Genomic DNA, 143,829 nt, shown 5'->3' with positions numbered 1-143,829 from the left:
GGGGTTGGACTAGAATGATCCTCAGGGCTCCTGAGAGCCAGTGTGGTGTAGTGGTTAAGAGCGGTAGTCCCGTAATCTGGGGAACCGGGTTCGCGTCTCCGCTCCTCCACATGCAGCTGCTGGGTGACCTTGGGCTAGTCACAGTTCTCTGAAGTCTCTCAGCCCCACTCACCTCACAGAGTGTTTGTTGTGGGGGAGGAAGGGAAAGGAGAATGTTAGCCGCTTTGAGACTCCTTTGGGTAGTGATAAAGCGGGATATCAAATCCAAACTCTTCTTCTTCTTCTTCTTCTTCTTCTTCTTCTTCTTCTTCTTCTTCTTCTTCTTCTTCTTCTTCCTTCCAACTCTACAGTTCTATGATTCACCTGTTCTGTCATGGCAAATTGCTGAAGGCCCACGTGCTCTGTCTGCTGGGTTGGCAACAGTGGGAAGCAGCCTTTGCCCCATAGCCATTAGCAGGAAAGGCCTTTTTGCAGCATGGAGAGAAATGTCATCACCTGCTCACTGCTGCAGATGAAGCCGCTGTTAAACACGCAGGAGGAAGTGTTGGCAATCCGAGGTGTAGGTTAGTCATTTACTCCGCAAGTAGTCTGCCTTCTGCACTGGCTTCTGGAGCACGGCTTGTTAAAAAAGCAGGCCTCACCGTTTCCTGTTTGTGGCTGCTTTACTAGTGCAGCAGAAGCGAAGGAAGTGCAAAATTCTATTAATTTTTTTAAAGTATTCTCCAAAAGCTAAAACAGGGCAGTGGTTTGCCAAGGACGAGCACCAGAAAACATGGCCCTGCTCCTGGGAAACAGAGGCATTTGGAAGTTGTCTCCTGCTTGCACAGTCCTGCCCTCATCTCTCTCAGTCGGGGCAGGGATGCCTTTTCCAGGCAGCTCCTGGAAGCTGCTTGTCCCTGCTGCAGGCATCACATTGCATTGGGGACTCAGCAAATGACTTGGCTTGGTGGCCTGAGTGAGAAGTTTTGGATTCTGATGTGGGCAAGATCAGAATACCAGCCAGAGCTGAGATGGACAGAACTTGCTGTTTTTTCCCAGAGATTGTTGCCTCGTGTGCTGGTCCCGGGAGTTGCCCGAGAGGCGAGGTCAAAGTCTGGTCTGTGGTCAAAGGTTCAGCATAGAGACAATCCGTAGTAGCTGAAGCTGGGTGCAGGGCAGGGAGTCAGGTGAAGTCAGGAACAGGTATGCAGGCAGGGAAAGAGGGCGGATCAGGAGCTCAGGCAGGAAAGCAAGGCAGGTCTCAAGCAGGAACTAGCAACCAACAATGTTGCTCTCGCAACCCGGGGCAGGGTCTGGTTGCCTTTTATCTAGAACGGGGTAACGGATGGCCCCGATCCCCTGGCGATTCATCCCCTCGCCTCGCCTGGAGGCGAGCACTCCTCCTGCGAGTACTCAGGTCTCTCCTTCTATCAGCCCTGAGTCTCTGCAGCTTGGGAGACGCCTGTGGGTTACAGGACCCAGGAGCCGCCTCAGCCCTAGCCAACAGTGGGCCAGCTGCTGGAGGTATCCCCTGCATCTGGAACCAAGGCAGACTCAGGCCCTAGACTCGGCTCAGCTGAGCCTTGTTGCAGGGGAGGTTGAGCAGACTGAGGCTCATCAGGACCAGACCCCAGACTTGGTTCAGCCGATGTCCCAGGCAGAGGGTCAGGTGCAGGCTGTGACTCCTCCGGCTCCAAGTCCGAGCCCGAGTCCCAGGCCATCGCACCTCGGGAAAGAAGGTTTTCACCCCCCACTGTATTTAAATTTTCCTTTGCTGGGTTGCTTGGGAGAAATATCTGGCCCTCTGGAGAATCAGCCCCCCCCCCCCATGTCTGTGCCTCTTTCCCTTCTGCTTTTCTCTCCTTCATTTCCATAGGTGCCTGGGCTGCATCTTATGCACACAACATTTCTCCTACACAAAAGACTAAGAGTCAGTGGGTACATTATGTATAGAGGAAGAGCGGGTAGGAATCTGGACTGTACCACTTCAGACTGCAGGCGGGGGGAGCCATGTGCTGCTGTTTCTATCATGGAAAAAGCTCAGTCTATGGGGAGTTTTCAATATGGGAAAAATTATCCATCTGATCAAATCACCTCAGAGCAGAGCAAGTGCAAGGTTTCCATTGCTTAGAAATCTAGTATCTCTTCATACAGTTTCCTGAGAACCAGGACATTCCTCCACAGCCACCATCCTTGTAGAGTTTTATATACATATAAGGGAATTACAATCTAGAAAGAATTGTTAACCATTTAATTTTTCTCATCAGCCCTCTCATCTATGAACACATTCTTCTTTTTAATAACATGATCTGTATTATAATGGGGTGTGGGTTGCTTTTTTAAATGTAAATGTCAATTTTGATTGTAAATTCTAAATTTTTTACTGATTTGTAAGAAATCTTGCAACGGATATATAAAAAGACATAAAATAAAAAGCTCCCTGCATGTAGTAAATTAGCATTTTAGAGCAAAATGGATTAGTGCTGCAGACATCTTTGCTTTATGGAAGATGGAGCAAGCTTGTTTTCTCCAGCTCTGGAGGGTAGGACTCGAACCAATGGCTTCAAGTTACGAGAATGGAAATTCTGACTAAACATCAGAAAAACTTTCTGACAGTAAGAGCTGTTTGACAGTAGAAACTTTCTGGGAAGGTGGTGGACTCTCCTTCCTTGGGGGTTTTTAAGCCAAGGTTGGCTGGCCATGCATGCTTTAAATTGAGATTCCTGCATCACAGGGGGTCAGACTAGATGACCCTCAGGGTCCCTTCCAGTTCTACAATTTTATGTAGAATAGGAGTGAAGAAATCTGTCAATTTCAATGGCCCTCTGTTTCTTATTTTTCAGCTTTAACTTGAGTTCACCCCATTTCCACATCAGTTTGCAATCTTGCTCCCCCCTCCCAAAAATGCCAACACAATAATTTGTAAGCATTTTTTTCAGTTAAAAATAAATTTTATTGAAATATTCTTAAAAATATAATCCAAAGTATAGTCACATAATCATACACACATTGATACATTGTTACAAATGAAATTAGGAAATTACAAAAAAACCAGAAAAACAGAAAAAAATTACAGAAGTGCAAAAGAGAAATCACAAAAAATACAAAAGCAAAAGTAGGCTACCCAACTTCATCACACTGCTCACATCCATTTACCCAAAATAGAAATAAGATATAAATAGAGGTAAAAATTACAAATTAAAAGACTTCCTACAGTTCTACTTCGTGTTCCTTTAATTTGTAAGCATTTTTGTGGTCACTTCTAATATACCTATTTTGGTTTCAAATTGTACGTGACACACACATTATTGCAAATGATTTCTTTTAAGGCAATGCATCATGGTGTGGCTGTTCCCTAATATATGCATTTGTTCAGAGAAGCGCAAATGTTGAAGGATAGCTGCATTCCGCTATCTATGACCTGTGAGAGGATTGTGGGGAAACACCAAAGCTCAGTGGTGCAGCAGTGCACACTTTGGAGGCAGAAGGTTCCTGGTTCAGTCCACGCCTGACTGTTACTTTTAACCAGAGGACCGGCTGCGCTGTGCTGGTCTGCTGTAGCAAAATGCTATTGGGGGGGGGGGGAGACTTTGAGGAACGAATCCAGGCCCCACTGAGCAGAGTGAGCAGGAGGGCCTCTCGACGCAGCAGAAGTGGCTTGCTGCATTGTGAAGCAAGTGAGGTAATACAGAGTCTAAAATTGCCTTACTGCACCACAGGTATTGAAGGCTAGGCTAGCAAATTGATTATGGCATCATAATCTGGTCCATCTGCAACTGGTGAAAGTGTTCTCTGGTCCATGAAAGCTTTTGCTGTAAAGTAGCCTCAAAGGTGGTGGCGAGGGTGGTTGTTTTTGTTGTTTCTAGTTAAGAGCCATCAGGTAACAGAGCTGGGGGAAAGGCCTTTTCCTGGGAACCCTGGGGAGCTCCTGCTGCCAACAGCGCAGGAAGTGTGCAGCTTGATGGCCTAACTACATATAACTCAGCTGTATATGGCGATGGTGTGTCAGCACTGCCGTCAGGGCCGGGCTACACTTGAAACAAGGAGACGAAATCCCTGCTCAGCTATGGCGCTCCCATCGGGCAAGTCACCCTCACCTACCTTGTGGGGTTGTTGTTGCTGCTTTGGAACTAGCTGGGGGTGCAGAGAGAGAGAGAGAGAGAGAGAGAGAGAGAGAGAGAGAGAGAGAGGCAGTCTCATTAATATTTCACAGGCAGCATCACTGCAGTTTCCACTCACTGCTCCAGTCCTGGCACTAGATGGGGAGGGAGGGAGAGAGAGAGAGGGAGAGGGAGCAGAACAATCAGAAGCCCCCAAAATCCTGCAAATTTTGGAACACGGCAAAGAGAATGCAGGGCTAGGAGCCTATGGGATTTCAGTGGACTAGAGCAGTGGTGATGTACACCATTGCGCCTGAGCATCACCTCTTGCTCTGGGAAGGAAAAGATTATTTCCGCTTCCTTTATGGCCGGGATGGAGAACCTGAGGGCCCCCAGATGATGCTGAACTACAATTTCCATCACCCTGACTGTAGGCCATTGCTGGCTGGGGCTGATGGATAGCTCAGTTGGTTATAGCATGGTGCTGATAATGCCAAGGTTGCAGGTTCTATCCTTGTATGGGACAACTGCATATTCCTGAGGGTCCCTTCCAGCTGTATAATTCTATTATCACCAGCTGACTGAACCTGGGTTTTAGAAGTTCATTCTACTTGGAGGTCTGTTCATCCCATTAATTCATACCCTCCAACGTTTCTTCGATAAAAATAGGGACGCCCTATTTTTTTAAAATTATCAGTATTACACCTCACTCCTCTGTGTTGCCCCAGCCACGCTGGGTGGCTTCCAAAATATATAAAAACAGAATAAAACATTAAGCATTAAAAACTTCCCTATACAGGGCTGCCTTCAGATGTCTTCTAAAGATTGTTTAGCTACTTATCTCCTTGGCTCTGGGGTCGTATAGCTCCATACCCTCCAACATTTCTTCAATGAAAACAGGGACATCCTAAGGAAAAGTGGGACATTCCAGGGAACAAATCAGAAACCAGGACGGCTCCTGTAAATCCGGGACTGTCCCTGGAAAATAGGGGCACTTGGAGGGTCTGATTAATTATATTGGGGGGATTCAGTGTCGCGCTATGACAAACATTCCTCCTGGGCAAGCATTGGAGCCTGACAGACACCCTTCTTCTCCTTTCCCTGTGCACAGTTCTTAGGGTTCTCCTGACCCCTCCCAAGTCAGTTTTTTTTCTCTCCTTCAGAAATTTAATATGTGGAACAAGCTAGTGCCTTCATCATAATATGCCCCCCCTTTATTTGCTTATTTTGCCCTGGCCTGCATGTATTTCTGTACAGTACGGCAGGGGCGTGAAAGGCCATCTCTTTAAGCTCTAGGTAGCAAAGCACAGACAGATTTACAAGTTTGTGTGCGTGCCATGAAGCCAAAACAGTGTCATCAACAGGCAAGGAGGGTTTGCTGCTGAAGTATCTTTAGAAAAGGAAATATAAACCCTATATGACCCAACATGGACTGGGCATGCTCAGTGCCCACAGAATGCTGACTGTTGTGGGGGCCAGGAAAGAGGGAGATGGAATGGAATAGACCCTGAAGTATGGACACATGCAATGGTATAGCTTGGAAGGGGAGCTTGGCTGACTGGCTCACTGGAATGTGGAACAGGAGTACTCCGCAGCAAGGCAACATTTTGTTTTTCTAAACCACCGCCATCAAAACGAGTCTTGTGTCTCATGGGGGTGGGGGACAAACCAATTCTCTGACTGAAGCACAGGGGCAGAGTTAATGTTATTTCTACTGCTAACTTCCCTGCCGCACTCCCCATTTTGTTTGATGGCCAACTTGCTTGTTCTCCTGGGAAAGGAGATGCTGTTCATTCATTCTCTTTCACTCTCACAAGGTGTTTGGCTAATAATAGCATGGTTCAAGATGAAAAGCACCTCAGTCAAAGTTGGCTTTGTCGCCGTCAGGCAAAGGTCAGCTGTGTCATCTTCTCTCTCAGCATCTCACTTTGTCTTAGCTGTAAAGGAAACAGAGGAGCCCAGGGCTACCGAACTGCAGGGCCTGGGAAACTCAACTGGGTCATTTGAATCCAGAAAAACCACGAGAAACAGCTTCCCTTACAGACAGCTTTCCATCAAGTGCCCCCCCTCCCACGCGCACATGATGATGGTGCTCTGAAATCTGCAAAAGATCAGACAACTGTAGAGAGATTACTCACAGATACATGTCACATTCTTCTGACTTTAATTTTCTTAATGCAAAGCGGCCTCTGAGGCTGCAGTCTTGAGGAGTGACAGGTCAGAAGCTGTAAGAGGAGTACTTAACCTGCTGTGTGTTTTTCCTCTTGAATTTTCCACCCTCTCCTGTTGTTTTTCTCCACCTGGGGCTGCCTTATGGTTGCTTTTTAAAACAGAGAAAAATATTACACCCTTGGAGCCTTAATGGGACAGACCACTTGCCAGCTTCAGACAGCTGGAATAGAGAGGATCTTGGTGGTGGCTGTTCTCTGTTTGAGATACTCCTTCCCACTGCAGATTCAGTCCAGCCTTGATCAAATTTCATGGGAATGGTAAAGCCTGCTGGTTTGGGCTGCCTGAGACTCAGAGTGGGTTTAAGGAAATTAGGTTCAAGGTTAATCTGATCTCTGTGTGGGGCTCTGTGAGCCATCAGGAGAGGCACAAAGGGGCATGGATGGATGGACCTCTCAGCAGCTTTTGACACTATTGGTGTTCTGGAACCCCTCAGGTAGAAGTTGGAAGGACTGTATTACAGTGGTTCCATTCCTCCATGCAGGATCACTACCAGAAAGCAGCACTAAGAGAACATTGCTCAGTTCCTTGGCTTTGGGGGCTGTGGGTTTCCCACAAAGGTCCATTCTGTCTCCTATGATATTTAATATCCATATGAAAATGTTGGGAACTCTCATACTGGGACTCAGCTGCATTAGTACAGTAAATAAAAAGTGCTTAATATGTGTTACAACACTGTGACACCACATGGCACTGTGGAGTTCCATCTTTCACCGTGATTTCTCCCTTTGAGGTTTGCAATGCGTTTTTTTCTGAAACGCTTTTTTCGATGTGTCTAGATCCAGCCCTGGGCTATGGAGTACAGTGACATCGGTCTCTCTATTTCTCTGGAATCTGGAGAAGCTGTGAAGGTGTTGGACAGGTGTCTAGAGGCAGTGATGGATTGGATGGTAGCCATTAAATACTGAGTCTGACGGAAGTGCTGTTGGTCGGTGGTTCCCATGTCTAGGAATTAGGTGCACCACTTCTTCTGGGAGGGACTGCCTTCCTGCTGAAGGAACAGGTTCATGGTCTGGATTCCAACTTGTCACAGGAGTCAAAAGTGGCTTCTGTGGCTAGGAGGGCTTATGCCCAGCTTAAACTGGTTCACCAGCTATGGCCATTCCTCTTTTGGGATAGAGTGGTCTCAGTAGTCCATGCCCTGGTGACTTCCTCCCATGCACTGCATGTGGGGCTGCCCTTCTAGACGGTCAGAATGTGAATGCTAGTAAGCCCTGTTGCCTGGTGGGACCCTGTGTCTGGAATGTACTACGTTGGCTGACAAGGAGCAACTGGGCCAAATTCAAGGTGCTAGCACTAGCATATATTAGGACCCAGTACCTAAAAGCAGGCCTCCCCCAATGTCAACCACCTCAAGCCTTCCTGGGGTGCCTTCACTAAGGGCTGCCTGGTTTGTGTTGACCTGTGACAGAGCCTTCTGAGTAGTGGTTCCAAGTTTGGGACCTTCCAAAGTGAGGTGTGTCTGCCACCCTCACTATTGTCAGGAGGAAAATTCAAATGTTCCTGTTTACCCAGGTATTGGTGACCAAAAGATGCTGTTCCTGGCAACTCTGAAGTAACTGGTTTACTTACAGTATAATATGAGGCTATAGTGTAGTATGTATTTTTGCAACTGAATATATATATATATATATATATATATATATATATATATATATATCCTTATAATGTTTTTTAAACTCTCTTCAAAATGCCTTTAACTGTTTTTCAGAATTTTTAACAAAGTTTGTTATTGCTGTGTCTGCTGCCCTGGGCTCCTTGGGGAGGAAGGGCAAGCTATAAATCGAAATAATCATGATCGTAATGTCTGGGAAGTGAGCATGCCTGCCACCAGCTTCCGTTCGCCAGCAGGGCATGGAATGAAAAGTCACCCCTTTGCCTGGCCAGGGACTTTGCCTTGCCAGACAGGAGAGACAAAGCTCTGCGCAGTCTTCCATCTCTTTTCCACCCCAGCAGGTCTCCTCTGCAACCCCGCAGCCTCCCTGTGCTGCGGAAAGACTCGTCAGCCGGCAGTTTCCCTGAGTCAATATCTGTTCCTACCTACTGGGCTGCTCCAATTGTCATAGGAAGCCAGATGTCCCACTTTGGGGAACACCCTTCTGCAAATATAGAGATATGGGGTGGCGGGTGGGGTGGGGGAGGGAGAGGCTGAGTGGCACCAGCACAGGAATCTTCTGCATGCCCTATTTATTTCAAGCGCTGGAGGGCGGGGGAAGCTGCAGGAGAAACGTCCAGTCCTTTATGCTCTGAGTGCCTTCTCCAAGTGAATTCCTGCTCTGTTTTATGTTCTCACCTTGCCAGGATTGTCTCAGGGATGCTGAGACATTATTCAGCATGATGCAGAGTTGCTTGTTCCGGACCCCCACCCCTGTTACCTGAATTGCGCTTGTTTATGAGACCAAGGTCACCCATGACAATATATATCATTATGGAAAAACTGTCAAAAGACATGTTCAGAGATTTCTTGAACACTTGCTAATATATATCTGGTTGTGATAACCATTTGCATAAAAACCCTTAAATTATCTACTGAGAAATCCAGATCTGATGTGAATGAGTCATGTAAATAAAATAAAGCACAACAGCAGTGCACTCTCTTGATTTCCCCAAGTTAATCCGATTGGACAGTGTACTTTGGGATGGGGCATCTTTGGCAGGAAACAACATTGTCCCGGGGTTATTTTCATCTCTCCCCCAGCCCACGGACTTTAGGAAGAAAGGCAAGAGGCAACAAACACAGAGACTCAAATGGGCAGAGATGGGAGGCCACAGTGAGTGGCTGTGGCCCTGGTGGTGGAGCAGCAATGCTTACTTGAACCAGAGCTTGCCACATCTCAGCTCCAGAACCTATTTCAAATGATAAGGCTCGGTAAAGTTGCCACCTGTATTTCTTGCAGAGATTTTGTGGCCCTCCAGATGTTGCTGAACTACAGCTATCAGCCCAGCCAGCATGGCCAATGGCCACTGAGGATGGGAGTTGTAGTTCAGCTACAGGTCAGGCACCCCTGTTTAATGGGTAGAAATCCCATAGGTGAAGCTTTCCCCATGCATCCTTGATCCTTGGCCATCCTGGCTTAGGCCGATGGGAGTTGGAACTGAATAATATCTAGATAGCCACATGTTCCTAATCTCTGAGCAGTGTTGGACTAGGACTAGATTCATAGAATCATAGAGTTGGAAGAGACCACAAGGGCCATCCAGTCCAACCCCCTGCCAAGCAGGAAACACCATCAAAGCATTCCTGACAGATGGCTGTCAAGCCTCTGCTTAAAGACCTCCAAAGAAGGTGACTCCACCACACTCCTTGGCAGCAAATTCCACTGCCGAACAGCTCTCACTGTCAGGAAGTTCTTCCTAATGTTTAGGTGGAATCTTCTTTCTTGTAGTTTGAATCCATTGCCCCGTGTCTGCTTCTCTGGAGCAGCAGAAAACAACCTTTCTCCCTCCTCTATATGACATCCTTTTATATATTTGAACATGGCTATCATATCACCCCTTAACCTTCTCTTCTCCAGGCTAAACATACCCAGCTCCCTAAGCTGTTCCTCATAAGGCATCGTTTCCAGGCCTTGGACCATTTTGGTTGCCCATTTTGGTTGCCCTCGGATCTTCCCTCGGCTACAAAGCTCACTGGGTGACCATGTGCCAGTGACTTAAGTCTCAGCCTAACATAAGGTAAGGTAAAGGACCCTGGGATGGTTAAGTACAGTCAAAGGCGACTATGGGCCATCCCACTATACAGGATTGTTGAGAGGATCAGTAGGCAGGAACCATGTCTGCTCACCTGATCTCCATGGAGGAAAAGTTGGGATTTAAATTCAGTAAATCAACTCCCCTCCCCTTGCTTTGTTGCAGGGCTGCCTTGGCTGAGCTATCCCTGACATGGTTGCATCCTTCCTGGTCAGAGTCGTAGTGACATTCCAGCATGACAGCATCCAAGCTGTGCCTGTTTGGAAACTTGTGCTAGCTAGTCTTTTAATTCAGAAAAGCAATATTCTAGAGAATAACGCCCCCCCCTCGCATTCACACACCCTTGGGAGTCCTCCATCCACTGCTTGGTTCTTGAGGTTTCCCCCCCTTTGCATAATTATTTTTACAAGCTTCTGAGAAGGTGGCCAAGGAAATAGAGCTCATAGGAACAGATGAGCGGAATTTCCAGCTGGCTGCAGTTAATTATAGCAAGAGCTCCCTGGGAGTACAGGGGTTGTGGAACAGGAGGCCCCAGCAGGAATGGAGCGCCAAGTGCCCTCACTGCCCTCATCTGAAGCCCATTTAGCCCACGGCCCTCCCAGGCCCTGCCTCAGAATATATGAGAGCCGTAAAGTGTGAAGTCAAATGTCAAAAAGTCAAAAGCCTCGGCCTGGAAGAAAGATTCCAAAAGAAATCTGCATTAGGGCAATTTCATCATCATCAGATTTTATTTGTCAGCCAAATACAGGTGTATAGCCAAAAACAAACAAACAAATACAGTCAGGTCTCAAAAAGCATACATTATAGCACCTATAATTAGAACACTATAAATACACATCACAGATATACACAATGTCTTTCCTAGATCAGCCGAAAGGCCACAAAACAACAGTGCAAACTGTACAGGACAATACTGTCCACAGATCTTGCAGCTCAGGTGAATGAGATTGGAAGAGGCACTTACATTTACACCAGGCCAGATGAGGGGTAGCCAGTGGGGTGCCCTCCAGGTATTGCCGGGCTACAACTTCCATCATCCCTGCTTAGTGGCCATTCTGACCGGGGCTGATCGAAGCTGTAGTTGAACAGCATCTGGCTGCCAAACAAGGTTGTTTGGTGCAGTGGTGGTAGAGGAGAGAAGGCATGTTGTATATTGTTGCTTGCTTGCTTGCTTGATTTCGTATGTTTAAATACTGCTAAATACCAGTAGTGTCTCTTAAGCAGTGTTACTTTTGGGGAGATTATATTATCTTTAACAACTATCACTTTCTGTCTTGGTATCTGCGTGCTTCTTCCAGAATGTAAACTAGATAAGGGGTCACTTGGAGACTTTTTATTGACTGAATAATAGGAATTGTTGTTGTTGTTAATACAAGAATCAAAGCAGCCATGTTGGTCCATAAGAAAACTTTCAAGATCTACAGTGTGTTATGCCTTTATTAGGACTGACTAAAACGTCACAAAATGCTGAGCATGCTTTTCAGATGATATGGCAAAAGCACTAGAAATCTGCAGCACTCTTCTTCTTTCCAAGGACACTATAAAGGGCTCCCCTGGAATTTCCTTCCAATGAGCACTGCTGGTGTTCTGTAGCCTAAAAGAAATAGAACAAGGGTCCCTGGAGGCAATTCTTGCTTTCCACTTGCAATCATTCGTTTGGGTTTTTTGCCTCCCACAAAAGTCTCTTATATGCGTAATGTAGTGATGTACATGGGGTTGTATTCTTGAGGCTGCATATCCTCACACACGTATATTTTTCACCCTACGTCAGGCTCAGCCACGGGATTTGTAGTCTCAAAGCATATGCAATTTTGTGATTCCCACGGAGGCATATTTTGCTGTAGATCATGTCATATTTGTGACTGGGCACTTCCAGACAACCTGTTTAATGAGCTTTCATCCTGATTTGTGTACAGGGAGATCAGGCAATGTTGGTTATTTAATGAACGTTCATTCTGATCTGTTTGCGAGAAGGTTAAATGCTGCTGCATCAAAGCCAGTCTTAGCTCACACTTTCCATCAAGTTTCTCTGTCACTTTCCAGATTGCAAAAAGTCCTGTGTTTGGGGGAATGGGGTCCACAGTCAGCTACAAGTGTATTTGTCATTATGTGATTGAATCCCACCTGAAAACAGTCTGGAAGAGCCATGGGTTATAATAATCTAAAAATCAAACCTGACAAATGCAGCAATATTAACAGTTAAAATAAACAGTTAAAATAAATAACAGAGACTAACAGAGTGTGTTTTATAAACAGTTCTCGGGGTTGGGGGGGGGAATCTATGCTTGACAGAATAGGCTAAAAGTCTGCAAATCACTGGTGGTCCAAAATCAATGATGGGACATACTTGACTTGCTGGCTGGCTTGCTTCAGCTTTTTCTCAATCTAGCCCCCCCCCCCCCTTCAGCCTTTCCTTTGAATCTGTTCCAGGCTGTTCACCATGGTTACCAAATAACTGTGTGAGCATCTTTCATTGGAATACCTACTTGCAAATCTGCCATTTTAGATTTCAGTTGTAAGCAAAGGTGAGATTTTAAAGGCAGCGGTGAGATTTTCAGCAAAGCTTAAAGGCCCTTTCTTGTATATATTCAAGAACAAATGGCAAATAATATTTTAACAGCGTGCAGTGTGTTAATATATACAGTAGATGCTGGGCAGATAAACAGGGAGATAGGTAGACAGCAATGTTATTTGTACATTGTTGTCAAACAGAGGGATATGTGTCTTTTGCATGCAGGGGGGTACGTGCCAAGGGTGCAGGCCCAGAGTGGGTGCAAAAATCACACCTCTCCAGAGTGGCTAGGAGTATGCTGCCTGCACACTTCCCGGACTGCTCCTTGCCAAGGGCACAAGGGATGGGGGTGGGGTACCAATACAGCTCCTTGCCAAGGGGGCCTAGGTATGCCTCTGTTTGCATGCATGCCTAGTGCATATGCCCATTTAATTGTTCCCATGCATCGGCATGTGCACAACTAGTGAGTTTCCAGAACTAGCAGCGCTCCAAAGAAATCAACTACATGTTGTTCTTAAACCTGCAGGAGTAATTTAAAAGCTTTGTGAATGCACACCTTCTTATTCACCAGGTGTAGCTGGTATTCAGAGCAAGCTAAGGAAGCTAAAGTATATCTCCACATTTGGCCGGCAGATGGTCATACCTGGCTGTGGTCTGAGAACAAAGGAAGCAACCACAGGGTGAACAGAGAGCTCACACAGATCCCAGCTCTGGCAACTTTTGCAGTCCGGAAGGTGCTGTGGGGATGTTGGCTGACCATTCTTTATTACTTACTAATGATCATTTTTCATCAGTGAAAGCTAACTGCAGGAGATGCGTTCCTGGTAACTAAGAATCTCTCTCCAGTTTCTGGATTGGAGTTTGTCTCTTTAGCGCTTGAGCTAGGTAGCAGGGATGGCAGAAAAATGTGGAGCCAATGTGCAGTTTGGCTCACAGAGAGAAACAGTGAGCTGGAAGGCCGCACCATGGGATTCGATTCTAGGCCATTCTCTGGGAATCTGAGGTAGTGTTAGTCATTGCCAGCTGCAGCAGTCAGTGCTGCTTTGCTCCATGGTAGAGTGCCATTCAAACATTTAACATCCTTCTTATCCTCCACCCCACCCAACCCATAATCTAAATTGGTAGACTTCTGGAAAAAAGTTTTTCTGCTTCTGACAGTTGACTGTGTTAACTAAAGCCGAGGATAAATGAGGGTGAGACATGAGCGTACCCTCCTGCCAAATTGCTCACAGGCCTTCCTCCTAGGGCATTATGCCCTTCCAACTACCCCTTCACCAGTTTAGGGATTGCAATGTCTTTCACTTAAACCATTCCTTACAGCAGAGTGGTTTAGCAATCATATGCTAATAATGAAAAGAAATAATCACACGATGCCCATGAGTGCAATTTAGTACTGTCCAATTTAAGCTATTGCAGTTTGAATAAGAACAGGAGTTAACTGGAATCCTTAAATAAACCTGGTGTTGTTACTGTATGAATGTGGTGCTTCTCCTCATCCCGGGGTCTGCAGAGGTTGCTGAACGATATACTGTATCTCATCAGCTTGGCCAGTCTGTCAAGGATGATGGGAGTTGAAGTCCAAGGACAGCTGGAGAGCACCATGTTTACTTTCTCTCCTGTAAGTTTTGTGGAAGAAACAGCCCTTTTTCATGGACAGTTGCCTAAGGGAGCTGGATGTGGTGTGGAAGGAAAAGGCATGGAAGCCAAGCTATGTCCCCATTCTGGAAACAGCTGCCTCATGATAGTTGAAGGATATACCTGCATCTGGACTTTTGTCACTTCAGACTGCAGGTCCTCACAATGGAGGGCTTTTTTCATACAAATACATTCCCTTCTTCCTGGCAGGTTAGTTAGAGGAGCCTTCCAACATGTGAGTTGTGGCACTTTAGCAAGAAAAAACATTAAGGGGGGAGGAGGACATGCCTTGTGGGGAGCGACTTCTCCCCCACGCTCCTCCTCTCTCAAATATCATGTAGATCGCGTTCAGAATTGGGGCTTCTGAGCTACACTGACACAAAACCGTTTGTTTCTAGAGACTCAGAGCCTGTTGCTCTCTGAGGGACTGGGCCCAGCACTTCCAGGCTGCGGCTGTGTGGATGGCCTCCTTGGCCCAGCCAAAGCAGCAGGGAAGTGGAAGGGCCAACAAGAAAGCCTTGCCTTTCTCCTCCTTGCGGGATGAGGAGAGGAAGCAAGGAGGAAAAAAAAGGAAAGAAGCAGGGGCGGGGGTGGGGGGCAGGGGGAGGGAGTGCAGAGGAAGTAGGGGAAGTATAAACTGCATCCTGTATTGAATCAATACAAGGACATAGCATTTTACATAGAAATAAGGGGCAATTCTGTATTATACAGGATGGGTGCCAACCCTAATTAAGGACCCACACTCTCACCTCTAGACTTCAGAAACAGGGGGAAGGCTGAGTGGTCACTCACACCTTGATGTGGATAGAAATCAGGTAGAAAGCAGTATAATGGATATATTTAGCCAAGATTGCCAGATTTAATTCTGAAAAGCCCCCGGCAGAAGCAGTGAATTCTGAGCCAGTGTGGAGTGGCGGATGGTAGTGAATCAGCTCTGAGGCCCCGATTCATGCATGTCCGCTCTCCCAGAAAGCTTGTTGGGTCCGCCTGAGCAGTCCCAACCTCTCCAATTCATCTGCTTCATAGGGTTGTTGTGTGGTTATAAAGGGGGAGAGGAGGCCATGGGAGCCACCATCCACGCTGCTGGATATAAATAGGGTAGCCGGTTGACCAGAAGGGGGTGAGGGAGAGAACAGCCTGGCCAATTCTTAATGCCATTAAGAGCCTGGGAAGCTGCCTTAGTCTAAGGGCTTTTCCACATTGTCCCACTCTTTTCCCTGGGGGAAACTGCTCTTTAGAAGAAGAAGAAGAAGAAGAAGAAGAAGAGTTTGGATTTGATATCCCACTTTATCACCACCCGAAGGAGTCTCAAAGCGGCTAACATTCTCCTTTCCCTTCCTCCCCCACAACAAACACTCTGTGAGGTGAGTGGGGCTGAGAGACTTCAGAGAAGTGTGACTAGCCCAAGGTCACCCAGCAGCTGCATGTGGAGGAGTGCAGACACGAACCCGGTTCCCCAGATTACGAGTCTGCCGCTCCTAACCACTACACCAAACTGGCTCTCAGATGGAGGAAACAGCGACAGAGGTGTATTGGGCTCCCTTGCGCCCTTGGCAAGGAGGTGTATCAGCGCCTCCAAAGCCAGGAGAGACCATGGAGCAGAAACTCAAAAAGTTTGCTTTTCATCACTTTTCACTCTCCGCCAGTGACTTCTTACGCAGCCATTGGGGTCAGGTCTGCTCTGCTTCTCCTCCTCCATTGGTCTGTCTGTCTGTCTGCCTCCCTCCCTCCCTTTTTCCTCCTCCTGCAACTCTTGCCCACTCTCTCCATCTTCTGGGTGCTCAGCTCACACCTCTAATAGCGCCCCTGACAGGGAGGGGCCCCCACAGGGCTGCCGTGACAGTGGCTGGATTCCTCCACTGAGGTGCCCAGAAGAGCTGGCCACACAATATTTATTTATCTATAACATTTTTGGACTGCTCTTTGGCCATAAGGTTCCTCAAGGTGATGCACAAGGCAGACATTGATCGGTATCAAATCTGTTCAAATTGCAATAGATTCATTTGCACGCACACCTGCGCATCAATACACACCTATGCAGATACCTACATACCTTTTGTTCTATAGAAAAATCCCACAGGCTGCAACCTAGCAAGAGCCATAGCTGAGTGGCAGGACATATCAGGTTGCATGCAAAAGGTCCCAGGACTGACCCCCAGCATCTCCAAGAAACACCCCCATTTATTTGCATGTTGCTTTCCCATTGTAGACCATGCTTAAGGTGGTTTACAACAGGGCGGGGGCAAATTACATGATTCACAATTACAAAATATGGCGACATTTAAATATTCAAATAATATGTTAATGAAAACATCTCATTGAGAATCATATAATAAAATCAAACAAATCTCCCACCATTCATAATAATTATTGAACATAATTCAAACAACAGCAAAAATAACACCCTAACAAAAGCATCTCAATACCCCTTTGCCCAATATTCTCTGAGACATTTTGGCACTTGAGGCAAATGGCAAAATGCCTCCACACACCCTGCTAGAGAAGAAGTGGGGAGTGAAGATCTACATCAGGAACAAGAGGGGAAATAAAGATCTGCATTGGGATCTGCTGCCCCTGTGGATCCTGTCGCCTGAGGCAGTTGCCTCACCTTGTCTCATGGGTGGGCCGGCCCTGCATCCTGAGCAGCATGCCTCCCCCCCCCACACACATTCTCACTGAAACCCCAGAGCAACCTTTGCCAACCAGACTACCCTAGAGAGCCCCTGCAAATCCCCTACAGGACCACACTTCAAAATGACCTTAACAGATTAGAGAACTGGGCCAAAGCAAGCAAGATGAATTTTAACAGGGAGAAATGCAAAGTACTACACTTGGGCAAAAAAAAATGAAAGGCACAAATACAGGATGGGTGACACCTGGCTTGAGAGCAGTATATGTGAAAAGGATCTAGGAGTCTTGGTAGAACATAAACTTGACATGAGTCAACAGTGTGATGCAGCAGCTAAAAAAGCCAATGCAATTCTGGGCTGCATCAATAGGAGTATAGCATCTAGATCAAGGGAAGTAATAGTACGACCTCACCTGGAATACTGTGTCCAGTTCTGGGCACCACAGTTCAAGAAGGATACTGACAAGCTGGAACAAGTCCAGAGGAGGGCAACCAAAATGGTCAAAGGCCTGGAAACGATGCCTTATGAGGAATGGCTTAGGGAGCTGGGTATGTTTAGCCCGGAGAAGAGAAGGTTGAGGGGTGATATGATAGCCATGTTCAAATATATAAAAGGATGTCATATGGAGGAGGGAGAAAGGTTGTTTTCTGCTGCTCCAGAGAAGCGGACACGGGGCAATGGATTTAAACTACAAGAAAGAAGATTCCACCTAAACATTAGGAAGAACTTCCTGACAGTAAGAGATGTTGGACAGTGGAATTTGCTGCCAAGGAGTGTGGTGGAGTCTCCTTCTTTGGAGGTCTTTAAGCGGAGGCTTGACAGCCATCTGTCAGGAATGCTTTGATGGTGTTTCCTGCTTGGCAGAGGGTTGGACTGGATGGCCCTTGTGGTCTCTTCCAACTCTATGATTCTATGATTCTATGAAATCCCTGTAGAACAATTCACCTGAATATGGGGTTGGGAAAATTTGAATGCTTAAAATAGTTGTTTTAACGGTTTTTACTGATAATTCCAATTTTTGTTTTTCTTGTTATAAAGTGCTTTGAGGGTTAGGTGGGTTTTTTACAGTCAAGTGGTATATAAATTTTATGAAATAAAATAAATAATATTTCACTAGTCGCATGTTCAAACCATTTATAATCCTTGCTGCTAACACAAATAATCTCAAATTTGCTTGTTTGCTCCTTAAATTATTTGACCAAAACAGATGCGATAGTCCAGCTAAGCCCTAAATGGTGCTCAAATTTCCTTGTAGTTTACATATGATATTCCACAGCAGCTCCTAAGTAAGCCAAGATAACTGTCGCTCATTTTGTTTTTATTTCTCGTATGTAATGGTTTGAATGTGCTCAGTTTAATTTTATTGCTTCCAGCCTGGTACTCATATAAAGCAAAATCATTTTAAGATTTAAAATCACGTCCTCTGAAGTAGTTGCAACTAACTGCATTTATATGTTTTAATTATCTGAAAGAACAGATGAGTTTCCTTCACTCAAGTTATTACGAAAGGGTGCCCGTTCTAGTGGAATGCTGCCTGTTACCTCCACTCAGCAAGTTGCAGAGATTATTGATCTATTGGTTCCAAGGAAAGAGATGAGGAAAGAGATTTGTTTTGCTGGACAAACTTCTTTTGGTGTATGTGTGTGAAAGTTGGTCCAATAAAAGGTGTCAGGTTACCCGTTCTGTGTCTCTGCAGTTTGACACTGAGCCGTGTCGTGCTGGATTCACTTTAGGGATGTGCCTTCTTTTTTTTTTTTAGAATATCTCTTTATTGATTAAAATCGTTACAAATAAAACTTCAACAAACAATATCAAACAATATCTAACCCATATACATACCTTTCATATATACAGCAAACATCTTACATGCATACATTTATTCTCACATACCTTACACATCTTCTTTCATCACTTAAAATCATTCACTCTCAACACTTCCAATTATCCTCTTTGCATTTCTTGACATATTTTCTTTAACATAACGTACAGTTGTTTTTCCCTTTTATTTCTCATATTCATATCTCAAATTTTCCCATTTGCTTACTAAGGTTCAATCTAAATCTGCTTCCAGGATTCCATTCAAGCCAGGGATGTGCCTTCTAATCTGCCTTACTGCTGCTGATAATAATGATAATAGGAACTAATGATTACCACTAGTAAAACTTTTAATAGTTTGTTATTATTTCATAGCAATTTTTGAGTTTTCAAAATACGTCACGTCATTTTTCAAAGTGAAAACAACAGTTACAAAGATGGCTAAATGCTTCTTCACACAATGCTTAGTTTGTCCTGAGGAACTGAGGCCCACATGGCATTGTGATGGTTTTAAAGCAGATTTGGTAAACAAATAGAAGATAGGTTTATGAATGGTATTCAGAGATAGTATGCCTCTGAATACCAGGGAGCAGAGACTAATAACAGGGAAGGGGTCCAATTTGAGAACCTTGCCTTGCTGGAGAGCCAGCCTGTCATCTCTGTGTGGTCCCTGTCAATAGACAACAGGGCTAACTAGGCCACTGGTCTGACTACGTATGGTCATTTTCACGAGTGTAAGAATGATCCTTGGTGACGGCAAAGAGTTTTCTCTTAAGCAGAAAAGCAGGAGCTCATGTGAAACAGAAATCTAGGCTGGATATCCTAGCTGCAGACATGGTTAGGAAATAGCAGCCTCTTTCTGTGCTGGGATAAGGGAGAATTTTAAGTGAACTGAGCCCATTTGCACATGGTGGACGGGAACCTATTTGCCTTTCACATTTTGCACTTCTCTGAATTTTGTGATATACAATTCCCATCTCAAATAATGGACCAAAATGCATTTAAAAAGATACACAATTAGCATAAAACACATTTAGAAATTCAAATATTGACACGAATTACACATTTCAATACCTGCTTTGTGGTAAAATTAAAATATGTGTTAAACATGTACTGAAATTGGTTTTTAAAACCACACAGGTTTAATACCAACAACAATCCACTACACAGAATGGCAGAGCAGATGAAATGTTAATAACAACAGCAGCACTTGTTGCCTTTAAGACTGTAGGATGGGGTGGGGATCCTGTGGCCCTCCGGATGCTGCTGGACTCAAACTCCCATCAGCCTCAGCCAGTGGGGATTATGGCAATTGTAGTCCTGCAACATCTGGAGAGCCAAACGTTCCCCATCCTTGCTGTGTAGAATATTTCCTTCTGTCTGCTGTAATCCTGTCTGAATTAACATATTTTTAAAGCCTGGGTACACAGATACATCTTAAATGAGAACAAACAAAGGCAGAGTCAGCAACAACTGTACCTCAGTGCGTGACATGAACAGGGCATCACCACAGAGAAGGCCCCTCCCCACACCACAGTATAAAGATCTGGGCAGTCTAGTACTGGGAGGGGCGCTACTTTCGCTATCTACTGTAGGTCCCAAATCATTCAGGGCTTTAAAAGTCATCACTAACACCATGAATTTGGCCTAGAAGTGTATAGGTAACCAGTACAAGTATTCCAGAATGATTCCAGCTGCCAGAGCTGGTTAGCAATCTGGCAGCCGCCTACTGCACCACCAGTTGAAGTTTCAAGGATTTCCTGGCACTAGTGCAGCAGCAAAAATGTAGTTGTTTGTAAATGGATGCGAAAAATTCAGAATTATTCAGGTGTGGCTGTTTTCAAGAGGATGCTTTGCTAATGTTATATGGGATTGAATCCTAAAGCAATTGGGCACTCAGTGAACAGAAGTCAGAGACAGGTGGGTAGCCGTGTTGGTCTGCCATAGTCAAAACAAAATCGAAAATTCTTTCTAGTAGCACCTTAGAGACCAACTGAGTTTGTTCCTGGTATGAGCTTTCGTGTGCATGCACACTTCTTCAGATACAGAAGTCAGAGAGCATCTCTATTTATTGTACCTTTAGGGGGCACTTTAGGATTTAATGTTTGTCCTTGTAACAGATTCAGGTCTTAAAAGTCCACATTCCCTGTATCCCTCATTGCTCCCAGCTGCCTACTGCACATTCTTTATTTAGTTCAGCCTTGTAAATAGGTTTGCAAAAAGTTACTAGTCCATTCATACCTTCAGTTGATACTGGTATACTGTATTTTATTTTAGGCACTTATGGCCCAGCTTTCATTAGGGACTGAAAGATAGCCACAAAAGTGGGGAAGCTCTCCTCAACTCTCTTCCTAGTTACATAAGTTCCCCTACTTTTGGAATAGGGAACATGGAATTTTTATTCGTTCCTCCAAGGAATTCAGGGCAGCTGGATCACAATTTCCTCCATTTTATTCCCAGCTGTTTGGCAGAGTACAGCAGCTGCCTTAGGCAGCAGAGTCTGGGTGCCATGAAAAACTAGCCAACGTTACTTTTTCATTTATTGCTCTATTTTTACTCCCATGGAATGATTGGCACTTACGGGACTTTCTGCTATGGGTGCCAAAATAACTTGGCCAGTCTAGGGTACTATACACCTGGACTTGGGGAGTAGGTGCTGTTTGCTGTTCTGCCCCAGGTAGAAAAATGTGTTGGGCTCGCTCTGGTCCTCTTAACAATCCTTTGGGGCTGGGTAGATGGAGAAGATAATGACTGATCCAAAGTCGCTGAGTGAGATTCCTGCTTAAGATTTGAAAACAATTTCCCCCAGTACTAAATTCAGCACCCTGTTCTTTAAACTACCTTGGCAGGCTACCGCCTGGAATATTGTTCCTCATCAGTTGTTTAGGCTATAAAAAGGTATCTTTGAATTCCATTATCAATGGTAGTTGAGCCCATCTAAAATATGCTAGAAATTGCTACATAGCTTTTGAGGTTTTAATGAGGGAAAAGACTGTTTCATTAGTATTTGTTGACAGTATTAAAGATGTATTATTGAAAGAATTTCTTAGGTATTAATACAGAAATGTCCAGTTATTTAATCCCTTTATATCTACTGGTAGTATTTTGGGAGCTCAGCAGCTGAAATGTGTATCACCCACTCTCAGAATAAAAATATGCAGTTTATAATATAATTGGGTTCTTAAAAAACCTGAGCAATAACAAATACAAAACAATTAACAAAATGATGTACGTGTAATGGTAAGGTAGATGACTTTATGCTAAATTCATTAAAAACTGATCACTGTGTATGCTTTTTGTTGGGATGGTAAATCTGTGGTCCTCCAGATGTTGTTGGACTCCAACTCCCATCATCCCTAGCCAACATGGCCAATGGTCAGGGATTATGGGAACTGTAGTCCAGTGCAGGTCTAGAGGCTCCCAATTTAAGCATCTTTTGATACCTGGTTGATTAGTTACTGAGCCTTGGCTCACTACTAGGGTATGAGGAGATCTGCATACATGCCAATGAGCAATTGCTGTTTTTCTATCTCTGGCAGAAACTGCAACACTAGGGGAGAAGCCTTGTATGGTTTCTTAGCAACGGCAGGATGCACTCCCACCCATTTGGGGCTGATCTGGAAGTGGTTAAGGAGCATGTCATCCAGTTACTAGGCAGCTGCAAAGGACTTTGTTTAAAGATTCGAATTCCCATTCAGTCAACTCCACCAACCAGAAGCAAGAGAAGGGAGGAGATCCAAGTGCAAGCATGACCAGGGCTGTGTGTGCTAAAATAAGCAAAATTCTGCATTCAGGTAACCCCAGTTCTGTGCCAAGAAAAGATGATATCTGCAATCTGTGTAAATTAAGCACCTTTACATGGTTTCTTTTATTTTGTGTCATTTGTACATTTACGTCTGGAAGTGACGGGGAAGAGTGATAGCAACCTGTGTGGTGGGACAGGACTACAGAACAGCCACCCCATCACCAGCATCGGTGCAGCTTCGCTGAATGGGGCTCTGGTGGAGCAGCATTGTGGTGAGGTCTGGGCTGTGCAGATGCACCGGCGGAGCCAAACCAGCACCCCTGTCAGTGCACCCACACAGCTGCAACCTCACGGGCCCCCCGCCCCCGCCCTGCCCATGTGAACTGCAATAATGCTGGTGGCAGGAGGGTGCCCCTCCCCACCACACTGGCTGCTACTGGGAAGGAGCAAAGAGATATGCAAAGGAGACTGACGCTCCACCCACTGACCACTAAAGAGCTCTATCAGCCACTCCAATTGGCATCCAGTTGCCAGCTCTGCACAGTTCCTCTCATTACGCAGAATAGCAGTGTTCCTACAGCCCTGGCCATGGCTTTGGAATCTGTCCCCTGAATGAGGCCTCCTTCAGACACTCATCCAGTCATGCAGGCAACCCATGCGACTGGTCTTGCCCAAGTGGTTCCTGGTGTTTGCACACATAGCACACCTGCAAACACCTTAAGGAATGAGCTCCCATATGCCTGGCTGAGTATGTGAAGACAGCTCAGTTTCCACGAATTTTGCGAAATAGGAAGGGATTAGGTTTACCCCAGCTTATGTATTGGATCAAAGTAATTGCTATATATTTTTGTAAATTTGAGTGTTTGGGCATACCATGTGGGGGTTTTCACTTCCCCCCCACCTTGAACAGTGGTAATTCCCTCCTGTCCAATGTCACAAGCCACTTTTGCAATTCCCTTCGGTTTTTAAGCAGTTTGCTTTGTGGCATTCTGCTGATGGCAATGCTTGTTCAACAATCCCAAGCCCAAAGCCCTGTTGAGTGTGCATAATGCAACACCCAGTTACTTAACTTTTGGCTGATGATTACAATTACAAGAGCAGAGATAAGGTTGATTCTAGTGGGGACGGGGGGGCAGGTGGATGGGAACGTGTCTCTTCTGGGCAAGCACACAAATCTGAATCACTTGGCACAAGACATTCAGCAACATGCTTCCCTCAAGCACAATTCATTTTAGGAAGGATTGGTTTGTCTTATGGTCTTCAGAGCATTTTATAATTTTGCATGGTTACAGTGCCACAGTTGACTCCTCATCTCCTACAAAATGGAACGTCTTCATGCATCAGATCTTGCAGAACAGAAATTAACACATGCAGAGCATTCTAACAGATTATAGCTGAGTTCAGGGGGTTCTCCTTGCTAAAATGAGACAAGATTATGAAATGAGACAAGGTCATGAAAACAGGGCTAGGCAGTAATGATAGAACCAGTGGAGATGCCAGGTTTATGACCAGTGACAGATGAGATACAGTTTATAGAGTCAGCAGACTCAGGGGTAAACATTTCCTGGACTGTACCTTACAGGTGAGAAATGGCATGTTTGGATGCTGTCTTGGGGGGGGGGGAGGTGGGAACTCCCTGCACATACAAGAATTGAAGTGATTAAAGCGTTTAAGACAAAGACTTTTACCTTTTAACCAATGTATTAATAGGCAAGCAGTATATGTCCAAAACACCCCATATTTCAGAGGAATTTCAGGAGGAGATGAGCTGCGATTTCACTACTTGTCTGTGACATGTTACTATATTTACATAAGTAATAGTCACACAGAAGTTCCATTGTGGGAATACTAGTACAGTCACCATAAAATATTGTCTAAATTCCTCTGCATCAGCACCAAGCATAGCTTTGGGCTGAGTAGCCTGCTTCAGGACCCTGGACAGCTCTTCACCTTTCCAACAGTTTATTGTGCCATACTCATTCAGGATCTTGGAGGTGAAGTAAATAAAGTAAAATATATTAATAAATGCAGATTTGTTTTATTTTGCTATCACACCCTGTGAGCAGCATTGAATTGGGAGACCCCAGACAGTGTACACCTTGTGTGTAGCCTTAGACATTGGTGGTTTAATTGTTTGGTATCTCAAAGTTTTAATTTGGGGGTGTCAGTTACCCAGCTATTAAAATATGCCTTCATACATGCATTCAGCAAGCATTCATGCAGTATATTCCTTAATCAATATGTAACAATTAAAGTTTAACATTGTGCTTAACCTCTTAAAGCATGGGGGAGGGGGAGAGAACTGGAGACGTCCCATTGTATACAAACCTACAGCACGTATACAAACCTACAGACTCCCCATGAGGCTTGCTATCTGAGCTGGGGACAAAGTCATGTCCTGGACCCCAGCAGTTGTTCCCCATCCTGCTCTAATCCTCCCTCAGAATCAGGAATAAGCATGTGGTCCCCACCTGTTCATGGGGGAAGAACACTCTCTGGGGCCAGTTTGGTTTACATTTGAGGTCTGATGAGGGCAAGTTCATGCATTCAATGGAAATGAGTGATGATTTTATTGGAGCACGTCACTTCAGCTACAGGTGTGTGTTCATGTTTATGCGTGCCCTCAAAAAACACTCTGCATGCAGAGCAATAGCATATCAAGGAAAAGGTTTTAGAACAAAGAGTTTTGTAATATTTTTAGAAGTAATAGTATTATTTAATACTGCAAAGACTAACTTTTTCTGGCAGAAACCTTGTAGGTCACAGTTCAGTTCAGTGAAGTGAATGAAGTGAATCTTAAGTGAATGGGTTTATTATGAATGAAAATAGGAGTGTGTGTGTGTGTGTGTGTGTGTGTGTGTGTGTGTTTTACCAAGCAGAGCAAGAGATAACAGGCAAGTGTGTTACAGTGTAAAGGACCACAGAATTGACTCAAATGAATATAAGTTGTCATGAACATGGATGTGACCTACTGTCAACTACTGGTGATGAATTGACCTAGCAAGATCAGTGCATGAGAGAGAGAGAAAGTATCTCAGGTGTATTACAGGAAATGGGGAAAAAATATTAAAGGTGGCCATTCCTTCTATAAACAAGTAGTAGCTTTTGTTTATTAAACTGTTATTTGTATATTTACTTATCACATTTTTATCCCACCTTTCCTCCAAGGTGCTCAAAGTGGCATGCATGGTCCCCTTCCGCCCCATTTTATTCTCACAACAATTCTGTGATGTACTTCAGACTGAGAGACTGTGACTGGTCCAATGAGCTTCATGGTCATGGGGAGATTCGAACCTAGGACTCTACACTTTGGGATGTAGAGGGCCATACTGGAAACAAACAAACAAACAAACAAACAAACAAACAAACAGGGGATTAATAAATGCAGGTGTGGGGGAGAGAAACATTCAGGTTATGTTTGCGCAGATGTATGTATATGGCAAGGTTGTCTTTTTAATTTTCTGCTAACACCCATGTTGCCTTTCTGACAGGTTCTCTTTCTGCAGTGGGGAGACCTGTGGCGCCACACTCTGACAAGGACGTCTCCTCTGCCTCTTCCATGGCTTGGTCCCCTGGCTGGCCTCTATAACACTTTGTGGCCCCTCCATCTGGGGCTCTGTAGGATGAACAGAGGACACCACTGTGACTGAGCAGGTAAGCAGGGAAGCTGAGCAGGTTACCATCCAGGCCATGGGGGGTGGGAATCAAAGTTATTTCCTGGAGTTACTTCCTTTCATTCCAATGAATGGCTTTTCCTGTTCCCTCCCCACAGGTTTCTCCTTCTGTCTACCAGGCTGACCTAGCCCAAGGCAACTCTTCACCCCCCCCCCCCCGGCCCCTTTCCCCACACCTTTGCCCAGTGTAGCTCAGCTCAGCTGTAGCTTCACCTCCACCATGGGAGACATGGCCAACAGCTCAGTGGATTTCTACCCCAAAAGCCAACGGCAAGAGTTGAACCATGCGGGCGGTTTTGGCTGCACCCTGGCGGAGTTGCGCTCCCTCATGGAGCTGCGTGGGGCCGAGGCGATCCAGAAAGTCCAGGAGACCTACACCGATGTCAATGGGCTCTGCAGGAGACTCAAGACCTCCCCCACCGAAGGTACCAGGCTCTGGGTAGGGCTGGGTGGGCAGAATAGGCAGGCAGTCCCCACAGTCTCCCATGCTTAAGAACAGAAGGAGAGAGCCTGCTGGCTCAGGGAATCGAATCCAGTATCGTGTTCTCACAGTGGCCAACCAGATTCGTGTGGGAATCTGGCAAGGAAGGACCCAAGCACAAGAGCCCTCTTCCTTTCTGTGGTTTCCAGGAACTGGTATTCAGAAGCATTACTACCTCTGACATTTATGACATTTGTTCACACAACCCTTACACACCAGTCCAAAGCCGCTGCTACAATGAGAGCTTGAAAACTTCTGGCCCAATTTGGAATGTTTCAGCAGGCCACTTCCTTGAATTTTTGGCTATGTAGTTTTGTTTTATTTATTTATTGTTTTTAGCCCTTTTATCTAGGCTGCACACCCCCCATGCCTTTAAAGTGCACAATTTCTCCCAGTCCTGGGAACTGTAGTTTGTGAAGGGTGATGGGGGTTTGTAGGGATAAACTACAGTTATTGGACTACCCACATTTAGCTTTCTTTGCTTTGTGACTCATGCAGTTTACCCTTAAACCCCAGATCACAAAATGTCTGTTCTCTTACCTGTTAAGAAACCTGTATCTCCCCACCTGAATTGCCCCTGATCTGTAGAGCTGGGGTCACAACCTCAGAGCCTCCAGATCCTCCTGCTCTGTGAGAACAGGACCCAGGAGCCCTGGCTCTTAAACTTGCCAGTTTTTGAGGCTGCCAGCTTTTTAACATGCTCCTGCTTCTGACCCTTTAGTGGCAGCCCTGCAACAAACAAGCAGGTGGTGATATTTGCCTCCAGTGTCCTTTTAAAACTCCACTTGCTGATTTCTCATTATCATACTTGCATTAGAGGAATGGAAGGGCCCAGTCTGTCCCATCTCAACCTAATTTTACATGTTTTGAAAAGTGTTAAATGTGATTTTATTTTATTTTCGATCCTTTTGTGTTTGCCACTCTGGGCTCCTTTGGGTGAAAGAGAAGGATATAACTTTAGTTAATTTATTAATAACAATGGTGTTGTTGTTGTTGATGATGATGATTATACTTTTTATTATCACCAGCAAATCTTATTTTTATCCCAGAATTAATAGGAGCCAATGATCTTGGCTCCTAGAGCGCCATAGTCTAAAAGTGGGGGACGTGGGACGTTGTTGGAATCAGCTCCCTGCCCTCCTGGCATTTGTCCCTGCTGGCTGGGGCTGATGGGTCTTGGAATCCCAATAACAGGCAGGATTCTACTATGCTGTGTGCGTGGAATGAGGTCCACTTGCACCTTGGAGTGCAAAAAGCATGCATGGCGTGGGGAAAGTGGATTGAGAGAAGTTTTTTCTCCATCTCTCACAGTACTAGATCCCCGGGTCACCCAATGAAGCTGAACTATGAGAAATTTAAAGCAGGCAAAGAGGACTTCTGAACCATAGTTAAAACAACGAAATGTTCTGAGATTTGGTGATGGCCAGTGGTTCCGCTTTGAAATGAGATTAGACAGATACTTGGAAGACAAGGCCCTCTATGGTTCTTTATATTACCGCAGGGGCAGTCTGCCTCACTGGTGAACAGCAGCAGGAGAAAGCTATTGGCCTCATGTGCCTGGGCTTCCCATAGGCGTGCAGTTGGATACTTTGGTCTGATCCCTTCTTATGATGCTGAGATGCAGCTACTTCTCAGTTGTGGAACAAGACCAGCTGTTTATTACAGTCTGTTTTAGTTTTAGATTGACAGGCATATCTTCATGGCAATTTCTAGGTTCAATTATAGTGAATCGCTTTGGCATGATTATTACTATTATTGTTATTTATAATCTAACTGATGTTCATCTGTTTAGTCAATTTTGCTGCTGCATTTGCCACTCAGAAGCAAAATTGGCTGATGGATTGCTGTAGGCATAAATGCTGAAAATTGATTCGTGTTTGGCAGGCTTCCGATTCAGACTTTGGAAGTGTTGTTTCCTTCAGAGATAATAGGGTCAGGGCCAAGGTACTGCTAAAAAGCAAGCATTAGTCGTCCTCTGCAAGCACTTGGAAATAAGTCCAGTTGAACGCAATCTGAGGTCTGGTCTATGGAAATAAGGATGGGGTGAGGATGGATCAGTTGACCCATGAAAACATAGGAGCATAGGAAGTTGTCTTGCACTGAGTCAGACCATTGGTCCACCTTGCTCAGTATCAACCAGTCCTACCTGGAGATGTCAGGGATTGAACCTGGGACCTTCTGCATGCTAAACCAGGGCCCGTCCCCAGGCAGCAGAATGGTCCATACCCCCTTTAGCTTTTGAGCAGATGGGACTTTCTTCCTAGTAAATGTGTTTAGGATGTGTTAAGGGAGTGAAAGCAAAGGCTGAGCAAAGCTTCTGCAGTTTCACTCCCAGTATAAATGGATAGAAGTGGAGCTGTGCTAAATTTAGCTTCCAGCTTCTGCTTCCCTTGACACAGGAAGGGAACTGGGCTGGTTGTCCATCAAAGGTTAATACAGACAGGCGCTGATAGCCAACTGGGTTTGATTTGGTAGTCCATGAAAAGAAGGTGTCTCACCCCTCCTTCGGGCAGCTTGACCCAAAGCTTGCTATCCTTCTTTGATGGTTGCATAAACCAGTGTCTTTGCCTAGGCCACAGTTCATCAAAGTGAGAAAGTGAGCTCTGCCTTTCCTTTTTGATCCTCTGTGCCATTCAGCATTGACATTTAAAAGCTCTGGTGTCAGAAATGGATCCCCTCCTGCTTCATCATCCGTTCAGTTCTGACTTCCTGGCAAGGGAAAAGAGAAGGGGGTCTTGCAGCTCAGGGGCAGAGTATCTGCTGTGCATGCAGAAGGCTCCAGGTTCAATCCCCACCATCTCCAGGTAGGCCGGGGGGGGGGGCGGACCCCTGCCAGAAACTCTTGAGGGCTGCTGCCAGCCAGTGTAGACAATACTGACTAGGTGGACCAATGGCCTGACTCCATATAAAATGGAATTCTATGTTCCTAAGACTTGACAGTAAGTTTATGGTGAGAAAGTGGAAAAGAAACTCCACTCACAGAGCTTGCTTCAGTAAAACCATGGCACTCAAAGAACTAGCCAGGGCTCTCTGAGGATAGTGCAGACACTGATTCCTCCCTGATCCCATCTCATCCAGTTGCTTTGCAACAAGTTTTCAGACCCATATTCAAACTTCCCCTCTCCTGACCACTGTGACTTACACGGGCGACTATGTGGTTTGGTCAGTGGGTGTGATTCCAGAGGCAGAAGGGAAGATTTAGCTACCAATTCTGATCTGCAGAATTGGAACTTGGGCTGAGAAGGCTCTTATACCTGAGGACCCCCACATTGCTTTCCCCTCCTACCCCACCTTGGCATTGGAATCTCTGCTGTGATTCCAAATACTGCCTCCCACATCTAAAGGAACTAGACCTCCAGTTACCAGATGCTGGGGGGAAACAACAAAGAATTGCCCCAGACTCTGTCTTCTTCACTTGTGAGTTTTCCAGAGCAGTGTTCAAATTATGGGGGGGGGGGGGGACAGAGGCCAGTGCCCTACCTTTTCAGACAGCCACTTGGCTCCTGTCTGAGAAGATTAAGGGGCATGATTTGGCTAACAATGGGGGGGGGGGGAAATAATTCACAATTTCATTAAAAGCCCCCTTTCTCCCCACTACAGCCCATTTGAACACTCTCCGAGACGCATCCAGTTGCTGGATAGAGCACTAGACTAGACGGACCCAACATAGGCAGCTCTAACACTATTAGGACCTTTGGCATTTATGACTCATTCATTGGCTGTTTCTGTCTGGGTTGAAGATTTTCACAAAACCCGGGTCACTGAAAGGTGGAAGAAGGGACTAGTCAGAGGAGACATGGCCCAGCTGCATTGTTAAAGCTAAGTGGGTTGTGACTTAAATCACTCTGAGCAGATGCAAGTAAGATAGCAGATGAGTGGGTGGGTGGGTTAGTGTATGTCTGAATTAACAGCTATGTATGAATGCATGTGTGTCATTGTGTATGGGTGGGTACGGATTTGTGCTATCATTATTATTTTAATTTATTACCCACCCTTCGTCCTGAGTTCCCAGAGCAGGTTACAACGTTTAAAACACAGCATTTAAAACGAATTGCAATCAGAAATAAAGAATGAGGAGTTGAAGGCCAGAGTGAAGAAGCGCATATTCAGCATGCATCCAAAACCGTATAGGAGCTGCTGCAGAGAATGCCCCCCCCTTGAGCTGCCACCCTCCTCCCCCGCCCAGATTCTGACAGTAGCAGAACTACCAAGACAGCCCCCCCCCCAGCTGATCTTAACTCCTGAGAGGGCCTGTAGGGAAGGAAGCGCTCTCTCAGATATTTGGGGCATGGGTCATTTAGGACTTTAAACACTAATGGACTTTCAACAGCTTGAATTGTGCCTGGAGATGAGCAGTGACCAATTCAGCTGTTTTAAAACAAAGGCTATATGTGTTCTGAATGGAATCCTAGGTAGTAATCTAGAAGTGCAGACTATGCATTTAATAATCTGCAGCCTGCAGGCTGAAAAGATTCCTCACATCTGATGTACTTAAAAAAAATTGATCACAGGCCATTCCTCACATTACCTTTCTAATGTGGAAGCAGAGCCCATTAGGGTAATGCAAGATGCTGCAGGGCAAAGTTCTCAAAATGACACCAGATTTACAGGTTTGCTGAAATTAAAATAGATTCTTTCTAGGTTTTCCAGGTGGCTACTTAGACCCCCCCCCCAAAAAAAACCTAGAAATGAGGATTTTTTGTGTGCCTCTGCTTTACCTAATCATGTGCTTGGGGATGCAGATGGTGCTGTGGTCTACACCACTGAGCCTCTTGGGCTTGGTGGTCAGAAGGTCGGCGGTTTGAATCCCCGCGACGGGGTGAGCTCCTGTTGTTCAGCTCCTGCCAATCTAGCAGTTTAAAAGCACGCCAAAAAATGCAAGTAGATAAATAGGTACCACTCCAGCAGGAAGGTAAATGGCGTTCCCGTGTGCTGCTCTGATTTCGATGTTCCGTTGCGCCAGAAGCGGCTGGAAAACTGTCTGCGGACAAACGCTGGCTTCCTCAGCCTGTAAAGCGAGACAAGCACTGCAACCCCAGAGTTGTCTGTGGCTGGACTTAACTGTCAGGGCAGGGTCCTTTACCTTTACATTTAATCGTGTGCTTAATCTGCCTGTTGGTCTGCCCCTCAGCACAGTGAAGAGTGTGAAAAGAAAGGGTGCCTCAGAACACATTCAGAATATATTTCATTTAGCAGCTAGTGAGTGACCAAAGACAGTCCTCACACTTCTGGGTTTAGGGGCAGAATATCTAATCTATTGAAGGCATTTCTCTGAGGTGTGGGGGTGGTTTGTTTTTAAAGACCTTCCCCTGACCATGGTTAATGGCCAGCATCTGCTATAGGTTCAAATCTTGGCATGCCCATGTTTGCATCCCTCTTCCCTTTGTATGTGTGTGGGGAGGCAGTGGGGGCTCGCTCTGCTCAGGTGGTCCCCTCTTAGCCCCCTGTAAGGCTCCTTCCTCTAAGGGCAATGGTGCCTGACGAGGAGACCTTTGGAAACTGCCAGAAGATTCATGGCAGACTGGTCCAGCCGCCTGCCTGCCTGCCTGCCTCTCTCCCTTTGCCGGTTTCCCCTTGAATTGTCCTTGAGGTTGCGGCAGCAGAAGCAGAAGCAGCAGCCGGTACTGTCTCTCTGCTGCAGGGAGCTAAAGGCTTCTTTCCCCATCACACAGAGAGGGGAAGGGAAGGAGAAATCGGGCAAATGAGGAGGGCAGCAGGTGCCTGCAAGTGAGGAGGAGCAGGGGAGGCCAGGCTGTGGGGAGGAGGAAGTGAGGAGAGAAACCGGTGAGCCCAGGGAGCATTCCAAATGCAATGGTTTCTGGCAGGTTGTCTGTATGAGGGGGTGCAAAGGAAGGCTGCAGGGCTCCTGCACTTTTACTTCATGGGTCCAGATTTGGATGGTGTCGCTTCCCCCCCCCTTCCACCCCATGCAGCAAGCCACACCTGCTGATATTTCCTCTTCCTTCCATCCATCCATCACTGATAACAGGAGTCCTGTCTCTAGGCACTTCCAGCCTGTCACTATTTTGGGGTCGGATTCAACCACACACTGGCAAATTCAGGACTTCTCCACACTTACATTTCCTCTGTGCTCTCCAGCAGAAAACCCAAATTGCTATTTGTTGTGTGTCAGCTGTAAAAAAGCAGGTTTTCACCGGGGGGGGGGGGGAGCTCTGGGGCAAAAAAGGAGTGCTCAGGCATGGAGCTTTAAAGCTGTGCCTGGAAAGAAAAGGGATAAAGGTGAGTATGGATAAGCCCCCAGGGTGTGCGTTTGCAGCTGATTGGGGAAACTTGCTCAGTAAACCCACTTCTGCAAAATTATAAGGCTTCCTGCGTGAGGAAAGTGGTGGGGAAATGCCCTGGGAAGTGTGGGACAGCACTTGCTTTGATGCATCTCTCTTCCTGCCTCCCCACAAACCAATAAGAATGAACAGTCAGTAGTCAGCATCATTTAATCTCCCTGCAGACAAATCAGGCTGAGCACTCAACAAGCAGGTCTTCTAGAAGTGCTCCCCCCCCCGCCTCTGGTCACTGCACTGTTTTTCTGACCAAAGTCCGCACACACTTAGGCTGCTATTTCCACAAGAGGAAAAAAGAGGAGGTAGGAATGCAGCTCGGGGAGGGGGGATATTGGTCAGGAAAATGGCCTGAGGGGAAAGGGTTAAACACACACACACACACACACACACACACACACACACACACACACACACTTCTTTCCTTCCTTCCCCAAACTGCTTCTCCGGTCAAAGTCACTTGCCCATCCCTTGAGGCTGGATTTCAGGGAACAAGCAGGGGAACCGTTCAGGGATCTGTTTGTGGGCATTGCATGTCACCTCTGATTGGTGTTTTCATAAACGAGGCTTCAGTCTCATTTACAGTGGTACCTCTGGTTACGTACTTAATTCGTTCCGGAGGTCCGTTCTTAACCTGAAACTGTTCTTAACCTGAAGCACCACTTTAGCTAATGGGACTTCTCGCTGCCGCTGCGCCACCAGAGCACAATTTCTGTTCTTATCCTGAAGCAAAGTTCTTAACCTGAAGCGTTATTTCTGGGTTAGCGGAGTCTGTAACCTGAAGCATATGTAACCTGAGGTACCACTGTATAAGAGGTGCTATACCATCCTACATCACAGGGTGCTAGTTTAAGAATTCCTGATAATATCTGAAGAAGTGTGCATGCACACGAAAGCTCATACCAAGAACAAACTTAGTTGGTCTCTAAGGTGCTACTGGAAGGATTTTTTTATTTTTTATTTTTTATTTTGTTTTGACTATGGCAGAGCAACATGGCTACCTACCTGTAACTGATAATAATGTGTGTACGGTGCTTTGGAAACTTTGCATGTTGTAAATCGAAGTACTGGGTGTGCACACACACAAAATCCTCCAGATTAAACAGAACAACAAAATCAAAAGAGACCCAAAGGCCAAGTGGTTAAGTGTCATCGCAGCTCAGCCACTCTGTATTAGAGGCCTCACTGCCAGGACCAGCTCCAGACATTTTGCTGCAAACGCAACCCCAAGTCAAAGTGCCTTATACCTAGGCTGGTCAATTGCTGTTGGCAGCTGAGGAACAACATCTTACAAGCGCCTCTCCCTGGGAGCAAAAAACAAATAATAATGAATTTAAAAGTCACATGGTGCTGTCCTGCTGTGACTTTCAAAATCAGCTGTGTGAGACAGCTTCCTCACTCTGCCTAATAGTAGGGCTGGCCCTGTTCGTGGCCACAAGTGGAATATAATATGGGCTGAAGGTAGAATTGCTCTAAGCATCAAGTGTGACTGAAAAAAAGCCATCCTTTTTCACCAGGGGGAAGTCCCCATCCTGTACTTGGAGTTTCTCAATGTGTGAGAGGGAGCAAACAATTTGATTGGAGGGCTGGGAGTGATGATGGCTCAGATCTGCCTGCAGCAGTGCAAAGTCCAAGTTGAATGTGCAGGGGGAAAGTAGCAATAGCATCAGAGACAGGAAAATGTCAGTAGATCCTGTCTTGGCCTCAAACTTCTCAGGCATCTGTGCCATCTTGTCCATCAAACAGCAACTCTCTCCTTAATCTTTACAGGCTCTCTTTATTACAATCACCCCCAAAATACTTTGGGCACAATTCCCCTGCATGCTTACCCAAACAAGTCCCACTGTGTTCAGTAGAGCCTACGCCCCAGCAAATGCATTTAGAATTGCAGCTTTATTATGTAGCACCATCAAGGTTTATGACATTTTGTTTCCTATTCTAAGGAAAAAAGACTGGCCCTTGTTTTCTGCCTGTGGACAGAGGGTCACTTCTGGACAACCTGTTTATTGAGTGTTCATCTTGATATGTTTGCACAAAGTTTGTGGAGAGGTTACATCACGGCCGCTTCCCGACTGTCATTATATTTTGATGGGATTCAATCACAAAGCAGCAAATTCTGGCACGGCTGGGAAGCCTCTCACAAGCCCATATTCTCCAAAGGTTGGGAAATGCACTGGAACGCAACAGCATCTAATATCCCTACAAACAAACAAACAAACAAACAAACATATTAAATAGCCAATGTCGTCTTATCTCCCTGCCAACAAATCAGGATGAATTGCTCAATAACTAGGTTGTCTGGAAGCTCCTGGTGTTGGCTGTTTATTGAGCATTCATTCTGATTTGTTTGAGATGGGGGGGGGGGAGAGATGCAGGTTTAACCCTTTCCCCAGAGGAGTGGTGGGAGGCACCAGTCGGGAACCCCCAGGGAAGAGGGCTCAGAGTCAGAGGATTGGTGGTGGGATGACAATGAGTGGTCAGAGCAGAGCTGTAGCCGGGGGGGGGGGGGTCTAGCCAGGTTTTTTGCCCTGGGTGAAGCCTCCAGAGGGGCACCAATGAGGCTTCCAGCCTGTGTGTGTTTGTGTACAAATATGTGTGCTCGTGATGCCAAACTGGTTTTTTGACCCGGGTGAAATAAAGCCTAGTTTCACCCCTGGGTCAGAGGGAGAAGGAGCAGATTATGGAATCTGAATCCCTGGCTTTGGGGAAGGTAGTCACACCTAGTCAGAGGGACTAAGGGTTGCTGTGATCTGCTGGCCAGTCTCTTTCATGGCCAGCTGTGGAGGGGATCTGACAACAGACCCTGAGTTGTGGTTCCTGCTGGCTGCCTGGGTCTCTGACATTTTTAATATTTCACAAAGCCCTCCCACCCTGCGTCCAAGGCTGAGCAAAGGAAGAGAGAATGACTGCAGTGCTACCCCGGGGCTCTTTCATCTCACAGGAGAGGGATCCGGGCCTGGGGCGAAGGCCTCCTCCATCGCCACAGGTGTTAACTCTTTGAAATGTCTATAATACAGGTGTACAGCAGTTCAGGACAAATTTTGCTGTGTGACAACAGTGCTTTTGGCATTGTTGTCTGTTTCTTGGGAATACTTGGGATGCCCATGCTTTCCAGCATTTTGCAGTTGAAAATAGTAACACTCTTGTGTGATAAATTCTTATTAGCATGAGAAAGGATCTCTGTCTTGACTGCACATTGCTAAAGTCTCTTCCCTGCTTGCTCTGTGAAATTAAACCAACCATCATGGCTGCACACACACCAGGCATTTAAAGCACATTTCCACACCCCCAATAATCTCGGGAGCTGTAATTTGTTAACGGTGCTGCGAATTGTAGCTCGCTGAGGGGTAAACTACAGTTCCCAGAATTCTTTGAAGCGTGCGCTCTCCATGTGCTTTAAATGTATGGTGTGTATACAGTCCATAACCATTTACTTGAAACAAAAGAAAATACTGTATTTTTCCTTGTAGAAGACAATGCTTTTTGCTAAAAAGGTTTAGACAAAATTTGGGGGTTGTCTTATACATGGATGGTGAATGCACACAAAACACTACTTACGGTACCTTCCTGTGGCTGCCGTGAAGAAGCTGCCAGAAGCTGCCACTGACCTTCCCAGGTGATCTCCCCCCCCCCCAAGCACAACAACTTTTGGCGATCTCAGGTGTTGGGGGGCATGCAACCCCACCACCCCAGGAGCTGGTGGGAGTTGCTACACCAGTGCTGGTGCTTTGAATATTTAATAAAATATCAAAGTTGTTCTGTTTGATGTTTAAAATATTGATTTCTTAATTTAGGGTTTAAAAAAATAGGGGGCGTCTTGTATATGGAAAAATATGGTTATTACTTTAGAATGTTTTCACTGAATGTTTGATATCACAGCAGATCAGGTGAGAGATCAGCTGTGAATTCAAACACATTCAGAACATTCTGTCCTTTGTATATAGGAAGAAAAGGCCCATTCTTATGTTGCCACCCTCAGGACCCCTCGTGGAGGAGGCACACGAAAAAGGGCCTCGGGTGATGATTACAGGGTTCATATTGGTTCATATGAGGAGAGGCAGTCCTTGAGCACCTTTAACCAAATGAACCAATTCCTCTTTGTGGATCCTCATGTGTCCAAGCCCAAGCTGTGGTAAAGCAGGTTCTACGATTCTATGATTCTGGGCGAAATACCCAAATGCCAGTGCACAACTTCCATTCCATCACCCTTTCCTCCCAAAAGAAATATATCCTGTTGTTGTGGAAAGCTAAGGGCAGGGTGTGGGGAACCTGTGGCCTTCAAGATATTTGTTGGGACTACAATTCCCATCATTCCTGACCATTGCCTTTGCTGCCTGAGGCTGATGAGTCTAACAGCATCTAGAGGGCCAGAGATTCCCCATCCCCGGCTTAGAGGACACATCAGTCAGGAAGCCAGGCAATGACTTTATTGGGCCTTTCTTTGGCTGCTTCCAGACAACCTGTTTATTGAGCATTCATCCTGAGTTGTTTCCAGGGAGATTAGAGGAGGTTGGATATATAATGAGCATTTGTTCTGATTTGCTTGCGAGGTTAGATTATGTTGCATCAAAGCAAGTGTTGCCCAACCTTCCCACTGCATTTCACTTTCCCTTTCCCTCACTTTGTGGGGAAGTGGGTTTATTGCAGAAGACCTCCCAATCAACTATAACTGTACATCCTGAATTTTCCAGTACCGTATATGATTGAATCCCACTCCAAAATGGCAATAGACTGGAGGTGCTCCCTGTCTCTCTTAAACCAAAACAACAGCAACAGGGAACTCCTGACACCATCCATGACATTTCATAGTCTACAATAGGTCATGCGTGGGGAACCTGCTGCACTGAAGTCCCGGTCAGCATGGCTAATGATCAGGAAAGATGGAGACCAGCAACATCTGAGGGCCACAGGTTCCCCATCCCTGGTCTAGGCACCTGTAGTCAGTAATTTCTCACCGGGATAGTTAGCCTGTGTCTGGGCTGTACCATTTCAAAGCACAAGGGGATGGGTTCACATGACTGGATGCTCCTCCACACTAAAAGAAAATAGATTGCATATGGAAGAGTAGCATATCAAGGGCAAGTATTTTAGCCTAGGCCAGAGGGAGAAAGAATGTTGGGAACTGGAAATTACATGAAGAGACAATAGAGATGGAAGGGACCCTCAAAAGCCATCTAGCCCAACCCCTCACCAATTCAGGAAATCCACTCTTTATCTTGGTTTTTTAAATGTATTTTTTCCCTACTACGTTTGAACTTTACACACCACTTGGAGCATTTGTATGGAAAAGCAGGCAACAGCCCTCCATAAATCACCTAGTTTTGGAATTACAACTTGTACAGCTTGATGTCATCTGCTCTCTCTTCTCCCCCCCCCCCCCCCGCAGGCCTCTCAGACAACACAGCTGACCTGGAAAAGAGAAGGCAGATCTACGGGCAGAACTTCATCCCCCCAAAGAAGCCTAAGACCTTCCTGCAATTAGTATGGGAGGCCCTCCAAGATGTGACACTGATCATTCTTGAAATTGCTGCCATAATCTCCCTGGGGTTGTCTTTTTATGCTCCACCAGGCGAAGAAAGTGAAGGTGAGATGTGCTCCTTATAGAGTCATTAGATCTGTTGGAGAGCAGAACTCCCTTCTCAAGGAGGTCAAGGCCTGCTAGTCTTGGAATTAAAGGAAGAAGGCGGGCTCTGAGCCAGCCTATCTAGAATGTTGCCTTTCCCATAAGACCCTGCAGCACTGTAGCAGGACTGGCAGCCTGTGGCCCTCCAGAAGATGTTGAACTACATCATCCTTGACCATTGGCTGTGAGGGCCTGGGCTGATGGGAGTTGGAAGTCCAACAACACCCGAAGAGCCATAGGTTCCCCCATCAGCTAGCTAGCTGGTCACCTTATGTCCCACCTGAAGACAAGAGCTCAGGACAGCTAGCATTCATTAAACAAGAATATAAGGTCTTAAGCAGGCATTTGAGGCAAAGTGCTGAAGTGCTTGCTTAATATTACAAGGCAAGGAGTCCCACAGCCTAGGTGCTGACAGACTTGAGTGCCCTTCTATCTTGTAGAAGCAAGGTGAGCTTCTTATGTTGGGGATCCCAGGCCTGATCCCAGACTGCCTTTGGCTTCACGACGCTGAGCTCAAAACTAAGATCTGTCTTGCAACAGAAGATCAATGTGCCTTCTTGAAACATCCATTGAATCACCAACTATTTCTGCTTTCCAGCCTTCTGAAATTTACTGAGTTCTCCATCACTTTCCACTGACTGCTCCATTTATCTACTCTGCTGATATATTCATTTTTCTGTTCCTATGAAGTACTTTTAATGTACAAAGAGTCTTATGTGATTCTCTACTTCTTTCAGCTGCATAACAACCCTCTGAGGTAGAGGACTGCTATTCCCATAGCCCTCCTGCACAAGTCCATGTCTGAACTGGGCTTTACACTCCAAGCGTACCCATGCAATGATCTATTTAGTGTAGCCTTTGGCAATCATCCAGATCCATGCAGCTGTGGTTGGTACTGGTAGTTAACAACAAGCAAATTCACCAAGATAAATTTATATTTATGGAACATACTTGAAGGTTGTGAGATGTTCAGGACATATGTACACCAGAAAATTAACTTGCCTCATTCACATAATAAGAACTGACGATCTGGAAAAAGGAATGGGGCTAGGTGATTTAGGTAATTTCAGACTCTGGACTTCATGTCTACCCCCCACCCCTGCTTTAGATGGCAAAGTGATCTGCTGAGCAGGGCCCCAGACCCCTGCCTTTAATAAAAATTCTGTACCACTTGATTGTAAGAAAAAACCTCAAAGACTTAAGGCAGGTATGGGGAAATGGTGGCCTTCTAGAGGCTGTTGTACTCCAGCTCCCACCATCCCCACTCAGTGGCTAAGAATGATGGGAGTTGTCATGCAGTGTCTTCTGGAGGTACCTTGGTTCCTCATCCCTGACTGAAGGATGATGTGGCCATAATGATAGGAGCCTCCTCCCTCTCCAACACCTTCTTTTTCTCCCCCATTTTCCTAGCCTGCGGGAACGTGGCAGCCAGTGCAGAGGATGAGGGTGAGTCAGAAGCTGGTTGGATTGAGGGTGCTGCCATCCTGCTCTCGGTGATCTGTGTAGTGTTGGTCACAGCCTTCAATGACTGGAGTAAGGAGAAGCAGTTCCGAGGTCTGCAGAGCCGCATAGAGCAGGAGCAGAAGTTTGCCGTCATCCGCAATGGGCAACAGGTCCAGATCCCTGTGGCTGAACTGGTTGCGGGGGACATTGCTCAAATCAAATATGGTAAGGGACAAGGAAGGGGCTGGGTGGGCTGGGCTGGATTTATTACGGGGGGCCTGCTGAAGGTGTGGCTGTTACAGGGAGAGCCTGGGTGATGCTATCAAGATAAACTTTTGGGATTTGATCTGTGACAGTCCTTAGATCTAACATCTGCCAAGGAACCCTTGAGATCCTTGCTGCATGAAGGGTGCCTGTGGCATCAGGTGGGGCTGGTTCACAGATGTGGAGCCTACCAAGAGCCTACCTCTAGGCGAGGTTCCCTTGCAGATGTGGTGCTGGGTGCACTGTCAAGAGATTTGCAGTGGCGCATGGGGGAGAAGACATCCTCACCATTCCAGGTTCAGAAAGCTCTGCAGTGGTAGAACAAACATTGAGAACCTCCTTCTAGCAGACCACATTTTCCAAACATAGTATATGGATTGGGTAATTAAATGGGCACCCCTGCTAGCTCTAAGAAACTGGGATGGGATAGAGGACAGAAGGTGGTATTTGGAGACGAACAGCACTATCCTGTGCATGTCTCCTGAGATGTACTGAGTCCTGTGGGAATTACTCCTCTTAGATAAGTGTTTATAGGATTGCAGCCTAAGCAGAGTTATTCTTTGAGACCATGGCTCTGACCTGCTTCTTTCGCCAGGTGACTTGCTTCCTGCAGATGGGGTGCTTATCCAGGGGAACGATCTCAAGATTGATGAGAGCTCCTTGACGGGGGAGTCGGATCACGTGCGCAAATCAGTGGAGAAGGATCCCATGCTGCTGTCAGGTGAGGGGCACAACAAAGAAAGGGATGCAGTTCAGGAATGCCAGAAGGATCATGTGCTGATTTGGTTGCTGTTCCCTTACAGTAGCCAGAGGCGGAGCTAGCTGCTCCAGCACCTGGGGAAAGGGCCAGTGTCATAGAATCATAGAGTTGGAAGAGACCACAAGGGCCATCCAGTCCAACCCCCTGCCAAGCAGGAAACACCATCAAAGCATTCCTGACAGATGTCTGTCAAGCCTCCGCTTAAAGACAACCAAAGAAGGAGACTCCACCAAGGGGCAGGGCCAGCGTCCCAGGGAGTGAGATGCCATGAGGGGTGGAGCAAGCCACCCATGATGGGCTGCTTCCTGAGCGGGGGGGGGGAGGGGGGAGCCGCGCCACTTTGCCAGTATCTTTCCTCCATTCCCTCTTCCTTTTGACAGTTTGGGGGAGGCTCCCCCCCGGAAGCAGCCCGGGAGCAGGGGGCAAGGGGAGAAGGCCGCCAGCAAGGTGCTGCAGCTCTGCCCCTTCCCCCGATGGCTTAGGGTAGGCTTGGGAGTCGCAGGCGGGCAGCATGCCAAATGTCATCCCCCCCAGTGATTACACCCCGGACGGACCGCCCCCACTGCACCCCCTTCCTCCATCCCTGACAGTAGCCTCCAGTTTCTCTGGTTTCAGGAAACCCTTTCCACTGTGGAGCATCTGTAAGGAACGAGTGTGGCTGCCATAGAGCCCCCTTTGGTTTAAGGAGCTGGGGGCATACTTGCCTCACATGAACTGAGTCTTAAAGCAGCACCCACCACTTCACCTGTAGCTGCTGTCACTACTGCCGATCTTCTCCTTGAAAAGCCCCGGATAAACTTCCCTCGGAGCTCCCTGGATCACAACTTGAAAACCACTGCTGTAGGAGAGCTTGCGAATGTTGCAATGGCACCCATGGTGACTTTGGCATATGCCGAAGGATGTAGGAATGGGTGTCAGGAGCAGAAGTGTGCCCCCATTGCCTCGGCGACTGGGCCAGATCTCCTATTCCCTGCCATCAGTTCCAGCTCCTGTTGCAAAACCACACTCCGTTCACAATAAGTGTGACAGTCACACTTGCAACAATATTTTAAAACAAAGGGCAACTGCAAAATGCAACTTATTATTATTAATTATTAGATTTATTACTCGGCCTTCACCATAAGGGTGTGTTACAACAATCGAAAAACACAATATTAAAATAAGTTTTACAAAATATATAATTGAAATAATAGAATATGGTCTTCAGAGTGCGGCAAAAGCTATACAATGAAGGGGCCAGATGCATGGACCTCTGTGAGAAGGGATGTTTTCTTATGCTTTTATATTTGTTGGAAGCCACCCAGAGTAGCTGGAGCAACCCAGTCAGATGGCAGGGTACAAATAATAAAATTATTGTTGTTGTTATTCAGTAGCGTAGAAGGTTCTCTCTGCTGATCTTAACGCCATTTAGCTTGCAGTAGCACATCTGAAGCACGTTGGGAGCTGTTGCAGGAGCTACTACAAGAGCCTGGAGGCTTTGGAGGAGATTCTGAAGAGGCTGGGAGAGAGCCAGAGAAGATTCTAAGGAGAGTTGAAATTTGGAGAGAGAGCAGAGAGACTAAAGCCTAGCACCGTGAAAGGGAGGGAGAAGGACACATCCAGAGAAGGCCATGGAGGAGAAAGAAACCGCTGCCATCCCCACGCCGAGGTCCCAAAAGCATGAAGCTTTGGGAAGGGGGAAGGAGGGCTTCAGCATCCTGTCAGAGGCCTGGTGCCTCCTTCCTAAAGCCCAGGAAGCTTCTGCCCAGCTTTGGGAGGGAGGCAAAATGATCCGACGGGGTCCAAGAGCCCTCCTACAATCTTCCCTGAGCCCACCCATCTCTGGCTCCTCCCGACATCTTGATGTCACGTGTGCAACATTGGGACATCACAACATCACACACATGACATAGGGGCCCCCAATCACCCTTGCAAGCTGGCACCTCTGACATGCACCAATGCCCATTATTTTTACTGTTCTTTGCTAAATTGCTTTCCCCCCCCCACCTCCTTTCAGGAAATATGGGGCTGGAGGCACCTCACTCTGCTTGAGGACCCTGACAATCTTCCTCATCCACCCACTACAGTTGGCACCCAAGTCCCATAGTTCCCTTACAACAAGGGGCTGAAGCTGGGAGAAGTGGGGCTACCCAAGTGATCATTTACTCAGCTGTGGGGTGGCATTCAACTAAGTTTTACTCAGAACAGACCCGCTGAAATGAACGACTCTTGCTAAGTTATGCTTGTTCATTTCAATTGGTCTACTCTGAGCAACACTTAGTAGGCTATCCCCCCCCCCCATGGTTTTCAAACTTTCCGCCTTCAGGAAACCTTTTGTACCTCATTTTGTCTGTCAAAACACTTGTGAACATTTACAAAGGATCCTGGAGGGTGGACTAGTGGGCATATGCAGAGTGTTGGCCAGGACTTTCAGGGTCACCAGTGTCCCACATAAACATAATGTACCTAAAAATCACCCATTACTTTCCTGTAGCTGCAGATCATGAAGGGAAATTGTTAGTCGCTGGCAAATTACCTTTCAGGGGAGTTGTTTGCCTTTATTGGTCTTATCAAGGAATTCCTGTTAAGCTTCCATGGAACCACAGTGTTCCCCAGGGCACAGTTTAATAGCCACTGGCCTATGGGATCTTGTAGTGACTCCAAGGGATCTGAGCCTTCTGCTCCTGGCTTGGTTTCCAACTTTCTTCTGATACCCCACTGACTCTCCCTTGGTTTCCCCAGGCACCCACGTCATGGAAGGCTCTGGGCGAATGGTTGTTACAGCTGTTGGGGTCAACTCACAGACTGGGATCATCTTCACTTTGCTGGGTGCTGGTGGAGAAGAGGAGGAAAAGAAAGACAAAAAAGGTGAGGTATTCCCTCTGGTCTAGGTAAGCCATTCCCCAGTGCGTATCTGTAGCCTTTGTGACACATTTCAAGTCTTCATGTTCAGGTCAGCCATTTGTTTACCAATGCAAGAGTGACATGATTAGTCTCTCTCTCGGGTCCATCTTTCAACAATGTTTTCAAAATTGGCCAGCTTTTGTCCACAATGTCTCTCATCTGTGTAGTATTAAGTCAATGCACACAATCATGGTTACAACATAACAGGACTTCACTACTTAGATATTGCCTTCAAGGTCATCAAATTCATTCCAGTGCCCTCAAGTTTAGCATCATCCTGCTGTCCTTGGTTATACAAACAGTGCTGTGCCTTCAGGCATTCTTTCCCTAAAGAATTCCGGGCACTGTAGTTTACCTTTCACAGACAATTCCCAGCAACCCTTAACAAACTACAATGCCCAGAATTATTTGAGGGAAATGATGTGATTCAGAAGTGCCGCAAAGGTAGAATGTGGACAGAGTCAGTATCTCACACAGTACTATACTGCTGCCCAGATCTTTCCCTGAATCGGCTGTTTAACTTACACTATTAAACATGTTTGCCTCATACTATAACTCACCATCATTGGTATGGGCTCAGTAGCACTGGATACCAAATAAGTATTTTGTGGGCTGTAGATGTTGACCTGTTGTTCCTGGATAGCGGTTTAGGGGGTTTCTTACAGTGGTGGAGAGCAGACTCAAACTTGAGGGCTGAGACAGAATCATTAAGTCTCCTGGGCCCACCAGCTTTTCTGGCTCTGTCCCTCACTTTACCACCTTCCCGATCTGGATTGGATCTTGCCTCACCTTTTCCTGTGACTTCTCCATCTGTGAAACCAGACACAGCTGTTACAGACCTTGCTCATCAATCCTGCTTTGGTCTAACATGCTTCACTTCTTGGCAGTCTGAGCCTCTCTTCAGCTTACCTAGTTCCCACATATTGGGCAAAATGGCACACAAAAAATGTGTATATTTGAAGAAATCCACACTAAAATACTGATGAACTTTCACAAGAACTTGTTCGTTTGTTTAAAAAAAAAAAAGAAAAAAAAAATTGAAGCAGAAATGGTTGACCAGCCAGCTCTACTGCCAGCCCTCCTCTCAATTTTCCCACCATCCCTTTGCCCTATTGATCCAGATCCAGGTGCAGGTCACCTCTCTTCTCTGACGTAAAACGGTCCCATCCAGCTGTCCTTTGGCACAAGTGTCCTTTCAATGCTCTTGTAGCAATATAGGAGCTGCTTATTCATAGGCCTCATGCAACTGGGAGAGCATTTAAATAGCCCAGCCGCATGCACAGAGGTAAACCACGAGGGTCCTTCGCACAGAAAAGGTGCTGCTCCTGGAGCAGGTTGGGGGCTTGCTGATTCCATGGGAAAGGCCCATGTGATTGGGCCATTTAAATGTTCTTTCCGTTGCACATGGATAAGTGACTCCCACACAGCCAGGAGAACATCTAAAGGGCATCACAGTGTAATTGCATTTGACTCGGCACTCTTGCTCAACATTGTTGACTCATCTGCCGAATTATGGCTCATCATTTTTGGAGTCTGATTCAGAAAAGAGACTGGTCATGACTCAAAGCCTTTGGCGTTCGTCTCTTTATCGTTGGGCCTTCAGTACAAGAAGGGTTCAACTCATTAACTACCTCAAACCCACATAAAGTGTAGAAACACTGAAGTAACTCCACTCAATCACTCCCAGCACAACAAGGTTCCAGTTTTCAAGGAAAATAGCTGTATAGGACGAAATTTTTTCACTCCTCCCAGTCTTCTCCTTCTGTTGTTTCCAACAGGCAACCTAATTCTACACTTAATCCAGGCATGTCCAACCAGTCGATCGCGGGCCATTCCTTGTCGATCCTTGTTGCCCCCCTGTGGTTTCTGTGGTTAACACAGGGTTAACAGTCCACAGTCTATGCTGGCCATCAATCACTGCAGGACATCAAAGCGGGCACTTCATAACCACTGGATGCAAAAAAAAAAGCTCAACAACTTTGGTCAACCCTCCCCTAACAAAAGCTCCTTCTGGACCATGGAAGGTTTGGGAGCTGGGGACACTGTTATGCAGTGGTTCCGCTCCTTCTTCCTGGGCCATGTCCAGAAAGTGGTGTTGGGGTGAGTGTTCGGACCCCTGGGTGCTCACTTGTGGGGTGACTCAGGGCTCCATCCACTCTGCCATGCTTTTTATATAAAGCTGCTGGGAGAGATCATCAGGAGGTTGAGGCTGGGTGTGGATGATACCCAGCTCTACCTCTTGTTTAAATTGGAACCAGTGAAGGCAGTGAATGTCCTGTGTGCCTGTCTGGAGGCAGTTGGAAGATGGATGGCAGTCAATGTATTGAGGTTGAATCCCGGCAAGTACTACTGTATTTATGCAGGACAAGGGGTGAGTAGGTGTGGCGGACTCCCTGGTCCTAAATGAGGTAACTGTGCCCCTAAAGGACCAGGTGCACTGCCTGGGAGTCATTTTGGACTCACAGCTGTCCATGAAGGCGCAGGTTAATTCTCTGTTCAGGACGGCTGTCCACCAGGTCCTTTTAATATGCCTGCTGAGACCCTACCTGCCTGTGGACTGTGTCACCAGAGTGGTACATGTTCTGGTTATCTCCCACTTGGACTGCAGTGCATTCTATGTGGGACTACCTTTGAAGATGACTCAGAAACTACAATTAATCCAGAATGCAGATGCTAGATTGGTGACTGGGAGTGGCCGATGAGACCATATAACACTGGTCCAAAGACCTATATTGGCTTCCAGTATGTTTAAGAGCACAATTCAAAGTGTTTGTGCTAGCCTTTAAAGCCTAAATGACCTCAACCCTGTATACCTGAAGGAGCATCTCCACCCCCATCATTCAGCCCAAATACTGAGATCCAGCACCAAGGGTCTTCTGATGGTTCCCTCACTGTGAGAAGTTAAGCTACAGGGAACCAGGCAGAAGGCCTTTTCAGTAGTGGCGCCCGCCGTGTGGAACACCCTCCCATCAGATGTCAAGGAAGTAAACAACTATCTGACTTTTAGAAGACATCTGAAGGCAGCCCTGTATAGGGAAGTTTTTAATGTTTGATATTTTACTGTATTTTGTTGGAAGCTGCCCAGAGTGGCTGGGGCAATCCAGTCAGATGGAAGAGGTACAAATAATAAAATCATCATTGTTATTTTTTATTATTAGTACAGTAGAACCTTGGTTCCCAAGCGGCTTGGTTGCCAAACAAATCGGCTCCTGAACGCCGCAAACCCACACGTAAGTGTTCCGGTTTGCAAATGCTTTTCGGAAGCTCCTGCAGCCAATCGGAAGCCACGCCTTGGTTTTTGAAGGGTTTCGGGAGTCGAATGGACTCCCAGAACGGACTAAGTTCGAGAACCAAGGTATCATTGTAGTAGTATAGGTCCATTCCAATCTGGGTTCAGGCCTGGTCATGGAACTGAGTTGGCCTTTGTCAGATGGATGACCTCTGCAGAGAGCAGGACAGTTGGAGCGTGTCCTTGCTCCTGCTTCCTGATCTCTTGTTGGCATTTGATACCATCAACAAGGGCTGGGCAATATCTGGTTTTCAACATTGTGATATATCACCAGCTAAGCATTGCAATGTAGTGAAATAACACAGTGTCTGAAATAACACAGAAAAAGGCTGAAAAGGCAGCTGGGCTGTGGAGGGAGAGAGGAGCAACCAGGAGGAAGGGAAGGAGGCTGCCCGCTTGCTTGGGCAAAGGAGCTCCTGCCCCCGCCCTCCCTCTGCAACCCAGCCTCAGCAGAGGGAGCCTGAGAAGGGGCTCCATCTGCCGGTGTGTTGGCCTTTGCCAAGCGGAGCAGGCTGCCTCTTTCCTCCTGACCGACCCAGCTTGCTCGGGCGAAGGCAAACATACAGGGAGTAAAATGCCCTGTGCTGCTGGCAGTCGGGGAGCCACAATCTATTGCCAGCTCAAAAATTCTGAAGCCAGTATCACGATTTGAACTACATACCAATTTCAGACTGGTATTGAATTGAAATATCACCCAGGTCTACAATCAGCCTTCATATCCTCCTGGATCAGCTCTGGGGAGTAGGATTTTGGGGCACTGTGTTACAGTGGTTCCGAACCTGCTTTCAGGACCAAGCCCAGAAAGTAGCATTGGGAGAGGGCCTTTTGGCCCCCTGGCGGCTGCGTTCTGTCAGTTCACCCTGAAAAAATATTTATTAATGTTTTGTTTTTCTTTTCCCTGATCCCCACCACGTCTGACCCCTGTTGCACTTTCCCTCCTCTTGCACTCCAACCTCCTCTTTCCCATGGTCCCTTCCTTCATTCATTTCCCCTAGACGCTAATGCAGAGACTTCTGAAACTGAGAACACGGGGGGTATGTGCAGAAGGGAATATACCTGCCTCTCCAGAACACATGCATACGCTCCCAGACAGGCCAACCATGCATGCTAGACATGCATCCATGACACATATGCCCCCACCAGCAAGAACATTAGAAGAGCCTGGCTGGTTCAGGCCAGAGGTCCACCTAGTTCAGCAACCTTGTTCCTCTCAATGTCCAGCCAGATGCCCCTAAGAAGCTCACAAGCAGGGCATGAGGACAGCATCCCTAACACCACCGTCCTCTTTGCCCTCCTAGCGGCTGTCAATCAGAGGCATGCTGCTGCCACCTCACTATGTGACACTGACAACGTGCATTTCTAAGCATTCCCTTTCATCCTTGCACGTTCTTAGAAGGCAGCAATTCCTCCGCACACATAGAGATGCAGATACTAGGCCACAGCTCCCTTGAAGGGGCACTCCTTCCTGTCAGCTGTGATTGCAACACAGACAACCCACACTGCTGCCAATTAGGTTATTTGCTTGCTTGCTTGTTCATTACCTGCCATTCAACTTGCCGGAGGCGCACCAGGGTGGTTTGTTGCAACATTGCAACAGCAGCACAATCAATCCTTTTTAAAGCAGCACCATTAAAACCAAAAAGGAAAGCCTGGCAGGGGAATGGAGTTGATCCTGTCAAAGCCACAGCAGTTTATAATGTATGGGCAAGGATGGAGGAGGAAGCAGCAGTGCTTGTTTCTCAGTACAGACTCACCTGATGTGAGCCAAGTGAATCATCATGACCAGATCACAGAGCCCACTTTAGAACTCACAATCCTACTGATCTCGTTACGAATCTGAGGGCCCAGCAATGCCTGCCTTGGTCCTCTGCCAAAAGCCCCTCCCCGCTTTAAAAAGCTGCAGAATAATTATGGAGTAGCTGATGTGGCAGATCTTCTTGCTGCTGCTGCTGCTTTCAGTGGAACGAAGAAAGTCCACCTAGAAATACCAGTATCTGATGACATTCTGTCACTCTCTGAGGGAATTGTATGGGGGGGGGGAGAACCGTGGCTGCCTCCATGGAAACACTGGGTTTACACAAAAACCGCACCAACTCCCACAGCCAAACCACAGAATCAGTAGCAAAAATTCACATATGCGCATTCCCATTCTCTCGCAAAATAAGTAACATTTTACCAGCTTTCTAAAGGTCTTCATAGGGCAATATTAATGGGCTTCCCGAAGAAAGGTCCTCTATAGTAGGAAACATGTTGTTTTTCAGTGCATTTCACTTTAAACACCAATAAACATATGCATATCTGTTGCTGTATTAATGCACACTTCATTATATCCATGTATTCTGCATGTACATCCAGGGCTTGCTATGGGTTGAGACAGAGTCAGTTGCTACCCGCTTTTTTCAGAGGGACCCGAAGCCATCCCACTTCCTTTCAATGGATACAGTTCAAGTCCAGCCTAACCAGACACAAAACTGTCCCACTTCCTTTTCCCTCTCACCTTGAGCACTGTGCACTAATAGTAACATGCATCATGGTTAGCCTTAACCAGCTCCCACCCTCTGCATTTCTACAACCAATAAGATATCCTTCTTTATCACACCCAGCATGGTTTGGTAGTGGGTAGAGCAGGAAATCTGCTAACTGACTCAGAAATGGAGCCTACCAGATTAAGTCAGTTGCCTTTCTCAATAGACGCTCTGCCTGCCCTTATGTCCTTGTAAAGTCAATTAGCCAGCTTCTTCCATGGGGCAAAGTGGGATGGGGTGGAATGTCCTGTTTGTCAATGCCCATGCTGTCTCCATACTGTGTGTTCTGTGCTGGTGCCGTGTTGTCTGTTCTCAAGCGTCCTGTGTTTGCGTTCCCTTCTTCTGTTGTAGGAAAGCAGCAGGATGGGGCAGTGGAGAATAATCAGAACAAAGGTAAAAATCCCGGGACACTCCCCCAACACATTTTGAATGCCTCCCCTGTAGTTCTACATTTAGTTAGGGTAGTACCCATAGTGGAAACAGTTAGTCATCACTAGGCTTTCACAGACTGATTTTAGATTTCCTAGCCATATATATAATTTGCATTCAGAAAACTGACATGTTTAAACAAAGCAAAGCAAGACCTTGTGTGACCAAAGTCAAAAGCATGCAGAGCTCCTGTTAGGGTTGTTATCTCTTGAAATTTAAGAGAGGCGGAACTGGGTACTAAGCTTGCTCACTTGGGGAGCAAAGCCCAGAGCCAGCCTGCAACGGAGACAGGAGCAGAGCCCAGGGAGGTTTGGGTGAGTTGTGGGAAGAGCCCATACATTCTGAACAGGTCTAGGGGTTGAGACTTTCTCATTTCAAGGCAAATGAGAAACCTCACTGATTTGTGACATGCAGCATAACTGCACAAAACCACTTCAATTTTCTACATTACAAAGGATGGTATATTCAAATGAAGTGCTGTTAAAATGTTCTGACACATGTAATGCATTATTTTCTTACAATTTCACAGTGGGTTCCTTATTTTGGAGGTCTTCAGATAGTAACCCTTGGTAGCACCCAGCACAAAAACTTTGTATTCACCTAAGCTGTACAGCTCAAAACACACACATGGGAATGAAGATTGAGGGGTAGCGTGATCTTGCCCCTTGTTTTTCTGGCAACTGGCCTATAAGTCATAAAAGGTAGCCAAGCTGTATTTGACCTGGTCAGTTGGCAAGCAGGGACAATTTTTCCAACCTTTGCACGCCAAGCTGCACCTCTCCACATTCTTCCTTCCGTGCAATTATGAAGGCAAGAGGATTGATGCCCTCCTTCTGCCTCTGGTCACACTGAGAGAGTCCTTGGCCTGCCACATGCTGCCAACACAACCAGGCAGGAAAGTTCCTGTAGTTGTTGCAAAAGAATAAAAATATTCCCTGTTTACAGACAGGGCTGTACCAAAGTGCAGAGATTGCATATATTTGTCAGTTATTGAGCTGGAATTTAAACTCAGAGATTTTGGAACCCCAGTATTGGACCTGACACTCCTATGGTTCATAGGAAATAAGCATCTTGTACAAAGGCTGGTGGGAGAGTGTTATGAAAATACATGTTGGAATGTCAGACAGTGTTGGGTGTTTAAAATCACAAGGGATAGGAGTGGTGTCATGTGTGCACACACATGTTTCTCTTGGTTCAATATCCATGTATGTAAGTATTAGAAAGTGCTGTGCATCTGAGCACAAGCTTTTTAGAACCTACCATGTAAAGAATTGTTCACCTGAACTGTGCACTAGAAGGACTTTCCTCTAGGAATTATAGTTTTGTGTGAAGGTGCTGAGTTTTTTTGTCAAAAAGATCTCATTCAGGGAACCACAATTCCCAGAGTTCACTGGGAGAGGCTATGACAATTAAACCACATTTACAGTAGTTGTGAAAACATGTTCCACTGTCTCTACATGGGAGATATTTCTGTGATAAGATTGCACCAGAGTGGCTGTATATATATTTTTGCACAGCTGGGGTGTATTGTGGGTTGAGAGAAAATGTAAAAGAGACAACAAGAGACAGTATGAATGCCTGTGTGTGCTGCCTTCTGCAGACAGATCTGAAACTGGTCCTCTAAGAAACCAGTTCTTCACTCAACTTTACACTAGGAGGAGGCAAACTCCTATTTCCCCCATGGAAGCATCTGGAACAGGGGAATGGAACATCAGGCCAGGGGCCAAATCCAGCCTTCCACTCCTCTCTGTCTGGCCCTCAGCAGGACTCTCCCCAGGCCACACTCCTCGCTACTGCACCCCCTCCTCAAGTTCATTTGGCTGCTTGGATGTGTCCATGAACTCTTGCTTGCCTCTTGCTTGCCTGCTTGGGTGGGGTATGAGAGAGAGGCGGGGGCTCCTGAGTGGTTGTTGCTGTTCTTTTTTGCATGGCTGGAAAGTGGCATATTGTACAAAGTCCCATCTGTTGCTCCATGGACTTTTGTCTTTGGCCCCGATCACCACCAGGATGTGGCCCCCAGAAGGGGAAGGCTTCCCTATCCCTGGTGGCACAAGATGTGCTGCAGGGAATGGAGCCCCACTAGAGCAGTCAGGGGATGGGGCTGCCACTTTTTATGTGACCCAGACCCTTGTTGACATCAGCATGTGACACAGAAATTCAGCTGGTGATTGGGGGGGGGAGAGATGTGGAAAACCTCATCTGCCATAGAATTTAGAGTTGGAAAGGGCCTTGGAAGTCATTAGAAGACCCTAAGGGAAGGGCTGTAGCTCAGAGATAGAGCATGTAAGAAGGTCCTAGGTTCAATCCCCACTGGCATCTCCAGGTAGGGCTGAGAGAGACTCCTGCCTGAAATCCTGGAGAGCTGCTGCCAGCCAGTGTAGACAATATTGAGCTAGATGGACCAAGGGTAGAAGGCAGCTTCCTGTATCATCTTATCCAACCCTCTGCTCAATGCATGAACCTTGCAATGGCAGCACCCCTGACAGATGGCTGCCCAGCTCCTGCTTCAATACCTTATTTCTAGTTCCTCGGGGTGCTGTTTAACGGCACAAGAGCAGGGTGACTTTTTCGCTTGTTTGTTTGTTTTTGTTTTGTTTTGTGTCAATCCTAGCTGTAGGATTAATATGAAATTAGGGTGGGGCAGATATTCTTCCCTTATGGGTGAACCAGTGTTTTGCTCCCCCCCCCTCTCTGCAGCCAAAAAGCAAGATGGGGCAGTTGCCATGGAGATGCAACCCCTGAAAAGTGCAGAGGGTGGTGAGATGGAAGAGCGAGAGAAGAAGAAAGCCAGTGTGCCGAAAAAAGAGAAGTCTGTTCTGCAAGGGAAGCTCACCAAACTGGCTGTGCAGATCGGGAAAGCAGGTATGTTGTGTCACAGGAGAAATAGCAGGAGGGTGGCCTTCCTTAGGGGATGGGAAACAAGATGCAGCTAGGATTCCTCTTCTCCCCCACCCCCCCACCCCCGCCAAAAAAGAAGAAGAAGAAAAGCAAGTTTTGCATGGATTTATTTCCTTTTATTTTGAACGATTTATTTCTCTCTTTTTACACTTTTGATAATTCATTCAGGTTTTATCAATGTTTGGGAGGGGCAATGAAATGAAATGTCTTGGTTATTGAAGCCCCAACCAGAAGCAATAAAATCATATTCGGCCTCCCCCCCTCCATCTTCTGAGGTTTCAACAGGCATTGGCCACTTTGAGGCATATCTTCATAACCATAACAAGGACTGGAGATGGTGATGTCAATGCATCAATGACCTGCCCCATTTTTGAGAACTCTTTTTATTAGCAATGTTGTGTGACCCAGTCCCCACTTTGCTCTGCAGAGAAATGGGTCTCTCCTTAAGCCTTGTGTGGTCTGGTGCAGTGGTGGACCTACATTTTGGGGGCCCTGTAGCTTGAACTATTATGGGGGGGGGGCCTTCACAACCAGCAACAAGGTCCGGGTAACCACTGTTATCTTCTTCAATGGGGTTGTTCCATGGCAGATCTCCACAAAGTGCGTTTTTTGGTATCCGCTTAAGTACTTTCATGGACTCATTGTTATTCATCTCAGCGGTCTTGACCTGTGTTAAAAAGGGGGAAGAATTGCATTAACCACAGCAGACCAGCCAACTTAATTCAATCCTCCACCTTTACAACATCTGTGCTACAGACTCAAACTTGGGATTTTTTGAAATACTGTATATACAACAACAAAAATTAATAAATTTGAGTTGTACTAGACCCATTTTTTAAAAGCAATGTGCACTAAAGTCGCTTCTGGGGCCCCTCAGGGATTAGGGAACCTGAAGCTTAAGTTTCATTTGTTGCCTGGTCTGGTCATTGAGAGGAGACAATGGGCGCTTGGCTGCTGCCTCAGTTATCTAGAATGGAAATCACACCTAACTCGCTAAGGTGAAAAATATTTTTTTTTTCTGATCTGAGGAAGGTCAAAAGAACTTTGTGTACAAAGAGAACTGAATAGTGTTTAGTTTGAATTTGGGTAGCAGAAAAGTGGTTAAAAACTCAGTTGTTGCAGCGAGGCAGCACTGATCACCTGTTTGCTTCCTCCGGCACCTCCATAAATCAGTTTGCATACTGCATTTGTAAATAACAAGTCTCAGGTGCTCAGTTCTCCAAAAATATCTGTGAACTGTGAAGGCTGCCCCCAGTTTCTCACTGCTCAACTTAGATTATGAAACAATATCCTCTTTCTCTTCCACCCCAGCACACCTTGCAAGTTTCTGAACATTTTAGTTCCTTTGCCTTTCTAGATAGCCTGCTCCTATCAACCCTTGTCTTAGCAGAAAATACCTGACGTGGCTTTGGGGACTGAATGGGTGATGTACAAAGGGGCCTTGCAAGGACACACTTCCTATCTGTAGTGCAAAAATGTAGTTTTTAAAAACTATGGAATCATTCATGCTAATCCTCAACATAAATTCTAGAATGATGCTGCTGTCCACAAGGGTAGGTGGGATTCCTTGATAATGTGCTTGAAATCCCTCAGTTAGGTTATCCACACCTTTTCCTTCTTGCACTTGCCCCAGGTGAATGAAGAATTGGTAATTGTGACCTTGTTATGCCCACAACATTATTAGGCAGGTGTGGATACACCCTCATCACCGGGACTGGCTCCATCCAGTTTCAAATGGACATGGGAGGGGTGGGGTGTAATGCAAAATCAATTTGCATTGAGCCTTTATTTTTGGAATTGTGAAAAGCTATTTTCAGGGGCATAAAATGTGCGATATGTCCTGAATGTGTGTAGACTAGATAGAAAAAAACAAGATCTCAGTGAGCATTGAATATAATGTTGTGTGTACACAGCCTTAGTTTCAGTTCCTCATGTTCTGGCTTTAGATCCAGAATATTCTTAAAGTGTGGAACTTGGGGTGGGTGCGTGATCACAGGTACTCAGGCTTAGGTCTAATTGTCACACCTGATTGTCCGCTTCTCTTTCTTTCTCTTATTCCTGCCAGGGCTGGTGATGTCAGCCATCACTGTCATCATCCTGGTTCTGTATTTTGTTATTGAGACATTTGTAATCGATGGGAAGACATGGTTGGCTGAGTGCACCCCTGTCTATGTGCAATACTTTGTCAAGTTCTTCATTATTGGTGTCACTGTCCTGGTCGTGGCCGTCCCTGAAGGCCTCCCATTGGCCGTCACTATCTCCTTAGCATATTCAGTGAAGGTAAGAATCAAATTTTCTGTGTCTGGCATACATCACAGGGTTGGTACCCTTCCCGTGTTATCCCTGAAATACCAGGTTGGCAAAAGTAGTGCCCTCTGATAGTCGTCTCTTATAAATTAAGGTATAGCATTGATTTGATAGACTTCAATGGGAGTTAGATGCATGGTGTTTTAGATCCTTCTGTGTTTTGTTTCTGCTCTGCCCTCAGTACAATATCTGTTAGATTCGGTCAAGAAGAGTGTCTGGTGTCTAGCTTACAGCAGGTACCAAAGAATCCGGGCGTCACCTTGATAAGCCCGTAGACATGCTAGACCAGAGGCATAGTCATGAACAGGCTACAGGTCAGGAAAATAGGAGTGTCCATTTCCCCAGGTCAGGAAGGCTGCAGCTTAGATGGGTCTTGTTGCTTTGGCAATGGAGCAGCTCAAATTGGAAGCTTGTATAGGAGCTGGAGTCTCCACTCCACCCTGGCATTCCGCCAGGCCCTGGTCCAAGCAGTTGTCTCCCTGCACTTCCCCTGGATAGCCTCATGTGCAGTTACCCAAGCATTTCAGTAGCATCTCTGAAGTTCCTGCCCGCCCAGCTCTCTGTCTCCATTGCTCCTTGACCCTAGGGTGGGAAATAAGGGGCGGAGGGGCAACTGGTGTAGGTATCTCCAGTCCTGGGGCAAATATGTCCAGATGTGTTGGTTTGTTGGGGTCATTGGTAGTATGAAGATCGTTGGAGGATCCTCATCAGGTTCAAGGTCTGTGTCGGCTAAACCATGACACAGAAGCAGGAGATGTAGTCATGGAGATGCTGGAGATCAAATTCTGCATTAGATATATGATGTAAAGGGAGGTGGTTCAGGGCTAGTGTGTTGTTAGGCAAAGCAAGAGAGAGTCTGCATTGCTGCCTGAAGGGAAGCATTTTTCAGATTACCTGACATGCTTAGAAGGAATGGCTGGTGCCTCTGCATATTTTGGGATGTCAGATGACTATGGGGTCTTCTGTGGGGTCAGCTGACAGCCTAGATGGTAGCTGGCTGTGGGAGGTCCTGGTTCAACACACAGCCCTCAGCACCTTTTAGGAAGACAGTAGGGTGCAGCTAAACTCCTGATCTCATTCTTTGACTGTAGAAAATGATGAAGGACAACAACCTGGTTCGACACCTGGATGCCTGTGAGACCATGGGCAATGCCACCGCCATCTGCTCTGACAAGACAGGCACCTTGACCACCAATCGCATGACCGTTGTGCAGTCCTACATGGGTGACACTCACTACAAGGAGACCCCAGACCCCAGCAACCTTACACCCAAAAATCTGGATCTGCTTGTGCACGCCATCGCCATCAACAGTGCCTACACCTCCAAGATACTAGTGAGTGGGGGCCAGGGATGCCCCACTGCATCCTCAGGCTAGATAAGCCAATGCTACAATACTACCTTTGGGTGCCATTTGAATGTTTGGGCAGCTCAGAGGGATGGAACTCATAAATGTTGTGAAGGACTCTGGCATATTCTCTCGGTCAACTGTAAATGTTACTTTGCCCCTGTAATTTATAAAGCAAGGGAGAAATACCAGTTTTAAGAGCTGGTATGGCATATGAGTGAGAGAGGATCTGAACTCTCCTGATTCCTTGGGTTTACCTCCTTGCAGTCTGCTTCCCCCTTTTCCCCCAGCAAGGCTCCAATACAGGATAGAAACCCAGTTAGAATAAAAAGTGTCTAGTAGATTGGCATAGGACTTTTCCTTTTTATGTTATTGCAGGATGAGCAATAATGCTCTTTTATCTTTCTGGTGTGTTTTTACTTTTGTATTACACCTGCTTTTATAATTGTAAGTAACTTTGAGATATTTTATCTAGTAAGCAATGAATAAATGCAATGATAATCATAAATGTAAATAAAATGGTAAGGAGGAGGGCCTGCAGGAAGGTAGAAAGAGGGTTTGGGGAGGATTCAGCTCTCCTCACCTGCATTTTGCACACTTATCTTGGTTTCATAGCTGTATTTCTGTTGTGCTCCCCAAGTAACCCTGGGAATTGTAGTTTGAGGAGACTAAGAACTTTTGATCAGAAAGTTGTAATCCACTACAGTTCCCAAAAATCCACACGGAGAGGAAGCCACAGTATAAATGTGTAGTGTAGATATGCTTCCAGATTCCAGGCCTGTTGCGGGGCTGAGGTTGTGGGATCCCAAAAATTTTAGTTCAGCCCATAGGCGGAGGAAACGGATGAGGTTTGGAGAACTGAAGAATGAGGCTCTCCTTTCTTATTCTCTGCTTCCTTCAGCCTCCAGAGAAAGAAGGGGGCCTCCCACGCCAGGTCGGCAACAAGACGGAGTGTTCACTGCTAGGCTTTGTGCTTGACCTGCGGCGTGACTACCTGCCTGTGCGTGAACAGATCCCTGAGGAGAAGCTCTACAAGGTTTACACCTTTAATTCTGTCCGGAAATCCATGAGCACCGTCATTTGCATGCCTGATGGCGGCTACCGCCTCTTCAGCAAAGGCGCTTCTGAAATCGTCCTTAAAAAGTGAGTCTGCGCTCCCTTGTATGAGGTTAAATGATGCCCACACAGGTTGTTGCTACTGCCCCGGAATTAGCTGAGTGCTCATTCTAGCTCTGAAATTTGCACCAGCATAACAACAACACTTGAGAATACACGATAATGTATGTACAGGATCATGCAATCATTTGGCAGCATCTCTACCCTGCTCTTCAACTCCTAAAATGCTTTCAGAGTTGCTCACAATTTAAAACCAATGAAAAGAGCAAATTTCACTAAAATAAGAAAGCCGCAGAGAAGTGGACAACACTAATGGCGGTGATGTTAGGGGACACAAAAAAAACTCAGTAAGATAGTGTCAAATTATGTTTTGAGAATTAAGGCAAATAAAAAGGTCTTCACATGGGGAAAGGAAATTTCAGGGCACTTTTGGACTACTGGATGTCAGTACTGTACTGAGAAGGTTGCCTTACTTCAGAAGGCAGTGAGACCATTGAGAATGTCCAGAAGTCAGAGCCTGGTCTCTGCAGCCACAGCAGGTGCTGTGATTGTCCAGGGGCTTGACTTCACCCCTGGAGGTGCACTCCATTGTCTGTCGAGTCAGATGGATGGCAACAACAACAACCACACTGGAAGTGTTCCCCATCTTAGATTTGTGCAGCTGGTTATTCCTGCCTAAGTGTAAAACCTTAAGTTTGGCCCTATATTGCAATTCATATTGTTAGTTTTGGCCCAGTTCTCCAGTCTGTTAAGGTTGTTTTGAATCCTGATGCTGTCTTCTGTGGCATTAGCTATCCCGCCCCCAGTTGGAGGTCATCTGCAAATTTGAGGAGCATCACCTCAATTCCTCTATCCAAGTTGTGTATTAAGATGTTGAACGACAACAGGACTAGGAAAGAACCCTGCGGCACTCCTTCAGGCACAAGTAATAAGGAGCCTGGTGAACCAAGCCTCTGCATATCATGTGTGGCAAAGCTGCACATTCAAGAGAAAAGAATCCTCTGTAAACTGTTCCTCTTTACCCCTTCTCCAGGTGCACAAACATTCTCAACAACAATGGGGAGTTACGCACCTTCCGGCCCCGTGACCGAGATGAAATGGTGAAGAAGGTGATAGAGCCCATGGCATGTGATGGACTGAGGACTATCTGCATAGCCTACCGTGATTTCCCAGCAGGGAAGGAGCCCGAATGGGACAGTGAGAACGATATTGTAATAGACTTGACGTGCATTGCTGTGGTGGGAATTGAGGATCCCGTGCGGCCTGAGGTAACAGCTAAACTAGGGTGCCTTTTCTGTGAACAAATCCCTGTCTGTCCCTTGGGACTCACAGCCCATCCTGAGTGTTTTCTGTGTGAGGAGAATTGATTCCAGTCCTAAGATCTCAGACAGACAGGACCCCTGGGTTCTTTCCTGCCTGCTAGTAACAATGGCAAAAATATGGATTTCAACCATCTGCATGATACAGTAGATAGTATGTTGGACTTGGACCCAGGGAAAACTTTGCTAATGCTCCATGAATGCTGCACTTCAACAGCAACAGCAACCCAGAATTTGTTGCAGAATTCAGCATCCTAAGAATTTCTGCTATTTTATTTTATTATTTTATTTTATTTTATTTTATTATGGGGGTCATGTTTCTAGCTCTCATGGCAGCAAAGGCATGACTGGCAATGCCTACTGAAATTTTAGAAGCCAGAGAAATGGCTAACTGATTTCCAGTAGTTGGGAAAGGAATTTCCATGATTCCATGAAAATTAGCAGAATAGCTTGCAAATTTAAGAAAACCTGTGCCCAATCTCCTTCATCTGAGTAATATATAGAAGTCAGCTTTACATGGCACAGAATTTGGATTAATTTGCTGCAGAATATGGATTCTTGGTGCAAAGAAGCTGCTCCGGTCTAAATGGAAAGGCCCTGCTCAGCGAACGATTGGTTTCAGGAGAAAGTAATATAGTCCACTGTACTGGCAAAGGCTTTGTTGGTACAATAGGATTTATGGATAGGGGAACATGATTTGAGACTGTGGTCTTGCAGACCAGGCTGGCCCAAGACATTTTGGCACCTGAGATGAACCATAAAATGGCGTCCTCCCTGCCAGGGAATTATCTACATCAGGAACAAGGGAGGGAATAAAGATCTACATTGGGAACAAGGGTGGGAGGAGACCAGCAGCACCTCCTATTGGCCAAGAGGTTGCTGTAGATCCTGCTACCTGAGGTGGTCTCCTCACCTTGCCTCATGGTTGGGTCAGCCCCACATGCAGAACACTGAAGCTCCACTCGGGTCTTCATTTGAGCCAGAGGTTTTGTTTTTCTTACAACCCCCAAATCTATTTTCAATGCTAGTCCTGGAATATATGAATGAACAGCATGTTGCTAAACATGTGAAGAATGCTTGCCATTAAAAAAAGAAGAAGAATGCTTGCCATTAGTGTAACTACAACCACCCCCTACAAACCTGTGATTGGGACAGTGGTAGTTCATGAGGCGCTGTGGGTTAAACCACGGAGCCTAGGGCTTGCTGATCAGAAGGTCGGCAGTTTGAATCCCCGCGATGGGGTGAGCTCCCGTTGCTCGGTCCCAGCTCCTGCCAACCTAGCAGTTCAAAGTGCAAGTAGATAAATAGGTACCGCTGCAGTAGGAAGGTAAACGGTGTTTCCGTGCGCTGCTCTGGTTCACCAGAAGCAGCTTAGTCATGCTGGCCACATGACCCGGAAGCTTCCTCAGCCAGTAACGCGAGATGAGCGCCGCAAGCCCAGAGTCGGACACAACTGGACCTAATGGTCAGGGGTCCCTTTACCTTTACCTAGTTCATGAGGGGTGACGGAGACAGTGGTATCTTCCCAGCTGCAGTGAAGTGACCGTGAGTTTGAGGAGAGCTTCAAGTTGGTGGCAGCAGCCCAGAGCTCCCCCAACCTCAACTTCTCCTTGCCCTGCCTAATCCCTGTCCTTTTGAGAGCAGTGCCACCTTTGGGATGGTGCCACTGCCTCTAACCCACTGCTGGGTTTGGTGAAGCATTTCTAAGATGAAGGGTGTGGCTCCCAGACAGACTTGTGTCCTGGTGGGACATTCATTTATTTTAAATCTGAGCCCTAGCTTCATTTTAACAGCAGAACCTGTTCTCAAACAGATATAGATAATCATGAAAACACTTAAAAAAAAAACACATTATCAAGCTGGCTCCTTTATTTTGAAGGAAAAAGCAGCTGTGCATAACCCTGATCCAGATTTCATGACTCATCCAAATTGAGGTCCATGCTGGTTTCTTGCCAAAAATATCTGGTTACTATTTCATCTGAAGGTGCTTTAGCACTTTCAGAAAGTAATATGTGAGTATACAGTGTAACCTTGGTTCTCGAACACCTTGGTACTTGAACATTTCGGCTCCCAAACACCGAAAACCCAGAAGTAAGTGTTCCGGTTTTCAAATGTTTTTCAGAAGCCAAACATCCAGTGCGGCTGTCGGCTATTGTTTCTGGGGCGCTGACCCAGTCAGAAGCTGCGCCTTGGTTTTTGAATGTTTCAGAAGTTGAACGGACTTCTGGAATGGATTTCGTTCGAGAACCAAGATACCACTGTAATATCCATGGGGTGCCCAGGGATCCAAACCTAATGTTACACCTGTTGGACATTAAAACTTGGTTAGATTTTGTATCTGTCCTCATCCACCTTTAAACAAATGTTCCCCATGAAGATACTATGCGTAGAAAAAGTCACAAAGGTCTGACCCACACGTCTGCTTGTCCCAAGCCTAGAAAGAACAGGTCCAACGTGCTTTCCGCTTGAGTCTTGCTTTATTCTTTTCCCAGGAAAAACCTGCTCTTTAGCTCTAAATCAGAACAAACAGAAATCCACAGACAACCTGAATTGCTGTTTGCTCTGATTGAGCTCTAAAGAGCAGTATTCCCCAGGTGAAAGCAGTGTGACAACAGGAAGTGTGGACAAGCCCTTAGCTTTTAAATAAGCAAATATTTTACTCATGGAGTTTCGAGAAGTCAAAGTGAACAAGTCTCCGTCCACCAGCAGTAAAACAAAGATTAGAAAAGGTTCCAAACTACTTTAAAAGAAAAGTACTTGGTTTCCTTAGAGAAAGACTCATGCAATCTTTAGGTTAACACAGATGCAGGCTGCAAAATCTCATTTTAGAGAGATTCAGGGCTTATCCACAATTAACATTTCCCCCTGCTTTTTCCAGGCACAGGTCCACATTTAAAAGATCTATGTCTGTGCATTTCTGTTGTTGCCCTGGAGTTTTCCCTGCAAAAACCCACTCTTTAGCGCTCCATTGGAGCAAACGTTAGTTCGGATTTTCCACGGATTGACATTTGCACCAACTGAAGTTTAAAGACTGGGTTTTTGTGGGGGAAGTTCTAGAGGGGGGGAAATGTGCTCAGACATGGAGCTTTAAAGCACAAACCATGCCCAGAAAGAGCAGAGGAAAGGTCAGTGTGCCTTCAGTTCACTTAGGAGCCATGACCGCATGGCTTCTTGTTTGTTCTAGCAAGCACCAAGAGAAAAGACCGGGGGGGGGGGGGCAAAGACTGATCCACTTTGGCAACCTGAGCTCAGGGCTCAGGTTAACCCTTTCGTGCATGCAAGGGAGTTAATAACTGTATATTACAACAAAACCAGCTAGCAGTTTCAATATGGGGGCAAGTGATCGCTCAGCAAACATGTTGAATTGCAGAAAATCAACGTGAGCCCTGTGCCTCCTTTGCAGGTGCCAGATGCCATTCGCAAATGCCAACGTGCCGGCATCACAGTTCGCATGGTGACAGGAGACAACATAAACACAGCCCGGGCCATTGCCGCCAAGTGTGGCATCCTCCAGCCAGGGGAGGACTTCTTGTGCCTAGAAGGAAAGGAGTTCAACCGGAGGATCCGTAATGAAAAGGGAGAGGTGACTGAATAAATTATTTTAAGTGCCTGGAATGCTGCTGCTCCGAAAATTCCAGGGTGGAGGGGACCATTCTGGTTTGTGGCTTTTCTTCTAGGGCTTGTCCATATGGCAGCCGTTAGGAGGATCAGGAGGGGTTCTCCTGAAACACACATGCATACGCCTACAACTCAGTTGGTAGAGCATGAGACTCTTAATCTTGGGGTCATGGGTTTGAGCCTCACATTTAGCAAAAGATTTCTGCATTGCCAGGGGTTGGACTGGATCACCCTCATTGTCCCTTCTAACTCTGCAATCATAATTCTATGATTCTTTATCTGCAAAGTGATAGCAAATTTGAGCCTTCGTTTTTAGACCGTTGAATATCTTGGTTGCTCTCCTCTGCACATGTTCCAGCTTGTAAACATCCTTCCTAAATTGTGGTGCCCAGAATTGGACACAGTATTCCATCATCATCATCATCATCATCATCATCATCATCATCACTTTTAATTTGTATACTGACTTTCTATCTTACAATACCCAAGGCAGTTTACAAGCTGAAGAAACAAAGAATGTACATCTTTTAACAATACAAAAATGTGATAATAAAACATAACTTTAAAATATGCAATAAAATATCTTGGGTGTGGTCTGATCAAGGCAGAATACAATTGTGCTATTATTCCCCTTGATCTGGTTACTATACTTCTGTTCATGCCGCCTACAATAGCATTTCTTCTTCTTCTTCTTCTTCTTCTTCTTCTTCTTCTTCTTCTTCTTCTTCTTCTTCTCCGCCTCCTCCTCCTCCTCCTCCTCCTCCTCCTTTGCTGCTGTTGACTCATGTTAAGTTTGTGGCTCACTAGATCCCTAGGACCTTTTTCAGCTTGAGGGTCGCATTCTCCCCTGGTCCACCTTACGAGGGCCACATGCCAATGGTGGGCGGGGCCAGAGGCAAAAGTCGGGCAAGCATTAAATGTGACTTTTACTTTTGCACAGCAGGCTACTTTGTTCATGCGCACACACCCCTCACTATCTTCCATCCAGGCAAGCAAGTAGCATTGTCAGAGTTCAAGGACACATTGCAGCCAGGCAAAAACACTCAGTGAGGGCTGGTGGAGGATGTGGCCTGGAGAGAGTCTTGAGGGTCAGGTACAGAAGTTTGGTGGGCTCCAGACCTGAGGCTTCTACTCCCTGGTGCAGACAGTACTGAGCTAAACCAATGGTCAGACTTAGTGAGGCAGCTTCCTGTGTTCCTTTTTCTCTCCTCTTTTGCACACCAGAAGAGGAAGTCAGAAGCTTTTGCATTCTGTTGTTCAGTTTTGAACAAACCACAGGGAAGTTTTCCCAGCTCTGCAGCCTCCTTTTCCCCCAGGGAGGAACATCTAAAAGAACTGAATTCTTCTTCTGAAATTGGCAGACTTTTACATTGTTTTGCTATATTATTAGCTGCCCTGATAGGGCATACTAAAGGGTGGTGTATAGATCCTTATATTGATGAATAAAATATGCAACAGTGCAGTCCAATCTACTGTTTTATTTCTGCCTCAATCTGCAACAAGTGTCACAGTGACTGCACTGAAAGTTCTGCCTGTGAAAGTGTATTCCAGGCTGCAGTCCTAACACCACTTTCATGGAATCTAGAATTGTATAGTTGGAAGGGACCCCCAAGGGTCATCTAGTCCAACCCCCTGCAATGTAGGAATCTCAACTAAAGCATCCATGATGGATGGCTGTCCAATCTTTTCTGATTGTGCTCTCAGTCATCAAGATTCAGATTGCATTGCCAGCCACCAAAGGATTACCATGCCTGTTTGAACTAGTCCTGATGTATTTGAGAGAAACTGTGTAAGTGTGGTCCAGTTCTGGGAAGGGCCAGGGTCTCGGCAGCAGAGCACATGCTTTGCATGAAAAGGGTTCCGGGTTCGATCTTTAGCGACTCCAGGTAGGACTAGGAAGACCCTGTCTGAAACCCTGGAGGGTCACTGCCAATCCATACCAAACTCAGTGGACTCTATAGAAAGCAGCTCATTTCGCTTTATTGGTGAGAAGTGCTTACTTGTCTCTGCCTCTCTGCCCTGCAGATAGAACAAGAACGCCTTGATAAAATCTGGCCAAAACTGAGGGTTCTGGCTCGATCGTCACCCACCGACAAACACACCTTGGTGAAAGGTAAGAGATTGCCAGTCTCTTTGCCCTTAGTCAATGCAGGAGAGAGCAACATAGGGTGGTGGGAGCCAGGGCTGTCATGGGGTCTGGTTGTCATTTTCTGCCGGATATGCAGATCAGGTTATCTATGCAAGTCTTACCCATATATGGATGCAAACTTCTCTGTAAAGTCACTGGTATTTATTTGGATGCGTAGCTCACTCACTACTAGCTAACCCACATTCTTGCCCTTGAAGGCATAATCGACAGCACTATCGGGGAACAGCGCCAGGTGGTTGCTGTCACTGGTGATGGGACGAATGATGGACCAGCACTCAAGAAGGCCGACGTGGGTTTTGCCATGGTAAGAGATGCTGAACTGAGTTCTCCTCCCCTGTGTCCACAGGGACATTTCCTTCACAGGGAAACAGGATGTAATATAAAAATAGAGCGTGTCGCATGTCTTTTGTCTGTGGGGTCTGCAGACAGGGAGGGAAATGCTTGCCCATGTAGAGCGAGGGCAGTTTGCCTGCCCTCGTTCTGAATTGGCATCACATAGCCAGATCCAATTGGCTACATGTTGATGTTTTGTCACTGTCATGCTAGTTCTTTGATCTCCAATTAGTTGGAATCTCATAGCCAGGAAGCCCTTGTGTTGTATCCAGCTAACCTTTCTTCAGAGTAGACCTGGTGAAATTAATAGTTTTTAGTTAGTTAGTTAGTTAGTTAGTTAGTTAGTCTGAGTAAAAGTTCATTGAACACAACCCTTTCTATTGAAAATAAACAAGTAATAGTGCAGAACAAACAGCTGATTGAAAAGTGAACAGACCTCAACAAGAGTGAAAATGGAGTTTGAGGATTCAGGCTGGTGGTTATTCTAGCCCTTAAAAACACTATTTTTACATCAAAAATGTTCAAACGTGAAAATTCAGCACATCCCTCATTTTAACCTTGTTAATCTTTAAATTTATCATACAGCACAGGCTGTAAGTCCTATTGAATTCAATCTCTTCCTTCTGAGTGGACATGTATAGGAATGCTTTGAAAGCCAATGAAATGGACTCCATCAGATTGTACAAGAAATGAGTAAGATTTGGATCTGTGGTAACAGCCCGGCTTGAAGGGCCAGCTGCACTGACTGCAAAGCACAAATCTGTCTTGCACATTGATACTCCTGTGATTTTTAAACTAGTAAAGAGGAATAGTCCCAGTTATATATTTTCTAGCTCCAATATGGAAATATCTCAGGATCTAAGAATTTCTACAAAAACCTGTGTTTGTGAATCCTGTATGTATAACAGTACAATTACATTAATCGTGAAGCTAATATCCTTTTGTTTCTGGAGTTGCAACAGAAATGTGCACTCCCTATATTTGCATTCTGGCAATATATTCAATTGATACAACTTTTATTTAATCTTTGTGGTCCAGGAACCTGCTCCATAAATATGTATGATCCTGAAAACAGCAAACATTCAGAATAAAGGTACAATATTAGTTTATGAAATTTTAAACTCTGATGCTTAATTCACTTTATAGGACCTGAAATATGGAATCAGGCTACCCAAGTATCCAAAATTACCCAAAAGCATATCAAAGAAATCTCACTAGCTAGCCATGTGCATTTTTGTGCTGCAGAAGATGTCTCAGAGCCTACTGGTCTCAATATAGACTGACAAAAAGGTGAATCCCAAGTGCAGGTTTCTCCTGAAGATGCAAAAGCAAAAACGAAATGCTGGGGGAAACTGCTTAATTATTTATTTGAAGCTTTTTTTACCCTGCTCTTCAGCTGAAAAGGCTCCCAGAGCAGCTTATCAGTAATGATAAGACAGCCCCTGCCCTCAATCTAAAAGACAGGGCGCAAAAGGGAAAAGGGGTGAAGAGGGAAGAGGACAACAAGCAAACTCAGGCACCAGTTAAGTTCTCATAATGACCAGCTGAGGTGGAAACAGTTGAGAGGAACCACATGGAGCTGGTCTCCCAGCAGAGCTGATGGAGTGGCCCTGTGGTCTCATCTCTCCTTCTGCTGCAACCTGATGGAATGGCTGCTTCTAGTCCACATGTTGTGGCACATGTTCAGTCATTGCTCCTTTGGAGGATAATTTCTATATAACAAATTACAGGTAGGTAGCCGTGTTGGTCTGCCATAGTCAAAACAAAACAAAAAATTCCTTCCAGTAGCACCTTAGAGACCAACTAAGTTTGTTCTTGGTATGAGCACAAGAAAGCTCATACCAAGAACAAACTTAGTTGGTCTCTAAGGTGCTACTGGAAGGAATTTCTATATAACAAGTTGGTTATCAGTGCAGTGAGCAATTTCACCTTTACACTTGCCAAATATTTTGTCATATCCCAGAAATTTGCCCAATGAGTGAATCACAAGAAGCCTGTACTGGAAGAGCTTGTGTAATTAATTGCCAAACAAATTGTACAATTTCTCTGTAAATTCACTAAATTCCATTCCATTCGTATTCCATTTGTCAGTGCCAGGAAAAAAATCAGTATATACAAATGAGAATTCATGGATCCAAATTTGGGACAAGTACTCTTTGGTGAGAGAACCCCAATACTGTAGAGATTTTGCATGTGCAAAACATGCAACAAAGTAAAGTGTGGAAATGTAAACTGTAAAACCTTAAGATGTGCCCTATTAAAGTGAGTTCCAAAGTTTCCCTCTTCCCCTAGCATAGAAAAATACCACACATTTGGTAAGTTAAAAATGGTGTACTTATAAATTCTCCCATGATCAGATTCATGTGCTTTATCCATACAGCATTCAGAAAAAGTTGCACAGGCAGTAAAACTTGGCTTAGTTACAAAGTGGTATAAGTTTCTAAATTATTGGTATAGGAACTAAAGTGGCTTGGTGTGCAGTCTGAGCTGGAGCCACCAGCTTAAACCTCTTCACACCCTGAGCTTCTCAGGTAGACTGGAGAAGACCAATAGGCCTGATCACCTATTTCCTCCCAAGGTAAGGGAAGTGGGCATAGCTAAGCCTGGTAGGACAGCTTACTCTATGGTATTAACCCCTTCAGGCATTAATTAGACTTAAGCATGTTGATTATATGAGGCTGGTTATACCACACCAGTCATAGATAGAAGAAGAACAAAACAGCAAACATAGGTTGGTTGGTTTTTTAAAGACAGATAATTTGGGGAAAATATGGATACGATTCTGGAATGCTTCAGTGGTGAAATCTTGCAGTGCTCTCTTATATCTCCCATTAGGTAGAATGCGTCACACCCTTTATTTTAAATTTTGTTTTCTATGTTGTTTTGAATTTAAAATAGATCAAACTAAGATGATACACATGCCTAGTGTATTGTGGGAGTGATGTAGATGAGCATAACACGTGGGATGTAGAGGGAAATGAGAGGTTACTGTCAGAGTGATGGTTAGGCAGGCTGCAAAGGAGAAAGGAGAGGTTAAAATATGTTCCATAGATATTTCTTTGCCAGCGCAGGCACATAGTGGAAACTGGTATTGTGTTGAATTAGGCCACAACTTTGATTACAGGAAAGAGTAGGTTTGGCTCAGGCATTGGGCATGTATAGGAACCTGGTGGGGTCAGCCCGTGTTGGGGAGTTGCCCCCAACATGGATTGGGTGCCATGACCCCACACAGGCCACCATGGGGCAAAGTATATTGGCCCCCTGGGCCCCCTGTGGACAGAATCATCCCTCCTGGACCCCTCTAATGGGGGTCTAGTGACTAAGGATCCAGCCCAATGCCTTATCCGCCAAAGTTGTTACGGTTGCTATGAGGTAGGCGAAAACCTCCAAGCCGGCCAGTTTGCTTTCAGGAGAAACTTCCTTCCTGGCCTTGAATATGGCAACTGAGTAAACCATAGCAAGGTCCATACCCCACACGCCCACTCCCCACTTGAGTGGGCCCTAACAGACAGGGTGGGTGGCTGGGAAAATCCAGGAAGGATCAGGCAAGAGGGTGGCCTGCCCCTTCCAACTCCTTTAAATAGGCTAGGAGGGGGCTAGGTGGCCAAGGAGAGGGGCTAGGAGGGGGCTAGGCCTTTTGGGCATTGCCTGCCCATACCTGAAAGACTGTCGCAGCTGGAGGTGGGGTGGCACCAGGTGACCAACCCCTCTCCTTGGCCACGGAAGAAGATGGCGGCCTCTCATGTGGCAGATGTCGCCCACCCAGAGCCCCAGGTGAGCAGTTATTCTTTGTTAACATTGTTGCTATCCCTTAAGTTTATTGATATGTTCTGTAGATGTGTGATAAATGTAAATGAGGACTTAATATTGAATATGCAATTAAAATGCAGCTACCTGATGAAACACAAATACCGCAATCCGATTAATTATGTAAAGCAAATAAAACTGCATGCTTCAATGTGCAAAGGGATGAATGCAGACTAACCTGTTAGTTGAACACAGATCCCATTGAAATCAATTGAAGAAGTTAGTTGTGTGACATATCTTAAGCCTCATTTATTTTCCTGGGGGAAATGCAACTAATTTACCTGCCTGGTTACCACCCATAATGTATTATATTCCCAGTTACAGGTAGGTATCCGTGTTGATCTGCCATAGTCAAAACAAGGTGCTACTGGAAGTATTTTTATTTATTTATTTTTTATTATATTCCCAGCAGTCAAGTTTTGAAAGTGTTCAGAGTTTTCTGGCAAGGTAAATCTTGACATCCAAGAGTGGTGGAGAAGTGGTGGAGAAAGGCATGAAATTTGTGGTTGTGTTGTTGGTAGAGAAACTTAACAGGTTACATCTTTTCCAACAAGAGACGATGAAGGCAGAATCAATTCAAGCTCCTGCAGAAGAAGTCCTTCTCTGAATTGCTGGCTTGGTCCTTGTGCATCAGTGAGGCCAAAGTGCTAGTAAAAAGTTGACCCACTGGGCCCAAGGGAGAGAGAAGGTTGAGGATTCTTGCCATAAAGTACCCTTCGTTTTGTGCCATTCCCAGGGCATAGCAGGCACTGATGTGGCAAAGGAGGCCTCTGACATCATCTTGACTGACGACAACTTCTCCAGCATTGTGAAGGCAGTGATGTGGGGGCGCAACGTTTATGACAGCATATCCAAATTCCTGCAGTTCCAGCTCACAGTCAATGTGGTGGCAGTCATTGTGGCCTTCACTGGTGCCTGCATCACACAGGTAGGTTTCATTGCTGTGCAGTAGTGGCAAGGCCCAGAGGAGGCTGGCCCATTGGGAGGAAGGGGACACTTGCCCCACCGACCTCAGTCTGCCCTCAGCCAGCCCCGGGAGGGGATTTCTGAGTGTGTTTGATGGGACGTGCTTAGAAACTTCCCCACAAGTGGGAGCCAGCCATATCAGGCTTCCTGATTGTGGGGACCATTTCTGAGGTGTGTAAACCCTCTTCACCAACCTGCATGGAGATCTGACGTGTGTGCCCTGGGACATTGGTGGTGGGGGTGCTTGTATGCATGTCCCTGATCCCATCCCTGTTCAACTGCACGTTTAAGCAAATGCCTGCTGAACATAGCAAATGTTGCCCGAAAATTAGGAAATTGCACATTTGGGAGTTGTAGGTGTATCTCATAGCCTTTCTGGAAAAGAGTAGCCATTTGGGGAGAATCGTGGTAAGGTGCGTGGAAAATGAATGTGTGAGGAGCAGAGAGGTTAAGCTGACATGAGAGAAATGCTGAATCCAGCTGCTCTATTATACATGGCTCTTGCAGAATATCAAGTCAGGCGCTCCTATAAGAACGTACTTGAGAACCAGGCAGGAAGCAGATTTGAGGCCCAGCTCCATGTTCTGAGCAGAATGTTGAGAAAGTGGGGAGAATTCTGGGGATGAGTAAATTGGTCCTTTAGGAGTAGTTGCTTACCAGGCTCCAAAGATAATCTGTGAGGTAAGGCCCATTTGTCTTGAAGGATAATGGAAAAGAAAACCACTCCTTTGTGGTTTCGAATCAGGCATACTTCAGAGACAAAAAACAACAACAACCCCAGCACCCTTAACAGGGCAGTTTTTAGCAGACAGGAACAGCATGAAGAAATACCCCATGCCCTAACAAACCTTTGCAAAGTGGATTGAACCAAAAGGCATGCAAGCATATGAGGCTCCCTTAGACCATCGGCCCGTCTAGTCTAAGGACTTCCTGACCCAATGTCTACTCTGACTTCCAACAGTTCTCCAAACCCTCAGGGCAGAACTACCTATTTCAAGACAAATATGGAGTTCCCACCCCGTTTGCCTGAGGGCACTGGATACTTCCAGATAGAGGAGCTTATTGTGGAACTGATGTATGCATGTTTTTCCACAGCATCCGTACAATGTCATTGCCATCAAAATGCCACCCCTGCCCATAAAATACCTGACGTTCCAATGCCGCAATGCCCCTTCATCTCAACTTCTCTTGCAGGACTCTCCGCTCAAAGCAGTGCAGATGCTGTGGGTTAACCTGATTATGGACACTTTTGCTTCCCTGGCTCTGGCCACCGAGCCCCCCACTGAGGCCCTGCTGCTGCGCAAGCCGTACGGACGGAACAAACCCCTCATTTCCCGCACCATGATGAAGAATATTTTGGGCCATGCTGTCTACCAGCTTATTATCATCTTCACCCTCCTCTTTGTGGGTGGGTTCTTAGGACACGGAACTGGAGTTGGGAGGGGCAGGGGTGGGTCTGGGTCCACTGTTTGAAGAGGGAGGAGGGACAGGCTTGGTTTGCTGGGTGTGGTGTCTTCTCTGTGGTGCACTGCTTTACACCCCCCCTTCCTCACCCGCAGGTGAGGTTTTCTTTGACATTGACAGCGGCCGCAATGCCCCCCTGCACTCCCCGCCCTCAGAGCATTACACCATCATCTTCAACACCTTTGTCTTGATGCAACTCTTCAATGAGATCAACGCCCGCAAAATCCACGGCGAGCGCAATGTCTTTGATGGCATTTTTGGCAACCCCATTTTCTGCAGTATTGTGCTGGGAACCTTTGGCATACAGGTACAGGCCTGGTCTAAATGGATGTGAAGAACCAAATTGAGTTGGGGTGGGTGGGAAAGACAAGGTGGGTGGATGAATACATGGATGGAAATGTGTTGGCTGGCTGGCTAGTTTGTTTTTTTAAGAAACTGGGCTTTTCATACACTCTTGATTTAATAATAAATTTTATCATACAGTGTTGCTTGTGCGCGTTGTGTCTTATGAGGTTTCATAGGCCCCTGGCCCCATAGGCTGTTGTTGCTATTACTATCAGTATATCAGGCATCTTAACTGAGGTTGTGTACACACTAAGCCTTTAAAGCATAACCAAAGCACATTTCCACTTCAAAGAATTCTGGGCACTGTCATTGGTTAAGGGTTGCTGGCAGTGCTATTTTTCTGGGAAAAGGGGTGCCAGGACTCAATGGCTCCCTTCTTCTCTTAGAATGGCAAGGGCACCCACCTGAGAGGTGCTGGAACTGAGCTCTGGTGAGTTCCAGGTGGGGGGAAAGCCCTGGTTGCTGGGCATTGTAACTCCGTGCAGGGTAAACGAGTGTCTCCATGCGGGGTAAACAGGAAAGTATGTGTTTTGAATATGCTTTAAAGCTGTGGTGTGTATACACAGCCTCAGTAACAAAAGGGAAAATAGACAGGCCCCTGCCCCAAGGAGCTTACTGTATAAATGTTGAAAGTGAGGAAGATGAGAGAGGGAGGGAAAGGGGGAGGCAACGTTAACAGGAGACAGGTGTCTGCAACTGCATATATATGTATTTAGGCTTCACTTTCTCTTGAGGGGTGAGGAATGAGGCACAGCTGGAATAAACATCCGTTGCTCTAGCCCCATATCCCAGCAGCCCTTGAAAAAGTCAGAACAAGACTGTGGGCAGTATGGTTAAGAACACGAGAACAGCAAGTTCCAGAGTTCTGCCTCAGAGAGAGCTCTGGCTCCTTGTATCTTCATGGTTGTCCTCTTCAGACCTCTGGTTCTCCTTGCCCTGCTGTTGCATCTGTGACTCTTTCCTTCAACTTGGGGTGCTTCCATACATGTTTTTATTGTGGGATGGTTCTCATGCATGCAAGTTTTTTTGCAGTGTCCGCACAGTGTTATTGTCATCAATATTCCAGCCCATATTTTTAGTTATTTATTTAATGTATTGTATCCCACCTTTCTCTCAAACTGGGAACCAATGTGACTCTTAATCCAGATTAGCCCTTTCTGGGGAAATCCAATATAATAACAACAACTTTGTTGCCAATGACCCATTGACAGTATTAAGCACCCTTGGTTGTGTGCTCTCCGTTCCCATTGTCAGTATTGCCCACTCTGATCTTCCTGGATCCAGTCTTTTATCTGCTCTTGTCTGTATGCAGTCCTGCCTGGCCACCAGATCCCATGAGCCCACCCTTTCCCAGCAGCATGTATAGATACGGAGGGTGGGCCTCCCTCTACAGGTGTTTCTCTCACTCTGCCTCTCTTGTATCCCCAGATCGTCATTGTACAGTTTGGGGGGAAACCGTTCAGCTGTTCGCCACTGAATGCGCAGCAATGGCTCTGGTGTCTCTTTGTGGGCTTTGGGGAGCTTGTCTGGGGACAGGTAAGAAAACCCTTCTTCTGACTTCTTCATTTGTGCTCATCATTGGATGGTTTGGGGGTATAGGATAGGATATTATTTATTATTAACTAGCTGGCCCGGCCACGCGTTGCTGTGGTGTTTTTGTTTTTGTTTTGCTTTTTAAAATTCTCCTGACCCCGAGAGTATTCTGGAAACTCCTGTTTTCATTCTTCCCTGTCCCTTTAGAGCAGGGGTCAGCAACCTTTTTCAGCTGAGGGCCAGTCCACTGTCCCTCAGACCATGTGGTGGGCCAGACTATATTTTTTGGGGGGGTGGAATGAACTAATTCCTATGCCCCACAAATAAACCAGAGATGCATTTTACATAAAAGAACACATTCTACTCATGTAAAAACACACCGATTCCCATTACATAAAAGAACACATTTCTACTCATGTAAAAACAGCACAGTGGCCATTTTAAGTGAGGGCACTGGGGAGCATTCTCCCCCACCCTAGTCCCAAATTCGAACCCTGGTCTCTCTCTTAAATGCGTGCCTGCCCCTTTAATAGAATTAAACCCTTGCCCTAGATTTAAAATCTCCCCTCCTCCGGAAACCTGATACATGGTACAGTCCGCTCTGGCATTGAGCCTGGGGTCAGTAGGGACCATAACGATGCAAGAAGGGGTGATGGGGAACTGGTAAGGTCCTTAAACATTTGTGTGCGGCGCTTGTTCCTCTTCTGATAACTGGAGTTTCGTTTGTAAAGCGATACAGCAGTGCAGAAAGGATTGTGTGTGGAGACAGGGTAGGGAGCAAAGCATAGTTGCTGAGCTTTCTCATCCTACACCCCCCCCCACCATAATGAATGGTATGGCCCGGGCCTAAAAACCTTTTCCTGCCTGGAGCTGAAACTACTAAGAAGAGTTTAGGCCTTCCTCTTAACTGTTTTTTTGGCGATCTTTTCTGAGTGCGGTAAGAGTGCAGAGGCTGGGGAGCTTAATGGGGGCTGTCCCTGCTGTCGGTTCCTCCGGTGGTTGCACACAGGAAAACGGAGGACTGAGGTGAAGGAGGTTTTTTGGTCAGCACACTGTCAGAGACGCTGCCCTGCAATGAGCCTTTCTATTGGTTGTTGTTCAAAGTCTTCGGTTCTGTTGCTGGTGAAAACGTAATGTGTGCGCCAATTTTTTTGCCTTTATTCTATATTTTAGGCATGAGAGGTGTGTTTTTTGTTTTTGTTTTTTGAATTTTTATTATGCCAGATCCTTCCTTGATGGTCATGTTACTCTGTCTCCTAAATTTGATGAGATTTGGTCCAGCGGTTACGGAGCAAGGTGGTGTCACGCGCGCACGCAATGGGAACTTTTATATATTTATAGATCCTTCTTCTTCCTCTCTCGTGTGAGTTTAATATCTGGTTAGCAGAGTGCAGCATGTGAAACTTCTGGGACCAGGTTGCTTAACCTTCTTAATGATTATCCAGGACGGATAATAATTTAGCAGGCTGGGCCTTCCACCCTTTTCATCCCTCTAAACAAAAGAATCACACAGAAGCCATGTCAGGATAAAAATATTGTTTGCTTACATAAAGTTCCAGACTCGGTTCCAGCAGAAAACAGCAGTGAAAACAAGACAGACAGAATATACTTCTATGTTATAAAATGTATGGTTGAGATAAAAAATGAAATCTGCTCTTGGGAGAACACAGAACAAGCATCTTTTCTCTTCAGTTATATGGCAAAAGGAGACTGAACTCTGAGGAGAGAGTTACTTTTCCTTTGTTACTTTTCCCACCAGGGCAAGCAGGAGATGAGACCTCGCAGAGTGTCCGCTCTGGGAATTTACAGGGGAACTCCATGTGTCTTTTAACCTTTTATTATCTAGCAAAACTTGAAATACTATTTTGGCTCAAGATTATTTCCCACACTCACGTAGTATTTAAACTTCCCAGCCGCGCTGTAACACTGCACTATCCCAAACAAGTGCAGAAAAACTGCTGGGTGCAGAGTGCAGATCTCAGCTTCCTAAGAATCTTTGCTTTCATTTTTAAAAAACAAAAAATCAAGTTTCTAGCCCTTGTGGCTGCAAAGATAGCACTGAAATGCACAGCAAAATCTCAGAAGCCATGAGTATGGTTTCAGTGTCCTGATTGTATCCTGCCTCTTTCCTATGACTTGCAGAAGCAGAATGTATCTTGCGAACTCAGCATAAATATATGAAAATATGCTTACTTTGCATAATGTACATATGTGACAGACTCTAGCTTTTCTACGCACAGAATTTTGGCTACCTTGGGCCTATGTTGTTTTGCTTCCCTGGGCAAAACGGAAAATGCCATTGCATGCATGTGCTGCCACCTGAGGAAGCCTGAGGAGTAAAAGGAGGCAAGCAGCTGGGCATATGCACTGCCTCATGGGTGGACCGGCCCTGGCTTGGGAACAAAATGCTGATCTGGCTGACTAATGTTTAGGAAGGACTGTGCACAGAGGCAGCATATGTGGGTTTGATCCACACTGTTTGGTCCTACCCTCTTACTTCTTTCTTGCTGTCCTGAAAAATTGCAAGCCGCTGAATCTTGCCCACTCGCACAACAAACCGTGTAGGATTAGAAGATCGAGTTTATTATACCGCCTCTTTTATTGTGAGTTGTCAGAGTGCACCATATAGTCAGATACTAAAGACAGGCATGCCATGTTCTCTTGAAACTGGGGAAGCACCGGTCAACACCCTTGTTTAGCTCTAGTATGTCCAGTTAATGAGTTGACTCATTAACTGGACATACTAGAGCTGTAGGATGGTCACTTTGGGGGCACTGGCATATGATCCTCAGTGGGCTCCCCAGAAGGCAACGGAGCCCTCAGGCCCTACCTACTGTAGGCAGTCGGTGGAGCAGAGTGGAGGGCCTTCTTACCTGACCCCTCTGGCAGGGGTCACTGAGAGAGGGGCAGGGCACTGGGGAGTCTATCTAGGGCTCCCACAGATGTGTTTGCAGCATGCTGGCCTTGCCCCTTGTATCCTCTGGGTAAATTGCAGCGACTCCAGTGCTGTGAGGTCAAGGTGATCCACCACTGTTTGAAACCCTTGGCCTCACCTGAAGAGCCAGAATCTTTTTGTAATAATAATAATAATGATGATGCTGTGAATCTTGGGAACTGTAACCAAACATTGCACGCAAACACATGCAATCAAGCAAATTTATACTTGTAAAAAAAAACCTGTTTTTGCTGCTTCTGGAGGTGAGGGTGCTAGAGAGTTTGGGCAGATTCTGGGGATCTTGATAAGGATGAAAGTCACATGGGAAACGATTGAGTGCCCCTTTTCTGCCCTGCTAATACTTCTCTCCAAATCCCCCACTCCTAAAGTGACTTTTCATTTAATGTAATTTAGTAAATGGCATTGAGATCAAGTGGCATGCATTCGTAAGAAACACGTAATTAGCCGACCAGATTCAGCTCTTGTGCGCCATGGGTAGGCAAACCAAGGCCCAGGGGCCGGATCCAGCCCAATCGCCTTCTAAATCTGGCCTGCAGACGGTCCAGGAATCAGCATGTTTTTGCATGAGTAGAATGTGTCCTTTTATTTAAAATGCATCTCTGGGTTATTTGTGGGCCATAGGAATTCGTTCATTATTATTTTATTCAAAATATAGTCCAGCCCCCCACAAGGTCTGAGGGACAATGGACCGGCCGTTTGCTGAAAAAGTTTGCTGACCCCTGGCTTAAGCTATGCAGTCACAGAAGGGCTCCTATTCTACTGAGAAAATGTTGAAATGTGCAACAGACACCTGCTCCCTTCTGTAGGTCATTGCCACCATCCCCACCAGTCACCTGAAATGCTTGAAGGAGGCAGGGCATGGCCCTGGGAAGGATGAGATCACTGATGAGGAAATGGCGGAGGATGAGGAGGAAATTGACCATGCTGAGCGGGAACTCCGTCGTGGCCAGATCCTTTGGTTCCGTGGCCTCAATCGTATCCAGACCCAGGTATGAGATAATGGGGAGGCGCCTCCCACCAGGGCTTCCCTCACCCTTGCCCAGCCCTTCCTTTGCTTTAGCGGTGACTTGACGATAAACCTTTCATCTGGTTATCTCCTACCCCATCCCAAGACATGGTGGTTTCACCCTGATGCTCATGCCTGGGGGAGAGAGAGAGAGACCTCTAATGCTGGTCTAAGCATTTCATTTCCCCGCTGCCTTGTTTCAGCAGAAAGAACTAATGAATGCAGTGCTTGGATGCATGAACAGAGGCAGCCTATAGAAGCAGAAATGGGATGGCGAGTTGCTGGGTGGTTTAGAAATGCCCAGAAAATTGAGAACAAAATCTGTGGCTGAGATGGTAGTAGCAGAAGTGGTGGTGGTGGAAGTAGCCGTAGTTACAGCAGTCATAGAGTAGTCCTTTCTATAGTTATCAGGTAGGTCATTTGAATTCCCGTATTACTTGTAGGGAATGGAGGATGGGAGATGGTGACTTGCCCAAGGCCATCCAGTGTGGCTGTAGCTAAAGACGGACTCAGTTCTGACTTCTCTAATAGTAGCAAGGATCCCTGCAAAGCCACCTGCTCTTGCCCCATTTGAAGGGCAGAAGGCAGCCGTAATAAGGCCAGCATAACATGCGCTGTCTGAATCACCCAAGATGTTATGCCCTATGCTCCATTGTTCCTGTTTTTTCAGGGAGCTTCTTCCAAATATCCAGTGTGGTATTAAAGCTGGGGCATCAAACATAAGACCCTGCAGTGTTTTCACCCTACTATAGTCTACACAATCTGAACATTTGCAGGGCCACAAAGCTACAGGCTGGTGTACTTACTCTCAAACCAAGCCACTGTTGGAAATAGCCCAAGCTATTGACATTAAATTGGTATCTGTGCCAAAGACTTGCTTGCAAATGTCTGTGTGCCTCCTTGTACTGGGGAGGTGCAGTAAGCAGATTCCAAGAAGCAGACTTTTGTTATGAACCCTCTTTCAAAGCCTCTTTTCCAAAGCCTGGAATATATTTTAGAAAGTGAAGCGCTTGCAGTGGGTGGTGGACAAATGGAATATACAGGTGAAACTCGAAAAATTAGAATACAGTGGTACCCTGCTAGACGAATGCCTCGCTAGACGAAAAACTCGCTAGACGAAAGGCATTCGCTAGCGGAAGGCTGTCTCGCAAGACAAATTTTTCAATGGGCTTGCCTCGCAAGACGAAAAAATTGCCGATTCCCCCCCCCCTGTCAAACTGCTCTTCCCCCGTTGGTGCTTCGCAAGACGAAATTTTCGCTATACGACAGCACTCGCAGAACAAATTAATTTCGTCTTGCGAGGCACCACTGTATCACGGAAAGGTTAATTTCTTTCAGTAATTCAACTTAAAATGTGAAACTAATGTATGAGATAGGCTCATGACATGCAAAGCGAGATATGTCAAGCCTTTATTTGTTATAATTGTGATGATTATGGCGTACAGCTGATGAGAACCCCAAAGTTGAAATTGTTAATTTGGGGTTCTCATCAGCTCTACGCCACAATTATAACAAATAAAGGCTTGACATATCTCGCTTTGCGTGTCATGAGTCTATCTCATATATTAAACTCCAGTAGCTAATGAAAACAATTGCTTACATAAATGGACTTTTCCATGATATTCTAATTTTTCGAGTTTCACCTGTAGGTTTGGGGGAAATTATATTTGTCAAATTGAAGGAGTATGGACATTTCTGTGGTAGAGTGATGAGGAATTTGGCCCTTCAAGTCATTTGGGTTTTATATCCCTTCATCTTACTAGTGGAAGGAACATACCTCCCTATAGATTAAAGATGCCTATAGTCCCCATATGGTTGCTACTGCACTGAGTAGCATCTAGAGCCTCAAAGTATGAACATGCACCTTGTTTCCTCTGTAAGACAGTCCTTGCTTTCCTTATAGCCACATTTTACAAGTTTGCCACAAGAAGAATAAACTATGGAGATCAAATTCTGCAAATGTGCTTAATTGACTGGGTAGTTAGTTTTCTACCTCACCCATAAATCATTCAAATGTGATTTATTTGACACAAGTTTCATTTGGCACCTACAACAGTGACACAGTGGATGTTTTCATCCAAGTTTGTTCTTAGAGTAGGCCTATATAAGTTAATGAACATGACTAAGGGCTCGTCCACACTTCCACTTTTCTCATGCCCAGAAAGCCGTTTTCTGCTTAACCCACACTTTCTAGGCATGGGTCCAAGCAGTTCCCCCCCTTGCCTTGCTCCTTTCCCAGGGAAAATCCACTCTTTAGCTGTAAATCTGAACAAATGACAATCTACAGAAAACCTGATTGCTGTTTGCTCTGATGGAGCACTAAAGAACGGTTTCCCCCAGGGACGTACGGATAAGCCCTAAGTCAGATCCATTAATTTCAGTAGGCCTATCCTGAGTAAATCTTAGTTGAATACCACCCAGTGACAGTGACATTATCCCAGTTCTAAGGAAAATAGGTATTCACAGAAAATAGGTACTATGACACACAGAAAAGAACTCCTTCCATAGTCACTGGAAACCTTGCAACTCTCCTTCAAGTCTCAGGCTGCTTCCACACTAGAGGTTTATTCTGGAGCTGCCATTCTTTGTCCACTTACTCTTTTAAGCAGAGCCGTCTCATCCATAGAGGCCGGTGGCGCGGCGCGCCAGGGCGCAGGGCACCCCAGGGGCGCCCCCGCGAGCCCACCGGCATACCGGGCTCCCCCTCCCCAACCCGCCCCCGCCCCCACGGGCAGGCGGGCACTCGCGCGCCGGCGGGCGGGCTGTAAGCCGCCCGCCCTCGCCTCCCGGAGCCCCAGCTGGAGCGCTGAAGCGGCGCGGGGCTTTGCGCGACCTTCCAGCACTCCAGCTGGGGCTCTGGGAGGCGAGGGCGGCCGGCTTGCAGCCCGCCCGCCCTCCCGCAGGTGCGCGAGCGCCCGCCCGCCCGCCCCTCATCCTCCGCCCGCCGGCGCGCGGGCGCCCGCTCCAACGCCACGCCTCTCATCCCCGCTCGCCCACCCCCCCTCCCGAGGGGCGGCCAGCGCGGGAGGGAGGCGGGCGGAGAGGCGGCAGGCTGGGGGCGCCGAGGGATCGCTGCGCCAGGGCGGCCGATCCCTCTAAGACGGGCCTGCTTTTAAGGGACTTCTACATGACATTGTCATTAAATTGCAGCTGCCCTATACTATCCCTGTACTTTTTTCAACTTCTTTTGAGAGCCCACAAATGCCGACCTTGTATGAATAGAATGGAACTGCTGCAGAAGCACCTTAACTCTACTCTTATGTCCTTTTTATCTTTTTAAGAAATGCGGTTTTGATTTGTGCAGTGACATTTGGGGCAACTGAGCCCTAAGCTGCCACACCTTTTCGCCTTAGAACACTCACTATTACCTGTCCATTTTAGCAGTGTGTTGATTTTTTTAAGCTTTACTTTTAGATTTGTGTTAAAATGCTTTTTCACTTACATTAACAAAAATAAATAAAAGCAGCGACACAATAGCACTTCAGTGAAAAAGCATTCTACTGCAAATGTTAAAATTAACAAATAAAATAAACATGCTGCTGAAATGCATTTTTTACACCGCTTCCACGTGGCAGTTTGTTGTAGCAGCCTTGGTGCTGCTCATACAGACAAGTTTTGTGCAGCACCCACTCAAAGTCATCTTCATCAAAAGGGAACCTGTGAAAATGATAAATAGGGATTAAATGGGGGAGGGAGGTGTATGGGAAATCTTTTTGATGATGTTGTTGTTGTGTGGATGCTGTGAAAAACTTGGAAGCATGAGCAGAACAGTGGGCTTATCCACACTAAAGAGTGTGGCAAAATGCAAGTGTGGATAAGCCCAGTGTCCATAATAACCTGCCTTACTTTCTTACCCATAATGCTATGTTACGCCCTTTAATATGGACAGAACAGAGTAAGATGTACATACTCCAAAGGTGCAATGCTGAGTGAAGTGTGGGAAGTCCATTTCAGTTTCCCATGTTGTTTAAAGCAGAAGAACAATGTCTGGGTAGCTCTAATAGCCTACAGTCTGGAAGCACCCTCGGGCAACCCCTTTTACTTCATCAGGCTTGCAAACAGCCATGAGGTCCAGAAACTTGTGTTTTATTTCTAAAAGGCGAATCAAATCTAGGATTATCTGGTATCTGACATCAGCACTGAAGATCAAGTACCACAGTCTTAGCTCTGCAATAAAAGAATGCAAGATTACACTTGGACACAAAACCTAGGAGAAAACCCACCTGAGGGCAGGTTGTACCACCTCTAGCCATTGTGGGGCTTCTGTGCCACATACTTCAAACTAGGTCCATGTGAGAGGAACGATTTCAAGACAACCATGTCTAGCTTCTATGTTCTAACAACATGCTTTCTGATTGCAGCCCTTCCCCACCCACCCCCTCCCTTCCCACTTCCTCAAACTGCCTTAAAGAGGGGGTGGGACATGTGCCTGGCAATTTTTCTTTCCCTTTAGCAAGTCAAACAAAAGGTGGTTTGTTCTTGCCTTAAGACTTGATGCTCATGGGATCTCAGAAGTTCTCAGGCCTGGAGCATGATGAGGAATGACCAATGGCATGTTGCATAGCAAAGTTGTTGCTTAATGGATGAAATGAAACGAATAGAACCAGGAATCCCAACTCTTCTCCTGCGCCAGCTCCATTCCATGTAAATATGGCGGATTCCAAGGCATCCCAAAGTGAGGGAGACTGCTTAGCTGTCCCCCGTCCTCTCATTTCCCTTTTCCAAGAAAACAACACACACTCGTATGCAGCATATGCTTGTGTCAGCAATGCAACCCAGGGATCCTGGTTTTGCTCCATACAGTAAACTTCACAAGACGTTCCCCTGCAGGAATGAAGGAGCAGGGCTTCCGGAATGGAGTGTATGGCTTCCAGGCAAGCCCCAGCCCCAGCTCTTTCACTTTTAAGCACTGTGCCTTATCCCCAGCCCACTAAACTGGCTTTATCCTGTGAGAAGGTAGCAAAGCATGGCTGCAACCTGGTGTTAATGCCAATCAGCATCAGCTTGCCAGGTGGAAGCATTTCCCAGGAGGCTGGCCAGCTGTTAAAGAGGTAGGATGAGCATGTGTCTTGCTCTGCAGGGGATAATCCTGTACCTGAAGGGCTGTCTGGTCCAGGCCTGTTTAAAGAGCCCTGTCTTGAAGTTGTCCATCAGTAGTTAGCATATGGACTGAGCAGACACACAGAGCACAGCTAGTCATGCTCTTCTTCCCTGCTATGGCAGACCAACACGGCTACCCACCTGTAACCTTCCCTGCTATGGTGAGATGTGTTGTATTTTGACTTAAATTATAGTAATTATTTCTAAACTTGCACCTATACATATAAACTAGCATATACAAATTGTATGCAATCTGTGTCCACTTTTGTCCTCCTTTTTGGCTGGTGCATTTGCGTTTTTTTGTGGTGCCAGCCTAGGAAGAAGGGAGCAGAGTGCTTCCTGTGGTTCAGAATATGCCTTGCCTAAAAAGATGGCTGGCCTCAGAATGGAGGCTCTCCTGCATCCAGCTGCTCATCCCATTTGCACCAGCAGGAGATCAAGAATTCCCAACTGGTCCATGGCCTTCCCTCCATTCCCTGATGGGTTCACTTGGTTTTATAATAATATACACAACCTTTGCTGCAACCTAGTGAGGATAAGTTCCCCATTGCATAACTGGGGGGGGGGGGAGTGCAGCCAAGAGAGTGACTTGCCAAAGGCCACCTGAGTGAGTCCGTGTCTGAGCTAAAACTCTCACACTTCATTTATTTTACCTGCAGAGCCACACTGGCTTTGTGCCGCTGCTCACATGTTGCTGGTAGTCATGAAAAAGTGAAGGTGCAATGGAGGTGAGCCTGCAGTGTGACTGAAATACTCCACAAGGCTGAGAGTTGAGAGAATTATGATTTCTGCAACAGAAGAATTTCATCACATGTCCCGTACAATTGCCTATATTTGAGAACTGCTAACAGCAGTCAGATTTTTGTTTCCTATTCTGGTACTTCAGATGGCCACCTGTCATGGATGCTGTAGTTGAGATTCCTGCATTGCAGGGGGGGTTGGACTAGGTGACCCTTGGGATCCCTTCCAACTCCTATATTCTATGATTCTGTTGTTTATGCATGGTTCACTGAAAGGCTCTTTCCCTTCCCCACCATCCCTTTCCCCTGTGGCGTCACTGAGCCCCCTAGACATAGTTGTTCAGTCGGGTGCATGGGACATACCTTGTATTCATACATTCAGTGCAATTCAAATGGTAAGGCTTTCTATGAACTGTCACTATACCATCTCCTATTGCAGGTGTTGTTTACATATTGGAATGATTCCTCCTACAATAAAAATGAAAATAAATGACAGATCCTTGCATTTAGAAAAATGGCATATCGAGACATGTTCTCCCTGACACACTAGTTTTCTACTTGTGCAAGTTTGTTTATGGGGAACATTCCCCAAAGTGCTAGGAAAAGCTTTACTGGTTAATTCTGCTGAATCTATCAATAGCCTTAATACCTCAGTATGGTTTTTTGGGTTGGAAGGAGATGAGATGAGGTGATTAGTGGCTAAGGGCTGGCTTAAACAGAACCCTGGCGTGCAGGTGACACATGCAGTCGGGTGTGTATTTACCTCCGTCAAAAACTTTGAACCAGGGTGTACAGACATAAATGCCTATGGGAGCAGGCTTGTCCATAGGATGCCTGCACTCCTTTTTCTCAATGGACAAATAATGTGAGCAATGCATATTCACTTAGGTATTTACAGAAATGGATGACATCACTATCCACCCCAATTCTGTGTAAAGTGGTGCCCATAAACCTGCCGCATGAATTACCTGTGTTTGAGAAGTACCAAATACAACTACTATATTTGGGCAGGGGAAACCCCCCCCCCCCGTTAAACTTGGGGAGGGGATGTCTTCCTAACCATGTGACTATGATTTGCTTGCTTGAGTCTTCAATAAACATCTTGGCCTGTTTGCTTTCACACTCTGGTATAGTAGTGAACTATGTCAAAGAAGAATTCAAGCAGGGTAATTTGCAGGGTTGGGAGGTACAATAGATGCTCTGTGATTTTTTGTTCAGGTAGATAGCCTTTTCTACACAGTAATATTCTAATATTAGTCCTCTGATTCATTACTTATGTGGCAGGGCAGGGCATGCTTGAATGTAGGGCAGATCAATTTTAAAGCAAAAAAGTGGCAAATGTAGGTAGCGAACATCTCTGCTCACACACGACCTAGCAATTTAATGATAATTTACTTTTCTTTTTGTTTCTTTTATTTATCTCTTGGGCAGCAGTGTTCTCCCTTTCTATACAGACCAGCACTGGAGCACTCATCTAGCTAGCTGCACAACAGCACACTCTTCAGTTTCTTTCCCATAAGGCGTATGCAACAGGAGGGGAGTGGTGCTACTTTGCTGTTCCATCTCAGACTTAATATTGCCCTAGCCCTGCCAGCAGTGGTGGACCTCGGGGTCTCAAATTTCCCCGCCGCCCTGTGCAGGGCCAATATCCAGTGCCTGCCCCCTCTCCATTCTGAAGTATAGTTCTGACACCCCCTGTGGCTCTGCGCCCAGTGCGCACAAACCGGCCACACTCCCAGCACTCTGCTGCCAGACATTTTATTTTATACTTGATTTTGCCAACAATTTTTATTTGCATAACTAAGGTTAAACAAAACAAAATAAGTTCCTAGGCAACCTCCAACAATGAGACAGGCTACAGAATGAAAAGCTACTCATAATCAACCTTCAACAATAAATAGGGACGTTTTTATATACAATATTTAGGCTGCATTCTAAGTGCGTTAGCAGGAAATAAAAACAACAGAACAAAATAGCCCTTTGTTCTGAGTAAGCCCACTGAGTTCATGTTGTTTCAACAAATCAGAAGTGGAGAATCGGTTTTCTCTGGAAACATCAACAGTATAAAAGAAATAGAATCTCAATGTATGAATGTGTGAATTAGCCTTATATTTATAATTTGTCCCAGATTTATTTAGAAAATATTTATATGCTGCTTATCCACAAGAAGATCTCAAAAGGGGACCTGCAACTGTGTTTCAGTTGTTTATGGCTCCTGGTGGGCTTCTACACATGTGAAAAGTTTCATGGAGCTGGTATATCCTTACAGCGACTTCTCATGCAACCAACTGTGCTTGGGTTCAGGACAATCTTGCTCCAAACTTACATAGTATCCCCCAAGATTCAGAGCAGGGCAATTGTAAAATGCACTGTTTAGAGACTGCACTTCCTTCTGTCGGAGTCCTGCCAAGGAAGGCCAGGGGCTAGGGAGTAGATTTTGCCTTGACAGCAACCATGACCTCAAGGGTGGTGCTTTGCTTTTCCCCTTAGGAATTAATCCCAGCTGTTCACATGCACAAGAGGAAGCGAAACGGTATACACGGGGACACAATTGTAGTGGAGGTAACCCTACTCCCTATCGCTGGTCACCCCAGTCTCAAGGATCCAGCCAGCTGTTCTACAAAACCCTTCATGTATAAAATCCTATCTTGGGTTCAGTTCCTTGGTCATGCTAGAATGTGGCCGTATGTTGAGAAGGAACAGACTCTTCTTGAATGAAAGATTTGTATTACTGCTCAGTTATATAGCAATTTGAAATGTGCAAATGTTTTATGACCATCCTCTTGTTTGAGGCTGTACTCTTTTCCCCCTTGGTGATGGCTAATGATGAACCTATTGTCCATGATTCCTGTCTTTTAATTATTTTATTATTTCCCCCAACGAAGCTGTAGCACTGGTCTTCACAAACATCTTGTAGCAACGAGTTTCTCGGGTCAGTTGTGCCTTGCACTCTGTTCTTAATGGATTGGCTACAGCCATTTGTGTCTTGCTGGATTTCCCCCCAACAATTCTGGTGTAACGTGCTAAGGGTTTGTACTTTGTGTAAACTCTTTAGAAATGGAGCCTTCAAGTGTGACCAGTTGCCTCGATCTTCTGCTGGTGCAATTTGCTCTTTCCATAAAAGTACATCAGTGTGGTGCCAACTCCCATTAGCTGGCCTCTGGTGCATAATGCTTCATAGACTGTGGCAGGAGGCCAAACCCCCCCAGCATGGCCAATTCTGGCTGGTATGCGCTGTTCCACTGCAGCCACTGCCCGCTGCCATCCAAATTTTCTATCTCATTTTCTCTCCTGCAGATGGAGGTAGTTAGCACCTTCAAGAGAAGTGGCTCCTTTCAGGGGGCTGTCCGACGCCGCTCTTCCGTCCTCAGCCAACTGCACGATGTAACCAATATTTCTACCCCCACTCACGTAATTCTCTCCGCCGCAAATGCCAGCGCCGGTGCCGGGAGTGAGTCTTGATTTCCTCTTACTGCTTGTGATTTTTTTTTATAAAAAACCAAACCAAACAAAGACAAAAAAAACCCATCCTATTTCTGCCCTCCTCCAGTATCCCCTCCCTTCTCTTCTATCCACCCCACCCACCCACCCTCTTGGCCCGTTGCTGCAATCACTGTTGCAATATTATTTATTTCAGTTTTTTCTCTGTCCGGTCTCAGTCACGCCGGATTTACAACTTCTATAAAGCCATACAATTTCTGCGCTTTGCCCCTCCTTCTTTAGCCACCTGCACCCCTTTTCTCCTTCGTTTGCTCACCTCTTTCACCTTCTCTATCAGTGGCTGCTGGTTTTTAATGGACTGGAGTCAGATCCCCAGCTGGTGAGGTCATGGGCAGGGAGGGAGGGGACTGCATGGGCAGCAGGGGGATGTGTTTCAGTCAAAGGAACTGAAGCAACTTAGAGCAATACCAGCTGGGGATCCAGCTTCGTTTCTCTGCCTAGCCACACATCTTGATGGTGATTGGTGTTTATTGTGGTGTTTGGTGTGTGTCACTCACTGTTGCACGTTTTGCTGGGGTGGGGTGGATGGGAGTTGCATAGAGGAGAGCAAAAGGTTGGGTACCAGACCCCACAACATGAAACTTTTGGACAATAACAGCTTATTGCATCACCATTCCTGGGATAAATATGAAGTCATCTGCTGGTCATAGTGAGGATCAAGGCAATTCTGGTGTAGATTAAATTTGTAGGAAGTCAGTACCAAAAAGAAAAAGAAATGCAGTTTTTTGCATAGAACCAGTCAATCAACACAGCAGAAGTTCTTCCTTCTAACCGTGACTTCATGCCCCTGATTGGAGATGACACTAGAATGAGCTGGCAGGTCAGACTCTAAACACCAGATGAGGCTGATTCAGGCCACTAATAAGCACAGCTGTGGTGCAATTCACATTTGAATAAAGAAGCTTTGCTCAACAGCAGCTGCAAACATCTTCACTTACATGATTCAAAATATCATCTTCCACCTATACTTCACATTTAAAGCAGTGTGGACAGGTTTAGTGTCAGGCTTGCCCATCAAAAATCCAGGGTGTTGAGTAGATTTGTCCTCCCCCCCCCCCTTTTTTTTAAAATAAGACAGCTATCATAAATCTATGATTCCAGGCACATTTGCACTAGAGACAAACTGCTTTAACAGTCCCTCCTTCTTCCTTGGGAACCCTGGGAACTGCAGTTCTGTGTGGAGGAGCAGGGGAAGGATCTCTCAGAATTCTCAGCATCCTCAGCAAACTACATTTATTTGTTTGTTAGATCAGCCCTGTCTTGGTTCCTAGACTGGGAGCCAAAGCAGTGCAGCAGGTTTGAAACTGGTTTAAATATGCATGGTAGACAGCATATGGGGTGCAGAGAAGATGTCATAGCAGCTCTTGTTCACACACACACACACACCCCACTCAAAGTGAATTTATTATAGAAAGCCTCTGAATAAACAAATACTTTGAAAGAGGATGTGTGAGAAAACAACATTCCTTGCTCTGAAGGCTCAAGGCATTACAAGAGTGAAAAGGATGTTTATGGAAAGGACTGAAACTCGGGGGTCTGGGATGTGTCAGGAAAGGGGAGCCTTTCACTTTGCTCAGAAGCAAAAGGTGAGAACATGCCTCTTGAAGGCACCCACAGGGGTGTCATGGACCAGTTCCTCTGTATGTTAATGGAAAAAAAGTGGTTCCCTTGCTCCTTTTTTCCTCCTCAGTCTCTTTCCTGTGCCTCACCTATCCTTCCCTCTTCAGAAACTATGCTACACCAATGCCTTCTTGGGGGGGGCACAAAAAACCCTCTTTATTTTTCATTTTTTGCACGACAGTGAAAGAACCAAAGAGGTAAGCTGTCCACTCCCTGAACTCCAGCTTTCGGATTAGGTCTCAGGTATTCTCAGCAAGTTGGTTGGTTTAGAATATTTCAACAGTCTCTTTTCTTTTCTTTTAACCAATCAAAGCCATGCTGGTGGTCATGCCAGCGCTGTGGTGTGGTGTGGCAGTTTCATGGTACCTTTTGGTATGACATGTACTGGCCTTGCTTTTCAAAGGGTGTGCACCCTACCATGTAAACCTTCGAGTATGGCCTCGTAATCTTTGCTGCAATTTCAGCAGTTGTTTCTCTCTCTCTCTCTCTCTCTCTTTCTCTTTAAATGCTGCCTTTATATTAAACTCTCTTCCTCCCTTCCAGCGAACTGCTGTCGCTCCTTGGGAAATTGATATCCATTAATGGCCTTTGGTCTTTCCCCACCTCTTGCATCTTGGAAGTGCTGTGTCAGTTATTTTGGTTTATTTTGTTTTGATGATGATTATGTTTCTTTTTTAGGAACCATGTTGTGGATGGCAAATGGGTTTCTCCACCCTAATTTTTCCAAAGGGGAGTTTGTCATTTCAGGCTCACAGAATAAACAGGGACCACCTGAAACATTTTGGTGCATGAAACAGAAAATCCAAACTGCACTTTCCACCCTCCCTCTTCCCTGACCCTAATTAGCACATGGCACAAAATACTGAGCAGCTCTCCTGATCAAGTCATAATGAAATGAATAAACCCACGTCACAGTTCATTTCAAAGTGGCAGCTACACAAGAACGTCCCAGTGGATTGTGTCCTGCAACTGTTAATGACACCTAAAATCACTGCCTCAGGCAGCTATCTCATCTCACCTCTCGGAATAAAGCCTGATAAATTCCAATACAGTGGTACCTTGGGTTAAGAACTTAATTTGTTCTGGAGGTCTGTTCTTAACCTGAAGCACCACTTTAGCTAATGGGGCATCCCGCTGCCGCTGCGCCGCCAGAGCACAATTTCTGTTCTTATCCTGAAGCAAAGTTCTTAACCTGAAGCGTTATTTCTGGGTTAGCGGAGTCTGTAACCTGAAGCGTCTGTAACCTGAGGTACCACTGTATAACCTTCCTCCTCTTATCATGGTGGCACAGATGCTTCTGCGTTAAGAGTGCTTCTACGCTAAATGATTAGGGTGAAATTGACATGAACAGAATAGTGACACGATTTCCACAAATGTAGATATATTTACTTAAAGAGTCAGTATATAACACTAAGGTCCCTTTTTGGTCACTGCCATTAACCATGTTGATAAAATGGATGGCATCCCAAAAGTTTATTACATCTTTTTAAAATAAAGAATTAGCATTGGTAGCAGGCAGAGCTGTAAAAAAACAACACCCCTGTTTGACACCAGCATTACTGCAGCTTACCTAGACAGTGCTGTGGCAGAGTGGCAACAAATTACTAGTTAGCATTCTTATTTTACAGTGTTTTAGCACTAGAACACCTTAATACAGAAAGACACTTAACAGCATTTTCCTGTTGCATAACTGTCTTTCATTTCTTTTCTCTCATTACAAATATACTTATAACATACAAATAATAATAATAATAATAATAATAATAATAATAATAATACTTTATTTATACCCTGCCTATCAGGCTGGGTTTCCCCAGCCACTCTGGGTGGCTTCCAACAGAACACTAAAATGCAATAATCTATTAAACATTAAAAGCTTCCCTAAACAGGGCCGCCTTCAGATGCCTTCTAAACGTCTGGTAGTTGCTTTTCTCTTCGACATCTCGTGGGAGGGCGTTCCACAGGGCAGGTGCCACTACCGAGAAGGCCCTCTGCCTGGTTCCCTGCAACTTGGCTTCTCGTAGTTCAGGGAACCGCCAGAAGGCCCTCAGCGCTGGACCTCAGTGTCCAGGCAGAACGATGGGGGTGGAGACGCTCTCTCCCTCCCCCCTTTTGGACTTCCCTCAGCTTCCGTTTCTGATTTATTTACCACAGAGCCGTCTCATCCATAGAAGCCGGTGGCGCGGTGCGCCAGGGCGCTGGGCGCCCCAGGGGCGCCCCCGCGAGCCCGCCGGCATACCGGGCTCCTCCTCCCCAACCCGCCCCCGCCCCCACGGGCAGGCGGGCACTCGCGCGCCGGCGGGCGGGCTGTAAGCCGCCCGCCCTCGCCTCCCAGAGCCCCAGCTGGAGCGCTGGAGCGGCGCGGGGCTCTGCGCGCCCTTCCAGCGCTTCCGGGATGGGAGGCGAGGGCGGCCGGCTCGCGCTCCCGCGCGCAGCCGGCCGCCCGCCCGATGCAGCGCGAGCTGCCCAGCTGCGCGCGGAGCGCGAGCTGCGCGGGAGCGCGAGCCGGCCGCCCTCGCCTCCCATCCCGGAAGCGCTGGAAGGGCGCGCAGAGCCCCGCGCCGCTCCAGCGCCACGCCCCTCACCCCCCGCTCGCCCACCCCCCTCCCAAGGGGCGGCAAGCGCGGGAGGGAGGCGGCGGAGAGGCGGCATGGCGGGGGCGCCGGAGGGATAGCCGCGCCAGGGCGGCAGATCCCCTTAAGACGGGTCTGATTTACCTCCTTATATATTCTGCTATCTTCTGAATAACTTTTCAGATCTAATTTTAAATGGTTTCTTTTTTAAAGTGGTGTCATGAAATGCCACTCACTGCGTGGGTTATAGTGAATGAATTTCAAATTGCTTCAACCACAGCAGCTTGGGACAGCACACAACAGGATGCCTGCACAGAAAATGACCTCTTGATAGTGTGGAAAGTCAATTGCAATTCCCCTTGTAGCTTACAATGGAAAAACAATGTCTGGGTGGCTCTAGAAGCCACCTGTCTGGAAATGGGACTTACAGATTTTCTTCAAGCTCCCACCCAGAAACCTGGGAACCTAAATAAATCCACTGAGCACGTTAGAAGGCAATTCTTTTCCCACTGCAATTATCCAACAGAGCTACACTTAGGGCTCGTCCACACTTTCGCTTGTCCCACCACTTTCCCCTGGGGAAACCCACTGCTGAATTATGACAAACATCAGTCTGCAGAAAAACAGGTTTGTTCTGATTCAGTGGTAAACAGCAGGTTCCCCCGGTGGAAAAGCAGTGAAACAAGTGAAAGTGTGGACGAGCCCTTAACATCATATCTCATACACATGCTAGGCTATAATGAGCTGAGCAGTTATTGGCAAGACTTCTGTGCCATTCATAGCAGACTCTGACATCCAAGTTGGTGGCAAGTGAAAGTTCCTCCAAGGCTGCAGGTGCCTGCTTGGAAAAACTTTGACTGCTCAGGTGCTCATCTGTTTTGATATACAGGCGACTCTCAACTTACACTGGCTTACATTCTGCGTATAGTCAAAGCACATTTTTTTTGGCCCAGCATGTGAAGCTGAATGTGCGTAAGTTGTGAGTTACCTGTACTCTTAACGATGTGCCAGGTATTGTAGACCCTACATAAGAATCATATCTGGATGTGGGTGTACATTTCATTATTTGCTAGGGCTAGTGTTAAACTTTAAATAAGAGTGGGGCATAGTTTTAATATTTATTTTAAGAAAATTCATTCAATTTAAATGTTTGCTTATATGTTTTTAACATAGTGTTACTTTCCCTGACCAATACCATAAGAAAGAAAGACAAAATTAGTTGTGTTTATCACGAACAGCAGTGATACTGTCAGGGCAGGGACTCTGGGCAGATGTTCAAGGTCCTGCTCGGCAGAATGATCAGGAGAGCCCACAAACACAAAAGGACTGGCTTGCTACATATTGAAATAATCAAATATTCTAAAGACATCTCTCACACATAAGACCATTAGTCCAGAATCTAAAATTACCAAAGTGCTCCACTTCTGAGGTAGAGGTATCTACTACAGCAGTCCTGGTCATACATTCAGGAATTTGTTTTATTGCAAAATCAAATTGACCAATACTGTGAGAGCAGTCGCGCGCACACACAAAATGGGGCACATGTATGACATTGTATGACCTCTACAATACCACCTCCATGTATCTGGAAAGCTATGGTATATACACAATTTGCCAGCTCAGCCATGATGTGAGGCACCCTAGGAGTGCATAATCAGAATCACAATGTAAGCCCAGACCCCTCTGCTCAGAAGTAAGCTGAGTTCAATGGGACTTACTCCCAGGCAAGCATGTATAAGACAACACAGACTTTGTTGCCCCCTAATAGCCATCCTGCTGTCGTCATGACAAGAGCTGGTAAAGAGTTGGACTCCGATTCATGTTTGTGAATCTGGAACCAGAATGTGGTAGTTGAAGTCTGTACTAATAATGTTATCAAGGTATAATTGGTTGTAGTTGACAATAGGAAGTATTAGGGAGACCCTGCCAGTTCCACTAACACCTTCCCAGGGAGGCTGAGTTCATATTACATACACAAAGCACAATATGCATGACAAACACAACACAAAACAAAACCCAATATTCGATACCCAAGTCTAAGGTATATTGGATACCTAAGTAGAAGGTTGCAGCCTCCCACAGGCTGCTGCCCAATATTCACTAGACCAGACTTCCCTAACCTGGTGCCCTCTAGGAGTTTTGGATAACATCTCCCATCATCCTCAGTACTCAGTAGCTAAGGCTGATGGGAGCAGTAATCCAAAATAGGTGGACGGCAGCAGGTGAGGGAAGGCTGCACTGGGCATTTTTTGGAACCCCTTTTCACTAGAGCCTGACATGAACCCCCTGCCCTCTCCCTTTCTCCCTTGCACCTTTCCCTTACAAACTTTCCCTTCCTATTCTCTCCCCTTTGCAGCTGCCGAGATATCATGGATGGAACCACCTCAGTATCAGCCGGGGATTTCCTGTAGTGTTTTTGTTTAAAAAAAAAAGAAAGAAAGAAAGAAAGAAAGAAAAAATAGACACAAAAAACAATAACCCCAAACAATAAACCAGCCAAAGTGTTCCCTTCTCCCTCCCCCAACTCCCTTTCCTCGTTTTCTTTTCACCTGCCACCTTCATCTCATCACTGCTGCTTTCTGCTTTCTCATGGGGACTTGGGTCATCACATGCAGGTATAGGATGCAGCCTGCCTTCCCAGGAACCCTTGCCACCTAACCAAACAAAGAAAGAATTAAAAAGATAGGAAGACCCTCAGCTATTTTAGCATGGCCCTCAGCTATGTAAGGTCCAGATTTTCTATAGTGGCTGCTTCTTTAGGATCAGTGAAGAGAGACATGCCTGCTAATCCAGCAACATCAGTTTTAGAATACTGTTTCTATCTGATCCTGTAAAGGGCTTTTTGGAAGGCTGAGAGTGAGGCTCACCAAGCAGATCTGAAATCCAGAGGCCCCACATGGATGACCTGGTTGATCTAGTTGGAAAATCCCCAATCAGAAATTAGAACAAAGTAAATGCTAAAATCCAGAACAGTGTTGAGAGGAAGAAAACCCACTGGATTCACCTGTCCATGTGGTATTCCTGAATACATGCCTTTACTTCCACCCATGTAAGTGAGTGGTGTCATTCATTCTTGGAGGGGAAGGGAGGAGCTTCTACTTGTCCAGCCCCCATTAATATATGAAGGCTCTCTTGCAAGGGGTCCCTACAATAGCTCAATCAGAGGCGGGTTTAGGGCAGCACAACCATTTCCACTGCACCAGGCACTCAGCCTAGGGGGCAGCACAGGGCACCGCAACTATGAAGTAGTGAATTGAGCAGAACGGAAGGCAAGAGGCAGGAGGTGCCAAATTTTTGCCTTTCATAGGCTGCTGCTGAAATTTGAAGGACCGAAGTCCTCCCCTGGCCAAATGAGTTCACTAAGGCAGTGTTTTTCAACCACTGTTCCGCGGCACACTAGTGTGCCGTGAGATGTTGCCTGGTGTGCCGTGGGAAAAATTGAAAAATTCAAGAGAATTACTTTATATATAGCCAATATAGGCACAGAGTTAAATTTTTTAACATTTTCTAATGGTGGTGTGCCTCGTGATTTTTTTCATGAAACAAGTGTGCCTTTGCCCAAAAAAGGTTGAAAAACACTGCACTAAGGCTGCAGACACAAGAGGGCTGGAGTTTAGATTTGGCATCTAAATTTCATCTTATAAAAGCCAGTGGTTCTGTCACACAGGGTGGGGGAACCTGTAGCCCTCCAAACATTGCAATTCCCATCATCCTTGACCACTGGGTATGCTGGGATAGGGATGATGGGAGCTGGTGTGCATGCACACGAAAGCTCATACCAAGAACAAACTTAGTTGGTCTCTAAGGTGCTACTGGAAGGAATTTTTTTTATTTTTTATTTTGTTTTGACTATGGCAGACCAACACGTGTAACTGGAACATTTGGAGAGTACCAGGTTCTCCTCCGCTGTTCTAACATGACCACAATATGGAACCTCGAGGCAGGCTCGGCTGATGAAGAAGTGCCGAGATGGCAGGCAATTTCAGGAATCGGTGGCTTCATCTGAGTTCTAGAGTACAAAGTAAATTCTATAAAATCTGGAACACTTGAAACTTCAGCCTGTTTAATGGGGCAGGCCCAGGTCAGTTTCCCCTTGGGAAACATGAGAATTGTAGTTTGGTAAGGGTGGTGAGAATTCTCCATTACAGAAACATAGGTCCCGTCAGAGAACTGCAGTTTCCCAGAAGCAGAACTGCTACTTGATCAGTTTATGGCTGGAATTCAGACATGTTTAGCACTGGGTTTTGTAACTTTTCCTGAACTGCTAGTGCAGAGCCAATACTGAATCTTATGTATTTCCACTGTATACCCAGTGTCTTGAGCCCTTATGTTCCAAAAGGGTCCTGTCCCCACCCTCACCTGCTGCTTTCCCTCAACCTGCTGGCTCATCTTTCTTTTCTGTGTCTTACCATCCGCTTTGGCGCAGGGGCAAGAGGGAAGCCTGTGGGGCATGGACAGAGGCACCAGTGGCACAGCATGAACTCATAATCCTCCCTTCCCTTGTCTCCTCCCCAAAACAGCAAGGATGGGCCTCAATACTCGAAAGTTTACCGTACTGTTGCAGCAATGCATGGGTCTTTCTTCACTTCGTGTCCCGAGGCTGTAATTGGAGGCATCTTTCACTGTCTGTCTGTCTGTCTGAGCTGTTTTGCTTCTCTGAAGTCACAGTTTGGGGTTTTCTGCCCTGGTTTTCTTGCAGCATGAAAGCAACCCCTCCTTCCTCATCTCCACTTCCTCCATCCAAAACTTGCACTCTCCCAGTGGTGCGTTTGTGTGTGAGTGGGTTGCTATATGTACCAGCAGCTGCAAACCATCCACCGCCTTGCTTTCCCATCTGCACAGCACAACACTGCAACCTTTTCCTAAGAAGGCAGCTCTCCAAGTGGGTCCATGGCTTGGTTAGGAATGTAGTCTGATGGCATCACCAGCTTCCTTTAAACAAAAGCCCCCCGACCAATATCCCTATTTCAAATCTCAAATTGTTTTAGTTGATTCCCTTCCTGCTCCAGTAATAATCCTGTGTTTCCATCCCTTCTTAAGAGGGAAAAAGCACTGTGGGACCATTTCATTCAGCTCTGCACAGCCTTTGGCCCTGCAAATTGAATGGAGCCCACCAGCTGTGTAGATACCACCAGTTGGTAGATACTTGATACCAAAAACAGGAAGCTCGTGGGCTGGCTTGGTGAATTACAAATTATGTAGGTCTCATTTAATTCATCCTCTCAACTCTCCTGTGAGCTACATACAGTATGGTTACAATACCCATTTATGACAATTTGAACTGGACAGAGAAAAGCTCATGCATCCTTGCTCCACCTTCGGGTTTTTAGAGACAAACTGCACATGAAGACATGCTGCATTGAGGGTTGTTTTGTTTTTGCTTTTTACCCTTTGCCCTCTGGGTCTTTATCTACTAAAAAGAAACCTCCCTCCCTCCCTCCCCCACCACCACCAGCCCCCCAAAAGCTTTTTGCATCTCATGGGATACTGCCTAAGGAACTCTGAGAAATGTAGTTCTGAGAGTGATTTAGGTCTTTCCAATATGATGCTTGGCAATCTACCCTCTTTGACAGGGGGAACTCTAACAATCACCAGTTTAAAACTTGCCCTGTAGATGGTGATATGTTGAGAAGCCACTGGTCCAAGATAGTCAACTGCCAACAGTTCAGGGAGCAAGAAAGAGCCAGGAAACCAAAAAGGAGAGCAATGTTTAAGGTAGACAAGGCTGACCAAAGACATATTGAGATGGAAAAACAACATGGCCTCCCTCCTGCTAACTAACTTGGAAAATGTCTCATATGTACACCCTTTTGAAATGAACCATTGTGTCATTATGAAGCAGTTGTTCATTTTAGTGGGACGTGTGCATGAGAACATCCTGGTGGGCTGAGCTTCAGGGGCTGGATTGGTCTCCAACTCTGCTGCCCTTAATGGTTCACAAAATCTGCCTGAGGTAACCACCTCACTTTACCTCATGGCAGGGGCACAGTGTTACCCTGAGCAGGGGGAAAGGCTCAACAGAAAATGTCAAGTTAAACACGTTAATGCAGCAATCAAGATACCTGGGGCTGAAACATGACATAACCCAGGGTGATATAATTACCTTTTTTGATTAATCAGAGACTAGGGTTGAAGAGCAAAGTAATGACATTGCCAACATGGAACAGAGTAAACTGAATATATTCCTAGTCTTTTTAGATTTCTTATATGATGCTAAGACAAATATTTCCACTCCCAGTCCCAGAGAGGCCTAAGTAGAATGTGGCACTTGCTACATTCATGACTACACAATTGCATAGGAACTTGCCCCCTTGCCCTGCATCTAGCTGACCATTTACTAACTGGTAATTTACCAGTGTACATGTAACCACTTGTTAAGCCAGCATGGTTTTATCATGTGCTAACACAAATTCTACCTCTCCCCTTATTTCCTGGGTTTCTGATAAGTACAAAGATTTTCCTCACAACCTGGCAGAACAATGGGCTTACCAAATGGTTATATGCACCACCTAGTATCTTACCACCCAGCAAATAATTGTGTGTATTCACTAAAAGCTAACTCCAAGCAGCCACAAGGTTGGGTTCTAGTTTTGTTTTTCACTTTCTGCGCAAAGCTGAAAGTCGGCTGTAGGACTCCTTGCTTTACCATAGACTCCTTGCTTTACCAACAGAACCATATTTTTCTCATTGCTGACTGTAGAACCTAAAATGGTTCTCTTCTCACATAATAGCCGCACACGCCTCCCAATGCAGGAAAGAGCATTTAGGAACCTCAGACCTTCAAATGCCATATTCTCTCCAAGCTCCATTCTTTTTTGCTTAGCTACCTTTCAGTATATGACCCAGTATTTCTGCCTTTCCTGCATGCTTCCGAATTGTGCTGGGGTTCTGGGTTTTGCTTTGTTGCTTTTTGTCTTTCTCTTTTAGGCCTTCTGAGCTTGATGCTTCCCACCCCATCTCCTGGGTACAGGAACTGGATTCTGGGCCCCTAAAGCATGATGTGGCATGAAGGCACCCAACTGCATGTGCTTCCCTAGAATGTTGTGGTTCAGTCCTACTTCTTTTGCTCACTGAGCATGCAGGCGTCCACATTATGCATCTCTTGTCCACCACTAGCTTCCTAAGCGCTAATTGAGATGAGCCGCTCCTCTCTCATGGGGAGAAAAAGTGACTTCTCCCACACCAAAATGCACCAGAAATTTTGAGCTAGGAGCAGAATGGCGTAGGATTTTTACCCACAAAGCACTGCTGGGCTGATTAAAATGGACATGGCAGTAAGCACACTGCTTGTTTCTTTTTGGGCCATTTCCCCCCCAGCCCTTCCTTGAAAGAGGCAGCAGGTTCGTTCCGTTCATGAAACCAGACAGGCTGAGAATATTTTAAGCTTTTTTCTGAAGCTGGGAAATCAAATGCTACTCCCCTGTCACCTTTGGTAAATTAGCTGCTATGTTCTCAACTCTGAGGAAATTAAGGGGAGCCCAACTGAATTTTAAACACCTGTGTCAATTGCCAGACTGAGGGGCAAGAAGATGGGAGGGAAACAAGCAGCAAAGAAACAGAGCAGGTATGAAATGCTGTACCCCAAAACAAAAAGTTCAGGATTTTTCCTAAGAGTGGAGGATTTTACACACACACACACACCTTTTCCATTCTCTCACTTTCTTTAGATTAAATTCATTTCCACCCTCCACTGTCTGTCCCTTACAAAGCCACTAGATTGTTTCACCCAATGGAAAAATGTTGGCCACATGACACCCTCCCCCATACCTGTTCTAACCATCCGCACTTGCCATTTTTTTCTATTGATTGTTCTTCTCATCCCTTTTAGTTTTGTTTAGTTCTTCACTGCTGATGAGGGTTCCTTTAGTCCCCCTCACCTTTCTCCCCAATCACCCGTTCCATCAATGTCCACCAGGAATCATAAATTATATCCCAGGTATGGCGAGGAAATGGAAAATGAAGAACAACAAAACACATGGAAAGTGGACTGTAGTTAAGAAGGCAGAGGGTTGGTTGTCTGCATGAGCGGCCACTCTTTACACCAGCTTTGAGTAGGGCCTTGGGACTTAGAAGCCAAAGAAAATGAAGTAGGGTGGCGGGAGGTGATATCAAGAACCTGACATTGCAGTATAAATAAAGCTGCACAAGCCTGTCTTTGGCTTCTTTGTTTCTGCTTATAACCTGTGAAAGGTGGGTCAGAGCAGAGCTTATGCAGCACACAAAATTTGTATGGCTGACGTCCCAAGTTACCATCACCTTAAAATATGTGCCATCACAGACTTATCCTGGCTTAACAGTCATCCCCATGAAATCGTAACTCGTTAATTGGAATTAGGGACATACAGAATTCTTAGCCCCCTCACTGTGCTACAATTTGCTGAGGGGAGCCATGACAGTTAAACTGGTATAAAGCTGTTTTATACATGGTATATATGCTGTTTTGCAGCATAGACGTGCCCTCAATTAGCTAGCAGGGCTGGAAACAAATTCACCCAAGATATTTATGAAACCCTGGAGAACGGCTGGCAATGCTTGGCCTGCACTGACATGGGCTGGAATGAGGAGGAAAGTTAAGTGTTAGGACTGCAAGGTCCTATCTCTTCTCCTCAGCCTTCTCCTTGACCAAGCCAGCTTGGCAAAGGACAAAGTTAGCAAGTCCCACAAATGTGGCCTGGCGTCAGTTCCAGGTGTCAAGAGTCAAGCTCTCATTCTCTCTCTTCTCTTTCCTTTTGGCCTTCCCTGCAGATCCGCGTAGTGAAAGCGTTCCGTAGTTCCCTCTACGAAGGGCTGGAGAAGCCAGATACGAAGCCCTCCATCCATAACTTCATGACAACGCCCGAGTTCTTGATCAACGACTACATCCACAACATCCCCCTCATTGATGATACAGACGTGGAGGAGAGCGAGGGTCCCCCGAGACGGCGCTTCCGGGCCAGTCCCCCACCATCCCCCAACAAGAACAACAACGCCATTGACAGCGGCATCTACCTAAGCACGGATGCCAGCAGCAAGACACCTACCTCCTCGTCCAGCCCTGTTAGCCCGCTCCACAGCATGGAAACGTCCCTCTAACACAACCCCACCATGCAACCGGTCAAAATGACTTTGTGCACAGCAGGGGTGTTCAGTTCCTCCTGGGAGACAAGGACTAGCTGAGTGAGTCAGTAAAGAAAGCGGGCAGGAGATGGCGTTTCTCCTCTTGACACTGGAGGTTTTTTCTCTTAACGGGGTGGAAACGGACAAGGTTTCTGCCACTGGTTGGCTCAGGCAAATGAAGACGAGAAACTGAATTGATGCAATGAAAAGCGATAGACAAACTGTGGAAGGGGAGAAAAGTTTTCTTCAGAGTCACCCATGAGGGGTTTGGGGCTGAGTCCCGGAGGGTGTACAGGAAAAAAAAACAACCACCCATTTCTCTAGTCTGTTCTTCGTTTCTCTTTGGACACAAAACACACTCACCGAACCCACGATAATCCCCCGTTTGGGGGTTGCTTTGATTTATTTCTGGGACCTCTTTTCAGGTTTCCCCTCCCCCCCCCCAAAAAAAAACAAGTTTAAAAAAGGAACTATATTTGCACCGGAAAAAGAACAAAAAAAAGGAAAAAGGAAAAAAGAGGAATAATCTAGACATCTATTATCCTAAATATATATATATGATACCAACCAACAGATGTATTAACGGACCTTCTGACCATAACGCATGCCTGTTATCAAACCCTCTTTTCTCCTTTCCCCTCTCCCCCAATGGAATTTCAGCCTGGGGCAAATTTGTTTTTGTTTCTTTTGTTTTTTTTTAAAAAAAAGATCATTGCTTGCTGTAGCTTGTATTTTATATCAGGGTTTGCCGGGAAAAGAACATTGATTATTTCCTCCTGGGAGTGGGAATTGACTGTGGGGCAGTTGCTGAGTCCAGTAACTGAAGCCCTGATGGGATGGGTCTTGCACAGATGCAGAGTGGTGGAAATTAAGGGTCTAGTTGCACTGGCACAAATTTGGGCCTTTTCAGGCAGTTATCCAGAAACTGACCCAAAGCAGGCCTCCCTGAAATGGTGTACTGCCCACCAAGCCCTCTCCCTGGAAGTACTCGCAATCCAAATGCTTCCTAAAGCTGGTAATTTTGATCAGCTTCCAATAAATATCTGAGCAAAAGAGACTGTTTGGGGGGGGGGGAGAGATAAAGATTGAACTACTTTTTTAATCTAGAAAGCAACAACTTTCTTGATATTCAAAGCATTGATCAGACTGGCAAAGAAGTTGTATTTCTGATAATCTTACATTTTGTGCCCAAAATGAAGGACTAGGTTTCTAGCCCTCATGGTTGTGGAAAGACATTTGAAAGCATGCAGGCTTAGTGGCCAGCAGTTAAGGACTACTCATCATCAAGTAGTTCTGGCTTCCACTCATTTTTACTTAATAATGTTGATTTATATTCAGTTTTATTCCAGAGTTTAGTCATGTTATAATGCTTTCAGGCAGTTCCTTTTACACTGGTTTCAAGAACTGCATATCTCCAGACCCGATGACAGTACCTGCAAATGCTGGGCTGGGAGAAACAAGGTTATTAAGAGGATTCCGCTTATTTTTTCCTTCACACAGTTGTGTACCATGGGAGCCACGAAGCCACAAAATTCAGCATCTGCAAATTCACAATCAAAGGAGATCCCAAAGGTACCATGGCAGCGAGGACTGGGATGCCCTTAGGAGTGACAAGGTGGGAGACAGGTCCATGAGGCCCAACCCACTGGGAAGCTGGTCTGCCGCACAGAGAAAAGAGAGCACTGCTGCCTTTTCGTGCAGCTCCCATGCATTACTGTTCAGCCCGTTTAGATGAATGGCCTGGTGGGCTGTGCCTCATATTAGTTAGCAGTAGAGAATGCGTACCATTTGTAGACATTTCTGCCTCGTACGCCAAAATCACAAGGCAACCGTTGGAAGGTGGCAGAGATTCCTGCTGCTAATCCTGCAACAATCCTGTCAGGACAGAGAGAGTTAGAGAATGAGTTCATAGAATCCTAGGGTTGGAAGGGACCATCTAGTCCAACACTGCAGCATTGCGGGAATCTTTTGCCCAACGTGGGGCTCAAACCCACGACCCTGAGATCAAGAATCTCATGCCGTATCAGAGGCCACCAAATAGCTTCCATGGCTGGGTATGATTTCCCTTGATGCACTATTGTATGGATGCACTGCATTGGCTCTTGCTCACGGCTCTCTCGTTTAGAGAACCTTTGGTCTAGCAGGCGAGAGCAGAGAAAGAAAAGCTGAGGTTCACGGCACAGCAGCACGTGGTTGTCGTAAGGTTAGAAAAACGCCTTTATCGCCCAGAGAGAATACTGGCTTCCACCAGGTTAAGCTTGCGTTCAACTTCTTCCAAACCAAACCGAGCTTATCTTAACCTCAGTTATACAACATTCCTGCCAGAAAGAACCTGCAAAAAGCTCCAAACTGCCACTGGCTCTCCATGGCAGCAAGCACGGATCTGGGCAGTGCAACCACTGAACTTGAATGAGGGGCCAGCACCCTTTTGCTGACGCCGAGGGTTCCTTACAAGTATCTGCGCTGATACAGTTCCGCAATATGGGGCTATACAGAGGCCACCAAAGAACCATTGATAGTTCTGTCACACATGGTGACAAAGGAGCTGTACCTATAGCAGCTAGGGGGGGGGGGAAGAAGTCAGGATTCATGGGTTTGCTGCAAAGATGAGTCGCCCTCAACCCCTTGCAGCCCCAGCTTTCTCCGCATATAAAAAACACGTAACTAAAAGTCTGTGATATTTAGAAACTGTGGAACATACTCTGCATTTTCCCAGGGCAAACCTGCTTGAAAATACCAGCTGCAGCACTGTCAGAAAAGCCATCCCTTCCTCGGAAGGGCAAATGCCAAACCCATCTGTAAATCTTTTTGTCGTCATCTTTTATTTCCAAGAAAAACAACGAAAACAAAAAAAAAGTTTCTTTTTCCTCATCTGAGTGTTTAAAGGGGAAAAAAAATAAAAATGGAAATCTTAAGTGTTTAATTTTCAAGTAAACGGAATGGGCCACCAAAGGAAAAGCTTTAGTCCCAGTCTGGGCTTACGGTATATATGCACACACAAACACACCCCATTCGAACAAAAAAGAGATCACTTTGCTGCTGTACAAATTTGCCAGGTGTTTATCAGTGAGTTCTGCTATTTCACAAGTGTGGGAGGGTAAGGGCATTCCTTCTAAGGGAGGGGGGGATTCCGTTTCATTGGAGGTATTTTTTTCCTAAATCATAGTAAAAAGGGGGAGAGGGTGAAAGGTTTTTTAAAAATAATAATAAATAATAATAAATAAGTAAAAAAAAAACACATGCTTGTACATTTGTCCAAATGGAAAGGGCCATCCAAAAATCACAAAGCCATCAGGCTAAAAGCCCCCAGGGTTGCTAAATTGCTTTAATGACTTGATCATTAAAACAAGGCCAGGCTGCTACCCAAAGCGAAAGCAGAAAAGCAGCCATAGTCCCAGGACAGCAACACTTTCAAGCAAAAATGGGGGAGAAATAAACTACAAGTGCTACAAAATATTGTTTGTAAGCCCAATGTGTTTTGGGGAAAAATTATTTTATCAAGAGCATTGTAAATGTACAAGTAATATATAAACCACCGAACTTGGATATTGGATAAATTTTAACATGCATTTATGATAATCTACTGCATTTTGTACCAATTATCCTTCTTGTTATTTGTACATTTACAGTGCCTTTGATAAAGGACTTTTTCTCAAAATGCACTGGGCTGTAATAAATAGTATGTAGAGTTTATTTCCTTTGGGGGGGGGCTGCTACCATCATCAGTGTTAAGTGGACCACACTGGGGACCATCCATAAGGGACCTACAGTTTGCATAAGTTTTGTAAACCGTTTCCCCCACTCTCCTCCAACCTAAGGAGTATAACTAATAGTAAGCTCCATCCACTGCCCCCCAAAAACTGTAGAAGAAAACCCTAAAAGCGGGAGGGGGTCCCAAAACAATGACAACTAAGCATGCAGTGGGACACAATATGCTGTCTGACAGTGGTGGGGAGAGGGGATGGCTGGCTTGCTAGAACCAAGAGCTGGAGCACGACGCTCTGCAACACTGTGTGGCTAGTCCAACTTGTTCTAACCAGTAGCAGATGCTTCCTTTGTTACAACTCCACTTCCAGCATCCTCTCCACTTGATGCCTGCCAATACTCTCTGTAGATGGTCTCTTAAGAGTACGCTGGCTAAGGGTATTGCCAGGTTTGGAAGACACACCACGGGTGGGGGGACTAGAAGAAGCACACACATGCTCAGTCCTTACGTTCACTTCTGTTTGAAAACTGAACTGGTTTTCCATTCTAATACAAAGTATAAAGGGTATTCACCCTAGACATGAAGAAATCCCATTTTTGCTTCCATGGGCCACTGAAGAGTCATTCCTACAGGTTCAGGCTGTGTGTCACTACTTTCTACATGTGGCAGACATGCAGGAGCTGAGCTGCAAATGTACTGCAATGAGAGGTCAATCTGGAATAGATCTAGTTAGCAAGTGGTGAGCTGGCAGCCATCAGTGGCGCAGGGGGCTGTGGCACAAGAGCTATGCCCTAGAAAGGGCTATACTGGCACCTGCCTCTGCTGTTGCCTGCTCATTCATAGCGGGATGGGGGCAAAACCACCCCAAACCACAAATGGGAGGGGGGGGATAACTGTACTGCACATGGAAGCAGCAGTGGCTCATCATTTCGACCTGACTTGCAGCATGTCCTTGAAAGCTGGCCCACACTGGCAGCCTCCCTGAACTTCCTTTGCCGCACCAGGACCAGCTAACAATTGTTATCTGGCCATTATGAAGCATGGAGAACTGACCCCCCACCCCCACCCCAAGTGAGACAGGCAGAGGTATAAGAATGAAACAGCACTCAAAAGGTATACTGTCTGTGGACACATTATTCATTATTATTAATTTTATTTATGAATTACTCCCTGTAGCTACCAAGGCTAATAGCAGTGACAGACCAAGGCTTTATGAATTTGCCTAATCCTTTTTAAGAGCATCACGTTCCATGGCAATAAACCTCATGTTAATTATTTTGTGCTATCGGCATACAGACTTTGGCATGTCCTGAAGATACTGTCGTGTAACTGGACGAAACTCGAGTTCTAGAGTTTTGAAAGAGCAAAGGGTTCAAGGATTGAACTTCTGATTGTTCAATCAGTGCCAACATTTCAACTTGTCAGATGGAACTCGGGTCATCTAGTCCAACCCCCTGGTGAAGAGGCATTCTGTTGGGGCAACCGCAACAAGAATTCAAGGTGCCAATTGGCTCCTAGTTTTTATGTCTTGAGTTTCCAACACTGGGAGGAAAGAACTGCAAGGGGTGTGATGAGGCTTGAAATGAGTGGTGCCATTTTTCTCTATTCATTGGCTGTAATAGTTCATCAGTGAATTTTTTTCCTCTGGAACTAAGGCATTCACAGCAGTGTAGTCTTTGTCAGATGTCATGGAGTCACAGTACTTCATGCAAGATCTATGACTGGTACGTTGAAGCTTTGGGGAACCATTCCAGAAACAGGTGGGGGAAATATCCTGGCAACATGTTTCACCTGTAGTAGGGAGACAACAGGTTCCTTCCCCATGTTCTTCTTTCCCCATGGACTCTGAGCTGGCACCAAGGTGGGAGTAGAGGATGTAAGGCTTCAGACTAATTCCAGGCTGGAAAATGATTCAGGGACACCACAGAACGCAATCTATCCAGGCACAAACACCAATACGGCCCATTCTGTTCTATTGGGTTGCTCAAAACAAACAGGATACAAATTTGGTGTGGGCAACACGATCACCTCAACCCCACTTAAAGTGACCAGCCAACTTGGGACACTGAAGTTTTCTCCTTACGGCCCAATGTACTTAAGAAATTTCTGTATCCAGAGTATAGATCTGGATCAAGCCCAAGACAATCTGGTCAATGATATTTTTGGAGAGATCTTCGCTGAACACCTGGAAGGAGAGAAAACCAGAATAGAATTGTAGAAGGGTAGGGACCCCAAGGATCATTTAGTCCAACCCCCTGCAATGCAGGAATCTCAGCTAAAGCATCCATGACAGATGGCCATCTAAACTCTGCTTGAAAACCTGCAATGAATTTGCTGTCAGGTCTTCCTGATGCTTAGTCGGAATCTCCTTTCTTGTAACTCAAATCCATTCCCTCCCATTTCTCTTTCTGTGTTGTAACTTCATAGTGAGTACTGGAACCTTTATTTCTAGGGGGGGGGGAGCACTGGTGACCATTCCTCTCACCAAAGAGAAGCAAGGATGTGCTCCAGTTTCTGGATGCAACTAGATGAAATTGCAGAGATCTGTGCTTGGACCTCCCATGGGTTTTTAAAATGACACATGCATAGGCTGCACCCAGCGGAATGGGAGGCAGAATTAACTCCCCCACACACACACACACACCATTTCCCCGGGTGAAACTGATACACAGCTACTGTTTGCCCTACATGGTACTTGAATGTTTTACTCCATGGGTCTACAATTTATTCTTTTATATATGGTCAATTTATTTAAAACAAACAAGGGATTGTCCCTGCCCTCAGGCTTACAATTTAAAGGGCAGCTGGTTTTTTTTTGGGGGGGCGCACTTGAACCAAGCACACAAGGTATGGCAAAGGGGTTTTAAAACAAAGCAGCAGCTCCCTAGTGCCCCAGTCCTGATCCACTGCAATGTCCCTGTGGCTGCATCTGCCTTTTTTTCTTTTTCACATAAAAAACTGGGAGGACTGCAGATCACCTGCATCCTGTATCATTTGGCCCCTGAATCCTGAGTTGTCCCTTAAGGGCATTCCGAGGATTGAAGGGGGATCTGATGAGCAGCAGGGGTAGGCCTGCGACCTCCCTCTGTGCTGGTTCCCAGGCCTGGCACATCCCTGTATAACAGGCAGGGAAGTGGCTGGTGTGGAGCATGGAGTCCATGTGACTGCAGAAGCGCAGTAGCCGACGGGTGGCATTTCCTGTACTCCTGATTCAGCATAAAAATGGACCATTAAGAAGGAAGGAGGATGCCATATGGGCCAGCTCCAAGACAAGAGTCCAGGTGCAGGTCGGGCTGAGAGGGGATACCCGACTGCTTGCCCCCAGCCAGCGGCCTGCCCACCTCTCACTCCTGCGCCCTTACCTGCCACCAAGGCCTCTCTGCTTCAGCATCAGCAGGCACCTCCACCCCGTAACACTGCAGGGCCAGGTAAAGGACGGATGCAGCGATATGCTGAGGGGGGTGTTGCAGGCACAGTGGCCCGTGGTAGCTGTCCCGCAGCAAGGCCCAGGCTGCCACGGCCACTGGGGTCCGATCCCAGCTGTGCCGGTTCATCCAGTGCTTCAGGGACAACAAGTAGTGGAGAAGGTACTGCAGGAAAGAGAACAGCGATGGCTGGAAACCCAGGGGCTCCGCTTGTGAGCAGCATCTCTCACAAAAGCTCTTCCTTTCAAAAAGGGATTAGAGCTTGTGGCAAGTCTCCGAAGGGCATATTGCTTCAGCCCCTCGGAGCTAGCAACACAATCTCACAACTTTCCCTCACTTTGTCCTCACTTGTGTGTGGCTCTCCAGCGTGGAGGTCACCTTGGTTTAGGGGGGGAAAAACTGGATGACTCCTGAACACCAGGGACAGGGAAGCAGTGTGGCCCTCCATGTTGCTGGACTCCCATCAGGCACAACCTGAGCCCAACTAATGATCGAGGACGGTGGAAGCCACAGCTTCCCCAGCCCTGCTGAAGACCACCTGGCCACTTGGTAGTGGAAAAATCTCTACACAACTCTTCAAAGCAAAACAGGTGTTGTTTTTTATTCTCACAATAACCCTGGAAAACAGATGAAGCTGGCAAGCTATTTGCCCAGTGAGCTCCATGGCTTGTGAGGGATTTGAAGTCAGGTCTCTCCCGCAAGCCCAGTACTTTATTAATGCCACCACACTGGCTTTTGCATTCCTACATCCTGCTGCCCCAGGGTCCAATCCTGCTCTCAACCACAGAGAAGGGCTCCAAAGTCAGGAGTGCTGGCTTCCAGCCTGCCTGGGTTCATTCCACCACCACTTGGGGGACGAGTGTTGCTGGGTACTGTCTTTCCTCCCTGCTACTATGTCTGCCTTCCCTTCTCTGGGCCAGAACTGTGACTTCTATTCTGTTCCTCCTAGTCTAACCCTCTGCAGTCTCTTCCCATCTGGAAGGTGGAAGCAAAACCCAGAGGCTTGGGATGCAAGGAACAGTTCCTCCAGGATGGGAGGAGAGTTGTGAAGGTGTAACCCTTTGCCTCCCAAGCAAGTCACGCACCCCGTTTGCACCCTTAGCCCCCACGCAGAGCAGCCCGGACCTTATGGGGGTGCTGGAAGGAGACACGGAAACAAAGCACCCGCAGCATGAGCAGCTCACACTGGACAATGCTGTCTCTCAGCTCCCAGAAATGCATGTCCAGTTCCAGGGGGTCACTTCGCGGGTGCAAGTACCTGTGGGGGAGAAGGGGAAAAATTCTGGGGGGTTATGGGGTTCCTTCTTGCAGGTGACAAATTAAACTGATTTTTCTCTTTCTCTGAACGCCCAAAAAGAGCTGCGTGCAAACGACTTGCAGAGGGAACCGTGACCTCACAATCTTCTATGGAAATCTTGTCTAGAATTCTGAATGGGGCTGCAGCCTTTGATCCCCATAACTAGTAGATTTATCAACTACAGCTGTTAGTTGATTAAATGGTGGGGGGCACTTTTAATCAACAAGGAGAAAGCCTAATTGATAAAGCATTTATTTCACTTTTTAAGTCAGTTTTGTCTTTAGTCTGGCTGATGGTTGCAGCAAGGGGTCCTTTTCTGTTTATGCCACGTGAGCTGTTCACATTAGGGTTGACCTACAAATTTTACTATACGGGGGCAAACGTCTGCACTGCCACTTGTGAATAAACTTTGACATAAGCCAGTCAAGAGGATAACTGGATTTAAGTGGTTCAGAAAAGCAAGTGGGGATGTGTATGTCTTTAACCAAATTAAAAGAGGGATGGTTTTGTTATTCCTTGCCCTTGCAAGCACGCCCACCCACTGTGGAAAGTGGAGGATACAATGGCAAGATGAGTGAGGAGGAGCACGACTGTATAATCCCTGATACCGTACATCCTAAGAGCAAACTCAGTTCTCCAAGTATGCCTCCTTATGTAGGTACACCAGTATTCACGCACAAGAAGGAATCAGCAAAAGTACAAAAAAGTAAATTAGAAAGGGACTCCCCCCCCCCCCAAAAAAAAACCCCAATGAGAACAAAGTGTACTCAGTGGCTAAGGAATGACTGCTGGGGGTGAGTGGAGGAGGGAATAGAAAAATTTGAACTGCATGCCTTATTCTGCATCCATGTAGATATATACTCCTTAATACAGCTAAGTCCAGCACTCACACTCGGTCCCCATTACCTGTGGCTGACATTGATGATGTCCCTTGTCCGCAGGTGCTGCTCTTCTACCTTCCCCGCCAGGTAAAGGGCAGCCATAGCTACCAAGTAGGGATCATAAGGTTCCAGAGGCACCTCCATAAAGAACCGGTGGTAAATGGCGCATGCTGTGGCAATGGGGACAGAGCGCAAGCCCAGCTTCACGCCTGTCAATGGAAAACATAATCAGCAAGGCGAGGACCGGGGGCAGAGGGGGGGAAGGAAAGTGCAGGGCCCCTTGACTCACAGGTGGCTTGGCCACAAAGCAGGGTGCAGAAGAGGGAGAGGGCAAACTAACAAGGTTGTGGTGAGGGGAAATCCACTGGGAAGCTCTCCTGCACAAACCTCTCTAAAATGAATGGGAGCTGCGCAAAACCATGCGCAGATCCAATTCCTTTCAGTGATGCAGACTCAGATTTTTTTTCAGTGGATTACACCCCATGTTAACCACTGGGAGGAAGGGGCTTTCAGATTTTCTGCCTGTAGGCACCTAAATGTCACTTCCACCCTCAAGATTCCTATGGGCTCCCCCTTCCATCAATCAGGGCAGGTTTCCTCCTAAACAATATTTCTCGCTTGTTCCTTGAAGTTTTAGCTTCTGTTCTAAAATGAAGCAACCAGCCTTTTCCTTTTGGAGATATAAGAAAAATTATTCAGACCATATTTTTACCCCAAGCTTCCCTCTACCACCTTTCAGTATTCCTGTGAGTGCCAAAGTACTGTCACTATGCAATTTATTTTAAAAAAAACAAAATGTCATTGAGCTTAACCATTTATTAGTTAACTGAAAACAGCATTCATTTTAAAAGAGCATACTGCTTGATTTGTTTTCCTGTTTCTCACTGCCTTACAGTGACGCCCACCAACTCCTCCATTTCGCAGCTCTGGGCTCCAACCCAACCAGGCAGGACCCTCTACCCTCCAAGCCACAAAGATGGGTCCTGCGTCTCCTCAAATCACCTTTCCCCTTCCAACCTAACCCTCCTTTCTCACAGGGATTGGGGCACTACCGCCCAAGCATTTTTCAGCTGGCTGCACCAAAATGCAGAGCCCAGCACCCCTCTCACCTGCCTCCATGATGAACCTGCAGACTTTGAAGTGTGTCCTGGCATCAGCAGATACCTGACCGGCCTCTGGCAACCCAGCAGAATCCATGAATGTTGGTTTGTTCCAAAGAGTCTGCAGAAGCAAAAAGAACACAAAGCCGCCTTAGGAAACGTCCTAGGCAAAGCCCCTTGCTCCCAGTAGGATGCTGCTCTTTTGGTCCCATTCCTTTGACTGACAGTCAGCTGCTACCACCTGCCCCACTCCCTAAGGCCATGGCTGTCTAGAGAGAGCTGCATGCTCATGCTGCACTGAATTAAGGACAGATACGGAGGGAAGTCCATCTCTGTCTAAAAGCAAAACATTATATAGAACAGCTGGGAGGCACTATGTATAACTCCTGTCCAGAGGAGCAGGACAGCACCTAATACTAGCACCCATGCTCATAGCAAGTTGTAGCGCAAGGAGGACAGAATTAAATGGAAACGGCAACCAGAAAATGTAATGCCCCGCTACTCCTTTTATGCCGCACTTTATATGCACACACTAAGAGAAGGAAAGCAGCTCTGGCCTCCTTCCGCTGAATCAACGGTGTGGGTGGGAGTGGCTGGGTGTTGGAGAAACCCCAGAACAGCACATGGAAGGAGGAGGGAAGAACTGGAAGATATTCCTCCCACGGCAAGCAAATCAGAGGAGTTCCCAGCAGGAAATTGTGAAAGTATCTGTATAGGCCAGTGTGGAAGAACCACTAGGCTACAGGCTGGATCTGGCCCATGGCACATCTGCCAAGGCCACACACATCCTCCTCCTCCTCCTCAAACGTCAGAAGAGCAGGGGAAACCTCACCCACAGTTCGCAGAGGCGGGATTCGTGGGTGATGTTTCTCAGGATTGCTGGGGTGGGAGAGTCTTAAGCCTTCACTTCCCCTCCAATAAAAATGAGTTAAGAAAAGCTAATAGCAGTGTGCGTGGGATTTGGGGGGGTGTTAAACCTGCCCTCCCTCCCCATCCTGATGATACATCTTCGTGTGTGGGGGCGGGTGATGTGTCTTTCTCTCTGTGTAAGTAGGGGAGCCCCTGCCAGGTTAACTGAGAGAGAATATGGCTCTGGAAGGCAAGGGAGGGAGCATGTGCATATATGCACATATATGTGCACACATATACAGGTGAAACTCGAAAAATTAGAATATTGCAGAAAGGTTAATTTCTTTCAGTAATTCAACTTAAAAGGTGAAACTAATATATGAGATAATGACATGCAAAGCGAGATATGTTAAGCCTTTATTTGTTATAATTGTGATGATTATGGCGTACAGATGATGAGAACCCCAAATTAACAATCTCAACTTTGGGGTTTTCATCAGCTGCACGCCATAATCATCACAATTATAACAAATAAAGGCTTGGCATGTCTCGCTTTGCATGTCATGAGTCTATCTCCTATATTGAACTCCAGTAGCTAATGAAAACAATTGCTTACATAAATGGACTTTCCCACGATATTCTAATTTTTCGAGTTTCACCTGTATTTGCATATATATATATATATATATATATATATATATATTGGCAGCCACTCTCCTCCTCCAGCTATCTTTTCTACTCTAGAGGAAGTATGCACACTCAGAATCAACAAACATGAATCAGAACGGAAGAAGAGCTCTGCGGATCATATCAATGGCCTTTCCAACCCAGTATCCTGTTCTCACCTTGACTGACCAGATGCCCCAATGGGAAACCCACAATTCATTAATGCCATGAATTGTGGAGGAACCTGTGATACTGCTGGGACTCCCAAAAGCCCCAGCCGGTTTGAGCAACAGTAAGAGATCAGGGGAGCAACATTTCTTAAGGTATCTCCAAAAATGGGTTCTCCAGTCAGTGAAGGTGGTGGAGTGGAAGGAAGGGTGAGAGGAAGAAAGACACACCCTGCCCAGCCCAGTCCCTGAACCATGGTAGGAAAGTCCCTCTGGTATTACAGTGCCAGGGCGCCCGACTTCCAGAGCGCTGGGGCCTATGCAGTAGCAACCAGAGTCTGCAAAGTTCAGCCCAGCTGGTGCCAAGCTATTTTGCACCCTAGGCAAGGCGAACTACTTGCACCCAATTTTTTTTTGTTGCTCACTTCGATTTGTCAAAAAAACAACAACAGATGTCTTGTACAAATTATAGCATCTTTCAAAATATAAAATACAAAAGTAAAATATTGTCAGAACTTGGTAAGATACAACGAAGCTCATTCTGCACAAAACTGCGCCCCTCGAGAGGTGTGCCCGGCTGCCCTAAGGATGGCGCCGGCCCTGCAGAGCCCCCCCCCCCCGCCCGGGGCTCTCACCCCGCTCCGGAGCCTCCCCGGTTTCCCCCTGCACAATGCAAAGGAGGGCGCAGCCCCGCCCTCGCCGCCGCTTTGCCCGCCGCCTCCGCCTGCCCAGGCGGCCGCCCCCCCCCCTCCCTGGCCCCGACCCACTCGCTCGCCTCCGCGGACCTGCTACTGGCGGGAGCGGGAGGAGGAGGAGCCCGGCCAGGCCGCGCGTTGCAGCCGCGGCGTGGCGCCTCTGCGCGGACCAAAGGCAGCCGAGCCGGCGCGCAGTTCCCGAAGGCCCTGGCGGGGAAGGGCGCTCCCTCGGCCCCCAAGCGGAGCCGGGCCGGAGGCGCGCGCCAGGAAACGTCCTCTCGCTCTTGTCCTCTGCGCGCTCCGGTTCGCTCTTCCTGCTCTCCGCCCCTCGGCCGGCCGGCCGGCCGCCTTCCCCTCCCTCGCCTGGGTGGGCGGAGACTTCTTTCCCGCCGAGGTTTCCAGGCGCAGCTCTGCCCTCGCCGCCTGCTGCCCCGGGCGGGCGCGCTTCTTCGCCGCAGCGCCGCACCGACAGGGCTCCGCGGGGAAACACGGCCTCTCGCCCCTCGCCCCGTGTGGCCATCCCGACCTTTCTGGGGCAGGTCTCGCCTCCTGGGCTCTGGGAAGCGGAGGCCTGGAGCTCTTGTCCTGGCAGGTTTTTCCGTGAACAGCAGGAAAATACACACCGCGGAAAGAGCTTTTGGAGCCTTCCAGGTTCCGGGAAGGACTCGCGAGGGCTCTGGGAGCAAGGCAGAGAGCTCAAAAAGCTCTTTCCACGGACAGGTTCCCCCCCCCCCCAACTCTACCTTTAATTACTTATTTATTTTCCCGCCACCCACATAAACCTGTGGTCGTGCAAGTACAGTATAGGCTTTAAGATGCGAGTTACCTGTAACTGAAAACAGCTGTGGCGCGTGTTTTACAACGATTCCCCACTAGATGGTGCCGGTTCAAAATTCATCTGGAAACAAATGGCCTGACGGATGGATGAGGCTGCAGTCCGGAGTTACCCATCGCTAAGGAGGAAGCCTCCCGTCCCATTGGGCACAGTGGGATTTACTTCTGAGTAAATATCTAAGCAGCAGCGTACACTAGACCTAAGCCCAAGCCCGTGCAACTGAAACAACACGTTTGCCCTGCCTCCACTCACGCCCTCTTGCTTTGCTGTTTATCTTGCAATATAAATCATAGCCCAGCTGGTAGAGCGTGAGACTCTTAATCTCAGGGTTTGGGTTTGAGCCCCACATTGGCCAAAATATTCCTACACTGCAGGGGGTAGGACTAGATGACCTTCATGGTTCTTTCCAACTCTACAATTCTATGATTCATAGAACTGCACACTTGGAAGGGACACAAAGTGTCATCAAGTCCAACTCCTGCAATGCAGGAATCGCAGCTAAATAAATATTAGATTGTAAAGTACCATGCACATTGATGGCAATTGTTATAAGAATTCTAAGGTCTAAAATATAGAATCAATGTTCATAAATGTGCAAGGCAAACATAAGTATATAAACCACGTCTCTGAAATAGTACAGGAGAGCAATCCTGAAGCTATTTTGACTCTCCCGAATTGACCTCAAGTATTTTTCTGCAGGGACGCGGGTGGTGCTGTGGCCTAAACCACAGAGCCTAGGGCTTGCTGATCAGAAGGTCGTCGGCTCCCTCGGCCAGCAAAGTGAGATGAGTGCCGCAACCCCAGAGTTGTCTGCGACTGGACTTAACCGTTGGGTCCTTTACCTTTATTTCTCTGCAAGGAGGAAGGAAATGGGGAAAGCTTTCCAATTGTTTTCGGACTGTAGGGGCTTACATCTCCCTGCAAAAAACAGTCTGGCAAGTATCTGTTAAGCTGAGCAAACTATCAATATGTGTAAGAGATTCAGGAACTAAAGTATTTACCTGTGGTCTAAACCACTGAGCCTAGGGCTTGCCGATCAGAAGCTCGGCGGTTCGAATCCCCGCGACGGTGTGAGCTCCCATTGCTTGGTCCCTGCTCCTGCCAACCTAGCAGTTCGAAAGCACGTCAAGTGCAAGTAGATAAATAGGTACCACTCCAGCGGGAAGGTAAAGCGCGTTTCCGTGCGCTGCTCTGGTTTGCCAGAAGTGGCTTAGTCATGCTGGCCACCTTGAGGCATCATGACCCAGAAGCTTTCCTCAGACAAATGCTGGTTCCCTTGGCCTATAGAGCGAGATGAGCGCGCAACCCCAGAGTCGTCCACAACTGGACCTAATGGTCAGGGGTACCTTTACCTTTTAAGGCATTATCTGGTATCCTGGCAGACAGGAGAGAAGCAACACTCTCAAAATTTCTGCTGGAGACCGCCTCTTTCTGTGATGTAGGTATGGTGTTTTGGGGGTGGTGTTGGGTTACAGGGTGGGCAATTTCAAAAGTCTTCTTAGGGGCTTGCGCACCATTGTTCTGGGTCTCTCCTACCTCCTTGCAAGGAGGGGAGGGAACTTTGCTGCAACAGAAAAATAAAGATCTGCCTTGCTTTATATGGATCTTGCCTCCATCCATTCATCTCTGACTGATCATGGGCTTAGGGGGACTCAGTCCCTTGGGGAGTTGGGCTGCAAAAGCCAAACCCCCTGTTTTTTCTATAACATAATATACCGTAAATCAGAGCCAGCTGATCTTGGTTTTCTTGATGGCATCTGTCTGTCTCAGGAAGGGTGGTGTGCCATTGGGGAGCAAAGTGAACTCGTGCGAGAGTTACAGCTCCTGCTGTGGCTGTTGAGACCAATGCAGGAGAGACATGTTTTGTTGCAGCTGGGGCAGACGAGGGCATCCAGTTGTGCTGGTGCAGGTGCACCATGGAGTTTCTACAGGAAAACACATGGTGTTTACCCTGTTGGAAGCCTCTGGTCAGTTTCAGCACAGTTGTCAGTTTGCAACCCAGAGTTCCCCCCTTAAAATCTGGGAATGGGGCTTTTCCTGCCTCTCTTCCATCTGGTGCTGCCATTCACACACTTATTCACCAAGCAGGTTGGTAGGGTGGGGGTTGGGAGTTGAGACAAATGATAGAAGCAGATGAAAAAAATGGATGGGAGAGTCCATGACTGCCTCACCAGCCACAACCCCCTCCATTGGAGTTCTCCAATGCAGCCTGGAAAAAAAGGAAATGTCCTGGATTCATGCAGACTGCTCAACTCATGGCTGGTTGCACATTTTCAATGTATGCATTTGTACTGCAGTGACTGGGGGTATGAAACAACATTTGGGAGGGTATCCTTTTCGTTAGAAGGCTGTTGAGGAAGGTGCCTCCAAGGTTCAAGTCTCTGTCACAGTGAAAATGTCCTGTGGCATCTGAAAAATCAACCAGTTTATAGTGACGTGCACTTTCAAATCCATAATCAAGGGTTGATTTCACAAAGTGCAAATTATTAACATATAAATACAAATTTAATAAGCCTAACCTAACTTTCACCAGATACATGGAGTAAATTGGAAGTGCACACTCGGCGCTGAGGTGCACTGGAAGAGAGAAAAAACCAGTGAACAAGATTTTAAGGTAACACAAGTGCAAGGAACACATTCAGATAGCAAGATACAAGACACAAACAAAACATGACCTACATTTTCTGGAACATCAGAGCTTGAATACTGTGTGCCACAGCAGATAATGCTGTGGCCTTGGCCTTGCGAAACCTGGTTTCAAAATCCAACTCAGCCACAAATCATACATATTATCTTTCAATATCTGTAGATCATTTAGGGAAAAAATGCAAGTTATTATGATTGTGTAAATTAAGGAAAGGGTTTATTGGCTTGTTATTCTTTGTTTTACTTTGTGATGTATTCTTGTGTATTTTTAGTTTATAGTAAATGAAGCTTCCTTAAAGGTGAATTCTAACAAGACTAACATATTCTGAGGTTTTCCTGTGTTTTCCTCAATGTCACGCAGCCCTGATGGTTAACAGTTTATATTGACCTGAGTTATTCCAATAAAGAATGTAGAAATCTTCCACTATAACAAAACCTGTGTTTTCTGTGTCTTAGATTATGTGTTCTAAGCGTAGCTGTCAACCTTTCCCTTTTTTGCGGGAAATTCCCTTATTATAGCATTGGGAAACAGCAGGGAGGGTTGACAGCTATGGCTAAGTATCTTAAGATTTGCAGTATCTGAAAACCAGTGTTTGATATATTGGGGGGGGCAGAGGGGATCCGCCCCCACCTTACCTTTTGTGACGGCTTCTTTGGTTGCTTTTAGAAGAGGGGAAATGGTGGTGACTCGAGGGTGGGGCTCATGAACTTCTTTTAAATCCCCTTTACCTCCCCTCCTCCCATTTGAACATCCTGCTTGAATCTGCGGGAGGAGAGCGGATCAAAATTTCTCTTTAGCACCCTTGCCAGAAGCCACATCATGCCAAGCTGCAGTGTTGTGCAAAGGAGCCATGAGTTGGCACCTGCCCAGTTCCATACTGTTGTACTCCCGTCAGTAATTGATACTCGGCAGCTTGTACTGCTGGTGGGCAGAACACTACAACCTTGACAGAAATGTTTCATACACATCATCACCAGCTACTACCTGGGTCAGAAGAGCAGAGGGAGGCGTTGCTTGCAACCCGGCCATCTCCTAGGCTGAACTCCATCTGAATGCAGTGAGAAAGAGCAACACGAACACTTAACACAGGGAAAACTCTGGGCATGAGACTGCTGCCACAAGCAACACAGAGAATGAATTGACCCTTCAGAGAGATGCATCGTGAGGGTTTTGCTGAGTGCTGAGAAATCAGGATAAACAGTGGGAGCTACTTTTGCATTTTAGCAGAAATATATTTAATTCTAGGCCAGTGACAGACAGTAGTTTTTTAAAAACACGAGAGAAGTGCACTCATGTGGTGTGCTACTCACATATTCCTTTTGTTCCACAGTAGTCTCTTGTATGCCTCTTTCCGGCAACTCTTGCAGCCAAGCTGGTGCCAAATGTATTGCTCTGCTTTCCTTTGGACCACACTAGTGAGGCCGAGAGAGGGGGTCTTGTTGTCTGGGCTGCCCAGGACCCCCATACACTCTGCCCAAGCGTGCGACGCAAGGAGGTTCCTATGGTGCTGCTAACACAGCAAAAACAATGCAGGAGGTAGCAGTTACAAGTTACTGGTCTCAGTTGCTGTGATTCTCCAGTGGTAATACTTCACCCCCAGAGGTGCACTCCATTGTCTCTTAAGACAATGCCAACAACAAGAAGTCTCTGGTCAAACAAGTTTTGCACGCCAAATCTGTTTACCGGGGGTAGCTGATGAACATTCATTGCTTTGACCATGGAATGAGGTGGTAACAAAGATTTCAAGTTTCTTGCAAATTACATAAAGGAAGTCGGAGAAGGATGGGGAATAAACAAGGCGAGGCTGGAGACGGCTTTCTTTTGTTGGGGTTCCTACTTCATGCCCGCAATTTAAAATGATAACACCACTTTGCAGAGTTGTTTACTTTTCTAAGCTACATGTTGTATATCAGTTGGCTGAAGGTGTTCCTAGGCCTTGCCTCAAGTTCAGTGTGATTTGCAAGTTGAGCCTATGCACTCAGAAGGAAGCACTACTGAGTTCAATGCAGTTCACTGCCAGGAAATTATGCACAGAACCACAGTTGTGCCTCATGGATGGTCAGGGATGTAAATTCATGTCTCCTGGATCAACACAGCTCCCTGGATTTTGGACTTTCCTTGAGGTTGTGGCAATGGGAGCTGTCATGATGAGCTCCTGCACTTCAAAATTTACTACCATACCACTGAATTGCCCATGGGAAACTGCTGTTGATAGACTATGTGTTAGTCCAATGCTTCAGATGCTATTGAAGCCGCTGGTCATCACTGCATATCTGCTAATGAATTTCCTAAGTGCTGCCTTTGAACAGAGGTTCCCACATTGTTCCAGATGCTCAGCCCTACTCTCTTGCCTCAGAGGGAGCTGTTGCCTGGCAACTGCCAGGAAGGGAAGACGTACCTCCATCATGGGCTGAGCATGGTCCAGCTGTCCAGCCCCAGTCCTGTGCCTAGAAAGAGGCCCTGCTGCCTACTAGGCAGAAGCCACATGGCAGCCAAAAGGAAGACCAAGGCAGGAAATGCTTGCTGACTAATCCTGACACCACAGAAGACACTCTGGCGTTTCTGTTCCTGATACAAGACCTGGATGTGATTTTTATTGAGATTTTTTAGCAAACAGTTTTGAGAGACCCTCAGCAACAAAACTATTCTAAATTAAAGGCTAAAAATAGAAAGCTGGGGTTCAGCTTTAACAGAGATGTATTTCCAGATCAAGGAATTTGTTTCACTAGATTATCTATGTGAATCATTGAGGGAAGTAGAGCCACATGCTACTGAAGAAGGAAGCCCCCTTCCCTCTGATGGTGGCGGGTGGGCTTTTAGCATATCAATAATGTTATTAAAGAGAGAGAGAGAGAGTGCACACAAATTCATCATTTCAGTGCCAATGCTCATGTAGTCAAAGGGGCACCATCCGTGCAAAAACCCGTTTCTGGAAATAGAAACAAAATATTTAGAAAATAATCCAAAAAAACAAAGATTGAGCATTCTTAGTGGTCACAGAATGTCGAGTGGCTGCTGTGGGGAAAATGGAATAGAGTATTCCCCCCCCCCAAAAAAAGAGCATGGCTGGATGAAGAGAAACCTTTTTGGCCCAGTGGGCCAGATCCTCATCAGCCCCTACCCTGTGAGCCAACTTTGACAGATAGGCAGAGCCACCCAACCTCTCAGTCATCTGACACCATCCAAGTTCCCACAGGGAACTTGCTCATGAACAAAGCAAGATGTGCAGGAAGGTCAATCCTGCTTTCCACAGGGTGCAGCTGATCCAGCCCCATACCTGACATCACTTTGACATCAAGGGAAGGCCTGTAGGGGAAACAACCTTACAGGTCAAATGGCGAGGCCTAGAGGGTCAAAACTGGCCTGTGGGCCAGATGTTCCCCACCTCTGGCCTCTGGAATAGTTTAATAACTGCAAAGCTTTGCAAAGAGCCCTGAGGAAAGCACCTTGGTTTCTAGTTCTAAGGTTTTCTTACTACGTTTGCATAGCACCTTCCCTGCAGGGACATTGAGCCGTGTGCTGGTGTCAGAACTGCGTCTTTACATCAAGTGTGAGGAAACTTTTTCAGCCCAAAGGCCACATTTCCTCACGGAGAGCCTTCCAAGGTCCACACTGCCGTAGCAGCCAAGGCCAAAGGGAAGAGCAGCCGCAGCAATGGATGTCTCTCACCTTTGTACTGCAGGTTCCATTTCAACCCCATGGAAGCCAGAGTGTTTGCTGCGTGTGCATCTTTTTGAGGCAAGCAAGAAGAATTATCCCGGTTCAAGTTCCCAGTTCTCCTCGCCCGCCATGTTTCACATGGACCCAGTCCCTCTCACATGTGGCGTCACAGCTCCATGGATGGTCAGCCATGTTGGGTTGATCAAAGGAAGCAAGCTTTTGAGGTGCATGGAGCTGTTTGGCACCATCCCAAAGCTTGTTAATGTTTGTTCTCTAGAAGGTCTCATCCATGTTGTTGCGGAAGCTGCCTATAAATGCAAAAAGGCATCTAGAGCTGAAGCAGTAAGAGGAGATTCAGGCGGCAGCCGTTCTGGAAGTATAAGCCTGGTGAGACTCTGCAATCGTGATTCCCAACCGTCATTCCATCTGGCCGTTGCAGCTAAAGCTACCAAGCCCATTTTCTTATGTGCTACATTTGCCACAAAGTAATGCACTGTCTGAAGAACTGCAGCACTATGTGTGTATGCGCACAACAACAAACACCACCATAGGGAGGTAACCTAAAACAGTCTCCCCCCACATCCTGTTACCATGGTTTCCATTCACATGTGAGCCATCAGTTTGTGACTGGAAACTTCCCCCCCCCCCCAGGCTGGGGGAACATGGAGAGAACAACTTATTATTTACAGGTAGGTAGCTGTGTTGGTCTGCCGTAGTCAAAACAAAATAAAAAAAATCCTTCCAGTAGCACCTTAGAGACCAACTAAGTTTGTTATTGGCATGAGCTTTCGTGTGCATGCATACTTCTTCAGATATAAACTTATTATTATTACTTAATATTAACTTATTATTTGCTATTGTTTAGCTAGGATCTGTGCTGATTTCCAGCAGCCTTCATGGGGGTGGGGTGGGGTGTGGTGGGCAGGGAACAGGACTCACAGCCTGAGAATCAATCAGACCCATTAGGAGTATGTCAAGTAGTGAGCCTTTTAAAAGTCTCAGGTATCACATCTCCTTGAAGTCACCGCTGATCATCGGGGAAGCAGGCAGAATGCTAACTGCAAATTGGGTTTGGGTGGGGGGGGGGAGAGAAGACATTGCAGGTCATGGGGAAGAGAAGCCACGGAAGCAGAGACGTTTTCCGACCACCACATACTCCTCCTATCCATCTCAGGATCATTTGTCCAAATTTAACAGGGTGAAACAGCCGTCCAGGTAGCCATGGATGAGCCCTCCTGGCCTGACCCAGGCAGGGCCATCCCTACCATTAGGTACAGTGAGGTACCGGTAAGCACCTTGGGCAGCATTTATAGTTGGATATATTTCCAAGTTGCCCACAGTCCGACCACACCAGTGGGTGGAGAGGGGACGTAGGTGTACATTTGACTTACAGTTTCAAATCAGATTGGACCTGGTTTGGTGGGAACTGCAAAACAGACGCATATTGCGGCTAACGTTGTGTGTCTGCGGCCTCACAAGGCAGCAGTGGGAGCGCGCTGGATGCAGAGTAAACAGGAATGTGTACACAGCCACCCTCACATGCTCCTATCTATTTCTTTATCCAGATAAGCAAAGATACATTCTGGTCAGACAAACATATTTGGGCTGTGAAGCAAGGCAAGTGGGAAGTGTGGCCTGGGGACACCTCCAAGGGCCAAACAGAGAGGCGTGGAGGGCCACAGTCTACCCTGTGACTTCTAAGCTAGCCTGCTGCCCTCATGTGCTTGGGAGGGCATCAGCCTAGTCACCAGTGTTGAAGTAAGATTCAACCACCAACGCAATCAGCTTCTATATCTGGAATGGGGAGGAGCTACCACCTTGTCTTTTACCTCAGGCAGCAAAATGTCTTGGGTGGAGCTTGCAGGTAGCTGCCCATCCAAATATACAAGTCCAAATGGTTTGGAATAGAGGTCAACTATTGGAGGCGCTGAATCTGAGAGATGTTCCCAGCTCTTCAAAGAGAAAGAGGTGTGGAGAAATTGGCTTCCTTTGTAATGGAGCTTTTCTGACAGGCCATTGAAGAGGACAGGTGTGTTGGCCTGTCCCCCCCCCCCTTATAAATGACCCTTCAGGAAAATTAGTTGCTGACCAGAGGTCCACAGGACCATCTTACGCACATCTGAGTTCAATGTGGCTTACTTCAGTGTGGGTAAATGGGTATAAGTGCAGCCTTTTAGAGAATGTACTATCTTCATTTCACAACAGAACAACTGAATAATGCAGTGGGCTCTGCAATAGGATGCTGATTCACATGTGCTGCTTGACCGTATTTGAAACCAGGTTGGCTCTTTTCTTTTCTTTTTTACATGACTTGGAGATCTGCTCAACCTGTATGTGAATGTATGCATACACAAACCATATACCATAGAATGTCAGTAATTGTTCAGCCAGTGGCAGACTTTGCCTCTCATGCTCCATTTTGCAGCGCTGTAGTGGCGCCCCCTGCAGCACAGCGCCCAGTGCGGCCAAACTGGTCGCACAATTATCTTTTTTAATTTTTAATTTTAATTTATTAAGTTTTTTAAAAGGAAAAAAAGAACAATACGTAACACTATAAACACACTTATATACATATTTTCCACAATAAAAACTTAAAGGAAAGAAGAAAATGAAAAGTAGAAGATAAAGAAGAAAAAAGAAAAGAAATACTTTTCATAACCAAAAACAATACCAAATTCATGCTTCAAACACTTCAATATATGAATCTTAGTTAAAATATTAATAAAAGACTTCCATTGCATTCACCGCACGTCTCTTAGTTATCCTAGTCATATTTGCACATGTCTTTCAATCATTTCCCTTCCTTAGATTCTATCATAATCAGTCCAATCTTTAGGTTCTCTGCTCTGGTTCTCCAGAAGCGGCTTAGTCATGCTGGCCACATGACCCGGAAGCTGTCTGTGGACAAACGCCGGCTCCCTTAGCCAGTAAAGTGAGATGAGCGCTGCAACCCCAGAGTCGTCCGCAACTGGACCTAATGGTCAGGGGTGTCCCTTTACCTTTACCTTTACAGTGGTACTTCGGGTTAAGAACTTAATTTGTTCTGGAGGTCCGTTCATAACCTGAAACTGTTCTTAACCTGAAGCACCACTTTAGCTAATGGGGCCTCCCACTTTTGCTGCGGCGCCAGAGCACGATTTCTGTTCTTATCCTGAAGCAAAGTTCTTAACCTGAAGCGTTATTTCTGGGTTAGCGGAGTTTGTAACCTGAAGCGTCTGTAACCTGAGGTACCACTGTATTCTTCACAAGGTTAGTCAGACACACCCAAACTTTCATATTTGAGTCCTGCTTGTATAAATAACCATTTAAACATTCCCATTGTTTCTGAATTATAATTTTTGATTTATGCCTTATTAAATCCGTCAATTTTTGCTAACTCCAGGTAGTCACATAATTTACTTAACCATTCCCCCTCTTTCCCAAGGAACCCAGACCTGGGTGAGTGGACTGCAGGGCCAGGACATCTCAGCACTTTGAAAACTGGACAGGAGTCTACACAGCCATTACAATATGTAATATTTCCAGCCTCAAAGGCTTTCAAACTATGAATTGACTTTCCCTTGCCAGGAAAAATAAATTTAATAATCTGTGATTCAGAAGTACTGAGATTTTTAAATGAAAATCCCTGCCTATCCCATGTTTGGAGGTTATTTGGGGACATGCTATGTGAGAATGAGAACAGAAAGAGAACTTTTCCAAATATGAAATTAGAAACTGTTGTGCATATAGAATTAAAGGGGTGGGGGAGGGAACTACGTTGAGCTGCTCTTAAGTACATTTCCTGTCACTGAAAATACTCTGTATGTAAGAAGGGCACCATCTTGGTTAAAATGTCAATTGGGAGCAGGGGGAGAATATAAGCAAGGCAGCCAAGATACCGGGGGGGGGGCAGGGCAGCAAGCACTATGGGATGGGATACAGTGTGGTTTACAATTGCATTATGTCTGGCCTCTTAGTTATTGATTTTTCTCCTTTTTCTATTTATAGCAGCCTCACTCAGTGTCAAATCTCTTTCAGCGGTCACAGGCTCCGGCAGAAACAGGTCTGAGAAAGGAGGCAGCAAAGACAGACAGCTGGGAGGGGGCTGGGAAGAGATTTGGGCACAGCTTTTAGTGCCAGCGGGAAAGAGCACCAGCCACATTGATGGCACCGTCGGCACCATCATCTTAAATAAGATGGACAGTTCCACCTCCACATTCATACAGGTTCTCTCAAGAGCCAACATGGCTGCACTCCAGCTAAGTGTATAAACTATAAAATCAAGTATACAAAGCTAAAATCACGACTTCCTGACAAAGTGTCTGTGACGATGGCCCTTGGCTTGAGGGCAGGGAGACTCCTGGGAAGCATCGGTGGGAAGGAGTCAAAACACGGGCCGCTCCCCGTACCCACCGACATGCCAGGGATGAGGGCCTGTTTGTGGCTAGCATGGCTCTGAGGCACACCTTTCCTCTTCAACAGCTCCCTCCTCTTTCAGGTACCACCCCCCACAGCACTGATTCCACCCCAGTCACCAGAGAGCAGCAGCAGCATGGCTGGGGGTGGGCAGGCCCAAACGGGGGGGGGGGGGGCATATGGGCCACTTGACCCGGGCCTCCGATTCCAAAGGTGGCCTCGGTCAGCATATTCACAATCGCTAACCATTATTTAAATGTAAATACTTAAAATAATCCTTTTCCCTATGTATTTTTAAAAAGCACTATTATTTATATACTTACTTATTTATAAGACTTCGGAGATCCCCAGGGTAAAAAAGGGGGGGCACATTATCTACCTGACCCGGGCCTCTGCCTGGCTCTGCAAGGAGCTGATCCATAGTAGACAAATGTTGCTTGTGTATAGATAGATAGATAGATAGATAGATAGATAGATAGAAAGCTTTAACAGTTTCTTAGCATTTTCTTAAAGCGATAGGCTATCCATTTTGGGGCCCTGGGGCCCCTCCCACAAGGAGAACCTCCAAAAAAGCACACTGTGGAGGAGAGTTTCCTGGCTCCCTCTCAAAGAAAAATTCAAACTCAGGCTGCAGTGTCTACCAAAATCTTTAATGCTCAGATCAGTGTGATACATGGGCAAAATGCCATTAAAAGGCACAGCAGGTGCTACGCATAGCCAAGCAAGCAAAGACATGGATCCAGGAATGACACATACCCCAGCTCAGGAGCGAACTCCTCTTAAGCCCCCCCCCAATACATATGAGGGGGCCAGGGACCACCCCCCCCTCAAGTTGATGGGCATTGCCATTTAATGGTGCGTGCCGTGTCATGTGACTATGTAGGGCAGGGGCTTACTGCCCCCCCCCCATATTTTATTCAAGTTGGCACTGCAGCAACCCTGTTATTAGGCAGTGGTGCCGGTACTAATTTCTCACCCATGCGCAATGATCCTATGTTGAAAACAAACACATTTGTATCCACTGTATCAATGCGCCAAGGGACTTTTTATGTGTCATTATGACTGACAGGTGGTGGAAGGAGCGAGCCAGAGTCTTGTGAGTGAGACTGTCCCTGGCTGTAATATTGGTTTTAGCCTCTCACTGCTCAGAGCTGAAGTTGTTATTTACAACTTTAAAAAGAGATACAACAAATGTTCACTTGTGATCTCCATAGTTGGCAATTGTAAATGTTGCTTGTAGAGAGATAGATAGATAGAGAGAGAGATAGATAGATAAAGAGATAGATAGATAGATAGCTTAATTCAGTAACTCCCTAAAAAGTGTTAGGAGAGGCAATACATTTTAAATTAAAAGGAAACTGGAAGAAAATAGAAGACCAACAATGAATCATAAGAAAACAGGAAGAGTAAATTGTGGACAGATGATGGACTTTGAGAAAGCCCCCAAAAGAAAGCTTAGCCAAGCAAAATTTAAACTGAAAACTCATAAAAATACCAAATTGAAGATTTTACAGAGAATCAAGAAAAGCAGATACACCTGATGACTAGAAAAGCCAAGGGAAAACTAAGACAAATGAAGGAACGTGAGAGGAGAAAGCAAGTTTATTTACCTTTCAACCAACAAGTTTTTGGAGGTACGAAGGAGCAGAGGAAAGGGGAGGTGGATATGAAGTCTGCTTCAAGCAGAGTGAAGAATAATTGCAGAAAATAGAAGGCTTTTCTTTTAAAAGGCAACTAGAGAAGCCGTTTCATAAAAAGAAGGCTGCAGTTTCTGTTGCCAAAGTTATTATTATAATTATTATTTATTTAATTTCTATGCCGCCTTATACCCAAAGGTCTAAGGGCGGTTCACATAAAATATCCAATACACAAAATCAAAACGAAAAGAACAACCCAATAACGGGTTACCAGAGCATAGGCAACGGTAGTCAGGCAATCCCTGTCCAGAGAGGGGCGTATCCAGACAGGGGCACCAGCCGAAGCTGATGGAAGGCACTCCGGGTCACTGAGCGGCTTCCCTTGTCTCTCGACAGAGCTCATCGTACAGGGCGACCAAGGCAGTTTCTGTGCCAAAAGCAGGCCTCAACCCTGATTGAAATGGATCCAGAAAAGAGCGCCTGGATCTGGTCTGCAACCACTTGCTCCAGAACTTTGTTCCAGAAGTTGGGAAAACCAAGACTGGTAAGATTTTAACACAGGTAAGACCTAGAAGTGAGAAGGGTAGGGGGATCCAGGGGGGGGGAAGCTGTGCATGTGATAAAGAGCAAAGCAGAGGGGCAGAAGACAACATAGTTCCATTTAATTCCATGTTAGCTCAGGTTCCCTTTGCAGCCTTTTTGTGATAGCTTCTTGGGGACTGGAGATAAGCTCCTTCGCTAATGGGCAGAACTTCCTTTTATTTATAATGTGGCTTCCAAGGTGCAATGGTAGAGGTGGCCTTGGAGTGAGTAGAGGTTTTCACCATTTTGCCGGCCATTTTTAAGGGGGGAAAGTCCAGCAAACGTTTAAGCACAAACATATTCAGAATTAGGAAGGATGAGCCTTGACCATTTTTTCCTGTACATAAAGGGCAGAAAATTTTGTCTGCTAATGGTTAGGCTGAAATGACTGAGAAAATATTTGAAATCTAATGAATCCCGACTCTCTGGCCATTTTGACTCGTACATAAGGGGGTGGCTGATTGTTCCACTAATGACCAGAGCGGGGCCACGCAAAATCATAATAACCCACATTTGTGAAACATTTTGGAACAGAGGCCTGTACCCTTAAATCCTGTAGATAAAGGAGGCATGTAGCTCCCAATTTTCTTTGCCTGGGGTACAGGTATGTCTGTTTAAGGCAGGAAACATGATTCATAAATGCTGAGACTTTATTAGAATTTTAATTTGACCCAAATTGTATTACTGGCTTTTTGGTGAAAACTTGCACGATAGGGTTGATAGTTGCTGGGTTTCCGACAAATATTAAAATTTGAATCCTCGCCAGTACTTCTGTTTCTAAGGTAGAAACCTTAGTCTCTCTGTTCTGCCCTGCAAATTAATGGCAGTCAACATGGCACTCTGTGACTTGAACACATCTAGGTGAATATCCCCAAGGGATAAAACCTCGATTGTGTTCTGTCTGCAACTTCATAACTCTTAAGGGTTTTCTTTTTTCCTGAGAGAACATTCTGTATTCAGAGTGTTCTCTCAGGTTTTGCTTTTCACCTTGTTGCATTGGCCAAAAAAAAGCAAAAGACGCTGGTGGTCGGCGCTCCTGGTTTCCAGGACGGGGTTCAAGCCCCTGCGGTGTCCCTGCTTACTTCCAATGCAGCCTCTCTCTCTCCTCTCTCTCTCTCCTCTCTCTCTCTCTCCCTTAAGAGCTAAATGAAGCAAGGTCACTGGTGTGTGTCTAAGACAAGGTGGATTACATGGATGCTTCCCATCCTAGCACTCCTTGCCATAGGGAACAAAAAACTTACTTCTTTTATATATACTGTGTGTGTGTGTGTGTGTGTGTGTGTGTGTGTGTGTGTGTATTGCCTCTCAATTTTGTACTGTTTGTTTAGGAAGTAACCTAAATATACAAACATTCTTGTACATTTTATTCTCCTTATCGCTACCCCCAACACCTGTGAGCTGAGGATCCCTTTCCCATCATCATCATCATCATCATCATCGGCCGAGATTGCACTGGGCTCCCTGGCCCCTGACCCTGAGCCCCGCAAAGAAAGGATCAGCAAGGAACTGGACGTGTTGGCCTGCTGAGTCTGCTATCCACACTGTTGCTGAGCCGCTCCTGTTCTCCTTCCTTATGGTCCTATATGATTAAACCAGACTTGAACAGAACTGTCCTCTGCCCATCCCAGTTCTTTGTGCATGGCCTCATGGTCCAGTAGCAACCAAGATTCCAAGTCGGAAGCCATGGTGCCACAAGCTGAGGAGTGGGACCAGGTTCCTGGCTCTGGACCTGATGGTGCTGATCAGGGACTCAGGGGAAAAGATGCTGGCAGGCTGGTGCACGCTAAACTGGCTCCCACAGGACCATGGCCCATAAAATCAGAGCCAAGACCTTCACAGGAATTCAGGGCCTCCCAGACTTCTTCACCAGTCCAAGAGTGCAGTGAACACATCAGGTAAGAGGCCATGGAGAGAAGCAGCAAAGCATCTTCAGGCAAGAAGGTTGCTGCCCTGACTCCCTAAGCATCCTCAGGAGCCTATGCAATCAGCAGGGGCGGAGCGAGGGGGGCGTAGGGGGCAGGCCGCCCCAGGTTCCAGGGGAGGGGGGTGACACTTGGGCCGGCCCCACCGCACCCCACAAACCTGCTCGGCAGCCTGCTCACAAGCCGCGGAGCGAGGCCGCTCCACCCTGCAGCCTGTCTGAGTCCCGCCCGGCGGCGGCGCTATGGTGCAGCACACATGCGCAGTGCATCACACGCACTGCGCATGCGTGCCGCGCCATAGCAGCAGCGCTGGGCGGGACCCAGACAGGCCGCGGGGCGGAGCAGCCTCGCCCCACAGCCTGTTCGCAGGCCGCTGAGCAGGTTTGCGAACAGGCTGCGGGGCGAGACTGCTCCCTCCTGCGGCCTGTCCAAGTCCCGCCCGGCGGCGGAGCTATGGTGCAGCACACATGCGCAGTGCACTGTACGCACTGCGCACACGCCGCTGCGTATGACGCACAATGTATGGTGCGTGCGTCAGACGCAGCAACACTGCACACATGCGCTGCCGCTGGGTCCCCGGGTTTGCCACCCTGGGTGACTGAGCGTCTCGCTCCACCCCTGGCAATCAGGGTCCCTTAAACAGGCTGTTGTGTGGACAGAGCCTTAGTCCACCCCTCCCTCTGTGCATGTGCAGAGAGAACCAGACCAGCGATAGACATGCATTGCAAAGTGCAGTAGAATAAATGGCTATCCCAGCCTTCGTCAGCCTGGGGCTGGCTGACTGGGGCTGATGGGAACTGTAGTCCAAAACATCTGGCTGGGGGGCACCAGTTTGGCAAAGGCTGGGTTAAACATTTGTGTCCTGAATACAGATGCTTCATTGGAACACAGCTGAGGTTTGTTTAAAGAAACAACCACCGGTTTCCGCATCCTGTTCCATAATTCCTGCCTGTCTTTCACCTGTTAAAAGGAGCATGTAAGAGTGAAGGGTTACTCCAATTTTAATTGAGGAAGAAAATAAAGGTGCTTTTTATACCAGAAGTCTGGGAAACATTAGGCAACTGTTTCTGATCAGTAGAAAGAAAGAAAGAAAGAAAGAAAGAAAGAAAGAAAGAAAGAAAGAAAGAAAGAAAGAAAGAAAGAAAGAAAGAAAGAAAGAGAAAGATTTAATAAAGGGCATGCGACATCTCTGACATATATCATAAATTGTGCTTTCTTTTCTGCTCTGGCTCAGCTTTGCAGAGAGTACGGGAATCACACACTGGCATCTCTTGAGTGGGTAATGGAGAAACAGAATGAACCAGCCAAGGGATGAGATCATCTGTTTATACTCACTACTTCTTCCATTAAACTGGGGAGGGGAGGGAGGCTTTTAAGGGCTGGTCGCTGGCCTGTGAAACTAGCCCTTTGTTTGTCAGGATGATTCTTGCCGTCTCTCTGCTCCTTTGTGTGTAAGCCTGACTGGTGATGTGCTCCTGGCATGTCTCTCCCTTTCAAAAGAGATGGTGCCATCTGAGAGATACACTCAAAGAGACCAGCAGCATTTCAGCTAAGCAAAAGCTGCGGGGAACAGGGGAGTCATGGCTGGCCCACTGACCATTCAACAAAGTGTTTGTGTTGAGTCGCAGACATAAGAACTCTGCTGGATCAGATCAACTTCCTACCTCGTCCAGCATCCAGTTTCCTTGAGTGAAGTCTGCAGGCAGGACATGAGGGCAGCGCCCTTCTGTGGTTCCTTAGCGACTGGTGTTCAGAGATGCTGCCTCTGATCCTGGGTGAAATACATAGCCATCGTGATGACGAGCCATTGATAACCTTTTCTTCCATGAATCTATAATCGCCTTTTAAAACGGTCTTAAGTCCTTGGCCTTCACACTACATTTCATAAGTTATTGCTGCATCTTGGAAGTAAAAGAGAAAAGGAAACAGGGCATTAATTAAGATGTTATGCGGGTTGTTCTATTGTTCTGTAGGTTGTTTTTTGTATTGCTGTGAGCACTAAAAGGTAAAGGTAAAGGACCCCTGACAGTTAAGTCCAGTCGCAGACGACTCTGGGGTTGCGGCGCTCATCTCACTTTACAGGCCAAGGGAACCGGCGTTTGTCCACAGGCAGTTTTTCTGTGTCATGTGGTCAGCATGACTAAGCCGCTTCTGGCGCAGCAGAACACCAAAACCAGAGCAGCGCATGGAAACACCATTTACCTTCCCACCGGAGCAGTACCTATTTATCTACTTGCACTTTGACGTGCTTTCGAACTGCTAGTTTGGCAGGAGCCGGGACTGAGCAACGTGAGCTCACCCCATCGCGGGGAATCTGATCTGCAAGCCCAAGAGGCTCAGTGGTTTAGACCACAGCGCCACCCGCGTCCCACTGTGAGCACTAGGGCTCAGCAAATAAGTCCATTTTGATTTCTCTCTGTTTCCTATTTCTCCAATCTAAAGTTTGGTTCACAGGTCATTTTCACACCAGTTTGTGAGTTCTTTTGAAAAAAAAGTCCTCATGAGAATTCCTCAGCATTCTGGTGCACATTTCCACCTAATATACACACATTTGTACGAATTTTGTGATATACACATTTTAAAAAACATTTATTTCATAATATTAGGCTTTAATTCAATGGGACTTATTCTGAGTAGACATGTTTAAGATTGTGCTGCCTGTAAGGCACATATATACACACATACATACATACATACATACATACGCATTGAGCACACACCTGGTCAGCACTCCTGGTGTGAACACAAACAGAAACAAATCTAAAACTATTCTGATATATTGGAATGTGTGAGAGGCCTTGCTTTGCCACACACAGCATCCATAATATGCCTCCTTTCCTTAATTTACATCCTGGATCAGATGTATGTCTGGTTTTAATGTTTCATCTGAACAAAGCTTATGGCTTGTTTCTCTCAAAGCAAAACAAACCATGATCAGTAGTTTGGGCATACTGGAGAAAGAAAGGGACCAAGTGGGAGCCCCTTAAGCTGCAGATGCTACCATGGTTAAGGCTGCATCCAAACACTATGGATTTATTTATACTTAAAGTGGATAGGGAGTGAGGATCTAGGCTGGAGCAGAGTGAGGTAAGGGTGCTTAACCCTCTCCCCTCTGCTATTCTCATAATCTTAATTGCATTCAATCCTCTACCTAGTGGGGGGGGGGGATGAGCACACATCACCATTTCCATTATTTTGACTTATCCCCCCCCCCCAAAAAAGATCTCTAAGTCACTTACAGAAAGGTGACAGACCAAAAAAGCACACCATATAAAACAATAAAACCATTCCAATAACCCATAAACAAACCTTGCAGAAAAAGCAAGGACATTTCATTTAATAGGCACACTGAACCTTTTTGAGTCCATGGCTCCCTTGACCAACTACACATCTTCTGCGGCACCCCTGTGGGGCTCAGGAGCCCAGTGATGTCACCCCTTGCCTGCAGAGATAGCAGCCCCTCAACCCTTCTCAAACACCCTCCCTTGTGGAGTGTTCCCTCAGCCTCCTCTCCTCTCCCCTCTCATTGGGTGTCCTCTGGGCAGCCACTGCTGCTGCCCCTGGTCTCTGAGCTGCCCCACCCCACCCCAAAGAGAGGTGCCTCCTCACACTGCCCCACAGGCGCCTGGGAAGCTCCCCGTGGCCAGCCCCAGACACAACATTTGCCTGCAAAGCTTGTAGCCAGGGCTGCTGCAACAAACAGCTGTGCAAGCCTTTGGGAGGCAGAGACGTGAGAGGGCATCAGAGGAAGGAGGGAAGGAAAGAGGGACAGAGGCCAGTGTTGCCTGCGGCACCCCTGGCCATCATTCAAGGCACCCCAGGGTGCCACGGCACACTGGTTGAAAACCACTGCAATAGGCCATCAACCACCTTGTCATAATCCGCCAAAAGCTTAGGAAAACAGTTTAACCTGGCTGGCACCAAAGGATGTTAATGATGCCAACCTACAAGCAAACCTTGATTACAGATAATGCTTTGTGATGGGTGAGGCAAGCAGCAAACCCAGGTTTGGACAACGCATTAAGCCAAACCATGGCTTAGCACACAGGGGTGCAGCCGCCGCAGCAGGACCAGCAGTGCCGTGGGCGCCAGCTCCTCTTCAGGAACCTGCACACTCACACATCTGTACTAACATGGCTTGGCTTAGCGTTGTGTGCAAATCCGCTCTGTGTGTTGGTTTTAACAGCCCCACGTCACCTGAAGTGCCTGGCAGAGAGGACACTCATAAATTTTAGAAATGAAAACTGTACGAGGAATCCCATAGCCCTGCCTTGATGAGAGGGGAAGTAGAATCGGTCTCAGGCCAGAGTTTGCTAGCCAATCCAGCTCATTCAGAGACAGTGGGAGGGCCTAGGTTCATTCCACATATTGGCCAAAGAAACGCTCTCCAGTCCATGCATGGTATGATTGGGCTTCACAAGTGGGATGAATGGATGCCTTTATTTGCATGAGAGAGAAAAGAGGATGTTTGTGTTCACGCTTGCAGTTGTGTTTTGAAGTGTGCAGGCGTGGGAGGGAGCAAACAGCATTCCTTTTTGTGTGTGTTTGTCCCTCTGCAGGGCGAATGCTGCGGCTGTTTACATCTGTGGGGTAAATGTACTAGTGGGATGAAAATGAAAATGGCGGTGTGTGTGTATGGCTGCGAGGGTGTGCTCGCCTTCAGTTCCACTGGGCTGGCAGCCAGGTAAGTGTATGTGAGGACTGCAGGCTTAGTCTGCATTGTGTGTGTGGCTATGGGAATGCTCCTTCCTTGTGTGCGAGGGAAGAGACGTTGGGATGGTGTGTAGGCAGACAGTGAGTAATTTGAGGAGGGAGCACTGCCATCAGGGGGAGTCAGGAGAGGTTGGTGCTACAATGCTCTTTGGGAATGAACAAACTTCCTTAGGGGAAAGTTCCCAACAGCCCTTCGCTCTTTGCTTCAGGAATAATCAGATAGAAGCATTTGCCATACAACACAACTGCTTGCCTTTGCACCCTTTCTACAATTTTAATCATAAGGAGGGGAGGCAATCGCTAGGGCAGGGAACTCCTTCAAACCTGCTAAAATTATGACTGGGTTGGTGCCAGCCTTTGTATCAGCAGAGTCCTTAACTTCCTAGCCCTCGGGATTTTCAGGAGCAGCTTGAAAAATGCATCCTGAAAAACAATATTGTCTTTCTCCCACGACCGTGATTATTTTCTGCTGCTGTTGATCAGTTTCACCCAGACTCCACAAGCTTTTCATCACTCTTTTTTGGAAGCAGGATGAATTATTTAGAAAGTGCATATGTGTGAAACACATAGTGATTTCCTTTATGTAATCTGTGCAGAGTTTGGCAAAGGATACAAGCCCACCAGTTGCTTAGCTAAGGCCAACAATATGAACTAAGGCAACCTCTGCCCAGCACCCCTATCTGCTGCCTTCATTTTAGGACTGCTTTCTTGCCACCCCCCTAACCAGAGTGTTCATTACAGCAGGATTAAGTAAAAAGTAGCACCACCCGATACAAGTGTGCCAACTCCTAGGAAGCGAGGCAATTTCTGCCCCTCCCCAGTATTTTTGAGGGGGCAGAGCCCCCCCCCCCAATATTCAGAGGGCATTCAGCTCTGCCCACAGGCTCCTTGCAGCACTGCAAGGGCACTTTTCCTGGAGCTCCACAAGCCTGAGGCTGGGAATTGGCAGCGCAGACGGGGAGGACTGGAGCAGAACCCATTTGAACAGGGAGGTAAGTGAGGTGGAGTGTGGGGGCTTGGTGGGGCTGCACACCTGCAGCTCTACCTTCCGAGGAGCTTCCAAGGTGGGGCAGGCTGGGAAGCTCTGGGTCCCCTGTGGCCTTTTTTGGGCTGCTGCTGCCAGGCAGCCAGCCAGCCAGAACTCTGCACTCGCCCACAAAAGGCTGCTGAAAAGGGAGGGAAGTCACAATACTCGGCAGAGTATAGGGATATACAAAGAAAATGTCTGAATTTATAACTGTTTGTAATAAGTTTTAAAACTGTCGTTATTCTCTTTATGTGAATCTGTTGATGTAACGAATAAAAGCAATAAAAAAATAAAATAAAAAAAAAAGAAAGGCAACTGGGCTGCCAGTAAGGGCGAGCAGGTGAGGAGAGGCACCAACTCCAAGGGCCAAGACAGTTTCTGCCCCCTGGCTCCTTGCATCGTGCATGGGCCCCATCAAGCCTGTTAAGAAGATGGAGCCTCTGACCCAACATCAAATGAAGAAACAACCACCCAGTGGAACTTCACCACACTGCGGTGCCCACCAGTTAATGCTAAGGCTTTTTGAATGGCAGGTGGTATATTTATGGCTCTTGGGTTGTCAAAGTGCTGGTAACACTTTCTATAATGCAGTAAGAATTGCAATCAAGAACAGGGAGGGAGGCAAGGTGATGCAAAGTAGTTAAATGGACTGAAAGCTCTACTATATATGGCAGGAGCAGAGCAGAGAAGTGCCTTCTGCCAGGGTGGATTTGATTTAAATCAAACTGATTTAAATCACGATTTAAATCACTAGTCAGTAAGGCTCAGGGTGGATTTAAATTAAAAAAAAAAAACGGATTTTTTTTTCCATTTAAATCGGATTTTTTTGATTTAAATCGGATTTTTAAAATTTAAATCCACCCTGAGCCTTACTGACTAGTGATTTAAATCGTGATTAAAATCAGTTTGATTTAAATCAAATCCACCCTGCTTTCTGCTTACTGTTTTTGGTGAATATTCCAAAATCCAGATCTGGAATCTCTGATTTCTGTTTCTGAGGCTGGAGGCTACTCAGGTATGGATTTGAGGGCAGCCACCCTCTCTGTACCTCACAGCACCAAGTTCCTCTCTTGGTCAGTGGCCAACAACCAGTTTTTCAAAGGATGTTGCCCTCAAAGCAGGGTCACTGCTGGCTTCCCCACCCCTCCTCCCTCTCCCCTATCAACCACTTCTGCCATTTGCTTTTAGCAAGCTTTAGGAATGCTTGGGTTAATCAAGTGGTGTCCATGGGCCCTCTTGGCTAATGGGAGAACAGAAAAACCTTACAATGTACCAAGACTTACGGATCATTATTAATAGAGAAAATCACCCACTCATAGCATAGAAACTGGAAAATCCATTTCTGTTTTAGCTCCCCCCATGCCCCCACCCCGCGACAAGATGAAAATGGATAGGTTGCTAAGGAGATTAGAACTGGAGGAGGAGGGAACACAGATGTGTGTGTGTGTGTGTGTGTGTGTGTTTCATAAAACTATTCTTGGAAATTTACTTTGCCTAGATTCTTTCTTCACTGTGAACCACTGACAGAGCTTCTAACTAGGTCCATGTTTAGCTAGGAGTTCTCCATGACTGAAACAGGGCTGTAGCTATGTGCTTCTCCTGGACAGTAAGGGCAATAGGAACACTAGGAAAGATGGGATAGAAAAAATGCAAAGCATGTTCATCTAGCATTGTTCTTTAAAATCTGCTTATTGCATCTATGTCACAATAGCTCAATGGGCCACCAAGCAAAGGTATTATGCCCATCACCTTGGCCAGTGCAAAGCTGTAAAGAGCCAGACTTGAAGGAGCAAGTTCCAGAAGAGTAGCAGTGCAAAAATGGGACAGATCCGCAAGAGGGCCAATCCAGAGACAGAATTGATTCTGAGTCAGAGTCGGATTAAAGCTGTGTGCACATTGTGCATTTAAAGTGCATGACTTTCCCTAAAGAATCCTGGGAACTGTAGCTTGTTAAGGGGGCTGGGAATTGTTGTTCTGTGAGAGGTCAATTACAGTTCCCAGGATTCTCTGGGGGAAGGCAAGTGCTTTAAATGGATTGAACCTAGTAGACCCTGCTGTACTGATCACCTTTTAGTGAGTTGGGTTAGGCCCTTTCCTTCCTACTGTACTGTTGGATGAGTATTCTAGAAATTTTGTATTGTACACTTTTTAAAAAATTGCTTCTGATTTTATCTGTTTTCTATTTTATCTTCTTAAGTTGCTTTCAGACTTAAAAAAAAGCTCACAAAATAAATAAAGTGACAAACAAACAAACAGATAATAGGCCATGCAAGCAAGGCCAGCATCTGGCTTCTGCTAAGGTAAAAAACTAGAACCATTTCTGGGTTAGCTATTTTGAAATGGCTCGGAAGGTGGCTGGGAGGTGAGGTGGATAACTCTGCAGGGACTAGTTTGAGAAGAGGGGCAGAATACTGCCATTTTCTTCCTCCAGCTCCAGCAGCTCCCTTCAAGAGTATCCTGGCTGACTCTGATACCCTTGTGGCACCTGCCACACTTGCTTGAGTCACCTACCAATGCCCGCTCACCCCCATCTGTTCTAAGCCCCAGCTGCTTGCCCACTGGCAATGCCACAATGGAAAGGTAGTCGTGGCAGCAGTCAAGGGGGGGGGGGGCTGGATGCATGTGGGATTCCGTGCCAGTGGGTTCCTCAGATTCTTAGCTCAGACAGATTTTGTCCATTGTCATCACTTAAACACACCTCTTGTGCTTTTTACTTTGTTTTGTTTTGCTTTAAGGTGGCCCTAATCCACAAATCATCTTTGGTGTCTCTGACCTAAAATTGAAAACTGGTTTTTCATTCTAACTTTCAAGGCAAGCTATATAATTTTTTCACCAAGGCCCAGAGTGATGTCTCTCTGCACCTGTCATGGCGAAATGAAACTTTTGAGTTTTTCCTGCAGGGATTAGGACTATGTCAACTGAATTGTTTTATATTTCACTGCCATAACCTGCATTAAATAACATTATACCTGTTCCAAGAAACTGAAACAGCTCTCTCAGACAAATGTTTCTTTATTGTCAGTTTACTACATGATAATTTTCTACTTTTAAATTTTTTTGTACTGTATAGCATCTGAACTCATTTGATGAAAGGCAGTGTACAAATATGTTTTAAATAAAGACGAGCAATATCCTGGAGAGAATTCTCCTTTGCAGTCTCCATTGAATATGAAACAGTTGTATAAAGCACTTGTGCATGCTTTTATACCAGACAAGGGGTACTTGCAGTATTCCAGATGCTGTTGGACTCCAAATCCCATCAGCCCTGGCCAGCAGTCATAGGTCAGGGATGCTGGGAGTCAGAGCCCAGCAGCACCTGGAAGGCCACAAGTTCCCCATTCCTGTTTGTAAGGAAACCCCTTTTTGCCAAAGCCTGCCACCCCCCATTATACAGAATCTCACAGAATACCCTAATCTGCCACAGCCAGATAACTATGGCAGCATACACGCCACAGTTAAAGGACCTCTCCCCCCCCAAGAATCCTGGGAACTGTAGTTTGTTACGGGTGCTGGAAAATGTAGCTCTGAGGTGAGTAAGCTACAGTTCCCGGGATTTGGGGGTGGGGTGGGGACTGTATTTTAAATGCATTGTTACAAAAGCTGGACGCCACCCCAAATCTCTGCCAAGCTGCGTCAAGATTTCCAGGGGGTTCCAGGTGCTCACCCACATTCTACGCTCCAGTGAGTATAAGACGCAGCAGAGACCTGCCATGCCTTTAGAAATATGGTTAAATTACATATATTTACACCATTAGTCCTACATAGAGGAAGTCCAGTGTGGTCATCTCAGGAGGGGCCTGTTCCCCACAGCAGTGCAGTACTGGAGCACAAGGCATCTCTCCCAGCCTGCCCTCAGCTCCTGCCAATGGCCCCCCAACTCTTCCTGTGACAATTCACCCCGTTATCCTGGCAACCTTCTGAATCCCCCGTCTCTGTTCACATCTCAGGGCAGAAGAAGAGTTTGGATTTGAAATCCCGCTTTTCACTACCCGAAGGAGTCTCAAAGCGGCTAACATTCTCCTTTCCCTTCTCCCCAACAACAAACCCTCTGTGAGGTGAGTGGGGCTGAGAGACCTCAAAGAAGTGTGACTAGCCCAAGCTGACTAGCTGCATGTGGAGGAGCGGAGAGATGCGAACCCGGTTCACCAGATTACGAGTCTGCCGCTCTTAACCACTACACCACACTGGCTTTACACCACACTGGGAAGGACACTTCTCCTGCATTGCCAATGACCCTCAATCAGGGGCGTAGCAAGGGGGGCGGGCGCCCCGGTTTCCATAATGGAGGGGGTGACAAAAAAATTTTTTTTAATGCCTGCTCCAAAGGTCTTATCTTACTATACTAGGGATTATATAGCTATATATGAAATTTCAGACATATCGGTTAATATCTTGACCCTCCTCCATCAAAATAGCTGTTCACTTGGCTGTTTTCCTATGTCATGAAGGCTGAAATTTCAGTTCAGAGAACACTTACTGTTCCCAAACCTAACCCTGTGGAAAGCTATCTAATTAGACTTTAATTTGATTTTGAGATGTTTTTAGGAGGTAATTTATTATTGTTTGATTTTATACCAGTGTTATGTATCTGATGTTAGCCACCCTGAGCCACACTTCGGCTGGGGAGTGTGGGATATAAATAAAAGGTTTTTTTAATTATTACTTATTATTCCTTTGTAAGAAAATATGAAATAATGTAAAACCATTTTTTGCGGGGTTGGGGATCAATGGGGGGTTGACAAGAAATTTTCTGCACAGGGTACCACCTGACCATTCCCATGCCTCAGGGGGTGGTGACAAAAATTTTTTTGCCCCCGGGTACCAATTTACCTTGCTACGCCCCTGCTTCAATGCAATGGTCTGTACTGGTTCTCAACGTAAAAATTCCTTCCAGTAGCAACCTTTGTTGTTGTTCAGGCATTCAGTCGTGTCCGACTCTTCGTGACCCCATGGACCAGAGCACGCCAGGCACGCCTATCCTTCACTGCCTCTCGCAGTTTGGCTAAACTCATGTTAGTAGCTTCGAGAACACTGTCCAACCATCTCATCCTCTGTCGTCCCCTTCTCCTTGTGCCCTCCATCTTTCCCAACATCAGGGTCCTTTTCCAGGGAGTCTTCTCTTCTCATGAGGTGGCCAAAGTACTGGAGCCTCAACTTCAGGATCTGTCCTTCCAGGGAGCACTCAGGGCTGATTTGAGAATGGATAGGTTTGATCTTCTTGCAGTCCATGGGACTCTCCAGAGTCTCCTCCAGCACCATAATACAAAAGCATCAATTCTTCGGCGATCAGCCTTCTTGATGGTCCAGCTCTCACTTCCGTACATCACTACTGGGAAAACCATAGCTTTAACTATACGGACCTTTGTCGGCAAGTAGCACCTTAGAGACCAACTAAGTTTGTTATTTGTATGCATGCACACGAAAGCTCATACCAATAACAAACTAGTTGGTCTCTAAGGTGCTACTGGAAGGAATTTTTTATTTTGTTTCGACTACAGCAGACCAACAGGGCTACCTACCTGTAACTGGTTCTCAACGGCCAGAGCTTGGCAGATCATCTTCTTAGGCTAGCCAAGGAATCCCTCTGCAGCAGGCATTTCCTCTTCATATCTCACATAATCAAAACCTACATTTATTACTTTCTACTATTCACTAATGATCCCAAACCGGAATTAAGATTGCCGGAAAAAATATCAACAACCTCAGATATGCTGATGACACTACCTTGATGGCAGAAAAGTGAGGAGGAATTAAAGAACCTTTTAATGAGGGTGAAAGAGGAGAGCGCAAAATATGGTCTGAAGCTCAACATCAAAAACTAAGATCATGGCCACTGGTCCCATCACCTCCTGGCAAATAGGAAGGGGAAGAAATGGAGGCAGTGAGAGATTTCACTTTTTTGGGTTCCACGATCACTGCAGATGGTGACAGCAGTCACGAAATTAGAAGACGCCTGCTTCTTGGGAGAAAAGCAATGACAAACCTAGACAGCATCTTAAAAAGCAAAGACATCACCTTGCCGACAAAGGTCCGTATAGTTAAAGCTATGGTTTTCCCAGTAGTAATGTACGGAAGTGAGAGCTGGACCATAAAGAAGGCTGATCGCCGAAGAATTGATGCTTTTGAATTATGGTGCTGGAGGAGACTCTTGAGAGTCCCATGGACTGCAAGAAGATCAAACCTATCCATTCTCAAAGAAATCAGCCCATGAGTGCTCACTAGAAGGACAGATCCTGAAGTTGAGGCTCCAGTACTTTGGCCACCTCATGAGAAGAGAAGACTCCCTGGAAAAGACCCTGATGTTGGGAAAGATGGAGGGCACAAGGAGAAGGGGACGACAGAGGATGAGATGGTTGGACAGTGTTCTCGAAGCTACTAACATGAGTTTGGCCAAACTGCGAGAGGCAGTGAAGGATAGGCGTGCCTGGCGTGCTCTGGTCCATGGGGTCACGAAGAGTCGGACACGACTGAACGACTGAACAACAACAACAACAACTATCACTAACAGGCTCTGTTACCTCATATCCGTAACAGTATGGTGCGGAACGCAGCCAAAAGCACACACAGTCGCCGTTCAGGCACAGGGAGGGAGCCAAGCCTATTAAAACCCCACTAACGCCAGGCTGCCATTAAAAACACGACGAGAGCAGAGCCCCGCCCGGGCCAAGGCGCCCGCCAGACACCGTCCTTGCCGGCTGGAACCCAGCTCAAGGGAGATGGATGGCAACTGCGAGCGCGTGTGCGCGCCCGGCCGCCTCGCTTAGTGGCTCCGCCTTCTCGGGGAGGCGCCTCCGGCCAATGACGGCGCGGCTGGGCGGGGCCTCCGGGCTGTACACAGCCACCACGTGGAGCTGGGGTGGGGACGCGCCTCGGCCAAGCGGGCAGAGAGAGGCGGAGAGAGAGCTTGGAGACTTGCCTCGAGGCCGCCTCGCCTTCCCGCCTGCTTCTGCTCAACTGGCCGGGCTTCCCCCCCCCCTCCCGCGACCTGTTTCTTCTCTCTGGCATCTTCTTACAAAATAAAGTGTCTCCACAGTGTCTCTCTCAATCCCGCGCGGAAGCTGCTCGTCGCAGCATCGCCAGCCGCCGAGCCGAGGAGGCTGCGGGCGGGCGGGCGGCCGAAGCTCTCCCTCGGCGCGCGCCCCGCCGCCCTGCAGATGGAGGCGGCCGAGGACTTGGTCGCTCCTCCCGCTGCCGCAGCGGCGAGTCGCCTTTCTCGCGGCGACGGAAGCGCAGGAGCCGGATCAGGCGACTGAGCCGAAGCCCAGCAAAGCAGCCGAGCTGGCGGCGGCGCCGCCGAAGACAGCGCCGGGCGGCTGAGCGGTGGCCTCGAGAGCCGCCTTGGCGCAGGAGTCCTCCCTGCCCGCTTCGCTCTTCTCTCGAGGCCGAAGGAGACGCGCTGAGGGCGCCTCGGCGTCGGGCTCGCTCCGAAAACTGCGGCCCGTCTTCGGTGCAGACGCCGGCGGGATGGCCGCGCTCCGCCGGGCATCCACAAAGCGAAGCGCCGCAGGGTAAGAGGAACTCGCGCCTTGGGCTCCGCTTTTACGCAGCGTTGGCTGCCAAGGGCTTGACCGCGGTCAGGGCTTAGCCCCGGGACCTCTTTTTTCTGTGCCGAGGTTGCTGCGCAAAGTTCTTGTGAAGTCCTAATCCTAAATACACCAGCTTGAAGCTCGATCCCGTTGAACTCCGGAGGGCGGGCTGGTTGACTCCGGCCCTTAGAAGATGGGAGGCGGATTCAAGAGAAATTGGGGCTTCTGGGCACGCGCGAAGTACTTTTGCTTTAGCTACAGGCCCTGAGTAAACTTGAATAGGTACAAGGTAAATGGTGCTTTTGAGCATGTGTAAAGTGCCACCACTAAGGAACCACGGCCAGCCTTCCCGTGTACATTAGAGATTAAGAGAAGGGCTACTAGGCAAAGCAGAATATTATTATTATTATTATTATTATTATTATTATTATTATTATTATTATTATTTTGAGGGGGAGGGTGTTATTCCACTGGACACTCCTAAGGATGGATATTGGCAGTCTTCAGAATGCCCTTTCTGTACACACCTTGCAATCCTTGCCTCCACTCTTTAAGAAAGGTCGGTACTGGATTAGTCTCCATTGCTAGGGTGAGATCAAGAGAGTGGAGGCTTGTCTGTGAAGTGGATCGTGGCAGAGGCAAGACTCAAACAATAAGACTTTTTGATGAAAAGTTTAGCCTTTGGTTGGCTTCAGCTGCATCAGGAAAGATGTTTGCCCTTGGCACAAGGGAGCTACAGTTGGTGGGAGTTATAGTTCAGCAACATCTGAGAACCCAACGTTGAAGAGCACTGATGAAAGGGATAGATGGAGCAGGCCCCAAGACAGGCCTGAGGGCAGACACAGCCCAAATGGCACCACCATCACTACTACCCTCCCAGTACTTGACCTGGCGCAGTTTCCCCACCCTGCCCAGGATATGCACCCGCACAAGCTGGGCTTGCATAGGAGAACTCCAGTCATCCACTCCATTCCCTTTTATGCCTCCCAAAGTTCACTGTATCCAAAGCAGGTGTGGGGAACCTGTAGCCTCCAGAGGTTGCTGAACTACAACTCCCATCGTCCCTGGCCATTGGTTATGCTTGTTGGGTAGATGGGAGTTGTAGTTTGGTTATGTTTGGGAGGGCCCAAGGTTTCCCCACCCTGATCTAAGGCAACCTGACTCGTTCCACCTCTTGCCATAGGCAAACCTGCATGTGAACTTTGTCTGTTTCAGCGGTGTCTACTTCGAAGCAGTGTTGTGAAGACAAAGCCTGCAAAGTGCTTACGATGAAACGTTCCAAATAAATTATAACTGTAACTAGTCTGAGTGTGGCTGGTGCGGTGTCTACTGGGTTACTGGGAAGGAGGGCAGAGAGGCACAGGGAATTAGGTGGTATGGCGCATGGCAATGCACTGCAAGCCACACCAGGCTCCCTGCTCCTCAAACCCTCTCTGAAAGCAAAGCAGCAACCTGCAGTGTTGGGGAGCCACTTGTACCACTCACCAGCCACTAAAGCGAGGGCTCCAGGAAGCTCGCATGCTCTCCACATTGGGCGCCCCTCCAGACACCCCTTTGGGGGGATTTTGTGATGATTTGTGCTCGTGGTTATATAGGACCCTGCTTTCCATACGGTTTGTGCCTCCTAAAGATTTGAGGGGACTTCCTGCTTTCTTTCCAGTTGATACATTCCCCATAACCTCCTGCTGGAGCGCTGTAAGTTTGTACAGAATAAAATGTTTCAGTTTGCTTTTTATTACAGTGGTACCCCGCTAGACGAATGCTTCGCTAGACGAAAAAACTCGCTAGACGAAAGCATTCGTCTAGCGGGAGGCTGCCCCGCTAGACGAAAAAGTCTATGGGGCTGCCTCGCAAGACGAAAAATTTCGTCATTTTTTTTTTTTCGTTTTTGCGGAGCGCGGCTCCCATTGCCGCTCCGCAAGACGAAAACCCCGCTAGACGAAAATTTTCGCGGGACGAATTATTTCGTCTAGCGGGGCACCACTGTATTAGATTTATTTATTTATTTATACCCTGTCTTCTTCCCTGACGGGACTCGAGGCAGTTTACAGATAAAACAAGTCATTAAAAGCATAGGAAGGAAAACCACAATCTTTTAAATCCAGTTAAACATTAATGGAATTAAAACTGTATATGTATATAAAATTGTATGTTTAAAACATACAAACAATTACAATAAAAAGCACAGCCCAGCCTTTTCATTAAAAGCAGTCAGCTCCCAAAAGCCTGTTGGAACAAGAGTCTTGCCCCGCTTGTGTTGACTATAGCGCAGTGGTGCCCCTCCAGAAGGCAGTAATGTGGCAA

General features: G+C 46.5%; 2 protein-coding genes across 6 annotated transcripts; one reads left to right on the top strand and one right to left on the bottom strand.

Moving 5' to 3' along the window:
* Positions 1-26,166: 26,166 nt before the first annotated feature.
* Positions 26,167-100,487, top strand: ATP2B3 (ATPase plasma membrane Ca2+ transporting 3). Of its 5 annotated transcripts, none has more exons than XM_033174102.1 (21): positions 26,167-26,434; positions 38,173-38,370; positions 39,820-40,077; positions 40,712-40,837; positions 43,598-43,723; positions 49,925-49,966; positions 52,700-52,864; positions 54,966-55,180; positions 56,299-56,541; positions 57,455-57,696; positions 58,703-58,937; positions 62,392-62,571; positions 64,632-64,719; positions 64,953-65,059; positions 69,632-69,823; positions 71,056-71,269; positions 71,421-71,632; positions 73,099-73,206; positions 76,966-77,148; positions 86,303-86,416; positions 99,445-100,487. In XM_033174102.1, the coding sequence occupies exons 1-21, from the start codon at positions 26,230-26,232 to the stop codon at positions 99,769-99,771; spliced, it is 3,780 nt and encodes a 1,259-aa protein (XP_033029993.1). In that variant the 5' UTR covers positions 26,167-26,229; the 3' UTR covers positions 99,772-100,487. The 5 variants fall into 5 exon arrangements, with proteins under 5 accessions (XP_033029993.1, XP_033029991.1, XP_033029989.1 ...); XM_033174100.1 differs by having other exon boundaries at positions 86,303-86,456; positions 99,445-99,613; XM_033174098.1 differs by lacking the exon at positions 86,303-86,416.
* A 4,175-nt stretch (positions 100,488-104,662) lies between these two features.
* Positions 104,663-112,742, bottom strand: CCNQ (cyclin Q). Its single transcript, XM_033173486.1, has 6 exons — positions 112,672-112,742; positions 110,214-110,325; positions 109,130-109,313; positions 108,052-108,184; positions 106,864-107,091; positions 104,663-105,686 (listed from the first exon to the last, which is right to left on the bottom strand). Exons 2-6 carry the CDS (start codon positions 110,299-110,301, stop codon positions 105,597-105,599), a joined length of 723 nt encoding a protein of 240 aa, XP_033029377.1. The 5' UTR covers positions 110,302-110,325; positions 112,672-112,742; the 3' UTR covers positions 104,663-105,596.
* Positions 112,743-143,829: the final 31,087 nt, after the last annotated feature.

This window comes from Lacerta agilis, chromosome 16 (assembly GCF_009819535.1).
Source record: "Lacerta agilis isolate rLacAgi1 chromosome 16, rLacAgi1.pri, whole genome shotgun sequence".
Classification (NCBI taxonomy): Eukaryota; Metazoa; Chordata; class Lepidosauria; order Squamata; family Lacertidae; genus Lacerta; species Lacerta agilis.
The sequence above is the reverse complement of the archived record's forward strand: the minus strand, read 5'-3'. Positions and strand labels throughout refer to the sequence as shown.

Coding starts and splice junctions, on each gene's coding strand:
- CCNQ (XM_033173486.1), bottom strand. CDS start 110,301: ATGGATTCTGCTGGGTTGCCAGAGGCCGGTCAGGTATCTGCTGATGCC. Junction 107,092..108,051: donor CCTTCCAGCACCCCCATAAG/GTCCGGGCTGCT, acceptor TCTTTCCTGCAG/TACCTTCTCCACTACTTGTT. Junction 105,687..106,863: donor CAGAGAGGCCTTGGTGGCAG/GTAAGGGCGCAG, acceptor CTCTCCTTCCAG/GTGTTCAGCGAAGATCTCTC.
- ATP2B3 (XM_033174102.1), top strand. CDS start 26,230: ATGGGAGACATGGCCAACAGCTCAGTGGATTTCTACCCCAAAAGCCAA. Junction 52,865..54,965: donor TGTGCAGATCGGGAAAGCAG/GTATGTTGTGTC, acceptor TATTCCTGCCAG/GGCTGGTGATGTCAGCCATC. Junction 65,060..69,631: donor CCGACGTGGGTTTTGCCATG/GTAAGAGATGCT, acceptor TGCCATTCCCAG/GGCATAGCAGGCACTGATGT.